At 38.2% G+C, this 138,110-nt stretch overlaps 4 protein-coding genes and 1 long non-coding RNA gene across 6 annotated transcripts; 4 read left to right on the top strand and 1 right to left on the bottom strand.

Moving 5' to 3' along the window:
• Positions 1 to 17,865: 17,865 nt before the first annotated feature.
• LOC145775628 (monocyte to macrophage differentiation factor-like) lies at positions 17,866 to 23,902 on the top strand. The gene is made up of 5 exons (XM_082586952.1): positions 17,866 to 18,372; positions 18,889 to 19,051; positions 19,597 to 19,745; positions 21,436 to 21,585; positions 21,966 to 23,902. The coding sequence occupies exons 1-5, from the start codon at positions 18,149 to 18,151 to the stop codon at positions 22,132 to 22,134; spliced, it is 855 nt and encodes a 284-aa protein (XP_082443078.1). The 5' UTR covers positions 17,866 to 18,148; the 3' UTR covers positions 22,135 to 23,902.
• Positions 23,903 to 26,550: 2,648 nt separating this feature from the next.
• LOC145775614 (DENN domain-containing protein 3-like) lies at positions 26,551 to 47,355 on the bottom strand. Of its 2 annotated transcripts, none has more exons than XM_082586937.1 (32): positions 47,170 to 47,355; positions 46,705 to 46,819; positions 46,498 to 46,555; positions 44,796 to 44,932; positions 44,014 to 44,138; positions 43,234 to 43,385; positions 42,708 to 42,819; positions 42,133 to 42,264; positions 41,676 to 41,753; positions 40,506 to 40,646; positions 39,678 to 39,838; positions 39,205 to 39,357; positions 38,688 to 38,784; positions 37,724 to 37,842; positions 36,571 to 36,734; positions 36,242 to 36,349; positions 35,437 to 35,662; positions 34,697 to 34,857; positions 33,702 to 33,862; positions 33,259 to 33,410; positions 32,995 to 33,125; positions 32,689 to 32,778; positions 32,218 to 32,304; positions 31,718 to 31,824; positions 31,264 to 31,342; positions 31,052 to 31,170; positions 30,359 to 30,501; positions 29,443 to 29,585; positions 28,829 to 28,956; positions 28,574 to 28,756; positions 28,211 to 28,329; positions 26,551 to 27,604 (listed from the first exon to the last, which is right to left on the bottom strand). In XM_082586937.1, exons 1-32 carry the CDS (start codon positions 47,299 to 47,301, stop codon positions 27,514 to 27,516), a joined length of 4,104 nt encoding a protein of 1,367 aa, XP_082443063.1. In that variant the 5' UTR covers positions 47,302 to 47,355; the 3' UTR covers positions 26,551 to 27,513. The 2 variants fall into 2 exon arrangements, 1 of the variants encoding a protein (XP_082443063.1); XR_014290165.1 differs by having other exon boundaries at positions 27,517 to 27,604; positions 27,737 to 28,329.
• Positions 47,356 to 61,331: 13,976 nt separating this feature from the next.
• LOC145775356 (uncharacterized) lies at positions 61,332 to 63,724 on the top strand. Its single transcript, XR_014290148.1, has 3 exons — positions 61,332 to 61,451; positions 62,620 to 62,697; positions 63,597 to 63,724. It is a non-coding gene; the product is annotated as an uncharacterized LOC145775356 (long non-coding RNA).
• A 614-nt stretch (positions 63,725 to 64,338) lies between these two features.
• LOC145776120 (uncharacterized) lies at positions 64,339 to 88,547 on the top strand. Its single transcript, XM_082587524.1, has 24 exons — positions 64,339 to 64,540; positions 67,069 to 67,238; positions 67,912 to 67,936; positions 68,773 to 68,892; positions 69,187 to 69,236; positions 71,944 to 72,106; positions 72,339 to 72,506; positions 72,729 to 72,925; positions 73,496 to 73,626; positions 74,389 to 74,535; positions 76,627 to 76,744; positions 77,864 to 77,997; positions 78,629 to 78,735; positions 78,893 to 79,048; positions 79,392 to 79,562; positions 79,707 to 79,787; positions 80,008 to 80,157; positions 80,381 to 80,460; positions 81,517 to 81,648; positions 82,153 to 82,243; positions 82,943 to 83,268; positions 83,644 to 83,743; positions 83,845 to 84,009; positions 86,406 to 88,547. The coding sequence occupies exons 1-24, from the start codon at positions 64,339 to 64,341 to the stop codon at positions 87,107 to 87,109; spliced, it is 3,888 nt and encodes a 1,295-aa protein (XP_082443650.1). The 3' UTR covers positions 87,110 to 88,547.
• A 27,571-nt stretch (positions 88,548 to 116,118) lies between these two features.
• On the top strand, positions 116,119 to 132,232 carry LOC145775795 (copine-3-like). Its single transcript, XM_082587165.1, has 13 exons — positions 116,119 to 116,268; positions 116,825 to 117,004; positions 120,246 to 120,320; positions 122,179 to 122,253; positions 122,882 to 123,055; positions 124,499 to 124,594; positions 124,793 to 124,882; positions 124,993 to 125,052; positions 125,404 to 125,644; positions 125,970 to 126,103; positions 126,217 to 126,331; positions 127,407 to 127,528; positions 131,218 to 132,232. The coding sequence occupies exons 1-13, from the start codon at positions 116,119 to 116,121 to the stop codon at positions 131,389 to 131,391; spliced, it is 1,686 nt and encodes a 561-aa protein (XP_082443291.1). The 3' UTR covers positions 131,392 to 132,232.
• Positions 132,233 to 138,110: the final 5,878 nt, after the last annotated feature.

The raw sequence follows: 138,110 nt of genomic DNA, 5'->3' as shown, positions 1-138,110 counted from the left end.
TTACTGTCATCACCCCTGCCTCACTTTTGACCCCATACTTAGACCCATACTGTGCTGTTGGGCAACCACATGATCGTGACCAATTAAGAAGGGATTATCGGTTCAATTTGTCACTTTCTCAGCAGTTTTGGAATAAATGGATCGATTTTTACTTGCCAGGTCTTCAGGGCCGGAAAAAATGGCTAAAAATGGCCGAGAATTTGGAGCCTGGTCAACTTGTAGTGGTAGGTTCTCTCCAAGACATTGGTAAACGTGGGAAGTATCAACTTGGGAGGGTGCATGAGGTAGTTCCACAAATTAGGAAAGGGAAGCCTGTGGTTCGTAGAGCCAAAGTTGCCGTCTGCAACTATGATGAGAGTACGGGGAAAGTGAAAGTAGACTACGTGTTGAGGGATATTTCGTGCCTCGCCCCCGTAAAGAACACCTAAGTGTTAGGGTTTGAGCCTGGTTTTGTCTGCGGTGGCCGATACTTGTCTGAGCCCGGAACAGTCGGTTATTATCGCAACTATTGTATATAGCGTCATTTAGCGTGTACCTATGGTACCAATTTCATGTATCGTCGTGTTTATTCTTATTGCTGTTCATTCTTTGCATGCCCTTTGTATTTGCGTATTAACTTAAACGTGAGTGATTCAAAAAATTTGTGTATCGTGTGTTTTATTCATTGGCTCACGATTGTCCTTCAATTCTTTTTTAGTTATGCCATGTTAGACTGTCATAACTAGGGGCCGCTATGTTACGGCCAATCTCTGTACAAATCAAACGTCATATAAAACCGTTCAAGTCTACTGAATATTACGTCATGGAAGTTGCTAGAAAATGTGCCAAAATTGCACCATCGTTCATAGACTTGTGTCAAACTTGTTTGGACTTGTTTGGGCCTGTTTAAACAGGAAATATTACCTCAGCTTTAAACACCTGTTGGAATGACTTCATAATTGTCTTTCATTTATTGCGTCACAGTTACTTTCTACGTGAATTTGAGATATTGATATCTATTCTGGTCATTCGTAAAATGATTGTTTGAAAGTTGGCCGCACTTTTAACTGTTGGCTTAGTGCTTGCTAGCTGGACAAAGGTTCCGTCTTTTATCCAAGTAATCTGTTGTGTAGTGACAGTTTAAGTGGTGTAGGCGTTGCACCCCCTCGTTTTCGGTAGCCTCGGGCTAATTTTACAGGAATACACTGTTTGAAAAGAAGTTCAAGTGTGTGTTTCTTCGGTCATTATATACAGACGAACGGATTAGGGAACTTTATGTTAAAATTTTCCCAAGAAGAGATTATGGTTTACCGCTGTGACCAACAATCGCTGCCATAAGATGCTGTGAAAGATTTAGTTTGCAACTGGATGAGACAACCGATATCGGAAGTGATGCACAGCTCATGGTGTTTGTGCGATATTTTGACACAAATGATTTCGTTGAGCAGTTTCTGTTTTGCCGTCCACTTGCTAAAAATACCACAGGAGAAGAAATATTCAAGAAAGTGGATTACTTCTTTGAAGAACATCAGCTTGAGTGGTCTAATTGCGTGTCTGTTTGTGCTGATGGTGCTCCAGCCATGATGGGAAGTAAGAAAGGCTTCATGAGTTTTGTGAAAAAGAAAAACAATAACATTTCGGTTGTTCAGTTGTCTTCTCCACAGAGAAAATTTGGCAACAAAAGAAATACAAGAAAATCTTGCCATAATTTTCAAAGAGGTTGTATCTGTGGTGAATCATATTAAATCTCGTCCTTTGAACACTCGCTTATTTCGTGCTTTGTGTGACGAAATGGGAGCGAAACTCAGTGGGCTTTTGTTCCATTCAACTGTTCGTTGGTTGTCACGAGGAAAGGTGCTTGAGAGAGTGGCTACTCTTAAAGAGGAAACCTATTTTTCGTTAATATATAGCTTGAGTCCGCGGATATATAGGCGAGCTTGAGAATAGTCCGTGGGTCAAAAAGGTTGAGAACCACTGGGTTAGAGCATAGATTACTCTATGGTTAGGGTTAGCGGAAACTGCGGAAAAAGGTTTGCAGAAACTGCGATCAGCGGACTTTGGTTTTGAGCTATTTTTTCTCTCGATCTTTTCAGGGAGGAAAATTTTAAAATGATTGCGGAAACTGCGATCAGCGACTTCGGTTTTTTTTAATTTTTTCTCTCGATCTTTTCAAGGTACGAACTGACGGTACGATCTGTTCATGGTACGAACTAGGTTGCATCCGATTGAAAACAAATTACAGTCACAGAGGGACAGAGGGTACCTCTAAATATCCAATGTCAGGCATTGTTGGCATTGTCGGGCATTGTCGGCTTTTTGGGGAGTTGTGGAGTATTTTCAGGGGTTTCAGGTATTGTAGAGTAGGCTAACTACTTTCAGGCATTGTTGGGAATTTCTAGGCATTGCGTAGGATTTCCAGGCATTGTCGATCATTATCAGTAGTTGACAGGCTTGTGAGGCATTGTCGAGCATTTTCAGGCATTATCGAACATATTCAGGGGTTGTCGAGCATTTTCAGAGGTTGTCAGGCATCGTAGAGTAGCTACTTTCAGACATTTGTTGGGAATTTCCAGGCATTGTCTAGGATTTCCAGGCATTGTCGATCAATATCAGTGTTTGACAGGTTTGGTACTTTGGTAGTCATTATGGAACATTTTCAGGCATTGTCGAACATTTTCAGGGATTGTCGAGCATTTTCAGAGGTTGTCAGGCATTGTAGAGTAGCTACTTTCAGGCATTGTTGGGAATTTCTAGGCATTGTCTAGGATTTCCAGGCATTGTGGATCAATATGAATGCCACCGATGTCGTCCCCTGGACATGTCGTCCCCCCGATGTCGTCCCCTGCCGATGTCGTCCCACTTCGATGTCGTCCCTGTTGCCAGATGTTCAACTTTTTTTGTCCATTTAAATGTAGGTAAAAATTATGGTTGTTCGAAACGAACTTATTCAAATCGAAACGAAATTTTTGCTACCTTTTTCTTTTGTTGGTTTTGTTCCTCTACTCTATTGTTAAATTTATCATTAGGCCTACTGTTTTACTCGTTACAATATTGTTCAACTCATCATGACTTATACAAAGAAAAATAAAATTGAAAACAAAAAAATCTTTCTTGCCCTGTTCTGATTCCTCATGAATTTCGCATTGCTCTTTCGTCCGAAGAACATGGATTTCATGTTCCTGCAATTAACACAGTGGCGTACCTAAGGGGGGGGGGAGACCGTCCCGGGCGCATATTTACAAAAGGTTCCCTATTTTGTGCCTATCTCGAAAACTGACCAATCAGAAGCTGTATCGCTTTCTTACGTCAACTCATTTGCAAAGTTTCTTTGCGTGATTGCGTCGAGTTCGTAGGTTTTCTCCAGGATTGCCAGTTCTGCGGTTTTCCCCTGGAGTTAGGCTAGTTTTATTTCAAAGTCGCGGAAAAATGTTAGCAGTGGAGTTTTTTCTTGTTTTGTTTTATATTCACAAAAAAAAGCTTTGACTATATTCTGGACTTGTTTCATCACTTTCGACGACTGGGCTACTTTTCAGTAGCAGTTGGGCTATAAATTTTAAAAACATCTGGCAACTTTAGTTTGCTCGCTGTTTGTGTCTGCTCTGCTGTCTGGCAGGCTAATCGCTAGGCTAGTACTGTGGCAGGCTACATCTCGTAAGATTTTTGTATATATCAAATAATCACTGAATATACAATGTGCAGTAATGAACCGTGATGATTATCCAATTCTTACAATACATATTCTTACAATCCAATTCTTACAATTTTAGATTTGGACTATCGGACAAAAAGAAAGCATTTCACCCCTACATCTCATTCCTATATATGTTGCCAACATTTCACTGAAGTTGAAATCTTGAAATTTTGACTTTATAATTTACAAATTTTGACTCATAACTTTCTGCGTTTGCAACCCAAATGCAAAATACAAAGCATATTAGAAATCAAACCGTTGGCGTTAAGTAAGGATATCTTTGTTTTTCTAATGAAATAAAAGAAAAATGTGGAAAACTCAACGACAAAATGAAAGACAAAAAATGGACAACAAATGTATTAGGCAAATAATAGATCAATAGCCGCCTCAAAATTGAATTTTTCGAGCTTTCGCCGAAGCAAAATCAGCGATAATATCTTCAAAATCAAGTTTTTGAACGTAATCTCTTTCTATAGAAAGAATCGATAGAGCTGATAGCCGATCATCATTCATGGTAGAACGTAAATACGGCTTTATCATTTTGAGAAACTCCTCTAGATTTATGACCTAATAAATGTTACTAAAAATTGAACAACAGACAAAGTAGGCTACAGGCAACAGCTATCCAACATCACGCAAGAAGCAACTCGAGCTTTTTAGCTGTTGTTATATCCTTAAATTTTTTAAGGTGTACTAGCTGTCTCTTTGTAAATCATTTTCTTGTTTTACTTTTTATTTATTTTTGCATTACTTCATTTCTCGTGCTGTGTGCAGCCTCATTTTGCCGCCCCTGGCGCAGAGCCAGAACCGCCAAGTGGCTGCTACGCCACTGCAGAGAAGTGCGTTGCATGGAACTTGTCTAGAGGATCAGTGTTCATACCTTTAAACAGGTTATATTGATCTATGGTCACAAAGAGCACGCTCTGCAGGAGCTCGTTGATACCAATAATCTTACCACCTGGCATGATTCAAATGTAAACAGCTGCTCTTCATCCTGGTTAAATATGTCCTGCATATGATTGGAATATGATTGTCATCTTTAAGGATACTTTATTGGTAAGATGAATCAATCAATCAATCAATGTTTTATTTGTCAGTAACAGGAACATAGGTACATGTTTGAAATATGCAATATACACAGTACAAAAGTTACACAAGTTCCCATACCGACAGGGAGACAACGAGACGACCATACGGTCTACTAGTCAATTGCCACCCTACGGAAATTACGATTTTGCCATTTAAAATAAGCTTACAATAGATAACTAAACTACAAAATAAATAGATAAATAAATTACAAAACATAAACGTTATGCATAAAATTCATTTACTACAATTTACTTCTTTAAGAAGATACATCAGATGGTATAACATGACAGAGCACAATACCATGCAATAGTGACAATCAAGGAAGCAAGTAAATGATAAGATTGATGATACAAGCAATTTGAACAACGTAATTAATGCTTCCAACACTTTGATCAAGTTTACCCAAGTCAAATATTCTATAATGTAAATATCTACTTTATATCGCCATTTAGATTACACTATGTTTCGTGATATACACAAGTAGATGTAAATATACTTAATCAATGACTAAGACAGTTAATCATGCAAACAGCTATAGGCCTATCCCTTCGTAGATAGGGTGATTACTTATTAAAAGTCAGCATTTTGTGTCTGCTTCGTAAAGATGACCTGTATTTAATAAAATATATCACATGTTAAATAAAAGAAATAAAAAATAAGCAAATACTTCTTCGAGATATGGCCATCAAAAATAGTCCGGAATGACCAGATTATGTAGTCAAATCACAACACACTGATAAACAATCTACCCTGCCACAATAAGGTATTGCTAATCAATGAAAATTTGATCTTATTCAATAAGAATACAACAGCAATTTCACCAATACTCACTTCATACGATTGGTTGTAAATAAATGTGAAGTAAGCATATAATAAACATTACAGTAAAATACTAAGCACGCTTGAAAAAACTGTTAAGGTGTGAGAGTAGCAATTCCATTGGCTGTGAGGTATAACAAATAACATAGGTGAAATGATGGTTGGTTATCAATGTTGCGCGAACTCTGGAACCGCACCAAGCCACCCATGGTCTGAATGCGTGCAGTAAATGTCTGTGAAGTGAGCCCAGAAAGGTTTCTTTTTTTCCAAAGTATAAATAGATCTCTAGCTTTTCCCAAGAAGGTCAAACTCGGTTGTTGTTTGATTCCATCAGCTTCAATTGGAGAACACATCTCATCTCTTTTTCGAAAAGCTGAAAAAATACAGTGCACATTAGCAATTTCTGAGTAGTGTACAGTTGTACACCCATTGGTACACAACATACAATTTAGACCTACTATCCTCGCTAAAACGAACCTTTTTTGCCTCGAATTAAAGTCAGAAGACGGTGAATAAATGAGCAAAACTTATTTGCTGGGCCGTAATAAGTACTGTTGTCCCTCTACACAATTTCAATCTAATTAATTAAATTTAACAATCAAACTAAAGCCATTCTTTTGATCTTATTCTTACCTTTTGTAGGTGTTGTAACAGACATGATTTTCCACACATTTGCAATTAAATTTATGAAACAGGCAGCATCTTTTTTTCATTTCTTCATCTTTCGGAAATTAAAACATTGGTACTTTCACTGCAGTCTTGCAAGACTTGTACCCACTTTTACAGCTTGTTACACAACACACAAACCCCATTTCACAAATATAGATTATTAAAGCACTGAATTAATCACAATAAAACCTAAATGAAAGATCCAATTAAAACCTTGGATTGCTACTAAAATTTAACATATGTATGTATATACTTTTGTTTATAAATAACTTTCTGGACTACTAACAAGCTAGCCTTTTAGTTAGCCAATATTGATTTACTTCCTATTATAGCCTAGGCCTACAGCCATAAACGTACAGAACCACTTTAGGGGGCAAAATGTGTGCAATTTTAATAAAACATTGCTTAATTCAGTGGCGTATTCTCCATACATGCACTGCATGCCTTACAATTCTGATGAAATCAGAAATCTTTCAAGGACAACGAATTTATGCGTAGAAATAGAAAATGTTAATAGCAGAACCTCCTCGCTCTCTTAATTTCAATATTCGAAACAGCTGTTCATTTTTAAACTTTGGCAACTTTGCTGACCCTGGCAACCAGCCTAGACTATCTGTGGTTTTGTTAGCCAGCTTGGAGAAAGATATTAATTGCACAGGCTTTCTCAAGTTTGCAACGTTCTAACCGCTTTACCAATTGCACAGGTGGTAGGCTACCTGAGAAGCCATGATGCCAGCAATTGCCTAGGTTAGGCTACCAAAAAATTAACATTGCCAATTTGTCAGGCTCAATTTCACTTGCACCAGTAGGCTACCTAGGCTACAGTTAACTGACTAACTTGCTATAACTTCTACATCGAGTGCCAAGAAAATTACACTAACTCATTTTCCATTGATAATTATTTTATGCGCGCTTTCATTCATTTCAATTAACTGACTAACTTGCGAACTTTAACCTACCAGCCTGCTCCTGTACCAGACATTACTAGCAGAAGACCAAAGAAAGAAAACGTAAATGACGCAATGACGTAAGAAAGCGATACGGCTTCTGATTGGTCAGTTTTCGAGATAGGCACAAAATAGGGAACCTTTTGTAAATATGCGTCCCGGGCGGCACATTCCCAAGCTACGCCACTGAATCAACACTCAATTTCTTTTCATGAACATTTATTTTGACATCGCTAACGTAGCCCACTGCAAATTGGTTGGTTGGTTTTGAATCTTTATCCTCGGACTGACAAAGCCTTGATTGGTTATTCCTGGTGGGCTAGTTACGCGTACTTGCAGTGGCTCTTGACGCAGGGCCGGTCACCGAGATTGGCAGAGTGGAGTTTTCCGATTGTTGAAGTGTTGTTGCCGAGAAATTATTTCGCTCACTCGGTGCCGCTGAATGGAGAGCAGTCCTGAAATGCGTTGCTCAAGCGCACATCCCGAGCGTCGAGCTTGCACCGCGTGAGAGCCGGCGCATAACCCCTGAGCTAACGGGGCGGACAATAAATAAACGCAATAAAGGGCAAAAATAAACATATCTAACCTACGACAAAAAACACAGAAACAGCTAAAAAAAACATTAGCTATGACATGCAACAAGTGTGGTTCTACGCTATCTGGTAATGTAGATTAGAGATGTGCTTAACTGCTTAACTGTTAGGCTACTTTGAAAATCTGAACTGCTACTTTGAAAGCTAAAACCATGAAAGCAGAAAAAAGCTAGGCTAGAGTAGCCTAAACATCAGTTAACGTGTGACTAAAAAAAAACAATTGTGTAAACCAAGGTGGTCCAAGACTGCGAACATGAAGGGCCACATTAGGGTCTGAGAAAAACTTCACGGGCCGCATAGTGAGAAATGATAACGCGTTGCTGAAAGTAGAAACGTTGTTAAATAAAAACTTAAATAGGTTGCGATTTTGAAATTCTTGTCTATAGATTTCGATCTGTTTTAGCTATATTAAGATAAGCACATAATGACTGCAAACTAACTTTAGAATTTGCTCTTCTTCATTTCTGTGATAGTAATTTTCCATTGATAACGTATTTTCAGACACACACTTAAACGGAAGTGAACAGAATTACGAGCCACATTTTTACGACTTCATTCCTCTAGGCCGTAGCACTGCAGTGGCGTAGCCTACCTAGGGTATGGCAGGCATGGCTCGAGCCATGGGCGCAAAAATCGGTTGGTAAAAAATAAAATTTGTGACTTATACTTTCTTCAAAATCTAATTTGCGCCCAACAAAGATCAAAAAGGGTCACTCTTTTACTGTAGCCATTGTCAAACAATGGACGTTGGAAAAGCAACATTGTGCCTCTCCTGGCTCACTTTGCGTTCAGTCAGCAACAATTGGAATCAATCAATCAATGGTTTATTTGTCAGTAGCCTAACAGGAACATAGTACAGTACATGTTTGAAATATGCAAGTAATATACACAATGCAAAAGTTACACAAGTTCCCATACCGACAGGGAGACAACGAGACGACCTAGTCATTTGCCACCCTACGGAAATGACGATTTTGCCATTTAAAAATTGGAAGTTTAGTAAAGTCGCTAAACAGCGGTTAGTTGAAGCTTAGAAGTAGCTCCAGAACTTACTTATTCATTTTTATAAGAATTTATAAATCTAATCTGTTGTATGACTTCAATTTGGCCTGACCAGACCACTCATTCTGTTCTAGGAAGAAATTAGCATTGAAGTATTGTTGAGCCTATAAGCATCATTATGTGAAATTTTGAGACCAAGAATTATGCTAGGTATGATTTCTTTTACGTGCTGTGCTGACGCTGCCTAGCACTAAGCAGTCTGAAGTTTTGAGGTTCATTGACAACTTCACAAGCTGTGCTTTATAAATCCCCGTCCGCCCCGATAGCTCAATTGGTTAGCGCGTCACTTCTGGAACGAAGAAGCTTCAAGATCAAGCGGCGCTGGTTCGACTCTCGGGGTGTGCGCTTGAGCAACGCACGTTAAAGGACTGCTCTCCATTCAGCGGCATCTAATGGATGGAATAACTTAGTTCTCTGGCAACAAGACTTCAACAATCGGAAACTTCACTCTGTCAATCTCGGTGACCGGGCCTGCGTCAGTGATTCAAAGCCTCTACAAGTAGGCTATGCGAAACTGCCAGGATTAAGCTCTGCAAGAAGCTTTCCCAGTCCGAGGATAAAAATTCAATCAATCAATATACGGTACCGTACTTTTACCTAACTTCCTCAAGTTGTCAAACGGATAAAATGAACGCAATTCGTAGTAATAGCCTACACACCAATGTTGGGATTGATTCGCTATCAGTTTTTTCAATCTCTAGTTGGCACAGGCCCGTAACTAGCTTGGAGCACCAGGGGGGGCAAAAAGTATTCCAGAGGGGGCCCAACTTTTACCTTCCGTATCATGTACGAAAACGACGTTTGTACACAATGTGGTATATGTATCTACGAAAAAACATTAATCGTGCTACAGCGTTTACATTAGCATAGATTATATATCATAGAAACAGCAGCGTAAACTGGCATTATAGAGTCAATTACATACTGTAGCTTAAGCAGTTATAACGACGACAGCATAGAAATTGAGAAACAAAATCATTTTTAAAACATCCGATCCGGATCCGACCATCAACTAGCGATAAAATGGTTAAAAATAGGCATGGAACCCGCAGTGAAATAAAAATTTATGATTTTGTAGTTGACTCTTTTGTTAGTTAATCCTTTCATGAACTTCGAGTTTGTTTTAGTTTATTTGCATTTTCCTCTAATGGGCTGTATAAATCATACAAAATATACATAGAAAATAGGCGTTCAACTATGATCAAATAGGGCTGCAGCCGCAGCACCTGTCACTCATCGTTTTGTAAATAATTGTAAAATGTGTAGCCTAACCTACATTGCATCTCTTTTTCTCTAGTGCAGAATCAACAATCATCTCTTCAAGATCAATCTTTTAAGGATAATATTGAGAATGTATTTCACACCATCAGTGAAATATATCCTCGCCATAGACAGGTTAGGTCCTACTTTAACACAAGGCGTTGGTGGACTTCACTGAGTCTGTTAACAAAAACGTCCAGGTCTATTTTCTCTGTCATTTCTTTTACAAACCCCAAGCGGACCAAGTTCGCCTGTCTCGTCTGGAACATAGACCTGCGTGTAGGCTTGTCTATCTGAGATAAGACCGACAAGCCACTCTCACAAACCGCACAACTGGACCCAAATGATGCCAAACCCCAAAGTAGCAGCAAGTTTATATACATTCGGGCAGATTCGGGAATGCCAGTCGTTGATTGTACAGTTCTTTCAGTAGGCTAATACATTGGAATTTTGCAACTTCCACACGGTCATGGAGGAACTGTTTTCCGACTTGCAATTCCGCCTCTGATGGAATATCTATCTTCAGTTGCGTATGTAGGCCTAATGGAATGAGAGGTTCACGGTCCAAGAAGTTTTTTATTTTTTCTTGAAAGGGCACGAACAGATGTGTAAAACTATAAATTGTCAGCAAATCTGAGTTTCATCTCCAAAACAATGTCGTCTATCACAGCATACATCAGTAACTTTCTCAGATCCCTTTCCTCTTCCATTCCTACAGCAACTAGTAGGTTAGGCTAACTCTTCCATCACCAGGAAATCACAAATCAGTAAGGCGTGTATTTGGCAGTCAACTTTCTGCACAGTATTCTGGAGACTGATCGGCTATCACACTGCTTTGCTCAGTTGGAAACTGATGTACTCTGGATCTAACTAACATTAAATCTCGAGTCCGTCTAACACAACATTCGACCACACCATTAAACACACAATGTTTCCCATTAAACAACACAAGAAAATCGGGTATAAAACTGAAAAGTCAGCGAACAGAGCTAATTAACATCATTTTTTCCAGGGGGTGCCAGCATTTTTGTAGGGGGGGCTTCGCCCCCCCTAGTTACGGGCCTGAGTTAGCATAGGCTATAACCCAATGGTCACAAAACCTGCCGACATGCCAACAAATGTCGGCGACAAATTAAATTAATATTAGTTTTTGAAAAAATCTGCCGGACTTGGGTCGTTTTATTTTTATCCACAGTTATCCGACAAAAATACCCGTATCTAGGCTACAGGTCGGTCACCGCCGGTTGCATCAACACAGTGCTCTATTGAGATGAATTTTAAGTTGGCTAGGCCTACGTAAAGGACTACGAAAACATTTTGCGTATGCCTAGGCTATATATTATAATTATCGACCAAGGATTTTTTTAATTTAACTTTTACTTGCCCTATTAGACCATGAAACAAACCAATACAAAGAAAAAGGAAAGTGGGGCTGAAGGGCGAAAGAGACGAAACTTGCAAGCAGCAGAAGCTGAAAAGTCAAGCAGACAAACTTATCAATAAAAAATCAACCAGGTTTGGTAACTACAAAAATGCCGTTTTATGGTAACTACAAAAATGCCCTTTGTAGTTACCAAATCTGGTTGATTTTTATTGATACTAATACCAAATCTGGTTGATTTTTTATTGATACGTTTGGTTGAATCCTTTTGGATGGATCCTACAATTATTTATGATTAGCAATTCCCAAAACACCGGGAAGCCAGAACTGAGGTTAAGAGTCTGCAGAAACCTTTTATTACTATAGACAAACTTATGTCCGATTATGTCCAATAATTCACTTGGTAGTAGCCTAGGCTACAGTGGGCTATACACACACAGCGTCAGATGAAAAAGTAATAAGCAGCGTTGGCTAGTTTTTATGTTTGAAATAACTTGGAAAGGCGCAATAGCGCAGCATTCTATCAAATTGATTAGCTCTGCAGAGAGAACAAAATTTGCATGACGAAACAATCTCACGTGACTGCCTTTGAACATTATAAAACGGCAGTAATAGGCTACATTGATTTATTTCTTCACGATTTGTTCAAAAAAGACTTGTATGCAATATTCAACTTAAATTGTTAAAAAAGGGCGCACATTTAAACTTTGCCATGGGCGCCATTTTGCATAGATCCGCCACTCGTAGCAGTGGGCTACCGTGTCTGTAGGTTATGTTATTTTAAAGAAATAATAATAGCCTAAATAAACAAACTGTTCACTCGGTTGTGCAAAACTGTGCACTCGTCAGCAACAAAATAATTAACCCTAGCTAGCGGACATTTGAAAAAAAAAATTAGCCTAGAAATTAATTTTTATTTTTGAAATTAAAATAATTTGTTTGTTCATCTGAACAAAAAAAGAATTGTTTGTTCATCAAGTAATCCCACAAGTTGTACTAAACTGAAAGAATAACGTAACAAACACCATAAAAAATATTTAAAATGTAATAGCCTATTTTCGCAATTCTGCTTTTGTGGCCTACGCCTCAGCGAATATGAAGACTTTTCGGCAGCGTTATTGAAAACTTTTCGGCAACGTTATTCATAATAATCACTCACTGGGAACGACATGAGCATTGACGCTCGAGCTGAAATGCAACAGCCCGCCGCATTTTGAAGTCTGTTCGGCAGCGTGATTCATGATCACTCACCGGAGACGACATGGGCATTGACGCTCGAGCTGAAATCCAACAGCGCGCCGCATATGAAGCTTTTTTTGGCGGCGTAAATTATTGCGCGTCTCGATGTATGAGGGTACGACATCGGCAGGGGACGACATCGTCGCCACCCGATCAATATCAGTGTTTGACAGGTTTGGTAGTCATTATGGAACATTTTCAGACATTGTCGAACATTTTCAGGGATTGTCGAGCATTTTCAGGGGTTGTCAGGCATTGTAGAGTAGCTACTTTCAGACATTTGTTGGGAATTTCCAGGCATTGTCTAGGATTTCCAGGCATTGTCGATCAGTATCAGTGTTTGACAGGTTTGGTAGTCATTATGGAACATTTTCAGGGATTGTCGAGCATTTTCAGGGGTTGTCAGGCATTGTAGAGTAGCTACTTTCAGGCATTGTTGGGAATTTCCAGGCATTGTCTAGGATTTCCAGGCATTGCTGATCATTATTAGGGGTTGACGGGTTTGTCAGGCATTGTCGAACATTTTCATTGGTTGTCTAGCATCAACAATGTGACATCCTTGGAGTGATTTATGAGTGAGTCCGATATCTTACAAAAGTTCCAACATATAAAGAATGACATAAAAATTCACACACAATATCCTTAATTGCGAAACTTCGATAGGTGATCTGGGGATAAAACAATAATTATTTGTGCAGTCTTTTGGCCACGCTTTGCACACATTTCCAATTCATCAGTAGGCTCTTGTTTTCAGGATATTACTACTTGGTTAAGAAACACTAAAATACTTTGATATAATGAATCATACGTATAGGCCAGGCGCGAATCTAAGAGTTTTTTTCGGGGGGGGCCAGAAAATTTGAAAATCAATTAAAAAGAAAGAAAAAGCTAAACAGATATGAACAATGATAGCCTACTATATACGACATATACGATATGCTAGAAAATAGACATTAAAACAACCATTTTCATCAATGTGATGCCGAGGGACTAATATCAGCTGTTTAGAAGCATATCAAACCATTTGATGCGGAAACATACAATTTTTCACAAAATTTTGGGGGGGGCACGGGCCCCCTGGGCCCCCCCCATAAATCCGCGCCTGGTATAGGCTATAGTCTTTGCCAAACAACAATCCATCAAATTGTAATGTGGCTGATGATCAGTGACGTTCGGTGGCTTAAACCGTTGGGAAAGCAACTTGGAAATATTCTGCAGCAAGGTAGTAGGCACGAAGGGCGTAACTGTTGGGCGAAGCCCGAAGGCGTGTTGCCGAAAGCAACACTTCCAGCGGGGGTCTAGGGGCCTCCCCCAGAAATTTTGGTGCGCTGTGAGAGCATTTCCAAAACAATTCAAAAATAAAAATTTGTCAAATTGTGCTTAGCCTATGTCATGATCATACAACGCTTCCGCGTAGCTTTGAACTCATTCCTCTGGAACACCAACCCGAGACGTATCCTACGCGCCACAGAATCAGTTGAACATAATTGTTGAATTTAGAACTTATATAGCCACTCTTCTTGTCTTTTGCTTTGAAAGAGAAAAAGAAAAAAGTGCCTGTATAGTGACGTTATGACCGGTCAAATAATGTTTCAGATTCAAAGACCGGCGCCGGTCAAATAGCCACTGCTATTCGATTAACTGTCGTTTTGATGAATTGTCGTTAAATAAACTGTCTTACGATAAACTGTTGTTCGATAAATTGCCTTTCGATAAATTGTCGCGTCACGGCTTGCCGCATAAACTTTCAATAAATATCAGTTATGAAACTTTAAATTTAGATTGAAACACGGATCACTTTTTTTCCTTTAACCGAAACCAGTGTTGTTCAGGATCCGGATTTTTGGAGTCTGATCCTGCCGGATTTGAAGAAATTTTTCGGATCCGGATTGGATTGGATTGAATTTTTCCCAAGCTGGATCCGGAGCTGGATTATCCGAATCTGTTTAACTTTGTTTAGTTACGTTTTAATAAATTGAATGACATAAATTCCATGTAGTTGCTGATCTTCGTTTCAGAGAAGCTAGCCTCCGTAGATCTGGCAGCACTAGTCTGATACCGATGTACGGTACTCGCAGAGTCGCAGTCTGTCGCAGACTCGCAGTCAGCAGAAGCAAACCAGCAACTAAGCAAAGGCAGGTACGCCACGCTAAGAGGTTGATGAAAGTAGCCTACCTCGGTACTAGAAAGTGCTGGCCGGTGCCCAGCAGAAGCTAAAAAGTTTGCCATAGTAGATCTCCTGTTGCTGTGCAGTATACTACTGTATTATGCTTTTGACTTGACATTTTAGATTATATTCACATTATCAACTGTTGATGCTTTACTTGTACTCAACTCTGTGTTTAGGTCTGAGGAAGAATAGTTTTCTGAACGACTTACATTTCTGTATTGTTCATGGAAGTGAGCATGTGATTAGTGACAAGTTATTATACACTGATCTTATAATGACATTTGCATCATTATATTCAAAAACAGTATGCTTTTGATAAGTGTGTGCAACTGGAACTGTGCATGCTTATTACACTGCTATTTTCTTTGTTTTGTTATTGTCGTTTATTGTTGTGTTTTAGATTGATTACTGGTAGGCTGAGTGCTACTTTAATATCAGTATGAATTCATCTCGCCCCGATAGCTCAATTCGTCCGCCCCGATAGCTCAATTGGTTAGCGCGTCACTTATGGAACGAAGAAGCTTCAAGATCAAGCGGCGCTGGTTCGACTCTCGGGGTGTGCGCTTGAGCAACGCACGTTAAGGACTGCTCTCCATTCAGCGGCATCTAATGGATGGAATAGTTCCCCGGCAACAAGCCTTCAACAATCGGAAACTTCACTCTGTCAATCTCGGTGACCGGGCCTGCGTCAGTGATTCAAAGCCTCTACAAGTATGCGAAACTGCCAGGATTAAGCTCTGCAAAAAGCTTTCCCAGTCCGAAGATAAAGATTCAATCAATCAATCATTATGCTGCAATTGAGACAAGGATGGTAGGGTAAGAAAAAAATATTAGTGTAACATATGTCTGCTATAATCCTAGTTTTCGGATATTCGGATCTGGATTGGATATTGCTTTTCCTATTATTTTTGGATCCGGATTGGATTCGGATATTTCTAAAAAATTTCGGATTGGATTGGATTATCAAATTTCAATATCCGCACAACACTGACCGAAACCCAAAGCTGGAAAGCTATGCAGTGCTTCCACTTTGAAGGATTTTTTTCCGAAAAAGGGATTTTTCAACACTTTGAACATAGAAGGATAAAAAAGGGAAGTGAAGATCGGAATGATTTTTTAGGGATTTTTAACAATTTTACAAGGAAATTTTGTCTCAAAAAAGGAATTGTTGTTTTTATCAGTATTAAAGAAAATTTTATTAATATTTCCTTTCAAAAGTTTTAAAAACGACTGGAATAACGATCAGCTGGTTTCCGTCACCACTCGCCATCCGAAACCCCCTCTCACTCTCTTTCCCATTATCGCCTTTCCGTCACTTGATTTCTATTCTTGCCATTTCGGGAATAGGACGTGAGTGAGTTAGTTTTCAGGATACAAAATGAGGGTACCGTACCAAGTGTTCAGGGTACGAATTAGGTTGCACCCATAATAGAGCTAGCTAGGCTGTGTATACGACATGTATAATATAATTGTATGGTATAGTCACTATGGTGTACACAGTCAGACTGAGTCAGTATCATGAATAGGCCTGGTATCCTGAAGTTTTTCATCAGTCTCAGATGATTGTGAAGACGTTACTGACAAGGAGAAAAAAGAGATAGCCTCGCCTTATAGAGTTGAACAAGTTAGCGCATCAAGGAAAACTGAACCAAACACAAAAATAAATTTGTTAATCGATGGATAATTCGTTACTGCACATTTACCACCTGTATATTTTCGATGTTAGGGATAGGTTAAAGAGTCCGTGTGGGAAAGATGAGAGTGGTAATTGGTAAATGATGTCCAGGACTCCAGGTGGTAAATATCCCAGAATTGACTAACTGACAAGCGGTTTTGTGTAGCCTATTGTTCTAATAAAACAACGTTGCTTCGACATACCGTTGCTACTGAAAAAAGTGAAGCTAACCTTTGTAATTTATTCAGCAACTTTATGGTATCAGATTGGGTTTGTCTGGATACAACCTAATTCGTACCATGAACAATTCGTACTGTCAGTTCGTACCTTGAAAAGATCGAGAGAAAAAATTAAAAAAGCCGAAGTTGCAAATCGCAGTTTCTCCAAACATTTTAAAATTTTTCACAAACAAACAAAAACTCTTAGGATCATTACCAGAAATTTTAAAATGTTTGCGGAAACTCCGATCAACCCTAAACCCTAACCCTTTTAAAATGTTTGCGGAAACTGCGATCAGCAACTGCGGCAAACTTTTAGGATCACTACCAGAAATTTTAAAATGTTTGCGGAAAAACGGAAACTGCGATCAGCGACTTCGGCTTTGTTCTATTTTTTCTCTCGATCTTTTCAGTTTGTTTGTTTGCGGAAACACCCTAACCCTTTTAAATTGTTTGCGGAAACTGTAATCAACCCTAACCCTTTTAAAATGTTTGCGGAAAAACGGAAACTGCGATCAGTGATGTTCTATTTTTTTCTCTTGATCTTACCTAACGATACCCTAACCTTTTTAAAATGTTTGCGGAAACTGCAATCAGCGACTTCGGCTTTTTTAAATTTTTTCTCTCGATCTTTTCAATGTACGAATTGTTCATGGTACGAATTAGGTTGCACCCGGTTTGTCAACTAAATCAGCCATGCTACTGCCTGCAAGGTTTTGCTTTTGTAGCGATTTGAATACTGTACCACTTCTTCAATTCACTGATTTTCTGTTTTTTCAGGTTAAAACGTAACTTAGGTGAGATTAAAATAACTTTAAAGTTGTATTGGCACTTTTTTTTAACTTAAATAATGTCAAAAATAACCTCGCCTATGAAGGAAATTTCTAAATGTCATAAGATATTTGTAGGTAGAAGAAATTTGTTTATGCCCAAAATCTCGTACAATAGCTTGAAAATTTTATTGACACTGAAGCCTGTCATTACTTTGATTAGCCAAAAATTTTATCTTGTTTCTTTGACCTATCAATATATACATTACCACATTTAGGTGAACTTCTTTATAACGATGAGCTTCGAAAGAGTCATACAAAAGACTGCTTCTTCAAGCAATAAAAAACTTTCTCCTTGTTATGTATTTAAGTTCTGTAGGTACAGAACTTGAATAACTATGATTCAACTTCAAATCAACTATGATTTATGCTTGAGCAAATAACCATTTAAAATTTTAATCAATTTTTGTATGTTTTAGACAACAAGACTTACAACCTCGGACAAGTATATAATGTAATAACTGGTTGAAATAAAATAATTTGAAAGTTCCATTTTGCCCATAGCTATTCCTAGAAACAGCTCCAGATGAAGTGTCTTTCCAAACCATGTAATAAATTCCGGAGATGGTGCCAAAAAGAAAAATTAATGAATACTCGAGCTTGTCCCAATAAAATGTACATTCCAACATTGTTTGAACATAAGGCTAATACTACATCCCATGCAATCATGATCATACCCAGTATACTGGCAAGTGAATTTTTAGTTTGGAAATCGGGAAAAATCTATCCCATGCATACAAATTATTGGAAGTATGAATTTCCTTTACATCATTTTTGTTTTATTAAAATTTTGTTAAATTTTAGTTAAGTTACTTTAAAGAGAGAGTTTGTTTGGTAAATTTTCCTTAAACTCAATGATCCTCATAACAATATATAAAACTTTCCTAATTCAATATAACCTAAAAGAAGGTTTCTCATTTCAATAATCTTTTAGTCTCACGTTTTTAATGTTAAAAGTAAATGTGTATTTTAGCTATGCACAGTGTTTATTTTAAGGTGTTTTGGGGGACCGAAACGGTCCCCCAAATTTCTCCAGCGGTTTCCCAAAATTTGGACTTGCAACTACAGTAGAAAAGTAATGGTTGTTTCTCGCTATGTCTTAAGCAAATATGGTTATTTTTTGGTATTTAAATGAAACACTTGCGGTCTCTTAAAACTACTTAGCGGTCACCCAAACCAAACCTTAAAAAAAAAACCTGGCTATGCATAATATTGGAGACTGGGCTTTACCTAGCTGTTTTCGAATTAAATGATGTTTCTGTTCAGTTGCGTTGGAGAAGATTGCTTTTTCAATGAAGTCAATTCATCACGACCATCATACGCTACATTTGAGTTTTGCTCACGTGCATATGGTACATCTTTGGTTGGTCTTTTTCTGATTTCTTCAGTGTTTCATTGGATATCTTGGACCCAAAGCTGTTGGAAAAAGGTATGATTTTAAGTAATGGCTGTATTGCGTTACCAAATATAAAATGAGAAACAGATCAAGCTTCTGCAGCAAACCCCAGCAACATATCATCTTTTCCAAGTTCGACAGTTTCTAAGACAGCAGAGATAAAAAGGAAAAGATCGCTGAATGCTGGTGCTGTTCCAGTGAGAAAACGGAGAAGTTAATCATTTTCCGCGACCTGACGAGGACAAATTGAGTGCTTCGAAGACAATTGCGCGTTTTTCCAACATTAATACTGAACAAGCTTGAAGTTTTTTCATGGTTTCTCACTACGATGTACTTCACCTCATGGAGTAGTAGACCAGCCATGTTTGATTAAAGGCATGTCAATCACTCTATATATATCCATTATCCAAGGACAGACACACATGCAAAAGTGTTCTTGCATGATGTTTGACTTAACTCACAATCTTACTTGAATGCTAATTTAATTTTTTTTAAATAGTAATAATGTTACTTCTGTTTCACATCTCAATCTTCTTTTTGTTGTTACAATGGTTACATATCATTTTTGTGTGTTTCAGAAAACCCATGCTGGCTGCAGCGTTCGTCGTCCATCTCTGACAAAAGTGTTTCATGTTTGTGACCGAACAACCATATATTTTTTTATTGCCGGTTCATACAGCCCGTGGTTAATGCTACATGAGATACACCATAATCTTGTCTGGATGCAGTAAGATTTTTATCAGAAATGTTTTGCGACTGAATTGTGTTTCTGCAAATTTTCTTTTCAGGTCACTTCTTTAAACACAACAATTAATTTTAGGAAATTGCATGTGTGCGCTGGTATCGTACGCCGGTCGTTAAAACTTTTCTAGCAACTTGTTCATTATTTTGTAATTTCAACCACTCGTCTACTGTACACAAGATACTAGTTCAGCGACATATGTTGTGAGTCGTATCAGTACAAAGCAATTCGCCTTTTTCAAGAATTGTATCAATTATTTCTGCACCCAGTGCCAAAGATATCAGCAGTTTGTGATGCTGTTGGTAAGCATTAGTGCAATGTCATTTGTCATGACAGATTAGTATCTTGGTTGCTGGATCTTCGTCAAAATATCCAGTTGCTAACCACTTCCCTTATGTCTATAGTAGATGTCATTGCTAATTAAATTTAGTTTGGGCTTGTTGACACAGCGTCGTGTAAATATTGAAACAACTTCTTATGATTGGTAATCAGTCTAGACTCCAGGGCGATTTCTTGTCACTAAATTTACTTTTTTTTAGTTGTACCAATTAACAAAAAAATGGAGAACCAAAATTTTATGGTTGTGGGCCGTCAATATTTAAGAAGAAATAAAGTTACCACAAGTCACTTTTTGTGATTTTAGGTTACTTTTCATTTGTTAGGTCACTTTTCATTTGTTAGATCACTTTGTTTTGCATACTTTTTTTACCTAATTCCCCTATTTATTTATCTTTTATTGCCACCGGAGAGATGAATTTACATCCTATGCAATGCCAAGACTTTTAATATATCTTTTACTATCGTACGGATTTTAGGTTTGCACGAGCCCATGCTTATTTGTATTACGTGTGGCCTATGCATAAAAACTCGAAAACGTGAAGTAGTTTTTTTTCGATGAAACAAATTGTGTTAACTATGCTTAACCACTTGTTTTCCCTGCAACAGCTAAAGTGTTTGATTGACAGAAACTTCCTGCCAGAGAATGTAAAACATTACATATGTGTAATTATGATTTGAGTACAAATTGAAACCAAGTTAGAAGCTTTTTTATGTTGAATTGCTGCCATTTTTTTCGCTTTTATGTTTTTGTTGAATAAAATTACTTTTTGGTTACTTTTTTGCAAAATTAAAGTCATTTTTTTGAGTTTTTTAGGTTACAAAAAATTGCCCTAGTAATTATTAATTTTATCGATTGTAAGAAGAAATTCGTACCTTTTGTTAGCCAGTAAACTAGTAAAGCTCTTCAAAGTAACTTTCATTGTAGATAGTGTTCTGGAACATTTTTGTGCAGCAAATCTGCTCTGTGCATCCGCAATTATGTCAAACTAGTTATTTTGTTTTTGTATGCTGCGGTATTAGCAATCTTTCCTTACACTTTTGAAGCAGCAAGCTGCGATATAAGTTTAAAGGCACTTGCAGAATACGGTGACTCGATGATTGGTTTAAAGACCGAAAAAAATAAAACGATTTATGCCAACAGTTGCGTTGCATCCTGATTGATCCGGTTGGGTTTGGCAAATTCTGTCACAATTCCAATGAACTAGTCGCTTTTTGAACCTTAGAGAACGTAAGTTCCAAACATTGACAGCAGTAAGGGTGGATTCGTACTTAAAACGGTTAAGAAGAAGATTTAAGAAAAAAATACTAACCCTAACTCTTTTTAATTTTTGAACAGGTGGGCCGTTTGGCTGGCTGCAGTCATAGGAACAGCATATACGTTCATTTTCTTGGAAAAATACAAATGGTTGGAAACACTTTTATATCTAATAGTTGGAATTGTACCAGGCGCTCTTGGATATATGTTTAATCCAGCCACTGCCTCTTCGTAAGTTTACCTTATTATGAAATACTCCATTACAAGTTAATGTGTATTGAGCTGTGGAGTAGACTTATTTTTGACTGGTGTCAATTAAAAATTAATATTCTGTTGAAGTGTCTTTGTCAGTCCGAGGATAAAGATTTAAAAACCAAACCAAGTGTTTGTCCTTTCGATGGTAAGCCACCCACACGCTTTTTTGATTTGCGTTCTCTGAAATATTGATATCAGTTTAACACTCATCGACAGTTTATGACAGATAGTGACATCATTCAGTCAACCTGGCCAAAAAATCATTGGTATGGTTGTAATAAAATAAATACATGTGTGTTTTGACTTTCATTTCACAAAACAGTTCATCATCAAATGTCCCTTCCACTATCTTTCAGAGCGAAGTTTGCCGAGTTGTGGATTGGAGGGTCCTTCTATCTGGTCGGGGTTGTCTTCTTCAAGTGCGACGGTGCCATCCCATGTGCCCATGCTATATGGCACCTATTCGTCTCTGCCGGGGCGTTTAGTCATTTTATAAGCGTTTACAGGCACTTTTATTTTCTTTAATTCACTATTTGCACCAAAGCAGCTTCATCTGTGTTATACAATATGCATTTTAATATTCAAATAAAGTTTCTTTCAAGTTTTCTTGGATTGTAGCTGCTATGTACCAGCTGCCATGATACCTGATATGGCTTTGGTACGTATAATAAGTTGATGTTTTCAAAGTCTTTTGCTGTTAGTTGTTCTCTTGCAATTGATTGCTGTTTCATTGAATCAATATATTTAGCCAATCAGTTGCACTGCGTGTAGGAGTTACTCTTGCCATCACCTATATTACCCAGACAGCAAATCAATGGTTTGTTACATTGATTTGCTGTCTGGTTCTCTCTAAAGTCTTCACTGACACCGACAATTCGACATTAATATGTTTTGATAATTTTATATACAAATTGTGACAAAAACGTCACTGCTTTGAATCATTAAACACCCCACTTGCTGTTGGAACCAAAATGGGAAGAAAGCCATAAAGTTTTCCATTTTTTGCACTGATAGTTCTTGATTTGTCCCCAAACCACTGTTTCCACTGGCATTCGTTATGCAACCTACCTTACACTGAAGCCTCTCACTTGGTTTAATGTTTTCTACTTGACTTTGAGCAGTTACTCCACTTTGAAAGTATATATACATGGTTTCAGTTGTTCTTGAAAACTGCTTGTGTATTTTGTTTACATTTGACCATTTTTTTCTTTCTATGTTTTCCGTTTGTTTCAGGTGTAATTGCTGATTAATTTTTTAGTGAGAGTATGACGTTGTATAGATAGCTGTTTTTAAATCTATTTTCTGAAAAATCTTCTATCCCATGCAGAACACATGTCATTTCAAAGTGATCGCTTAAAATAAGTTACCAGTTGTTTGCATGCTGATGTTGAAATGTCGCTAAGATAAATTAGTATGGCGCTGTTCAGTTTTCATTGATCAATCATCATACAACGTTGAAAAGATTCCAAAATCGAAATATCGGATGTGCTCTCTGACATTCACAACATTGTAATGTGAAGAACTGAAGATGTTAAAATCTGCATGTACAGAGGATTCCTTTCATTGACATGTGATTTCATCTACTGTAGTATTTTGAAACTTCTATTTTATGGCATGCCCTGACTTTGTTCGTATCACAGTAGCTTGCTTTATTAATATAATTTATTTTTGGTATTGTGCGTAACGGCTAAGGTACACAATAATTACCTGGTAAGAAATCAGTGTTTTCTTCGTCGTTATTTACATATTCTTATGCTATGTCTATCGATCATATCACGTCCATAGAGCACGATACTTTATCACCTTGCTTACCTCTCAAAAGACGATCATTGTGAAGTGAAGTCTGCTCATTAATAGCATCTCCATGACGCCGATTAACATTATGAATTTGTTTTGAAAAATTTAACTGCAAAAGCCTATCACTATTGTTCTGCACTTATTCAATTTATTTGTTGTTCTGTAGTTGTATGGCCATATTTTAGTTAGAGTTTAATTCACGTTTTTGGTGCATTTACCATTTACAACAATCGGATGATGAATATGTGTGAACGATATGTTACTTATGTTGTTTCGTTTAAATATTATTTGGTTGTTGCAGTGATGTGAAAATCTATGAATCTCTGTGAAAACATCTTTACATTGTTTAGGCGAATAGTGTACTGTATTAGAGAAATTGTAATGTGAACGTTTACGTTTGTATGAATCAAAATACAGTAGTTAGTCCCACCTCAATGTGGACTGCTGAACTCGTCATATAGCATGAAGGGAAATCATTGCGGCAAAGTATGTTGATTTGTAGTGAAATTGTTTTTTTACTCGAATATTAGGCAAGTGATTGTTTAGATTGGAGTATTCCCATTTTTCTCTAGTTTGAGTGTTTCCAACGTCAGCCCAAGCACGCCTAGTCGGCAATATTTTCGACATCCGTTCATGGTGACCTGTTCAGCGATTCTACCGCACTATGTTCCTCGGGGGCTCTCCTGAACGCGAATTGCCAATAGCTTTCTACAAATTGAGAGATAAGTCAAACTTGAAAGAGAAAAACTACTTCTTCGTCGTATGAGCTGTTCTTCTGGACTATATGTTTGGGCATGATGTCATCAGCCACTCGACAGTTTCGTCATCCAGGGCCTTCAGTCCAAGCGCTCCATGTGGTGGTTGATGTACTGTAATTCCATTATAAAAACCTCTTTTTCAGATAGAAAATCCGATTTCTTCGGAGTAACACTGCACTTAAATTTTTTCGTATGATCACCATATTTTCATTTATGGATGTTTTTTGGCCAGGACAGTCAAATATCTTTGTGCTTGTGTACAACCTAATTCCTTCATTACCAACCTCACTCGTATCGTGTTTCATATTGTCAGCACATGCCACCGTGATCATCTTTCATGACCAATGGATGAGGTAAATCGAGGGCTGGTTAATTTAATCAACTACTGTGCCAGCCAGCCAGCAAATCAGTCCTAGACTAAACGTATTTCAAGTGTTTCGAACCGGAACGTGAGTTTCTGTGCTTTTGGTGATTGACCGCGCTTCAACACTCAACTGCGAGATTAAAATATAACACATATGAGGTTTAGTGCCTTTATTAATGAAGGTGCAGGTCAAAGAAATTATTAAAAACCAGTTGCATCGCCAACGGATCAAGGTTGAACTACGGTGCTCGTACAGTGAACGAAAAGTAATAAGCCTACAACAAAAAACTGAGCCTTGTTAAAAAATACTGAAGAAAAATTAAAATCGCTACCGGTACACTCAATTATTATAAAACCGATCGCAATGAAAGAAAACATTTATTGTACAGTACAGTTTCTGCGTCGCAAAACCAACAAATCTGCTCTCAGTGCAGTTTAATGTAAAATTTTATTTTTCCTGAAATTGTTAGGCTTCGTTGCTTTCCACAAACAGTTTGTTTTATGCATGTTTTGATATGCATTATGCAGTGTTAGTACGTACCTAATTGTACCAGTCTTTGCTTTGATCTGCAATGAACGTTTGTTGGTTGTAAGTATTCTAGTCATGTCGGCAGTAATGGCCGAGTGGTTAGCGCGTTGGGCTCGCAGTCGAGAGCCTGCATGTTCGACTCCAGCCACTCACACTTGCTGTTGTTTCTCTGGGCAAGAAACTTTACGATAATTGCCTCTACCCAGTGATCGATTTCGAGTAATGGGTAGTACCAAATTTAAGTCATAAGTAGAGTAGACAACCGGAAACAGTCATTGCCGTCAGCTGCAGCGTGGGTCAGGTGTACGTCGGAAGGCGTACGTCGGAAGGCGTACACCGATGCATAGCGCTCAAGTCCGCTTTCCCGCAATGCAGGATAAAGATAAACAAACAAAAAAAAAAAAAAATGTTTTCTAAAAATTACGAGTTCAGCAAATCACCACCCAAAAACCTATGCAAAGCCAGGGATCTATAACTACTGGATGAGAAACTCTTTTCAATGCTATACATCAGTAGGGTCAACATATTAGCCTACTATGACTACAGAGGAATTATTAAAACGAAACACTGTTTGTATCAACTAAAGATTGTATAAAATTCAATTTTGCAATAACAATATAAAATGTAGGCTACACTCACATCAAAACATATTTGATCTATAAAAGTTTAAAACCACAAATCAAAAATAAATGAATGCAAAGAATCCAAAAATTTCCTGTTGTTCTTTAGCATTTTGCAAACCGGATCAGAAAGTAAACGAGGAGTGTTCAACAATTAGTGAAATGTGTTGTCCTAGGCTTTTATGATAAACTTATTCGCAGACCAACGGTGTATGAAATCAATACATTTAAGATGTCATAAGAACTAAAACTAACGCTCGGTTTTGAAATTATTTAGCAGCAAACGAAATACGACAGGATTGCACAAATGGAATGCAAACACATTAAACAAACAAGGCAAGTGTATACAATTTACGGCAGGTGCATTGATTGTTACACTTTTCCTTGTCTGTTTACTACTTGCTATTTTTTAGGGTCATCTTATGTAAACCTTTATCACAACGACGCAAAGAACAATGACCCTACTGGTGTATAAAAGTGTCTTCAGTTCCACAGAGTTTCCAATCCCGTAGTTATAAATATCCCTGTGCATTGTGCAAAGCCAATGGTTTTACTTGCACCCTAGGCTACAATGCTCAAAAAGTGTTTTGACCTGAGAAGTAATCCAGTTTGCCAACACTATGGAGAATGCAAAGAAATCCATCAACGAAACTTTTCCGAAAAATATCTTTGCATCACCTCTCCTAAACGAGTTTGAGAACTTTTGAAAATGAAATAAACGTAAATGCAAAATGAACATGTTAAAATTGCTATGGTGATGTTGGTCACAGCGGTAAACCATAATTTCTTCGTGGGAAAATTGTAACTTAAAGTTCCCGGATCCTTTCGTCTGCATATAATGACCGAAGAAACACACACTTGAACTTCTTTTCAAACAGTGTATTTCTGTAAAAATTAGCCCACGGCTACCAAAAACGAGGGGGTGCAACGCGTACACCACTGAAAACTGTCACTACAGAACAGATTACTTGGATAAAAGACGGAACTTTTGTCCAGCTAGCAAGCACTAAGCCAACAGTTAAATGTGCGGCCAACTTTCAAACAATCATTTTACGAATGACCAGAATAGATATCAATATCTCAAATTCACGTAGAAAGTAACTGTGACGCAATAAATGAAAGACAATTATGAAGTCATTCCAACAGGTGTTTAAGCTGATGTAATATTTCCTGTTTAAACAGGCCCAAACAGGTCCAAACAGGTCTTATGAACGATGGTGCAATTTTGGCACATGCTTTAGGAATTTCCATGACGTAATATTCAGTAGACTTGAACGGTTTTTATATGACGTTTGATTTGGTGAAAATTGTCGGGAACAGATGTGCAATACGTGATTTTCTTGGCACCATCACAGAGTTGGCCATCAGCTTTACACTATCAAGGTGCTATTCTAGCTTTTTTGCACACTTGCAGCTAAAGTAACAAAAAAATTTCAACATAAATAAAGAACGTCAGTCCAGGTTAAATTGGCAATAATAACTTATGGTAGACTGGTAAAAAATAAACTTCCAGGCTGCAAGTAACAAAATAAAGCAAACTGCCGCTTACAAATGTTTTCTTCTCTTCGCGAAAAATACTAACACAGTACCGGCAACAGAGGATCCGCAAATAGACACCAGAGATTGGCACATGTTTGATGGAAGGTATAAAAAAAGTTAAACTCAGTTATTTTAAAACTCAATCAATGTTAATATTTGTTATTACAACGAGGAAATTCCACATTTCTTGTAACAAGCAGTATCGTATAACAAAAAGTCAGTCACAATTGAAATTTAAAAAAATAAAAAGTATCGCTACGAGTGTGTGCAAAACTTGCTCCATAAAAGTTGCATAGTTTACTTCCGCATCGTTCTATCTGTAAGCACAGCTTCAGATCTCCACACAGCTATTTTTCCGTCTTCGGAACGAGACCCGCTAATCACGTATCTGCGGAATACAACAAAAAATTTAACAACGAAGAAATGACGTGTTTGGTGTGGAAGTGGTCTCATGTTCAGTTACTGAGCATAGGATAATAAGATAAAGTTTTCACTGTAGGCCTACTCGGCACCAACTTACGAAAGTAGGATACCCAGTTCTTCTTCCAACCGCATTTTCTTCAACTAGCCCACCAAATTTATCACACCATGGTTGGAGGTAAACGATGTTTTTTTTTTCAACAACCAGCTTGTGCTAGGAGTCAAACCAGGATCGCATGATTGAAAAACAATCGCTTCACCCACTCGCTACACATTATCCCATCGCCAGCAAAGTTGATAAAATATTTCCAACTAACAAGATGCTTTCTTCAAAGGCTCTGTTTTCCACAAAACACAGCGTCAGCGACGTCACAAACAGGCCCACAAACCATAAACTATAAAAGAGGCTTTTACGACTACAAAATTCGACGCTGCATTTATTGTCAGCTTATGGCTTTAAAAAAGCGCTTCTTGAGGAAAAATCACTGGTTTTTCTTCATACCATTTCCTTGGTGTAACAATAAACATTTAAGAATGAACTATTTTGAGAAGTGAGACAGCGTTGTTACTGTACCTGTGTTCCACATGGCACAATGACGTCACGTAGTCGCTGTGAGCTTTGAGGGTTCGTTCTTGACACAAGGTGTCGCCATGGAGAATTGTCACTTCGCCTATGGAGTTGCCAACCCAGACCTGCAGCAGGTTTTCACACGTCAACCCCAGACAGCAGTCAAACAGGTGGTGTACAAAGTTTCACCGAAATTAAGTTACCGAAAAGTGCGTTAGAAACTGTGTTTTAAACTCGACGATGTTACTTGTTTTTACAAATTACATTTTTTGTTGCAACGAAGTAAACTCTCCACCAAAGCTCTGTGTATTTCATGTGTATGCAAAAGACATGCTGGTAATTTTTTTACAGAATAAGCGACACACTTACCTTTCGGTCTTGCGCAATCATAATGCAAGTCAACATTACTTCTCTGTCGGATCCAAACAGGGAACCAGTGCATTTGGGAACAAACCTGTTGTGCCGGTGCCCCAGTAGTGGCATTCGTGTGCCATTAGAGGAAGACTTTCGGAACCAAATGTACAGTGAACCTCGACTATCTCCGGCCCATATCTGAAAGAGACACAGTAGCGTGACAACAAACCAACTCCAACACTCTTTTTGAAAAAGGACTTCAAATCTCACCTCATCTTCCGCGCACACGCAGCACGTGATGTCTGATTGGGGAGAAGTCGACAAAGAGAATTCTTTTAAAGTTAAAATTTGACTGCATTCGCCCTTCATGGTGTACAGCGAGACCGACGACTTGGTACCTAACAAATAAAACCAGATACGTTAGAACAACTCAAAACGAAACGATGTTATTTCAACATGGCATACAAAATTTGCAATGATACGTGAAAATCGTTATTGAAATATAAATTATGTAGGCTTGATCGGTGGGTGGGGTGGCGTTAATCCTGATGGTTGTCGGACCACTCGGCATGCGACAACTCAGTAAGTTCATTTCAGCTACTGCCAAGTCAGCAAATGAGATTTACGTTGGACGTCGTGGTTGGTCATCGCTTGTCAAATTCATTTTTCTGAATTCTGACGTTCTAAGTTTCGGCTTGCTCAGTTGGTACTTGCTTAGTTTCATCATTTACCAACTTCAGCCACTTGCTCAAATCTTGCTTGCTCAGTTCACAACTGCTGACTTGTGGGAGACTCAATCCTGATAAAGCGTTACTTTGTGCGTGAATCTTGGATGATCGTGAAGTCTTTAGTTTTTTGGTGAAAAAAGACAGGATGAAACTTACAGCAGCAAATAACGTTTCCAAGAATTGATGAAGCCGACACAAGCGTACCGTCCGACCGAGCGGTGGTGAATTTCGATTTCCTTGCTTTCACTTCCTTATCCCATAATATCACCTCTCCGCCAGATGCCGCACTCACTATTTGTCTGAAAAACAAAGTCGTTGAAACCTTAAAATAAAACAATGCCTGATTTATAAGCCTGATGCATGTGCAGTTGGAGCTTGTTCAAATACCGCTACGTCGCTTACATCCCAGACAGCAAAATCCGTCATTTTTACATTGATTCAACGTCTGCAGACGGATTTTGGTGTCTGGGATGCTTTTCTCCACGTATGACGCATGTCACCATGCCACACAACGCAATATGACGGTTTTGCTGCACCCTCCCTCCAAGGTGTTACCAGCAAAGAAACGGACAATGCATCTTGGCGGTGTTATCAATCCATTGCAATCTATACACACAGGCCTTGCCAACGTGCAAACTAGAGGCCGATGTAGTTTCGATTTTGAACTCTAAGCTAAATTTACTTTATATCCCTTTGAAAAGATAATTTTGAGAATCCAAACTGCCAAAGTGTGATCACTCAATTACAAATCATTGCAAAACTCCCAATACTATGTCAAAAATAACAAATCTTTCCTTATTACCAGTGTTGCCAGACACTTTTCTGAATTTTTAGCACTAGTGCCTAAACCTGGTTCATTCTTTGTATGGTAACAAAAGCAACTCAAAATCACACAAAATATTCACAAAGACTACATTTACGGTATTAACTATACTCGAACTACTAACTTATATTAGCGATTTTGGCAACAAACAGATCGGCCTCCAGTTAACTTTGAAGGTGCACGTTGTCATGGCCTGTGTATAAAGGTCGCCATGCACCAACCAATACTGTAACCACATCTTGAACTTACTCTCCGCAGTAAAATATCGCAATGACCGGAGAAGAGTGATCGTACAGGACTTTCGTTTTCTTAAGCGAATCACAACCGACGATGTAAATGGTGTTGTCTGATGCTCCAACCCACAACTCCTTTCCCACTGAGCACAAGCACATCTGGCAATGACAAAAACAAAAGCGTTGATGGAAAACATAATTTAACGTAACATTCCTCCAACTTTAACATATGAGACTACAAAATCCGTCAGTTTTACATTGATTCAACGTCTCCCGATGTTGAATCAATGTAAAAGTGGCAGCTTTTGCTGTTTGGAATGGAGTTGCAAGGTCAACACTAAATGCGCCAAAATAGAAATCAACTTGTGAAGCGGTGGTAGCTCTTAAAGATTTTTCAACAATATACTTGTCAATATCGTAACAGCGTTGAGTAATTAAACTTGATACAGTTTATGAACGTGTACGTTACACGAATAAAAAACGAGAGTACTCTCATTAGTATAGCTTTAAACTTGATGAACTGCAGATTTTTGATAAAAAGAAAGTATTTGGCTACTCACAAGCCTTAAAACTCACCGAAAATTATACTTCTTTGCAAACAATTTGACTATGCATAAATGTTTATAAAAGCTATGTTGGTGCAACATTGTAAACTTTCTAGTTGTTACCTACGAATGTTAAAAAGTAGCTACATAAATAAATCACGTACAAGATTAGCTTGACAATCATTGATTGGTCGCGAGTCAAGCGTCCACTGGGTGGTGTCAATGAGTCGTATCTTTGATGACGACAAAGCAATCCACACACGTGGAGAGGATTCCGCTGTACCTGTGTGATGTGAACAAAAGTAGTACCAGTGTCAATAATTCACATAACCCATCGTCTCGGGCGAACAAAATGTAAAAGAAATTAAATACCAACCCGCGGATGAATACAAAATATCATTGACTTCGCTTTTGTTCGCTTCTTTCGGGGTGACATCAATTCTCAAAACCAGCATCTAAAATTGAGGACAAATGTATCGAGATTAATACAAAATTCCTACAATTTTCTTGCTTGTTTAATGTTTATGCAAAGTGTAATATAATCCGCGCAACACAGACTACAGCAGTTTAAAAGAGACAAATAACGGACAACAAATTAATGGGTGTGGAATAACATTATTCAAAAATATAAAAAAATAACAAAGTTCGAATATTTTCGGCAAAAGTTTATGTCTTCATCAAGAAAATAATGTTTGGAACCCATCCACCTTCACCTTTATTAATATCTGTCTGGAATATTGTAAAATCACTTGTTTTCCAAAGTTTCAGTATAAAAACAATGAAACAATTCAAATGCAAACCTCCAAACAAATCGCATTGACATTTTTTACCTCATCGGTTTCCACAGGGAGGGAAGGAAGCTGGCCGGAATGGCGTAGTTCGGTGAAGTGGCATAACTTCTTAACCCGCGTATTGATGTTATTCATGCTGACAACACCTGAGGAAGTACATCGGTAACAAAATCCGTCGTTCTTGTAATGTTAGAAACATTATGTAACAATGACGGATTTTGCTGTCTGGGTAATCAAAACAACACTTATGAACGAACTTTAGTTGCGTATGGCAACACTTGACTTTCACAGCAAGCACGTTGAAGTTGTTGTCATTTCAAGTTGAATAAAGGTAACAAATGTATATAAATCTTTGTGCAATCCAAATTATTACCAACTTAGCTACAAGAACATTGATCGGTAATTCAGCCAGTAAATTGCTCTTTTTAAAATTAATTCAAGGTTTGCAGACGTTGCATCAATGTAAAAAAGATTGGTTTCCAACTGGAAGTTTGAACATATCTTTATAGCATTGCAATTCAACGTAAAACCAATCCAACCTTCATCGTGGGCAGCTTGGTACAAAGCATCAGCTACGCGAACGTTCTGCGCCGCCTTGTCCGTTGTCATCTGGTGGTCTTTCCAATCTAAATAACATTGTGTCAAGATTGCTATCCAGTTAACTGAAATTCTTACCGCAACCTGGACAATAGACATCTATCCAACATTGGTACAAACTCACTGCCCGTGCAGAGAAGATACTGTAGCAAGTGGTCTTTGCGCACGTCCACAAGTGGAAATATCGATTGTAGACATTGTCAAGTATTGTTCGGTCATGGGTGAAGCTACACTCTCAAAAAACAACTTGGCAAAGTGAACAAGCCGCGACTATCCGTTTGATCAACTTGAATAGAGACTTATCTCGGTTATTCAGGGTTAGTAAAGCCACTGCTTCAACGTCATCTGCCCAACAACATCACATGACGGCTACAAATGTTGGAGACGTTTGACTATGATATTACGTAACTCACCGTTGGAGAGCATTCTCCCCGTCTTCATTTCCTCGATCAGATATTTCCATAACTCACTCTCTTCCTTCAAAGCAACACGAAACACGTCCCCTACAATATCACACAAATCTACATAAAAAAACTTTTTGAAATGTACTTTTGTACTTGTTTAAGCCAATGTTACCAATTCTGTTTTGTTTTAGTTTCTTTTATATTGTTCATTGCTGTGACTTTCGACCATATATTTAAGGAACATCAATGTTACCAAACATCAGAAACATGTCGACTGTCGAGGTATGGATGTTATTTAAATTAATACTGAGCTACCGCCATGTTTAAAGCCGAGGGCAACGCTGCTCCTGAAGAAAGTCTTCATCTTGGTTAGTTTCACTTCTTCCAATTGTGCGAGTCTGGCCACAATCTTGCACTCCTCGTATAGTTCCGTCATGAAGAGAATTCTGCCAAACAAACAAATTTCCTGAGTCTTAAAAATAAACATGAACTGTGCAAACAAGATTTAACTTTAACAAACTATTGAGTTGATAAAAAATCGGAACAGTCTCATAAAACAAACATTGTTAGAAAACTCACTTTTCTGTCGTCAGGATCAATCTCCCGTTTCCTTTGCTTGAGGAGACGACACTAGATACTTTGAGAAGTCGTTCGGAAGCTCCCACCAAATCCACGTTGACATCAGCAGCCGACAAGACATCCCGGAGCGAGGTCTCGCATTCATGCTTGCACTGCGTCATCAAAGACGACAAAGATTTCAATCAATGCATATTCAACTTGACAAGTATTTAAAAATGTCAACAACAATGAAGCTAAAAGTTAAAAGCAAAATCTAGTCGCGAAGTAAACAAAAAATAAGCCGGTCAATTCGTGATTTTATAAAGAGCTGTATCCATCGCAGATATGTGTTGCTCTCAGCGCTTTACAAAGCAGACAGTACCAGCGTACCCATTTAGAGGCACAGGAAATTTGGCTTCGCGATATTTTTCCCAAGCCACTTAAACCTGATTATAAATGACCACCTCTTTCCAAGTGGAGTAAAACGCAGCGAATGCTTCATGGTCCACGCAATGTTCATCCGATGACGTCGCTTTGCTGGACAGAGCATCGAACAACCCCCGAATGACGTCACTGATACTGGTGACGCCACTTTTTTCAAGAAGCATCGTGAAAGTTTTCGAATCTGCATAAATTAATGTTTGCGATTTGTAAAATGAAAGCTGCGTCTCGGCTACCCATCAAATAAAAAGAAACTCTGATTGTGTTCTACTATTTTAGCACTTACTAACAAAACACTCAAACTTTTAACTTTCCGAAACCACGTAAGGTTTAACACGTGTATGAACAAATTTCGATCAAAACAAATGCTTGGATGGCAAGGTAGTCCACACTTTTGTGGCTAGCACGACATGATCTCTTCTAAAGAAAATAGAAATAAAAACAATCGATGCAAACCAAACTAAGAAACGTTACAAAGTTTGTGAAGCCAACAGTGAGGTTTAAATTACGATGTAGATGTGTGGAAATTGACATATTTTATTTACTTAATAAGCACCTAACCTCTTTACAACCCTCACAACACAACTAAAAAGTGAACAAAGAAAAATGTGAACAAGAGCTCCGCGAGTCACACCAAAAGCCAACACGTCGATTGTGCACAGAGCACACAAGATCAATTAAACACAACCAATCAGAATAGAGAATGAAGAGTTTTACAACAGAAGTCATCATGCAATGGCGAAAAAAAACCGGATAAAAGCAGGCTCGTGTCCAGTACTCCTTTTGATGTGGCTCAAAAAGAAAGGAAGGACAACATCCACCTTTTATGCTACGCTGATGAGCTGAGATAGTACACGGATTGTGCTTTCGGGCCCGGTTTGTGATTTGTTAGACACATGAAAAGATTGGATAGTGATGGTGCAGCTAGCTGCGATGTGCCAGTTAATTCTGGTAAAATAAAACTGTTCAAAATGCTAAGTTGGCTTCTCATCATCAAACTATTGAACAAACAACTTACCTAATGGGCTGCACGGAAGATCTTCGTCGCTGAAGTAAAACGACTCGCTAGATTTTGCTTTCTCCAAAGCAGAGTAATAATCGTCTCCTTTGTAAAACGACTGACTTCTAATTTGTTCGAGTTCAGTTGGGGAAAGAGAAGCCATAATTGTTTTAATGATGCTACGAACAAGAAAAACACAAATTGAGGTTCAGAATTCTTTCACTTAATTACTTGGGGCGTTTTCACGAACAATAACGGTCAATCTGATAAAAAAAAGAGCACAAAATGTAAATATTAAACTCATGTTCAGCAAACGTATCAAAAACTGAACTGTTTTCATCTACAGTGCTATTGAATGAACGGTCAACTGTTGAAATTTATAAATATAGATACTATTACTAAATAAATACTCATATATAGTATAAGTAAATACTACACAGTATAATTAAGTATATACTGTTACTAAATATTGAAACCAATTATTGCAATAACGGTATAAGTAAATACTACACAGTATAATTAAATATGTACTGTTACTAAATATTGAAACCAATTATTGCAATAACGGTCAAGCACACAAATTGTCAGCAACAGTTTAGACGCGCATTAGCATTGAAAATTTTTAAAAGAAAACGACATTTGAATTACATTTTCGATGAAATTTTGCTAAAAACAGTTAAAAATCCAAACTAGAAAATAACTGAACAATGACGTCATAAAGTTCGTGGTCCATAAAGTTAAAGCGAGGCAAAACCCACTCGAAAGGAAAAAGTCGGACATCTTGCTTCGCTGTTTCGTGCAGATCCTCAAGTCCTTGTATGAGATTCCCAGCAGCAACGCAGTAGAGGCCCCTCATCAGGAGACAGGACGCCCTGGTTGTGTGGTGACGCTGTTTGATTGAAGCGTTCAAAGAACCGTTTTCACTCGTCGGGATTTTCTCCATAGCCAAACTGATGACGTCAACGCAACGCTTGTAGAAATGAGCTAAAAGTCGAATACAAGAAGTGTTTGGCAGGGTTAAATTAAAGTCGTATATGTGCAAGACAAGGAGTATATACACGGTACAATACAAATATATATATAGGACATATTGCATATTTGGCATAGTACGTCATCTACTTCATGCCGCTACATAATTCTGCATATATGTGCGCCAAGAAGCATAGTTTTGGCTTTTGGGGCGCAATGCGTTTGTGTACAGCATAGTGTGTGTGTACTGTGTATGCGATACGTGTGTAAAAACACCACATTGCGAGATGTAAAAATTCGCTTTTCCACCCACACTAGAAAAGCAAATTCTCAATTCCATTAACTTATCATGTCTCATTACAAACTTACATTTAAAAGAAAACTATAAGATGCTTAAAAACTAACTTCACTACTTTTCTATACATAAAAAATACCTCTTTACCTTTTTTTAAATTAGAAAAGCAAGTTCCCTTTTTAGTGTGATGGAAAAGTCGAAAGCGGATGTAGTTTTGCATCCCTTTATTTAAAATCCCCAACCCGTGCGGTAAAGTGCATACGTATATACGACCTGCTCGTAACAGACCAACCACTCACCAGCATTAAAATTTGTTCCTTGAATAGGAAAAGGAGGCAAATTCACTGAAAAGAATTCTTCTGAGATGTCATTTCGTATTTCCCTGTTTTGGTCTGTTACAGAGTCATCTAAAATGCCACAGATTAGTTTTTATAGAGATTGCAACACGCATTCTTACAAATCAATGTCAAATGCATTCACAAATACGAAATACATGATGAGTGAAAGCACGTATTTGAAAAAATAATCCTGGCATTGCATCAATGCAAAAAATAGTTGATATGCTGTCTGGATTGCTCTTGTTCGGAATTGCTATTGATATAAACTTAGCGAAGTAGCTCTAACATACTTTCGCATTGCCACTCAGTGCTGTTGCAGTCCGAGTACCACACAGTGTTCTTGGAATGGGTTTTGGAAACTTTCAAGCTTGATCGTGAATTGAATTGATGATCAGACGCAAAGCGGTGAATGGAAAATTCCATGTCGTTAGCAGAACGTACTTTTCCTATAGCTCTAGAAAGGAGAAAGATTAAGGTTCAAAAAGCACCTACCTCAGCTTTAGAGAACAGTGGTAGTTTCGTACGATACGCGATTTTTAAGCCAGTTTTTAAATGTATTTCCGCATTGGTGCACTGTGTCATAACCACCGGACAGTGCAGTCATGGACAGTCAAAGGTCAGAAGATCAACGGTGTGCTTGCTTTTGTTAATGGGATCATGGCCACCTGGAGATGCGGCTTGATTTGTCACATTTTGCAGATTTTGATTACCGATACTGCTAGTGTTTGACTGACATTTTCTGAGATGTTTTTACTTTTTGCTGTCTCTTAATGATATAAAAGCCTTTTGTTTCCTTTGGGAAGCAGCAGCTAATGAGAAAAAATAAGTTGAAAAACGCTTAATCAGACTGTAATTGAAAATTAACAGACCGACCAAAATCTTCGAAATCAAATTGTCTTCGTTTTTCAACATCTAATGATGTTACAACATATTGTGTCATCCGGGAAAAACAGTAAAGAAGGCGAAAACGTATAATTTATAGAAAAAATGATTTAAACAGTCGCCCAAAGTTGGCAAAATCTGGAAATTTCTGCAAAATGTGACAAATCAGGCCGTATCTTTAGGCAGCCATGATGGGACCAATTAATGTATTTTGCTGTCACATCGATGAAGACGGGCAGCAGTTTCAATATAACGAGTTAAACCAGGATCATACCAAACCATATTTAGAAAACAAATTATCAAATGTCGTAGTGGCCTGATCAATAGATCGCAAGCTCTTGAGACCACTACTTTACATTCTTCAACGACTAGCAACGTTTAAATTGACCATAAATGATGTAATGATATATTACGAGTAAAGGCGGTGACCAGAGTGATGCTGATGAAATATCAGAGAAAATTTTGCTTGCCGCGTAGCAAGTTTAAGGTGTACGCTGAGTATTGTTATTAAAGTTTGAGAAAAGCAAAAGTTATTGTCAGAACTATGCAATAACAATTCACCTCCGGGCAAGGATATTTCCGGGTCTTTTTCGTCTCGCTTTCGCCATTTCATTGAATGTGTCTGGCGTCCGTCGCAATCTTTCCTTGACAAACTTTTTAAACATGTACGACTTCAGTACCTGGGAGGTTAGACAAAAACCACAATCACAAAACTATCTTAAAAACCACACAGCTAGAACGACGTTCGATACGCACACGTACAGTGACATATGTGACATGACCTTTGATGCACATAGTCACACGCAACACCAGTTGTCAACTTATACATACATACAACAACTCATATACAATATGCAACTCAGATTGAGACAACTTTCAAAAATCCTCAGTAAGAACCACAATATCCATTACAATACAAATGTAGATGCAAACCACCTGTTTTAGCCTGATGCTTCGGGTTCGCTCTGCCCCTTTCTGACAAAAAGAAGTAATCTATATTTTAGCGAAAATGCGTTTTTCTGGAAATTGGTACCTTTAAATATGAAAAAAAATTCTGACAAAGCAAAGCAACCAAATTTGTTTTGTAGCTGAGGTAAATATATTATATGAAAGAAGTAAGTAGAAATAGTAATGCTTTTGTATTGAGTAAAAATAAACGCGTTTTATCAATTTTCTCAGAACAGTGTTTTCGGGGTTGCTTCTTTTTATCAGAAAGGGGCGGCGCTGTGGTGGTAGCGCATTGTCACTAGCTTTCGGTACGCACTTTCCTAATCATGTACTGTTACATTCGTCATCGCACATGACTAGGAAAGTGTGTTCTGAAAGCTAGTGACTGTCCGCTGCCACCACAGCGAACCCGAAGCATCAAGCTAAAACAAGTCGTTTGTATCTACATTTGTGAAATCGGCTAAACATCAAAGTGAAACTCAACCTATTGCATCCATCACGATGTTTATTCTAAAAAGATTTCAATGTCATCAGCAGCACGTTGAAGACAGCAAGGTCACGCAATGAGACAGCATACCTTGATATAGAAAGGCAGGTCAGCTGCACGAACGGTCTGCAAAAATTCTGCGTCACGAAACTGATTGATTTCATGGTCGAGGAAGTAGAAGGAATTACTGGAAATAAAATTTAAAGTTTGGTTGTTACGTCAACAAAACAAACAAGCCTGAAAAGGCTTTAAGGAAAAGTATACGTAGGCGTACGCCGGTCCAGTTTAGTAAAACTGAAACAGGAATTTTTCTTTCTTAAAGATATGATGAAAAAGTTACTAATAACTTCTTATAAAAACAACGTAATTACTGTTTACCGGAGACCTCCACCAGTGATAATGGTAAGCTAAGTTGTGATCCTACGCGTAGAATATCCTGCACTTTATTAGGTGGTTACGTGATCAACAAGTCAAGCTGAGACCTCAACTGAAACGTTTGTTAGATAACGTTGCATGGACACTTGGACAGCAGCTATCTCGAAGCCGGCAGGCTACTTAATCTCATGTCGTCAAAGATCACACGATTGCCTTTCTGTAAATTATTTACCCGAACAAATCCACCATCATCTCCATGAAGATTGTCTTGATTTTCCTGTTCATCCTTTCCTTAGCATCGGCCTGTTGTTTGTGAACATCCTTTACAGAAACTGGGCTGGGACGAGTCAACTTCGATTCATCAAACAAGCTCAGATTTGCTAAGCTGGAAAAATGTATATTGTAGAATTTTATTAACCAAGTATTACTTGATTTTACTAAGAATATATTACAATTATTATGCTTATTGCTTATGGTTTCTGCTTATTTTGACGAATCCACCGCAAAAATCATCACAAGTAACTGGAAATCGGTAAAAGTAACGGGTAGAAATGCGTCTACCAAAGCTTTTCAAAAACTTTTTAGGAGGCAGCCTATAGAATCAAGACTTTACAAGAACATCATCGCCGTCAACCAAACATTTCAACGTACAGAGTATACTTTTCTTACGGAGGCATTGAACTTGGTAAATTTAATTTTTCTTACCGCTTTAATACTTTTTCCTCAAGACCAGAAGGAAAATGACAATCGAGTTTTTGGTCTAGTGTTTTCACGGCCGCCCGTCCTGTGTTGTTTTCCCACTCAAACGATGCGCAAGCGAAGGCAACGCCATTGTCCAAATCCACAAGTATCTGGTCGTTTTCAACCTAAACAAGAATATCTATTATTTTAAGTCGAGGTTCTGTTTTACATTCACAACACTCGCACACCAGCTTGAAATGGCAGACGTTCTGTCAGTAAAAATCATCCCAGCAAGTAAATAACGACACAAATAAATGATGCAAAAACGCACAAAATTTTGCTTCTTAAGCTGTCTATCCTTGTTTTCACGGTCCAACAGCTGGACCGTGAAAACAAAGAGATTTTCTAAAATAAAAACAGAAAAAAAACAGCAATTTATTCACAGTGAAGATAAACGCTGTGAGCCATTTCAAGTCACATCCTGAAGAGTGACTGCTGTTACAACTTCATAACAGTGACAGTTTCATTGCATTCAATAACGAGCCACTTAGCCAGGTTTAGTGGAAACGACTTCCAATACACTGTATAGCTTTGACTCGCGCATGCAGTATTGTTAAGATTGTTATAAAACCACGTCACAACAGAAATGCCCAGGCTTGTACGATGATGCGTTCAAAATGTTAAGTGCCAAATTCTTGAAAATTTAACATACATTTCCGACAAACACTTGATTTTTGATATCAACTAATTGCATCAGATCCACGTAAATCTACAATTAAACAACTGAAGGGTATAAAATTTCGGAAAATCAAACACGAAATTAAAACACCATTTCGTTGAAGTGACGCCTACCTGTTTAATTTGTTCTTTGTGCATGGCATGGCAACCCATGAGAAAGATGCCGGGACAAGCAACAAAATCAATAATTTCCGAGAACAAAAGGGGGACATATTGATGCGGCCAAACAAAAGGACTAATGTAGGTTAGCAGAGCCTAGAAGGAAAGAAAAGATAATCATCAGCAGAAATTTGTCTATCTTCATAACTGTTTTTTATTAATCACTAAGTAAATAAGAAAAATAAATCTGAGGTGTTGATGATTCAACATAAAACGACAAAAGTTCTATGACTTTGTGGAGCGATGAGTTCCGACCATGGAATAAACTCTTTGGATACAAAACGCTAAAGTAGTAAATGTGCCAATCTTCATATTTCTTTGCAAATGATATAATGATAATACATCACACCACAATTTGTATCAGCTTGCTAGAAAGGCATTTCAAAAACAGTGTTGTAGATTTGCAGTTACAAGACGTCTAGTCACGGCTTTCAAACAAGCATTTTAAAAAGCGTGCCCAAGTCCACAGGCTAGAAAAAAAACAACAACGTGGCGATGCAAAATGTAGCTAAATATTTAAAAACATTCCAGCTGTCTTTTCATGCGATGAAATAGGCGCTGGTGTTTGCAGCTTGCCAAGTAAAAAGTATGTGCCACACCACCACGTGACATTTTCGTAGCAGTCAGGTGATACTGACTGACTACCACTCAAGCGTTTCGTTTAGCAGACTTTCGTACAACTTTCACTTCAACCTAATACAGACTTGTCGATTGACTAGAAATCGCTGTATAACTCGCTGCTACCTGTGGTGCCACTAAAATGACACAAACGTGAGTGCATTTCTAAAACTCGAGGTAACACTGGCTCAACACAAGCAACTGTGTAAAACATGAAATTGACGTCGACTTACATATTAAGTTTAATGCTTGTAAGTTGCAAGCAACGACCTATCCAATACTCAGTTTTTTTATGGTGAAGAAAAGGCCAGCAAAACGGGAATAAAGGATAACATTATGTGATGTTTTATAAATGAAGTGAATATACATTTTGTAAACATTTTGCAGCAATAGATGAAAACACCAACTTTTGGTAAAAAAACAACATTTTTCTATTTCTGATCACAACAAATAAAGTTTAGAAAAATTTAAAACAATTACAAGTCGTTAAAATCGACGGTAACTTACCTCGACAACCAGTGTGATGAGCGAATAGTTTTTTGATACAAAAACGATGCGTTGTTCCAACATAATACATGCCAGCACCTACAAGATACTTTAGTTAGCGCAGTTCTGTCTTGAAGATGTTGCAATCATGCAACAAAAATGTTTTCAGTTTAAAATATCTCATAAACAGTAGGGTGGTCCTTATAATTTTTTTTTTTTATTTTCACTAACCTGACCCTGCTAAAATGTTCCTTTTGGTTAAAAAACACCATGTGTTAAATTTCATTGAAATTCATTAATGTTTAGAGGTGGCTCAATGGATCTGAAATTTCTCCCAAATAAGGAGTCTCAGGATTATGGATGTACTGATTACATACCGCGTTTTCTTCCACGTTTGTTATTGATGGCTTATGAAAAACGTAAACATGTGTAAACAGCATTACAAAGTAGTTAAAACAAACCGTGTAAAGAGTACTACCTGTAAAAGAATGTCTTTTCTGTCCATAAATATGAAAAGCGGTATTGAGAGATCGATGTCATTCACAAGGTGTGGTTGGCTAACCTCACTGGAGGGAGTCATCGTGAACGGCCAGCCACCAATCGAAAAACACTGAAATAAAAAACAGTTCACAGAAGTAAAAACTTTAAAACATGTAATCCAACATCTCGTTAATATTCAGAGCTCGCGATTATCCAGAAAATACAAAAAAGGTTATAAATCTAACTGGTATACAAAAATGCAAGAGTAACATCTCGTTAGTATAGGCATGCTTCACTGCACAACAGATCTTAATTAGTAAAAAAAAAATATATATATTAATGGATACGAGATAGTTTGTTTACTTCACTTTTGAAAGTGACAAATTTTAGTTTAAAATAATATTCAAAAAAGTTGAAGCAACCAAAAACTCCCCAAAATAGTCATGGACTCAAGAGATCGGGTTAATATGTGCGTACCCCACTACTGAGCAGCTCGTAATAATACTTTTAAGAAGTTTCACAATAAAATAAAAAATAAACTTGAAACAACCAATCACTATCCTGCCAACTTACTAAACGAATATTCGGAGGAGGGCACGATATTACAGAGAGATTAGTGACGTATTTTTGCAAAGTTCTTCGAAACAATTCGTATGAAAGCGCATCTTGCCATTGCTGGTACAAACTGAAAGATACCAAACTTGTAAATATGAATGATCATAATAATCGCTGTCTATTCGATGCTACTTCGCTGTCTATTCGATGTCTATTCGCTGTCTATTCGACAGCGTCGCTCGCTGTCTATTCGATGCTACAATCGGCTGCCAAAATAACTTAAACGATCATAATAATGTTAGTAAACAACAGTTCGGTTCGTGGCAAAGAAGGACTTCATAGTTTTATTCTTGTTGATGTTGCATGTCAATGCATTTGCCAGAAGCATGTCAGCTAACTCAAACAACCAATCATGGAGAGCTCGAAACACGAAAATAAAATCATAAACAATAAAATAGTGTCGTTGGGTGCAGCCAGAAAAATGTAGCAAAACATGTAAAACGTCGTATAATTTGTAAGTTAGAAACAATACAATAATAATCACCATGACAATGCACTTTTCAGAACATCGAAGTAAGGTGTCTTTGTAACAAAACATATGCAAAGAGGAGCATAACATAGAACGGCATCCTTCGTATTGCTCGATTGTGACAAAGGCTTCATTAACTTCCATGTCAGTGACCCATTCTTATTTTCCTGTTGGTATGATCCAGGTATCAGTATTTATATATACAGTATATAGATTAATGTCAAAGCAACGCATAGAACTAGTAACTTAGCGTCAATACGGTTATACCACAAAGTTAGTTTTGAGATAACACTTATGGTAGCCTACCGTAAGTGATCACATCACCTTTGCATTTTGCACCCATGTTTACCGAGGACTCCAGCTTTCGTCAATTATTAATTATATGTGAGCTCAATCAACCACAATCATTCGTGAAGAAGCATGTTTACGACTTTAGCTATCGAAGTAGCTAACTTGAATTGTGCAAAAACTAACTTGCGCACAAGAAAAGGAACACATGTGGTAATCACTCTCTTTTTATCTAGATATAAACTGGTGATGGCTGTTTTAGACTAATTCTTATGAAGCGAAACGCGATTCCAAATAAAACGAAATACTTCACTAATGACCTTATTCACAGCGAAATTACAAGAGAGTTGTGCGTCGATGCAAAGCAATTTTCTGGATAGTTTTAATATAAAGCTCGTGAGACGCAATAAAAATCCACAAAACCACGCATTTTACGGCTTTCCAAGGCTCAAGCACCAATGGAAGCAATTTGGTTCCCACAAATGTTTCAGGCATATAGTCTGATACCTGAACAGCATGTAAAGCTTGGTATATTTTCAATATAGCAGCATAATGCCTGGTTCCATTGAGATCAGTCAATACAGCAAAATGTGTATGGGGAGGCCGATCTTCTTTATAAACACCTGAATCATCTGAAAACCAAGAAATAGTAGAATATGAATATTCGAGCATGATTGGGAGTTGAAGACATTTAGGTTTGAAAATAATTTGTAATAGACAGTTTGCAAAATTATAACATATTTTGAGGAAAAATACATTGTTTATGCTCAAGTCTAATGACTACAATTAAAAAAATACAATATAAAACATGTAATAAAATCATAACGCGCTCGCTGGTATGCAACAAGTTTGTGACATTGAAAGCATATGGTATATGATGGGAGTGGAGGTTAAAAAATGATGAGTCAGTTTTTTAAACAAAAGCATTTTCAAAATTTTTATTCATATAGGTGTCATAGAAAAATCAGAATCAGGTTATTTGTCATATAACAGATACATAAGAATAATGCCATAAACTGTTATGTACCATGTGACAAAGCATCAACTATCCACGACCACCAGGTACAAAAGGTATCTCAAATTGTCATACACAATAACACATTGCATGTATGCAGTTTAATAATTGTTGAAACGCTCAATCCAACTGGTAACATTTAGTACAATTAGTACACAATGCATTTAGTGAAAAAATAACACCACCATTCAATATCAATTAGTTTTACAAATCTGTTTAAATCTAACTTGCTACAGTAAAAACACACTTGCTCATGCTGTAATATTGCTGATACCTGGCAAGCAAATGTAAGGTAAATTACTAAGGAAATCTGTTGAAACTGACACAGCTTCATCTTTGTTGGCTAGTTTTTTTAACTTTCTTACTGAGCGTCTTCTCTGTGCAGCCTTAGACACAGTTGGTTGTTTTGTTCTGAAAGAAGGTACAAAACTTATTTTTACTAGAAGATTGATATTACACAAGAGGTGTTCAAAGATCCATGAAACAAACAAAAAAACATAGTAATTGCAATCGCAATTAATTCTTTTAGCATAAGAAAATTTTGAAGGACATATCTAGGTATCAAAAAAAACAAAACAATGTGTATAATAGCTAAAATTATTGCATAACAAAATTTTATTAAAATCAAACAAATTACACCATATTGAAAACTGTAAAAGTTCTTTCTGGCAGTCAACACATTATACTACAGCAGTGGTTCCCAACCTTTTAGACCTTGCGGCACCCTATCAAAGATATAAATAGTTTGCGGCACCCTGGCAAAACTGGATCAATTCTATGGGGTTTCTGTATTTCAAATAACTGTATGAAATAACACAGAATGAGTTGTACAGTATAGCGCGTAAATAAATGTTGTTATTCAAAAGTCAGTGTAAAATTTGGGCTTGACTTCTTGCACAAAGTCCCTTAATATGTGGGGGCACATTTGATAAAGCCATTTACATTTCTTCCTCGACTACTAAGCAGTCGTTCTCGTGTTTTAGTTCGTTACGGAAAATCCACTCTCACATATAGGTAAGCTATGACGTGGAAAACTGCAGCAAAAGCACAATAGCTTTCTTTCCAACGCAAGGATATTCATTTTGAATATCCTTGTGTTGGAAAGTTGCAGTTGCAGTTAGCTACAAGGATATTCATTTTGATTTTTTATCTAGAAGTCGTGGAGAGGCATCTGCTTGTGCATAAGCTTAAAATTTCCATCGTTACGAATGTCAATTAATTCTTCTTTAAGATTCATAACAATATGAGAGTCCAGTAAAACTGGATTTCTCGAATTCTTTGCAAAATAAAATCATGAAACCTGGCAATAATGATGCGTTTCAAACGTTTTTATGGAAAGAACAGCAACGAGTCAAAATCTCTTTCACGCTGTTTTTCCTGAGCGAGAAAACAAAGGCTTACCGCGGATTATCTACTTACCGCCAGCGACTTCTCCACTAAGCGACCCTCCACAAAGGAGCTGGGAATAACTGCGAGACGCGCAACTTACTCACTGAAACTCGGTTAGAAATAAATAAATTCCGCACTTAACGGGTTAAAGATAAAATAAAGAATGGGCCAGAATTGCAATATCTCGCGGCACCCTTGAGCATTGCAATTGGCACCCCAGGGTGCCGCGGCACCCCGGTTGGGAACCACTGTACTACAGTATAGCCTATATAACAATTAAAGTATATACCAGTAAGCTCTTTAGTGAGATAAACGTCTTTGCATAATTTCGTATAACAACAAGCAGATATCAAAGGTGGATCATGATACTGAACATTTGTTATTCATAGAAATTAATAAGAAAAGTGATACTTTTAAAAAGTTACATTACATAATACATATATCTAACAACTGGGTTATTTAAAACACACACAGTACTTCAGTACCGGTACACAAAATAGCAACATATGAATTGAATACACTCAATAACCCATTGCAAGGGTTTTGAAATAAATATACAGTATATATATTAACATAAAACAGCCAACCTTGGAGTTTTTATAGATTTCAATGAGGGCATCCAATTTTTTCGATTTGTTGATACATCTAGTTGAAAATATAAGTCATTAGCGATAGTAAAGCATAAAAGTAGATTACGCACAAAATAGCTAATATGACCCATTTCCGAAAGGAATGTCTATGACAATTTATTTATTTTTATTAACAAGTTAGTTGTTGTACAAAAATACAATTACCTGATTGCAGAACTACATCGTTTGAAGATTCTTGGGCTCCTGATATAATATCTAGCAAATGCGCTTGAAAGTGCCATTGAAACAAGACATTATGTTCTTCACCGCCTCTTCCATTCTAAAAACAAAAACACAATCATGCTGTGAGATAACATTTTCAATCTCAGTTGTTATGATTAACTTTTTGATCATTCTATCAATGCAGGACTTTTTAAGAAATCTTATAAAGATCTAACAAAAAAAACAAGTTTTTTTTATTAACAAATTATCACAACTTCCTGTTGATACACAATTTATAAATTAAACAATAGCCTATTTTATCTATAATATCTTAAGGAATAACAAACTGGTATAAAAAAGCACATAATCGACTGGATTGGTAAAAAAGGGAAGGCCATTGCTCAGCAGTGTGCTACCACAGGCTGAAAATGATAATGATGAAACAAAAACAGGCACAATGTATTAAACCTCTAAGTTTCTTCGCTGGAGTCCTGTTTCCTCATCTACTCCAACAACCACAGCAACTTCCAAAAGTCTCCTTTGTAAAGCAATAACAGACAACTCATTAGAAGAACCGATATTTTTAGACGGAAAGGACATAAGATTATGGTTAAGTTAATTGCTTATCATCTAATGACAATTTTAAAAGGTAAAAGCATGTGTACAGGTACCTGAAAAAAACAAATAAATAAATCAAGCTTATCAAACTAAACCTACGATAGTACGATAACCTTTATAAAAGGCAGTGGCTATTTGACCGGCTCCGGTCTTTGAATCTGAAACACTATTTGACCGGTTATGACGTCACTACATAAGCGCTTTTTTCTTTTTCAAAGCAACAGACGAGAAGCGCCGATATAAGTTCTAACTTCAACACGTATTCTTCAACTCAGTCCGTGGCGCGTCCGATACGTCTCCGGCTGCCAATCTAGAGGGGATGAGTTCGATACTATCCGGAAGCATTCTTTTTTTTCATTTATTTTTTATCTAAATTTTGACCCGAAGCGCATTTTTGTGGTCAATTTTTAATTTGAGTAGCCTACAGCCCATTTTTTATGTCTTTTCAAATGTGAGTAATAATGTTAGAGTTTTTTTAATTTGCTGGAATTTGAGAATTTCTCTCGGTAATTTTCCGATCGTCATAAGTGAACGTGTGTTGCCGAACGACCCTACATTTTTCTCTCAAGTTAGTTATATACAATACTTCTTTAAAAAATGGTTTTACCATTATCATTTCTTTTAAAAGAAGTATTGTATATAACTAACTTGAGAACTATACTTGAGAACTATTAACTAACTTGGACTGTAGGCTACTCAAATTAAAAATTGACCACATAAATGCGCTTCGGGTCAAAATTTAGATAAACAAAAAATGCTTCCAGATAGTATCGAACTCATCCCTTCTAGATTGGCAGCCGGAGACGAACCCTACGCGCCACGGACTGAGTTGAAGAATACGTGTTGAATTTAGAACTTATCTCGGCGCTTCTCGTTTTTTGCTTTGAAAGAGAAAAAGAAAAAAGTGCTTATGCAGTGACGTCATGACCGGTCAAATAGTGTTTCAGATTCAAAGACCGGAGCCGGTCAAATAGCCACTGCCTTTATAAAAAGAATTTCAAACTTCTCATCAGCCAGTAACAACACAATTACCAGTCGGAATTAATAAATCTTTTGAGAATTCTTCAAAGAATTGTTTTTTACTTGGCTATCTCAATCTAGGGCTATAGGCTGCAATACTTAGAAGATAACTGCAACTCCAATCACAGGAAGTACTGTAAATCAGTCTTTTTACATTGATTCAACTTACCGGTATGCACTCTGAGTCTGCGGGAATGTCATTGTAAAATAAATTTTGGACACGCTTCATCAATCATTTATATACCAGTCCCAGGTATAACCTGTCTCCTCCCACCCCCCATGGTTACTCATGACAAAGACAAGACTCAATTCAATTTTCTCTTTCGCCCTGGACATGTGATGTTCTAGGCCAGTGTTTCTCAACCTTTTTTGGCCCAACGCCCCCTTTATAAACTGGCGAAATTTTACCGCCCCCCAACAAAAACGATTAATTACGAAAAGCAAATATATATTTGCGAGCATGAAAACAGTATACTGGTAGTAGTGGTTACGTCATAATGGAACCCACCAGATTTTGTGATATACTGAAAAATTACTGAATTTAAAGTTTAAATAGATAGCGTTTGTAAACAAAACGGTTGGTCAATCAAATACGACGATGGTGTAAGAGAATTGTTTGGCTATGATGCGAGCATGTAGAGTAGATTATTATCCATTTACAACGATGTGACGAAATCGTTATGCTGGTCGACAGATGGGTGAAACCAGAATGCCCCCTATTAATCAGCACGCTCCCTTAAGCCAAGGTAATCATACCGCCCCCCTGCAAAATCAAAACGCCCCCCCGGGGGGCGGTACCGCCCCCGTTGAGAACCACTGTTCTAGGCGTTACCCTTTCCACAGTCTTTGCAGAATCAAAGTCAGAGTTGCCAGGGTATTATTGTACGGTTTGGCAAGGCGCGGTTTTTGGGCTCTTGGAATTCAATTCAATTTATTTTTGTTTGTCAGAATGCAAAAGAAATGATATTGAGAAAAAGAAATACAGTAACAAAACTAACAAAAGGAAAAGGTGGCAAAACCTTAATGGTTTAAGACGTGCGTGAAAGGATCTAATATTGCGGTATATGCATTGTTTGTATGCATTTGTTTGTTGAGTATTGATGATTATCTATAAAAAGCCAGGATGAATCCTTATAAAAGACTATCAGAATGTCTGCTTCGTTGGTCATGGTTAGTTTTAAGTCAAATGCGTTTAAAGCAATGCAATGTTTAGAACACGGTTGGGTGAGTTCACTGCGCTGCAGACGACAAGTAAAACCAAACAGTTCAGTTTGTTTTTATTTCTGACTATCACAACGAAAAACGATATGTGCAAAACATAACAGAGGTCTAGCAAAAGGTAGAAACGACAAAACGCGGACGTTACCGTAGCGATAAACTTCGCAGACCGTAATTTTCAATAAAAAATTTCCACATGATTTTGAAACATTGGTGGTTTTTATGTATGAAACCTGTTCTTCCAAGCATTTTGGTCATTTCAAGTGTGCGTAAAATACTTGTATGCTTTGGCTCCATTTTGGGACACTTCCAAAAAATTTAGCTTGTTTGAAAACGGTCTGGCAACACTGATAAAAGTATTTTGTAGCCTGTGTGTTTATAAAATTAAATACCCTACGCCTACGGTGCATTCGCAAAACGTTGCAATTTTCAGTATCATGGAGGAGTAAGCAGTATTCATTGAATACGGGCGCAGGCCCGGATTTAGGGGGGGGCAGAGGGGGCAGTTGCCCCGGGCCCCCCGACTTTTGAAGGGCCCCCCTATGTGGAAAAAAATGTGATTTTGTGTTATTTTTTTCCTTTTGGCCTTTAAAGTTTCTGCAAAATGCTGTGCAGTACTGGACTGATGCTACTGTAAACGTAGAGACGGTTTTTCGCGCCGTAGGCGCAAAAAATTTTTTTGCACGGGGGCCCCCCGATCTAAAAGTGCCCCGGGCCCCCCATCGGCTAAATCCGGCCCTGTACGGGCGTACATTTAAAGTACAGCTGAAGTCCGTATGTGCTCATTATGTCGCAGCGCAGAGCTCCAAGACCCCGTACAACATCAGGATGATAGTGGCGCCCATTGCTGCATTTGCTCAGGCCCGGATTTAGGGGGGGGCAGAGGGGCAGTTGCCCCGGGCCCTCCGACTTTTGAAGGCTCCCCCTATGTGGAAAAAAATGTGATTTTGTGTTATATTTTTTCCTTTTGGCCTTTAAAGTTTCTGCAAAATGCTGTGCAGTACTGGACTGATGCTACTGTAGACGTAGAGGTGGTTTTTGCACGGGGCCCCCCGATCTAAAAGTGCCCCGGGCCCCCTATCACCTAAATCCGGCCCTGCATTTGCTGGCATTTCTACACTGTTCTTTGAAGAGTCGTTGCCATTCATTCATCCCCTCTTCTTCTTGTCTATACAGTTCCTGCAAGCAGAGATTAAAACAAAAGATTATCTGAGCAAAACACGTTTTACACAGAACAAAGTTTCACACAAAAAGGCAATGACTGTTTAACACAACAACATTATAAAAATCTTCTTGAACTTCTACAAGCTCTTGCTTCGAGGAAATAGCTTTCTTAGAGTACTCTCTGCTACGTTTTGTTCTCGCATCGTCGCAACTGCACTGGCAGAAAACACCACCAAAGCTACTGCAAAGAACTGAAGCAAAAATGAAAAGATAAATAATGTTGTTGTTAGCGCATTGAACAACACTCCAAATAGTGCATATGATAATCTAGAGTCTAAACACTTACCTATACAACTAGCCTACATCTTGGAGATTGGTTTATACCATGGACTCCTTAAGTTAAGGACTGGAACCTCCCATGCTCGGGAACCTCCCATGCTGTAACTTGAGTCTGAATGATTAACTTGAGTCCTGGGCAAAAATGACTTCTAGAAAAGCTAGAGACATCATCTTAGAATCCATATTAGCGTTTTTGAGGATGGCGAGTTCAATGGTGTTACTTTAAACACCATTTGAGGTCATTTTCAAGGTCAAAATATTATATTTTAATATCAAATTACAGAATTTTGGTCATTTTTGCCCATTTTGCGTCTAACTCGTAAAGCAAAATTGTTTAAAAGAAGTCTGTGAGGAAACATGACCTTGTGCACCTACTGCATCTATTGTGTAAGATATTTTCTCTACACTGCCTAAGTTCTTTAAAGTTCACGTGCTTATGAATGGCGATATATTGATAAATGTCCTTTTTGGCGGCATAGAAGCGTTTTCCTGACGATTAATCAACTGCAATTGATCAACTGGAAAGTTTCTTGGTTTGAAACGATATAGAAAAAACACTTTGTTCGGAAATATTTTGGTAATTTTGTAGCTACGTCTTTCATACATGACGGTTCCAAACTTTTGTGACGTAAAAATTTACTGAAATCATAGCCCTTAGGGATTTAGTTTATTACGTACAGAAACAACATTCTGTGATTTCATCGAAAATATTGTTTTCATTTTGTTGCTTTTTTATTGTAACTTGGGAATTTCAAAACACGAAAAATTGATCTGAAATAAGCGCTTGTGCCTGAAATATTATCAGACAGTTTGTAGCCAAATGTGGGCTAGAGCTCTGTTTATTTGTAAACTTGGTTTGTGACAGCGTTTTGTCAACCAGTTCGGACTTATTTAGTAAGTCGAGATTTGTAGAATTCTTATAAGCAGCTTGAAAGAGATTGCTTCATGTGAGCACAAATTGCTTGCTAATTTGTAAATTTGGCTTTTGCTTTGTAGCCTACGCGTCTATCAGCTTTGTACGCGCTGGGTCCACTTTGAAAAAGGCTTACTTAATGACAGAATTTCATTGCGCATGATCTACGTATTTTCGATGTATCGTAACGCGTTATTTTCATTTGTTACAGCTGAATTGTAACAGCATTGGAATCCTGTGGAATCACTCGGAATTGTGGTTTGAGAGATTGTTGACAAAAACGTCAAGTAACATTGCAATAAACTATCATTGAAATCATTGATAATGAAGATGGTAATGAGGTGTCATCAGAGTTCCTACATAATTTGAATAAAGGTGGACTGAGTGTGCCGAACAACTGTTTTTATGTACATTAGTGCCTTTAATTTGTATGACAAGACTGAAATGCGTTACCGGTTTCATTTTGCTGAGCTGTTATCCTTTGTAGATGCACCTTTAGCTAGTAATTAGCTAATGCTGCTTGTAGCCTACTACTTTAGTCAACATTCTATTGAAAGCCTATGTCCTCAATGTAAGTGACAAAGAAAAGTCTTTGGGATGCCTTAGGAGGCAAAAAAAGCTTTCCAACTAGTGATAGACATTGTTTATTATGGTGTCATGTTGTTATGTATTGTCACTTTGTGTATTACGGTATAGCCTATTGTAATCATAGACTCCTTTAAATAATAGCCATAGTGTTGAGAAATACATATGATGTTTACCTATGTAATAACATGTTTCGTCACGACTTCTTTAAAAATGTTTGCTTTACGAGTTAGACGCAAAAATGGGCAAAAATGACCAAAACTCAGCAATTTGACCTTGAAAATATGTTTTGACCTTGAAAATGACCTCAAATGGTGTTGAAAGTACTGTAACACCATTGAACTCGTCATCCTCAAAAACCCCAATATGGATTCCAAGATTGTGTCTCTAGCTTCTCTAGAAGTAGTCCGGGGCTGAAAGTGAGTTTTTAAAGTCAACCTATAGCCTACTGGAATACTGAGTGGAACTTTTTTGTAGAAATACTTAGAGGGGGTCCTATAGGAACAATTTTAGAGATGTTGCCACCTTCCAAACCCTGGGCAACATCCCGATTTCGTTCGGTTTCCAAAGTCAATAAAATCCGGAAAATCTGCCAAGACAAATTTTGGAAAAATCTCAATTGGTCCAAACATAGGCATGTTATATATCATTTTAAAGGATTTTTTTGTCCAGATTAATAATATTGAGGTCTTAAAAGTTCTAATCACTTTGAATTTAATTGTAATCCACCCACAAGCCATTAACCCATATCCTCCTAGCATCAGTTTAAACTGGCGGCGCAAAAAGAAGATATACAAGCATGCTGATGCTAATTGGTATCCAGTTTTTGGGCTAATCTGATAATGAAGGTCCAGCTAGTTGTTTGATCCCTTATTGTGAGTTAACAGCTATAGCGATAGTTACAGCAACCTAAACTCAGAAAAGTGTTTTCTGAAAGTTATAATAGGCTACATGTCGCAATTTTGTTTCCTTTTGAATTTTTTACTTTTTGAAGCTTTGAAAATTCTACTTTGTTTCATTTCGAAATCAGCGATTTTCTGTCATGGCCAAACAGCAGTTTAAAAAGCTAAACAACGTCAAATCATTCAACATAGAGTGAACAAAATAGAAAATCATTATTACCTTTTTTGAGAAGCTTGTCTTATCAAAAAAGCAGGGTTATATACATTTTTATTTAATATTTGAAGTAGCTCAATGCACCAAAATGAGATTTTCCTGGATTATTGAAAAGTTTTTGGATTGTTTGCGCCGCTAGGTGGAAATAGTGACTTACGAATGCTAAATTATCCTGCTGTTGTGTCTTATTTTAGCGAATGAGTAAACACGAGACCTTGAGACAAATCGACAGTAAATACTGCAAGGTGTTTCTTTTTGTACAGCGTGGCCCAACTGCAGGCCGCGAGCTCCGTTTTATTGACCCGCGAACTGATAGTCAGCTTTGCTTGTAGCAATATCACTTCAATTTTTGTTTCTTTGTTATTGTAATTGACAAAAAAAAACTCTGTGAATGATCCTTTGTGATGCATAACAAATACCACTTTGTTCAAAAAATTTTCCCATGGACGTGAGAGTTAGTACACAGCCCCCAGAGCTTCAACTCCAAATATGTGTACTTCAGAACGATCCGTTTTTGCTGTAAAAAAAAAGGAAAATCCTGCAAGCTTTTGGAAGTTTGTGTCAAAGGAGACGTTTCCCCTTTTCAAAGATGCTGTTCTGAACTTGTAGGCCACTCGATGTTTGGAAGTACATACATTTGCGAATGTACGTTTTCGGCAATGAACAATATTAAAACCAAAAATCGAAATCAACTTGGGAACGAAGCTCTTTACGCTTGCGTTCGCATGGCCACAACTACGATTCTTGTGGATACCAACGCTATTGTTTAAAATTAAAATCTAAAGTTGATAAAGTTAAAGATGATCCCCCTTTTAGGGTGAAACAAGCTGTAGAGATTTTAAACAGTAACAACTATATGCCATAGGCTATGTATAATTTTCCAGCAGTAAGCCTATGAATCGCTGTTTAAAAACATTGGCCCGCAAGATAAAAAAAAGAAAAGGTTTTGGCCCGCGATGAAAAGAAGTTGGACCACGCTGTTGTAATTTATTGCAGGTCAAAATTTGTAGCCTACGTCACCAATCGTCACATATTTTCAGTAGCCTACCAGCTACTACTAGGTTACTTTCTCTAAGCCAATTCACTTTCCAATTTTGACACTTTTTATGTCGCTTTTATTTGTTGCAAAATACGAAGTTAACAACGCTGTTGGTAAACGTTAGTCTGACTAATCGTGAAGTTTGTTTGGGTTTTTCAAGAATGCTAGAAACATCAAGAATGCTAATGTTGCCTAGAGCTTCAACCGACAAACGACTGACAATCCAAACTGTTGATAAGCTGAAGGCACATAGTAAGGATGAATAGATTTATGCATAAATTTTTGTTGTTCATCATTTAACTTGCATTTTTATATGTTATTATGGTTATTATCACCGGTTAACCTTATGGAAGCTTCCAATTATCATTAGTTTTAAGTGCAGTAAATAGATGGTTAATTGATTTTATGGAAACTATGGTAAAAAACACCTGCTTTTAGGTAGTTTTAAACCTGCTAAAGAATTGCAATACACAGAACGCAAGGCCACCAGATCGCAATAACAGTGGAATTATATTTTGCCTGTGAATAAAGTGTTGTTTTCTTTAAAATGTTTGAAAAAGCAAGAAACTTAGACTTGTAAGGTAAGTTAGTAAATAGGTGTGTTGGTAAGTTACTTATACCAAGCTTGTAAGTTACAAGTAGACGTAATTTAATTAAGTAAGCTAGTGCCGTAGTTTAACGTAAAAAAGATAGTTGGATCTAGTACAAAGAGGAAAAGATTGCGAGAGATTGTTTGAAATTGTTTTTTTTGCTTAGTTTATACGAGTTTGTAGACTGTGGTATAGGCTAGCCACAACACTAAAACCTTTTTTATTAATCCGTAAACTAAAAAGCTTGTTTGAAACTGAAAACTCGCGCTTGTGGATAAGCTTTAAGTAGAGTGTAGACTAGTTAATTTCCTAGTAGAGGATTTAGGATTTGAATCAGCTGAGCAGATCTCGTCTCTGTACAAGGTTAACAGTTGGAATTTTCTAATTGAAGGTAAAGTGTTTTATTTGTATTGTATGCAAGTAATTTTTTGGCGTTGCTAAATATATTGCTGTCGTTGAAGTGCACTGCTCTAGCGAACCATTCTTTCTGGTGGGACTCTTGTCTTCATCCCCTTTTGACGTTCGCGTTTTTGTCGCTTTTACCTATTTCTTGACCTCTTCTATGTCAGCATGTAGCATCGGTTTCGGTGTGAGTATAAAAAATAAACTGAACTGATTTTTACTATATTACTCTGAAAAGTAGCGCGCCTGCCGTTTGCATAGATCGCCCCTGAGAAAAAGAGAAAATGATTATAAGATTAACTTGTTTGCAAGACAATGCTGACATTACAAAATCCATTAATGCATTCAGTAGATTTCTCCTAACGATGTATCAAGAACTTGTTTATCACTGCATTTCATCAAATTTCACAAGAAAAAATGTTTTCAACATTGTAATAATTGTATATGAATGTTGCAGTGAACCGACAGAGAACAATGCTTTGAGATAGTGAAAAGTTTAAGAAAATCGCGCAATTTCAAACCGTAGTTAACTTCCACAGTAAAGACAGCCATTTGTAGAAAATGAACCTTGGACTTTTGAAAAATGATATTCTGTTTTAGCATAGGAATGAGAAAATTGCCCGCAGCTGGTCTATGCAGTGAATTGGTTCCCAAATAAAACTTTGCATTTGCTACTTGGTTCAATATACCCAGCAGGTTCAAAGAGAATTTGTTACACTAAGGCTTTTCATCAATCTCCATCATATTCATGTCAACATCATTGTGGTTTGTATGCTTTTTCAGCTGTTGAAAGAAATAAAACAAAAACAATGATTATGTTGTAACCTCTATATTTACAAACGTAGGAGTCTTAACCATGATTTATTAAAGAATTTCCAGAGCTAGTTCGTTTATCCTACATTTAAAAACTAGTTTCTATTCTGCACGATAGCTCCTTTTTGCATTACTTCAACGTGTATAGAAAAAGGAAAATGCACAAAAGAGCTGATTTGCCTGATGAGAAATAGTTAGGGTTGTTTATGGCAAGGCTGTCAGGTGACGGAAAATATTTAAATGCAGCCTTCAGCCCAGCTTTACAGTTTGCATTTCCTATTGAAATAAAGTGTGAAATCACTATTTTACAGTATAGCCGCAAGTTTGCGAAGCTTTCTTAGAAAATATAGTTTCGAGCAGTAGCGTAGCCAGGAATTTTGAAAGGGGGGGTTTTGACCACCCAACGGCGGGAGGTCTGGGGGGCCTCCCCCAGAAAATTTTGAAAATTTACTTTGAAATTGGTGCATTCTGAAAACATTTTCAACAAAAATGTGGGTACGAATATTCCTGTAAAATGGTGCTGTCCCGTAGCATAGCAAAATGATAAGATCATGTTTTCTTCGGCATGTTTCGGAAAAACAGCTAAGTCTCTGTGTTTTCTTGTTGCTAATTCCTGGCTGAGATGTTTGAATGTTTGGTATTGGCAAAACTCGCTCTTTTAATGCAGTTTTGTTTAAAATTAGGCATTTTTTTTTAGACTGAAAGCATCATTCTCAATATCGTGACGTCACACGCGTGCCAAAGGGGGGGTTGTAACCCCCAAACCCCCCCTTGGCTACGCCACTGGTTTCGAGAGACCAAAGACAGGCAAGACACAACAATACCACAGGGTTGAGCATTACAACAATATATTTTACATATTTACAAATAGTTTAACAGTCAAACGTTTTCGGCTTAACTTAAGTCCTCATCAGGAATCTGAAAATATTTATAAAATTGCAATAAATTTAAACTTCTTTAAGGTGTTACTGTTAGTTACCCTAAGAATCGAACGTGTTAGTTACCTAAAGTTAAGTTACCTCAGGAATCAGAATATATTTATAACTAACACCTTAGAGAAGTTTAAATTTATTGCAATTTTATAAATATTTTCAGATTCCTGATGAGGACTTAAGTTAAGCCGAAAACGTTTGACTGTTAAACTATTTGTAAATATGTAAAATATATTGTTGTAATGCTTAACCCTGTGGTATTGTTGTGTCTTGCCTGTCTTTCTTAGAAAAAACTGTCTCAGTTGTCAAGTAGAAGTGTTTTATCACATCGAGGAAATACGACTCATCCACAACAGCAGATAAGAACCCCAACTGAAGAAGCGAAGCACGGGCGGTGTCATTGTGACAAGAACAAAAAAATTCTACCTTTTTTGTGGCAGGCTGGCAGCAACACAAAACGTTTTTCCAAATTACTTTTCCGCGTGTTCATAATGGTACTATCTCTGTTTTCAGAGATAGCTCATCTGGGTGAAATTTTAATTGTTTTATAATGTACAACAGTACAAGGCAGTATGAGGAGGAGATAATTGACTTCTGATGAGAACAGGTTGACTTCTCAAGTTAGATTTACTCCTAAACGTATTCCGGCTTGATATCCTACTGGGAAGTTTTTATCTTTTGGGTCAACAGATTGTGATAACATCTCTTCATTGCTAAACATACCTTTTCCTTGAAACAGTGATTACTACACATGCGATTTGTTTATGAAAGCAAAGGCCGCTAAAGATAAAGTCCTTTTTCGACGTTGCTGAGTAGCAAAATTGTGTAAAGACTTGTCCTTTACCAAATTGTCCTCTTTTCACATGATAAAAGTTACGGTGATCAACATACTTGTGATACGGTACAAGAAAGAAAACTAGGCCACTAATATCCCTTTATTAATAGGCTACAAAAGTTGAAAAGAAAATGGTTTTAGCTTACACCTATTTTGAAAATACCAGCGCAAAACTAGAGTGCAGGTAGGCTGTATGTTTTGATAAACAGGTCGCTCTATTCTTTACATTTTTTGTCGTTTCCAGTCATGCGTCAATTAGTTTAAGGTTTGGAATGGATATGCATTATGCAATAAAGGCTATCGTATCCATTTTGTGTGGAGTACTCTTCAGTGTTTCACTAGTGCCACAGCCCTATGCCATCCGTGGACGTCAATTTATTAGCAACCATTTTAACGTGGGTTGAGTGGTCTCATATCTAGGCCACGCACTGAATATTTAGTATGCTTGTAAAAAGGAACACGGAAATAAACTTCATGTATATATAAAAAAATATTCTGGCAAAGAAGCTATGTTATTTTTTAATATCCGTCATGCGTTAGCGTTTATTGATTTAGATTTCAGAAATACACTATGTGTCATTGGAGATATGATCAGTACAGCCACAGTGTTCGTTGATATAGTGTACATAAACTTCTTGTAGCCTACATTTTTTATATTCATCCACGTGATATTTGCAAACTTAAGTGAAACAAGAACGCATTTATTGCGTTTAACTATGACGTGGCGTAGAGACTAAGAGATTTCGTAAGCGTTGTGCATGGGTCTAATATCACTTTATTTGGATTTAGCTTTGCACATAACAATTTGACCCAAATCCTGTCATACAGATTGTTTATGGTTCTATTTCTCGTTTGATTCGATTCACCAAAGCTGTTTGTTGTTTTATCAACGGAATGGTTTGTTATCTCTAGATATCTCACGCCTATGCTTTTTTTAACGTTGTCACATTTGTGCTTCGTGTGTGTAGCAAGTCTTATACAAATTCACATGTTGTTCACATTCACATTACCGTACATGTCTTGTTGAAAACATCGATAAACTTTCGAGATATCATGCAACCAGTAATCTCATCGTTCAAGCTACATTGCAATCACAATAGGTGGTTGGTTAAACCACAGCACATTACTACAGGTATTCTCCATTTTGGTTGGGCATCCATAGGGTATCATCAAAAATCTTGACAATGTAAGTAAGTAACTGTAATCTATTCATACAGTGTACCGACTGGCGTTGTCAAGTTTTAAGGTATTGTAAAAAAGATCGTCATTAAAGGAAAGTTAGTGAACTACTGAGGTATTTTTGCTTAGCGTAAAACAAAGGGTAGCTATAGCACAGTCTAAACTATGCTGCAAAAGGTTCATATATAAATTTTTCGCAAATAAAATTCGATGAATACGAAATCAGAAACTTTCCAAAAGGCTAGATTCTCATGAAATAGGTCACATATTTATTTTTAGTTGAAATCATAAAAACCTTCTGCAGTTGTTCAAATATCGTGAGAAAGCTTCCGTGTCGTGTGAAGTGAAATTATGTCTTCTGTGTGAAATCACTTTATTTTGCAATCGATGCTCGGTCAGCGTTTTTTAGAATGATGTGTAACCGCACGTCAGTTTGTTAAACATTGCAAATGGTTGTGCAGCAGAGCCGGGGCAGAGCTCGATTTTACTTGCGGTTTCAGACGGTCGAGCAGCATATTTGGAAGTCTGTCAGAAGGAGTTGGAAAGAGAAGTCATCTGTACTCTGTAGGCCTATATAATACGCAACTACATTAAGTCGATGTAATAGACTGCTAACACTTAAATTTGCGTCGTAATGCAGAAAGTGCAAAAACAGCAGGTTTTCTTTCTGGTTATTAAAGACAATTAAAGAGAAGTATTTTATTGCTTTCAGTCATAAAGGGGATGAAAAAAAAAAGAAAACACTTTATTATTCGAGACTATTGCAAGTGCTTAGAGATAAATATTAAAACTGTTTTGGTAACGTGCATGATAACGGTTCTTTACTCAGTTTTTGTCTTTTATTCAAAACAATATTTTAAAATTTCAGCAGGCTACAATTCATTTAATCAAAATAAGCCCATTCATCGCATTGGAAAGGGAGTGAAAGTCTAGTCTAATAGTTTCGTTTTCAAAGACAAAGAGGTTTAGGCAGAGTTGATTCTTCAGCTTCCAATACCAGACGCCAACATGTCAATTTTATTACATTTCTTTGTTGTAAGTGCTGATTCATTTATGCAGGTTTGAAAAAGCTCATAGTTAACTTTTACTTTCATTGTTCTGTTATGTCAACAGCTTAAATTTTGTTTAACCAGACTATTATTCTTTACCGCAAAGGATTTCAAACCAGTTAAAAACTTCGAAAACTAATCAGTAATCAATAATCATGTCCTAGCAAACATAAGTTGTAACATTAAAACTCTCATGAACTCTTTTAAACCCTGTTAATTTACGACGAATTTTAGAGATGAACAGTTGCTACATGTTGTTTGAAAAGAGAAGAGCAACGCAAATGGTTAGTTAGGCCTACAAGCAGTTTCAAACTGTTTTCTTGCTGTGTAGCTGGCATCATAGTTAAAATGGTAGAAAATTGGTATAACTGGATTAAGAATAAAAAAAATCCTTAGCCATGATGTTAACTTTTCATAAACAACCAGACGTCATGTGATTCACACATTCATTGTTAATGTTGTTCGGAAATGTTTAGATTCTGAAGGCTACACTGTTTCTTTTCCAGTGATATAACATGATGTGTCTTTTTTCAGATTTTTTCTAAGTTTTGTTTTGAATAGGCTACAAAGATATGAAAAATTTAAAGCAAAAGTGGTATTCGATGTCTTCTTTATGCCAGATTGTATTTCTGCATTTCTTCTTTGTAAGTTTAAGTCAAAGCGAGAGTAGAAATTCAGAAAATCTCATAAATAAGTTTGCAAGGCTTAATTCCAGTGAGGATCATCGTATTTTTGGAAATTCTCAGCTTCTTGGATTTCTTGAAATTCAACTCGATTGGTCTTTTTCACGCGACAGACAAACCTCACCATCGAAAAATCACAAAAGTAGTTTTACACCAAACGACAAATCGTCCTTAAAAGTATGTTTGGCGTCAAAGAACAGTGAAAACGAATGGGTGTTGGACGACTGTTTGATGGCTATTTCCGTGTCAAGCAAGGTAACTTGTGGTAGGCTATTATGTTTCATCAGATAAAAAACTTCCGATCAAAACTTCTTGCATGATAAAAACTATCATATAACAACACAGAGTGACGATGTTAATTTGCTTGTTCGCTGATTCAATTTGACCGTTGCGTTGGGAATGATATACGACAAAAATTCACTTTTTTAGTATTTCCTGCAATTGTCTTGTTCATTACGCAACTGATTGTACATGTCGCCTTTTGTTTCATTGAATCCGTTGCATAATGTAAATTATTCCAGCTTTATTGTGTGATGAATAAAGACACGTGTTTCCTGCTGTAACCTTTTTAACGTTAATAATTTCAATCGTAATGTTGTCATAAGCAAATTTCGAGATGATCATGTGAATTCTGAGGTATAAAGTCCATGTTATGTTATTCTAACTACCAATATCTCTTTTTACATTGATTCAACGTCCACAAACGTTAATCAAACGGTAAATAGACGGATTTTGCTAGGTGAGATGCAATACAACATTGCTAATCAAAACTTTAAATGCAACTATAATCTGTGACTAGTAATCCATTGATACAGGGATTTGTATATTAATTAGGTTAAAGTAAAGTTATTGCAATTCAATGGACACGTAAAATGTGAGTCAGATGGAGAAAGTCTTCAAACTCTCTTGGGTCACTTCCACTATTTTGATAAACTGCAATGGAATAAGAAAGTTACGTTTTTACTCGCCGATGAAACTTATTTTTAAAAGAACTCATCTAGTTGGATGGACGCAGACAGAATATCAACTGCTTTTTTACATTGATTTAACGTCTGCAAACGTTGAATCTATATAAAGAAAACAGTTGATTTGCTATCTTGGGACTTTATACTGCACAATGAAATAACAATCCAGCATATTGTCGTATACTGTATGACTTTATTTTGGTACTTTTACATACATTAATACGATAATTCCACTTTCTTGATTTAATCTTTATTACACTCATAACTACTATTACTGTATGTAATATTTATAAATCAACAAATTCTGATTTGTTATTGGCTGTTATGTTATTCATAACGTGGGCCTATGTGATTTGTGCAAGCAATCCAAAAAATATATATGCCCAGTGTACCTACTGCACTGAGGAGGCCGGAATGCCGAAACGATGTGCCACTGTCTGTAGTTATATATTTTTCAGATATTTCCCGATCAAAAAGGCGGACAATTCATAACGTTGCAAAGATTTGGTCTCCTTCAATTCACAATTTCTCAAAAGGTGATCAACTGGACTTTCTTATTGATCTTTTTCTGAGATACGCAACTGTACAAAAGATAGTTTTACCAAACTAAACCAAACTTGAGAGATCAGGAAAAACTGGCTGAAAAAAAACGGAGTCTGTTGCAAAAACTAGCGGGGTTACACGTTAGCCGTTGCAGTCGTAGGTCAAGCGTTCACCAGGTTAATATAGCGGGATGATACTAGTGTAGTGTGATCAATTAATTATGCAATGATTTGTGACAACAACTTTGTCAACAAAAGTTTTAAAATTCCAAACTGAAGCAAAAATTAAAAAATCGTGAAGTACACTTCAAAAGGAAATATAACGCTAAAACAACGATACAAAACATTATTAGACAACGGAATCTCTCAAGCGTTTAATTAACCGTTGAAGATATGACGTAACTATGACATGTTTTCGTGACCCACCTGGATTATTGTCATGTAAACGAAATGCTTTCTACGCCCGTCGATAAGTTCAAAAGGAGCACAAGTGAGGAAACCCGTAACCAATCGAACATTCTTCGTCATATTACAAGCGATAAATACAGATTATCAAGAATGTCCGAATAAAGACATCGTCCTCCGATAAGGCTTTAGGCGGAAGCACCGTATATCTAGTCAGTTAGCCTACTGGTGGGTGAAATCGCATCCATCTTTCCACTCGGCATGTCCAATTCAAAGTATCTTTTAACAGTTTTCTAATCCTGACTTGCTGCAGTAACCTACTTTCTTTTAAGATTTACTTACAATATTTGTTGCATTTTTCATTATATTGATGTTATTTTAAGTTGTGTAATAGTTACAATATCAATCAATTGTGATTTTTGAACTAGCTTATAAAATACGTCAACGTTTGAACCAGCACAAAGTTTACAAATGGCAGTTTTTGACAGATAAAAAGCACACATTTGGTGGTTCGTACGATGCGGAGTGATTCTGATCAAGACCTTTTTTACTGGACAGATTTGCCGTTTCAATCTTCCAGTAATGGTGTTTCGGACCAGCTTACGTTGACTCCATCTGAAAGTATGTTGCCATCTTTTTTTTATTAAAAGCTAAACTTTGTGAAGGACTCTCGAAATGAAAAGAATGAAGTAAATGGAAGTATATTCTTGTGACACAAGTAATTTTTGAGTGGTTTGGTTTATGTTGTTGTAAAACGAAATAAAATAATGCCATGCGCGTTGGATGGGTATTGGGCAGTAACATCTATGAGCTGCAAAGGGCATAAGAAATAGCCTACAGTCTTCAGCAATCCTTAATAATATGTAGATGTTGAGATGTCTTGCTGAGAAGATTGTGTTCATACCCTGTGGTTATAGTGCATCAATTTTACAAAAAAGCTAAATATTACCACGTACTTATAGATTACATCAGAAACGAAGTAGTCTGTAAATTGCTACTTTTTCTCAAAAGTTATCTTGTAATAAACTTTTACATTGTCATTTTGAATTTGTATTTTTGTGGATTCTGTCTCAAAACTCACTTTTGTGGCATGGTGCAACCAATAACTAAAAAGCATAATCGTTTGCATTTCTCAATTCGTCATCTAATCTATTCAGACTATTCCTGATACAACATTTTCTAAACGTTAACTAGCGTAAAAACAACACACAAGCCAACATTTGTCATTTCATGACAAAGAAACCATTTGCTTTCACAGATGCCGATAAAAGTCTTGTAACTGCAACTGTGATCCTTTCTTGTGCGCCTAACCAATATGGACCACGATGTACAACCACTTGCTCCCCACCGAATGAGCAATATCGTTGTGATTCCCTGACTGGTGAACTCAAATGCATTCCCGGGTGGATAGGAAGACATTGCGAACATCAAAGTAATTATTTTATTCCGATTTTATTTTAACAAGGTGATATTGCAAATTTGTATTGTTGTTTGAAAAACCATTGTGTAGGCATAAAAAACGGGCTTCGTTGTGATTGGATAGCTGGCGTAAACTTACAAAACAAGTGGATTGTTGTTATATAGTTTGATCACAGATAAATGGACCGTTTTGCTGGCTGGGTGATAATTCGCAGCAGACAGCTTTCTAAAATACTTTGAGCTAGGCTCAACTCTGATACTTACGCTATTCTAGCTACGTAGTAACGGAAATTAACTTTTTGCCAACTGTAGCACTTGCTTCATGATGTTTCAAGCATTGTTTGATCTACACAAGCAGCGGCGTACGTAGGATTTTCTTGTAGGGGGGGAGGAGCATTTCACTTTTTTTTTTAAAGCAAAATGTCTCTTTATGAATATTAGTCAACGCAGGATAGCCGCAACCATCTTAAGTTAACAATACTAATTTTTGAATTTGAACGAATTATAAGTTATTTCGGATTGAGTTCGCACTGAAAAAGAAAGTCGTTAATATTTCAAGCTTTTTCATCGCACTAGCTTCACATCACAAACAATTACTAGTTAACGTTGCTGCACAAAGATACTTTTGTCTTGACTTTATGTTTGACTGGAGATAGTGTATGAACAAGAACATATACCAGAACAATGACTTACGGTTATATCTGTAAGATCTTCTCGCAATAATAAAATAATAAACTGTTTAATCTATTATAAATAAACTTAACTTTGACTTTAGGTCGCAAACGTCATACTAAATTTAAACATACGAAAAAGGTCAAAGTTAGTCACAGCGTTTCCTCAACACAGCAAATTTGATTTTACAATAAATTATCGCAACGTTGCACTTGATGATATAATCTATTTTATACGCACGTATGAGTAAGAACCTCAAAATTCATATTCAGTTTTAAATTAATGTTACACATAAGGAGACATGTTGACTCAAGAACAAAATAATCAAGCAAAATAAACATCCATCTACTTCATTGATATGAACAACAGGGGAAGGGTCGTTTTGTTAAATGATTAAAATGAAGATTTGTTTTTGATCAAGTGTCTTATCATGGTTCTGCTCATTGTCAAAGAATTTGTTTTTCACTTTTCGAAAATTCTCAAGTTTAATAGTGCAGCTTGAAGCATTTAAATTGTAGTTATTGTTGCTTTTGTAATCCTCTCATCTTCATCTTACACAAGTGTATTTCTTCAATCATATTTTATCACCGTCTTCAAGGCCTTCCTAATTAGGTTGTGAGAATGAAATCTTATCAAGCGATGATATTGTTTTCAATCATAAAACGTTAATTTATTGCTCGCTGCGTTGTTCGCTGTGGCTAGCTTAAAGGAAAAAGTTCTGATGAAAGCAAGCAGATGAGTTTTAAGTTGCTAGTTGAATTGCCAGCTTATCTGTTTACATACCTGTTCCTTTTTTTACGTAAAGTTTGTGCAATTTGAAAGAGTACTATGTTGACAAACACAACTAAAATATCTTTTGTATCTATAGCAATGAGAATTCTTTTATAAAATGCCGGATAAAAGTTTGTGTGAACGTCTTACAACTGTGGTTGTTGAAGAAAAACTCATGTATGTTTGTATGCAAAGAACAACTTCATTGACGAAAAGTTTCAAAACTAAAATTACCTCACTTTGAATTAAACATGTTTTGATTCGCTGAATGAAGCAAAAAGGTGAAACTAATCATAAGGTTGCCAAGAATAGCATCTTTGTTTTGTCATCATTGTGTATGAAGTCGTGTTTTATGGCACTTCCGTACGATGACAATTAACATTATCATAGTGCTTTGTTCATTCTTGAGCATGGTCCTTTTAGTCATGGCTTGAAAGTTTTGGAAAAATTTTTGCCGACGGCCAAGGTCTGTTGACTGTTGTGGCTGTTGAAGTTATTCGGCTTTTTAAACTTGTTTTTTAAATCTATGACCACAAACCGCAAGGCGTCGATGATAATGAGTTTTTTCAGACGAAATAAAATTTATCTTTTCAACCTTTTAAATCGGATTAGCAAACTATTACTGTACAAATTGAGAATAAAAATTCTTTTAATTTCACACCAAGTTGATGCTGTCTTTAGATCCCCGGTTACTTTTATGAAACACAAAAAAACAAAAAACAAAAAACGCAAAACTCACTGTCATATTGTTGCAGTGGCATAAGCAACACTCGAAGGAAATCAACAATTCAATTATTGCTGATAATGGAAAAACTTATCGATATTTTGTTTTGCATGGAAATCTACATGCTCATGAGTAGACTGGTAACAATAGCCCACCATGGAAATATTTCGCTTTTTACAAGAAATATCTTTTTGCTTGTTTATTTAATTAGAGTTTATTTATTGTTTATTGTTCAAGAATATCACTTTTTCACCAAAATTGTTTATTGATTTGTTCTTGTTTTTCTTGACAATTTTATGACAGCGTGTTAATGTTTTTAAAACAATTTTTGGTGGATAGCTCATAAATGAAATCTTCTTCATGTAATTTTTCAGTTTTTATCAGCAATGAAGTGGCATCTCAGTTCATAAAACATCGAAGCAAAAGGAGAAACTCCTTGCATCATTTCGAGGAATTTCAAGGAGGGAATATAGAACGGGAATGCGAAGAAGAGAAGTGTTCCAGGGAAGAAGCAAGAGAAGCATTTGAAGACAACGCCCTGACAGTAAGAAAAACCTTTGTTTTTATGAATTGGGCCGATTTTGAAACGCAACAGCAGGATCGTATTGACTACCCGTATTATTACATGTCGTTGATTAATGATCATAAAGTTGCAGCATTGAAGAAAGTGAGGCGTGGCTTCTATTACAATAATGGTGTTTTTGCACTTTTTCAAATTTTGTAGCTTTTAGTCACTCCTCTTGTTACAAGAGAAATGCATGACTACAGTGAAAAAAACTATTAAGAACAATGAAATATTTGTGATAGCTTAGCTCATTTTACATCAAAAAAGCGAGGAAATATTTTGGTGTCGTTTAGAATTCCCATTAAAACAGACATTTCCAAATTTGTTGTTTTAACTCGACAATTAAAGCTGTTCGACCCGGAAGTACAGCGATATATCCCACCAACATAAATACTTAGAAATCATGAAGCATTGTAGCAAAGAAAAAGGCCGTCATATTATTAGCATCATATTCGCTAAATCATCTGTTCCAAGTAACCACTTCGTTGCTAATTTATTGTTTAAGAGTTAAGTGATTCCAAAGTGCAGATTTTGTCGCAATTAAGACTATTGTTCCCTTGTCGCTATCCCGTGCACAATTTAAAAATGATGACACAGCTTTTTTGAAATGTGTTATGTCTAAAGATATCTCAAAGTAAATTTTGTATTGCAGGCTGCCTATTGGAGAGTATACACAGGTACGGTAATGCTTGTATAACTCGATTGGTTCTTGACAATACACTTGCCAACAACTTTGATAATAGGCCTACCAATACTAGATTTTTTAATATGCAATGGGAGGACTGTTTAATGACAAGCACGCATTATCATAGCTGTACAATGTGCATATCAGTGACGATTGCTTATCAAACCACAAAGCCCGAATAGGATTCATGCAGCATCAATATTTCAATAACAGATGGTAGGCCCCGCCTGCATCGTTTTTCGTCTATAGGTTATTTATTAGTTTGGTTTCGGTATTTGTTGATTTCTTGCAGTAGCCTATAGCCTACACACAACACAGACAATTTTCAATGCAAGGTTTTGCGTGGGTTAAATGAGTGTGTGAGTCTCTTCGAGAGTCGTGACGCTGGTCACTGTGATATAAAGTTTAAATGAACTGTGATGATTCTTCAAACAAATGTTTATTTTTAAGTTTGATGCAGCAGTTTGCTTACATTCAGTCCCCTTTTCACACATCTAAGTTTTCTGCGCTTGAAAATTATCTCCGTTTTGCGAATGATAGCGATATGAACTAATGGGCGTGTGTAATGTTATTAAGTTACCAACAGTTATTTCTTTTTTATTACGTACAACCAACAATTTTTTAATTAATGCAGCAAATGTTATTTATATCACTTAAAATTCCCCACTGTAAACCACATTGCATTTATCCGTTTGTGGTCTATCCAGAATTTGTAAGTTGCTGCTTGTTAAATGATACATTAGTAGGCTACTGTAGTTATGCCGAGAACTACATGATGACCAACATTGAGAATATGCAGTAATTTTTTTAAGCAGAATCACTTTGCAGATACAAACCAATGCCGACCGTATCCGTGCGTTATCACAAACTCTGTACGTTGCGAAGACCTGATTGGGAACTATGCTTGTCACTGCAAACCTGGCTACAAGGGAAAGAAGTGTCAGTATGGTACGTTTTGCTTATGCTGCACGCTATACGCTTGTGGTGTGTAATATCCTTCCACATCAAGAACGAGCATTGTGGAAGCTGAACGTTGGCTGACGATTTTTAGGATCCTTGTGTGTGTTTGTTTTCAACGTGATTGCAAACCTCTACAACTCAAAAAGTTTTGTCTAGAATCTAGATCATGTTGTTTGTGTACCCATCTCATAAAATCTACAGCTCGACCGCCACAAAAAACGTAGGCACGATACGGATGCAGTAAGTTGAAACTTTTCAAGATGTGTACTTGATTTGTTGCAGAGATCGATATTTGCCAAAGCGGACCTTGTCACAATGGAGGAACATGTCAAGTGAGTTCCTGTTCAACACATTATGTTTTTTCTCGTAATTGTGCTTCTATGTGCATATGGGTGTCAAGAGTAGGTTATAACACTTCATTGCTATTTCAAACTTTCAATTGGACTGGATCTATATTTTTCTATTTAATAAGCATCTTCCGACGATCCCACAAAGGCTGAAACAGGCTGTAAAGGTTACTTTGATAACAGTGATTCAATTTACTTGAATTATATAATTCTATTGAATAATTATAGGCTATTTCTTTTTTAAATTTCATCAAATTGAAAACACAAAAAATCCACCATGAAGAAATTTTTAATGAAAGTGCTGTGCAAGAATGACCTCGAAGTTGTAGGCTAATATTTACTTTTAATAAAAGTAAGAAACTCTCCAAAAAGAGTCCTGGCAGTTTCTTTAACGAGTTCATCCTCCTCTTTGTTGGTTCTTTTTGATATGAGATGAGCTTTCATGAGACATGAGCTTTTCTAAGACAGAGCTCTGTTGGTACACCCTTTCCTTGTTGAGTGTTGCTTTGCAATCTTGGGCTTCCAAATTTCGCATCCAAATTCGTCCTTGTACTCGTCCAAGGAGCTAGAACATCTTGAATATACGAATAAGTGGATCAGTTCCTTATGCCTTTTTATACAGGTGTGTCTAATCTCTCTTGCAGATCCCAATAGAATATTGATCTCCGTGCACGTCTTTCAGCTTTCTTAGGGTGAACATGACCACTTTTTGAGAACGTAGATCAGCATTCTCTCTTCAAAGGTAGACACCTGCCACTTCAATAGAACCAGGATCAACACAAAGCTCTTTGATCTCTTCACATTCATGTTCAGAAAACTTGCTATAAAAGCCTTACCATCGCTATCACTATTTCTTTAAAAAATAAGCTCTCAAAAACGGTGAAGCATTTTGAGACAACTGTTTTGCCGAGTCGTGCAATCAGCAAAAATAGCTTTTTCTTTTCCGAAGGAGACAAATCTTCACTGACCTACGGACCCTGCAGCGAGAAATGTAAAATTGAACCAACATGATTCTGGTCTGCGTTCCATAGGCAGTAGAATATAATGTGGCATAACGCCACAATAGCTGATTGTAATAAAGTTTTAGAAAACTGAGAGTGAACAATATCAATAACGTACAGCTCAATTGAATCTATTGCACATGTTCAGACCAAGATTTTTTTTACATTTTTTCTAAACACCTGAGTTACTTGATTTTACAACGCCGATTCGGGTAGTAAAAACTAGCAAAAAAACGTGTTTTGCGTTTGGGTAAAACCGTGTTAGAAACACTAGTTACAGTACAACAACACAACGGACAGCCTTTTAACGATTCACTCAACACTCACTGTACTTGTTTTTGCCACCTTGACGAATTGAAAATGTTCAAGTTTCTTTATCGTAAAACTTTTCCCGGAAATTGTGTGTTGCATCAGCTATATTAAGCCGTTGTGTGTTCACGAAAAACTAACTGAACATCTCAAATCAATGCCACAACATTTTCAGGAGGTCGTAGGTTAAAGGTCATTTGAATTAAATGTCGGTATCATAGGGTTTGGCATATAAAAACCAAGTCGCCCGTTCAACCAAAGATACTATCACAAGCTTTAATATACGGTATCTGAAAATCTATTGATGAGACCCTGTCAAACTTTTTTTTTAAATCAGATGAAAGTCATGATGGGGTGAAGTTGAATTTCGCAGATAATGACTATTGTGATACAATGCTTTGAAGCTCACAGTAACACATTGCACAAAAATACAAAACGATGGCTTTTGAAAAAAAGCTCGAATGCAAAAATTTATATCGGTGTATTGGCTACGAATCAAAGCTAAAAAAAAGTCGTCGCCACCCTATCTTGAGTTTGTGGTCAATCATACATGACCGAAGTCTGCAGTGACATGATGCCTACACATTTCTAGTTTGCGCGACCACAAATTGGATTTGATCAACGGGTTTGATGCTAGTTCAGGTTCTTGCTGAAATCCAGTCAGTGCCAGGCCACTTGACAGAATGAAAATGTTTGGCTGATGTCAATAAGACGTTAATCAAGAGCACGTGACTTTTTGGACAACGTTATTTCCTTGCTACTAACATCGATATAAAATTGTCTATTTGCTGTGCTTTGTTATTTCCTTGTATTGCCCACGTTATGTGATGCAATGGCCATTTGGCAAGCACTGCTCAGGGAAACAACGTTTTCTTGAATAAGTTATTTTGTTATTGTTATTTAACTTCTGTGCCCTATTTGGAGGAAAACTGTTAACATTTGGAATATTTCATCATTTTGCAATGTATTTAATCTATAGACATAATTTAAAATTTGGAACGTTTAAACTTGAAAACTTAAAAAACTGAACGATTTCTTAATCGTGGCCTAATACTCTCACCGGCATGGCCTATCTATTCCGATGCTGTAACATGGGTTTGATAATTTGCAAATTAACAGTTTACAAAAAACGAATTAACAACCGTAGTCTACACAATATACATTTTGGTTTTAGTAAGATCAGTGGAGGCTGAACTTCATTTTAACTTTTTCACCACGAATGTGACCAAAACAACGACAACGTTGATGATTACTAATTATGTAAGGCTTGCTTTGTCAAAATTGATGCCAAAACAATAAAACCAAATTAAATTTAAAAAAATAGTAGTTCGCTTCCAAATATTTACTCTTGTTCTTACTTTTGCTCGAACATGTTTTCACAGCGTCACGGGCTGACTTCATTTGCTTGCATCTGTCCAATCGGATTTCGTGGGTCCACTTGCAATTTAAACATTGATGACTGCGTGGAGAGCAACTGCGGTTTGTACGGAACGTGTGTGGATGGAATAAATGACTTTACCTGTACATGTGATGCTGGCTTTACTGGTAAGAGGCCTAACTGCCAGAAAATCTAATTGAGTTAAAAGTTTTTTTAGTTTTGTCGGAACTCTTCAGCTGATTGATGTCAATAAGCAAACAAATGATGCTTAGATTAAACTACTGCTTTCCGCAATAAAAGCACATTTTGATATAATAGGCTGTGTCTGTTTCAAACCAGAAAATATCAATTTTTTCCTTATGCATCGAATTTAGCCTTCAATAGTTCCACGTGACGCAGGTATGGAATGCGACATCAACATCAACGAATGCGAAGATAATCCCTGTCAAAATGGTGGAAATTGTAGTGACCACATTGCTTTTTACACATGTCAGTGCCCAGCTGAATACGACGGACAAAACTGCGATAATCGAATAAACCCTTGCATAAGTAGTCCTTGCAAAAATGGTGAGTACAAGCATTGTAGAAATAAACTCAGCATACAGCCTACTGCTGCGTACAAAACTAGGCTATATATTGTGTGTAATATTTTTTATTCCAAACTGGGCTGGTTATGAAAATGCCTCAGGGAGACGATGATTCTGTCATTTACCCTATCTTACTAAATGCACAACACTATTTTATTTTTTATCTTTATCTTTACTTTATTTTTTGTCCTTCTAACCATAGATGGGAAATGCATTTTAAATGAAGAAGACTACTCGTACACTTGCACATGTACGTCTCTATTCACCGGTAACAGGTGCCAGCATGCAGTGGGTTCAGTTTGTGCGGCTGAACCTTGCTCGAATGGAGGCACTTGCTTTGTGGATCAAAAAGAATTGAATGTAGTGGAAGACACAAGTCAAAGTAGCAATATCGCACAGGTAAGATTTGGCATCGTTTAGGCTTCAGCTAATTTTTAAAAAGATTATTTTTAAGCTGTTTTTGAAGGTCCAAAGTGCAAACACTGTTCTGTAGACTACATCTTGTTTCAAATGTAATCGATTTAAGCATATATGAAAAAAAATATTTTTAATCTTTGTTTTACCAGCGCGCGAATGAATTTCTAAACCGAAAGATTTTTCAGCTGAAAACCGGCAAAATTGATTTATAATGTTGCTACACTTTTTTGACATACCGGTAGTTTAAAAGTAAAACAGTGAGGAGACGCACTGTATTTATTGAAATATAGGTTTAATTTGAAATAAGTATAATTGCGTGAAACTAAAACATAGTTACATTTGGGATTAATTTTCATGTCTTAATAGTCTAATCTTAAAAGCATCAAATCATCCACAAAAGTCAATTTAATGAGCAATGTGGAACTATGTAGGCTGGTGGAAATAAATATGCTACTGTAGCCTGGCAGTCGACTTATGCATGGACTAAATAAACTCGTTTTTGGCAGCCTACAGCGTTTTCGTTTGTTTCACGATTGAAAACTAATTGTGCAGGAATTTACCTGCATTTGTCCAATCGGGTACCGAGGTGATACATGCGAGGAAATCATCAATCCGTGTGAGCTTGGACCTGACGACCTTTGCCCTTTCAACTCTACTTGCTTTGGCTTAAACAGGCAATACATGTAAGTTTGTAATGATGTGAAAATGTAAATCTATTATTTTCAATTCATTGAAAAACTAACAAAGCTCTTCGAAGAGAATCGTTTTTGAGCAATCAAATGCAAATGCGTAGCAGGTTTTTGTGGTGTTTGTGCTGAGTAGTTTTGGTAAGCCTTGTGAAAGTGTCTTTGTTTTAAGTAATGACTTGTCTTTACCCTGTCTTAATTTGCCATAAATAAACACGCTTTCTTTTTAGATTCTACTATAACCTACTACTATAAGTTTAAAACCACTTAATATCGGTACTTGAAATTCCCTTTATATAGGATACAAAGCCTTTGTCAATGGTTTTTTGTGTGATTTACCTTTGGTAGCAATACCACTATAATCGCTTTAGGAGGCTTGAACTAAGACTAAACTTATCTAGCCTGATGAAATAAATGATATAGGATAGCCTACCGTACTATTTACTGTATTTGAAGCAAGTGAAGTGCACGTTGAAGGAACTTACAAAAACGTTGCATACCCAGATGCCCTGAATCGGAGCAGATAACTCGATCACTGCAAGCCTTTCGCAACTTCCATCTATCTGTTGTGTCTTAATATTGCGTTTACATTCAACTATAAGTTGTCACAATCGATAGAAATTAAAATTATTTATTGAGACGGGTGCAAAGCACGTAACATTTTTAAATGAATTTCAAATTGATGGTCGTAAATGATTTACAAACATTTCTTACAAGGTTCAGTAGAGAGTGCATTTTGAACTTTAATCTTTGTTGCAGATGTGTGTGTTCAGACGGATTTACTGGTGCCTTATGCCAGACTCCTGGTAACGACAATGACGTAGACAAGCTTCGTTGTCAAGACAACCCGTGTTTAAACGAAGCAAGATGTATTCACCACAACAATGCGACTACGTGCATATGCAGGTTCAGAACAATTGCTAGCTTAAAATGAAAAAACATAAGTTACAAGTGCAGACTATTCGTTAAAATGCAAATATGTTTTTAAATAACATTCCTATGCAACACACGGTAGCGTTATCAGCAGTATAGCATTGACAGGGGGTCTAGGGAGTACTTGTGGACCCGGGCCGGGGGAATTTTAGACGCCCGGAACCTCTTCAAGGGGCCCGAAGTCATGAAGAAACCACCGGGTATTCTTTGGATACAGAGAGTTTTCTTAAAATTCTTATTGATTTGGGGCCAAAAATCTCATTGGTACCAGGCCCAAGATATCGTATCAACGGCCCTAGTTATTGGAGAGGGGGTCCAGAGGGCTCTTTTCAAACCGCCTCCAGCATAATTGCAAGATCCCTTAAGCTTTCCAATAAGCCCGGGAGTTTGAAGAAACCACAGCGAGTTCTTTGGATAAAGCGCGTTTTTCTTAGAATGTCTTGATTTGAAGCCCCAGGATCTCATTGATACCTGCCCAAACTATCCTCTCAACAGCGTTGCCTACGCATTTGCAACTAATCTGGCTTGATTATTAAATTATATGCTAATGAGCATCAGCAATCAAAAGCAATTTTTCGGTTACATTACCACAATCTCAATCTGTCCTGCAACAGTTCATTTCAAACTGTTTCAGTTTTTTTTTTTAAATGCTTTGCCTATGTCTAGACCTGTTCAGTGCAAATTGTCAAGGTTGGGAAGTAATACAGGCACAAGAATAAGGATTAGCTACATTACTTCCAGATAAATCTTATTGAAACAAACGAAACAAAATTAGTCTTAAATTGTTGTGAAAATAACTGCGTGATCTCACTGACTAAAATGTTTATTTTGAAAACAGAACTGCGGATACGTAATAACTAGGGAAAGTAAAGTCAATAAAATCAAGTTTTTTCAGTGACTTATTTCGGTGTGATTTTAAGTAAAAGTTCTAGACACAAGGAATAGATTTCAAAATCTTGATTTGATACTTCAATAAAAAGTCAATTTTTTATCGTTTAGTCATTTTTTTTTAATTTTATGTCAATAAAGTCAATTTTGTATAATTGACATGTCCGGTCCAAATGTTTTCTTTCGAATGTTGAGAAAAATTGATACTAACAACTTTTTGTTCATCAATCTCAATCTGTGCTTCATTTATCTTCTTAACGTTGAAAACACTGCAAAACAATGACGACATTTCCAGAATAATGAACATAGAAAGACCAGAAATTTCATTGAAAGCCGTTTCGACACCGCTCAAAAGCATGGGGCTGTGTCTCTGGCATGACACCGAAAATCGTGCCGTCGATTGAGGAGTGGCAGTTGGCACCCCTTCGACTATAGCCCTTGATTTCTTTCATGGTTATGAACAGTAGCCTACACTGCTCTAGGGAGAATTATTACAGCCCTTCCTTGGGCTATCTATGGTATACTGAACTGAACATTACGTCACATTTCACCTCCTAGTGAATGTGATGTTCATTGTGGAGTTAGTTGCTTGCCAAAATAGTCTTCAGTCGTACCTATTACATTCTGTTGAGGATTTCAATGTTTTCCCGTTAAGTTACCTATTTTTCGTTCAAGCAGCCTTATTTTAAATACAAAATCCAAGAAACAATGATTTATTTAGTCAAATTTTTGTTAGGTCAATAAAATCAATTTCATTGAATTTTAAAGTAATTTATTTTTTATTTTTAGAACAATTAAGACTTGCCCTCCCAAAAACCTAATTTTTTACTTTTGTTTATCGTCAAAAACAAAAGACATCATGAATCGAATTGCTGTTGATAACCAAACACATCATTTCTCGCTGTCAGTAATTGCAACCGCAACAAATAGAAAGTAGACCGTCGAACTTTGTGCTGTTCTCTCCAACGTTGGCTCTTGTTTTACAGAACCACGCAAGCCACAGCTGACATGGCTGAGGCTAAAGGGCCATCGTACTTTTCTAGTCTTCATTTCGTTAGCATTTTATTTTTTTTTATTTTTAGTGATAGCTAATATACACATCTAAGTACCTTTAAACAAAAGGAAAATAGTGTAACTTTATTCTTAGTTAGATAGTAAGATTGTTTTGTTCTTCAGAGCTGGATTTAATGGAACAAGATGTGAAAATGAAGTTGATTTTTGTCAAAGTTCACCATGTATCCATAAGGGAGAATGCATTCCCGCACCCAATGGCTTCTACTGCAACTGTGCAAAGGTATCAGCCCAGTTTGTTTTTATTTTATTTCTGACCATCACAACGAAAAACAATATATGCCATGGCCAAACAAAGCAGAGGTCTAGAACAAGGTAGAATCGTAGAAACTGGACATTTCTGAAGATCTGGGCATGGCACCAATCAAGCTTTTAGATACCATGCAAATCTATTATGCAAAAAATAACAAATCAATGCAAACTTGTTCTTTAATTTAATTCAGATGATACATTTTTAGAGATTCAATAAGCTACTTCTGCTAACTCGTTGAGCTAAGCCATTTGTTACTGTACTGGTGTCTGTGGTAGCGAATTACTTACTCGTATTTGACGGCGGCTTTTTTTCGATATATAATATACGCCGTGTCTTTGAACACATTACAACAAACAGATGAAATCTCTATCTCCGGAACAACTAATTTTCCTTGAAGTGATAAAAGATTTAAGTGGGGAACGTAACTTTCAAAGAAATCTCAAAATCTCTCTTAATTAAAAATTAAAAAATTGATTTGCAAGCGAATTCCGAGTTGTCAGGATCAGTAAATAATGTTGGTATCACACTGATTACTATCTTATTGATGAATGCTTCGACAACAAAACACATGCTTTGTTGGTAAAACTTCTTATGCAATGAAACTTTTAACATATTTAACATTATTTTAATATTTGTTGGTGTTTTGTAACTTTAAATAAACTATTAGAATACTTTTCATGTCAGAAATGACGCATTAAACTTTAATCGTTACTCTGTTTCTTAGCTTAATGTGTCAACTTTGTTATGAACTATAATCTTGTCTTTTGTTTGTTTTACTGCCAAGTGGAAATTGGAATTCTAAATTTTCAATTAACCACTTGAGTAATAATCGTTTTTTCTTAAATAACTTTGTTGTTTTGTTACTTGCCATATGACGTGACAACTTTATTTTCAGTCAGTTATTGGGTTGACTTGATCAGTTCTACATACAAAGCTAAAATGTACATCGTTGATGCAGCTAATCTTAAATTCATCCGTTCAAAGTCGGCGCTCCATTAGTTGGTTTGTCTCATATTAAAATATTTCTAAAAAATCGACAATTCAGCGTCTCGAGTTTCAAAATTGTTGCAAAATGCTTTGTATTTCCAGGGGCACCGTGGAAGGTATTGCGAAGAAGACATCGATGAATGCACTCTAATGAAAGGTTTGTGCCAGAACGGTGGCTCCTGCAACAACACTGATGGTTCCTTTCAATGTATTTGCGGACCTTACAACACTGGAAGGTAAAACAATCACGGCAACGTTGTTGAGAGACCCCTGCAGCCAAACTAGCAACAGTCACAATTTCATGGTGTTTCAACGTCTCACCACGTCGGAACGATGTAAAATTGCAACTTCTGCCAGCTGGAAATGAGCAGATAAATTTACCAATGTCTTACTTGGAACTATTTGAAGGAAATTGAAGAAAATTTTTGTTTTTTTTATTTAGTTCTGTGACGTTGTTATAAATTAGGTCATTCTAGCTTTTCGTACCAAAGTACAAGTGATCACGTGCCTTATATACTTGCATACATTATGCTCATACACGCATGGCACGTATCAACAAAGGCTGAAATTCCGTTTTTGGATATCCCTATATTAGATAAATTGTTTCACAGTGTTTTATTGAGTGTCTGCCAAATCGAACGTGATCGGTTGGAGTTTATAAAAAAATAACGCTACTCAAACAATTGCTGCCTTTTCAAAATTTCTGGGCCACTTGTCAAATTTTGGTTGTTGCTACTTGAAAGCATACGGTAGAGTAGGCTACTGTAAATTTTTGAATTATTTATCTACATCTATTTTGTGTAATTGTCTCCAGCATTTACGTTAAATGGGCATTGAAATTTATCCCTTGATTTTTTATGTTTTTAGATACTGCGAAACGCCATTTGATCCGTGTGATGCTGTGCCGTGTGGAAATGGAGGGACGTGTTCTCATACAAACAGCGTTAACGGTTATATGTGTGATTGCGTCGCTGGTGAGTGGTCTTTGTCTCTTGTTGCAAGGTTTTCACTGCTTTTTTGCGTTTATAGTGTTTAATTGATCACAAAAAAGCGAACTGAATAACGACACAACTCTGTTTGAAAGAAAACATTAAATTATGTAATCATTAGCGTTTTCTTTTTACTTTTCAGGTTATGGAGGCAACGACTGCAATGACGTCATTGATCCATGTACTGACGTCACCAACCCTTGCTTGAACAACGCAGGTTGCTCTCCTAACCCTGATCTTGCATCAGAAGCTATATGCACATGCCTGGAGGGATACTACGGACGCACGTGTGCAAAAGGTATAGACCAGATTTATAACGACCTACAGGAACTGCCCACCTTGATCAAAACTTCCGTTGTTTTGCATTTATTTCTCGATACGATATTTTACTCACTTACATGTTACGAGATTTATGCGGTGTACAACACAACACATTCGCTTCAGTTTATTAAATGGATTAAACACTCACTAAATGTGTAAGCCCGCAGACTTACTAACGTTGCAATGTTTTTGTTTTTTTTATTTGACTACAGTATCTTGCATCTGATGCGGTTAGGTTGCTGCTGTTTGTTTCTCTAGCAGCTTAGCTCAACAACAGCCTTACCAAGCAACATGTTACAAACACTTGATAAATATTTCAGAAACTGACAACTGTGCTGTTCCATCCAACATAACAAGAAATTTGAATGGCAAAAGTTTGCCACAACTTGTAGAAAGATCTGATTGCGGCAAAAATGGCGACTGTGTATCAACTGAAGAAGGGTTCATATGCTACTGCAACAGAGGCTTCGACGGTGACAGGTGTCAACAAGGTATTGGTGCTTGCTAAATGTATTTAGTCGTTTACATTGAGAATATTAAACTGTATGCAATTGACTATTCCGTTCTCAATTGTTCTTCTTTAAAAACTGATTGCATGTTTGAAAGCATAATTTTAATTACGCTTCTTGTCACAGTATACTTGGCCCCGGTGGTAAACTGCACATCAGAAACTTGCCAATGTCCTGCTTATCTCGTTGATGAAGTCCTCTACCACGGTGAGTTGCTCTCGGGGTTGATAAGCCGTAAATTTGTAGATCGCTAGTTTTCAAACTACTTTATTCTAATTTGGAGATTTTTAATGTTAGGCTATTTAGAAATTTGTATAGTAGAAGTGACTATAACCACTTTCAAGAGGTTTAGATTTATAATTGTCTCAAATCATATCTTCTCAAGATCCTAATAATAAACAAAAATTCCTTGTAAAATATTTTACAGATGCCAATTCGACACTGGCTTGTCAGTACCAGCACTACGATCAAGGTGCATGCAAAAAAGTCACTTGCATAGCTTCATCTTGCCCCATCAGCAGCGTTGATTACCAATGCAACTGGCGTTCAGGGTGTTTGGAAAAATTTGTTAGTGGAGGTAAGAAGCAACATCACAAAGCATCTTGTTTTCCATAGATCAGTTTTGTTGTAGCAATATTAACTTTTACCCTTTGCACTTTCTATGCCTTTCTGTTCACTTGGTTGGAACCGAAGCGTCGCCATGGTCTGAATTTTAACACGAAAGATCAACTTGCTGTAGGCTGGATAGCTTATGAATAAAAGCAGCTTTTTAACATTTGCGTGCGTTTTTATTTTTTCAGTATCCAAAGGCACACAGATGAACAGCACTGAACTTTGCCCAGTTATTGAAGTTGTGCTTGACCGCAAGAAGTTATTAGAGGTAGGCCTACCTCAGATTAAAATACTTTAGAATGCCGTAAGATTTTGTTGCGCCATTTTACGATATGAGGTTGTTCAAATATGGTACAACGCAATTCCCTTGCTTTTCATTGTCACCCCATCCTCTGTAGGATGCTATGACGGCCCTGATCGATTTTCCCTTCAAATGATACCGTGAGATATTTCAACAGCCACCATACCTTCAAAAATCAACAAAATTTTAACTTGCAAAATAAGAATGCTGTGAATAAGTTGTAACTATTCCGTTTACCGGGGAAATCATGATATTGCATCACCTTTTCAGTGCTTTTAGGTTTAGTTAATTAATCGCTGGAATATTTATCGTCAGACTAAGAAAGTTTTTTTAGAAACCTGATTCCTATAATTTTGCATAAGTTACTTGTGGAGACTTTGAGCTGGTGATACAGACCTGGTCACCAAGATTGACAGCAAAGTTTCCGATTGTTGAAGCGTAGTTTTCTGTAAATTATTCCATTCAATAGGTGCTGCTGCGTAGAGATTTACCCTTAATGTGTGTTGCTCAAGAACTAGGCGGTTTAACCAGCGCTGCACGTTGGGCGTTCTCAACGTTGGGCGTTCATCCAACTGAGATATCGGGGCGGGCGTGACGAAGTTTCCTGGCATTGTAGCGTACGAAAAGAATCAAATATTACATTTCTGTGCTTTTGTTAGTGCTTTCCCCTTATATTCAATAGTGTGCAATTAAATGTGTGAAGCTTTATCGAATGAAATTTCCACCAAACTTATATGGTCAATCAACATACCGAAACATCAACTGAAATTATTCAACTAGAACTTCCATTAAGTTTAACAATCTTTCTTACAGGTAGGAATTATGTTTAAATTTACAGTTTTAGCTGCATTTCTTTCAAGCCATGAAAGTCAATAAGTTCTTTTGCCGTTGTACGGTATGTTTGTTTGTGGTAGCGCTAGCCTGAACCCCATTGTCGGACCCATAGCTAATGTCACCGTGTCTTTTGACTGTTTCGTATTGGATTAACCCATGTGTTTTTATTAATCCATTTTTTATGTTCAGGGAACAGTGACAGAAGAATTTTGCAGTAGAGTTAGAGAGTTGCCAAGTTACAGGAGACGCTCTACTTTTGCCACCATACATTGCACATCGTACGAGATGAATGAAGCCAACGTTACCATTGCGATTGCTATGGTAGGAATGCCGCGACTATCAGACATTTGCTAATCTAATGCCAATGCCAAGCATCGTTCTGTGGTGCTGAATAGTTGTAGTAAAATGCACCAACATGATGCCACCCCATAGGGCACAGGGAACACCCTACGCCGACATGAAACCTAAATATTGAAGATATTACTCAAATAAGTGAACAAACAGTAGAATCCCAAAATTGTAGTTTGTACACATCCTAGTCGGAAATTCAGATCTTTGTGAAGAACAACCTAAGCTATCTTTTTAGACTCCACATTCCCGTTTGCGGAATTAGCCACCACGATCGACCATAACCGATTCTTACCCAGTAAAAGTTACAGTCTATTTTACGTCTCCAACAGCACCAAACGATAAAAAAGTGACAAATTTTGCAGTTGGGAATAAGATTATAATAATAATTCAATGATAATGATGGAATAGTTTGATGACTGATCATCGAATTAACTCTACAGATTGCTATTACAGCTATATTTAATGTTTTGACAGGACAGCATTTCTTCCCAAGACCAATCTGTTCTATTAGCATTTAATATTTTTCAAAGATTGGAACAAGAATTTGTCAATTCAAGTGATTCTGGTCAGTCGCTATTACAGTTTGAACTTCTTTGCATATCTTTGCACGAAAATATGTTTAACCAATTCTATTATTTGTACAAACTCTTGTTTCATAACACTGAAAATTCTCAAAAATGTTTTGTGGTAGGCAGTAGGCTAGTGTTCAACGTTTCACTTTTCCAATGTAAACTTAGCAGCATTTAATGTTTATGAAACTAAATATTGTACACACATTTTGAAGTTCCTGATGTGATTGTATGCTAGAGGACTTCGATTTAGTAAATGCAAAACGACAAGCTTCTGATAAATTTAGACAAACCCACATAGTAACATTTTCAGCTTCTTTTCACCAAACGTTCTAGTAAGTTATATTGAGTGCATTATTACCTAAAGGTGAGTCCCATACTTGATCCAAGCATCCGGGGATGAGAAGATAATGTTCTCATTATACTAAGCCTTCGGCACTAACGAGAGTAGGGTGGCCTGTCCCTTTCTCTCCGCTGCCTTTCCTTCAGCAACTACGCCTACCCAATTTATTACACCCAGGGTAGAGGTGAGCCGTGTTTTTCAACAACCAGCTTAAGCCGGGAGTCGAACCAGGATTGCATGATTGGAAAGCGAGCGCCTTATCCGCTGCGCCATCCCACCGCTATTGTTACCTAAATTAACGGTAAAACAAGTTATATTGGTCTCTTCATGTGGTTTCTAATTTGTTTTTCAGAACCAAATCCTTTAGCAGAAGATCTTGATCCCATATTCTCAGCAATTCTTTCTATGAGATTCGGTGGGTCGCTTGGCCGAGTACAAAACGGCAATGACGATCGGTCGAAACCGAAATCGCCTTCAAGTTCTCCCCAGGAGTTCCTCGGATTGGGATACAACATTTTTTTTATAATCATCCCCATCGTTGTGCTTCTTATTATTATCGTCATCATTGTCTTATGTGTTCGAAAACGAAAGCGACAACGCAAGGAGCTGCAAGTGATGTACGTCGCAAATCCGCCAAACCAAAGTCACAACGAAGAAAACGACTCTGATCAGGCATCGGTGGGTGTTTTATTGTCAATACTGTAGTAAGTTTATCTATTTTTTGTTGTTTTGAGTATGCAATAAGCAACTTGGTAGCCTACCAATAAACAAAGGTAGCGTAGCCTACCACAACTTTTTAACTTGCAAAAAGTCGTGAAAATCTTGCAAAAAGATCAAAACATGCCCTCTTTAATTTTTCGTAAAAGCAAATTATGCTTTAATTGAAATGTATGGTAAATAATCGTATTCAAAATATTGGTTATTTAATATCTTTCCACAATATTGATAAACTAATAAAAGACTTCCAAATAATCTGTGGTAGCTGTAGGGTCGAATGTGCTTGATAGGCCTATGTGCTTTTCAAAGCTCAGCCTACACGAAACTTTTTTTCAGATGACAACTTCCCGATCAAACCATGGAAGTCCATTGAAAAAATCTAAATTGAAAGACGATTTGGTTAATCCACTTCTTGTTGAAGGGCCAACGTATAACGGTAAGAACAAAGCAGGCAGATAGATTGTTGCAAATCATATCTGCAATACTACTATTTTTTCTGCAGTAAGCCAAGCTTTATAAACTGCATATTTTTTGCAGGACTACTATCACGGCCCGCTGCTGAGAGCAATCCTTATGTGGCAACACCGTACGCCACTTCATTGTCTTTTTCGCCTAGCAACTCCTCTGGACAATCCTCTAAAAAATCTGTGGAAGAAGCAACTATTGATTTTGGTGTGGAGCTTAGCCGATTAGGACCTTTGAGTAAGTTTTACTCGTTTTATATTTGATGCAAATGCTTTAAATATTATCAATTAGGAATAAAATCATTATAGACTACCCAGGGCCCGATTAACCATAAGGCACACGAGGCACAGGCCTCAGGCCCCCTGGTTTTGGGGGCCCCCATTATTTTTTACATTAGTAGGGAAAGTACTATAATTTGGACCACCTAATGAAAAATCTCAATATTTTTATAAAAATCCACAACATTGGGGTGCAACTAACTTTACTTGATTAGTTACAGGCTAGTTGGTTTGCAAAAACAATTCCAATCAAAAAAAACATAACACAAACAAAGAATACTACATTATTATTTTTTTTATATAGTGGTCCATATTATCAACCCAGTTTCTAAAATGGACCACCCTGTTTCATAATATGGACCACCATACTGTAATATGGACAGTTGTCATGTGAAAGTAAATATATCAAGGAAGTCAAACTTCAAAGGCATGAAATAGAACACAAACACTCAATAAATAAAAATAGTCTGAAACGTTCATGATAGTCATCTCAAACAAGTTTCAAATCATTGATCGTTGGCACAGTTGTCACAACTTAAAAGGTTAAGCCTTTTCTCACTTGTTTTGCTGGTTTAGCTTTTTCTGTGAACTTGATTTTATGTTTGTGTGGCGTACCTGTCAGCACAGTAGCCTTTGTAGTTTTTCTACGTTTTCTTCTCTTCGTAACTTGTTTTGGAAGTGGGCTCATGCCCTCGACAGATACCCTGCATGAAATGCTAACTGAACAAGGTTGTAAGTTCTTAACACTCAATGACGATGGTCCTGGTGCTTGTGAGATTGCTTCATACGGTGCATCAGCTAAAGTTCCAGCATGTAATTCTGTTGACATGATAGAATTTTTTGCCACTTTCTCAATGTTTACCACATCTTGTGACAAAGGTGAAATGTTTCGAGAAATTGCATCTTGAGTAGACATATCTTGATCATCAATTATTAGCGGTGATACATTGTTTGGAGAGGTGTCTACTTCATGAGGCTTGTCAGTAACTTCAGCTGAGTGAAAATCACTTTCATCAAATACAAGAGGATTAATGGGGTAAATTCCTGCTTTTTTAAATCCATTTACTGCATTTAAATCCAATTTCCATGCTTAGACATGTCATCAGAATTTAATCAAATTGTTTATAATATCAAAGTGATTATGCAAATTACTGGTAATAGCTTTTATCACTATAAGAAAGCAAGTTACAAATATATTTTATGATGCACTCTAAAAAGTTTGAAAAAAATGCATAAATCTCATGGAACTTCATTTCTATGCCTGTCTTCATTACTGAGAAACAAATTTCTACCACTTGACCATAACCTGGACCACTGGACCATATTACCAAACAGTTAGGTGGTCCATATTACAGTTAGCATAATCTTATGTTGCTTGGTGTCATTTAGAATTAATAAACTTAAACTAAACAGTGGACATTTCTTTAAGATTTTGGCACATAGTCATTAGTAATGCCTCTCCTGCAGATTACTTTTGTATAATCTTTTGTAACTGTAGCAATATTTAAAAAATTCTCAATAGTTTGAACCAGCAAAATAACATCGCAGACCCCCAAAACACAAAACCTCTAGTAACAACAAAGAACCAGCTCAATTCTTTGAATCTGAATTCTGAAACAGTAAAAACTAGGTCAGTAAGAAAGGTTAATTCAAGATGTTCACAAACCATGAAATTATTTACTTCAGTCATTGAAAATACAGCAGTGGTCCAAATTATCAGCCGGTCCACTTTATACCGTAGGCGTAGGTAGCGAAAGTTGTTGTGCCAGTATGTGCACACTTGTTATTTTTGAGTAACAATTTCAAATTGTGTAACGATTTTGCAGTAGGCTAACAGTTGAGCACTCTTGCTCTGCATCGAAAGCGATTGCCAATAGGAGCCCCTAAACTTAGCTGTGCCTCGGGCCCCCGTGAGCCTTAATCAGGCCCTGAGACTACCTCAGCCTCCTTAGTATGCCAAGCAGTTTTATTGAAAACCGAACTATATTTCAATACTGATTACGCAGCCTTATTTACGCAAATACATTATGTATCGTCGGCTAATGTGAATCTTGAGTCTTTAATTTATGTTTACTGCTCCAACTTGCATTCTGAAAAAGTTTTCGTTGTATTTTGTTGAATTGCTGTCATTTCGTTCTCGTAAGACTTTGGAACAAACAAATTAAATTTTACATCAAATATAGTTATTACTCTATAAAAACTCTATAGCTTGTTTCATCCTAAAAGGGGGGTCATCATAAGGTCCTTATTCAAATAGAATAATAATTTGCTCTGCTTGTCTTTTTGCTTGGCATTGAGCACTTTTTATAGTATTAATAGCATTTATTGTTCAAATTATTTTTATATATTTTACAGATAGTCAATACGAGGATATGCACGGGGTCACCCGATCATTTACCTCTGATCGGCCATCTGTGAGTACAAGCGATACGGTTTATAGTTTCGCTCAGGACGCCGTAGCGCCCGGACACGGAAAGAAAAGTCATAGAACAAGAGCCTCTACCGAAAAGCAAAAATTTGACAATCGTCTTTCGTCCGCCTATGAAGAAATTGCCATAAATCGTTTACCCGTTTTAAAAGATAATCCTTATGAAACAGTAGAGTATATTGGACCTTCACCACCGTCTGAACCTCGCGGTAAAATCTTCAAGCTTGAAAGTAGTAAGCAACGTGCTGCGGCTTCGGAAGAGCAGTATAACTTTGCAACCGAAGTTCCTAAAGTCGGAGTGCCTCCTTCACCTTTCGTTTCACGTCGTTCCACAAAGGAAGAGGAAAGCTGTGATAAGGAAACGGAAACAATTAGCAATAACAGGAGTGGATCAGATCCGCTTTCTGTAACAACCTCTGGCGACGACTCTGGAATAGAAGTTTTAATCACGAGTGAAAGTAGCAGTCCGGTTATTGAAAGCCGAAAAGTTGAGTCGAAAAGAGAAAATTACCAGACTCCAAATTCGCTTTTTCCGCAAAATGATGACTTGTTCTTTCCAAGCAGAAACACTGAACTTCCAGATGTATACGCTGTGCCGCGGCATGCCAATCCTGCCGACAAATCTTTGTAACTTAACTATCCAGCAACGCATGATCAGTTACAATACAGTAATTCGCGAAAGAGTTTCAAAAGTAAATGAAACAAAAATCCAAAATGACTCTTCCTAAATCCTATTATTCAATTTTTTTGAAGATATTGTGTCTTATTTCTTCACTTGTGTAAATAGTCTACAAATGCAAAATAAATGCAATTATTCCTTGAGAAATTCTTTGGACTCTCTTGTTAATGCCATATTGTGTATAATGAGCTAATTTGTAACCTTCAGTTTCTGAGGTTGGAGTAGTGATCAATAGCTGCAGCCTGCAAAAGCAGCAGTCTTCAGATTGGCGTATGTGTTTTTTCATCGTTGTCCGACTATACGACGTTTCTACATATTTTTTAAGTTAATTTTAGGCTTGTTCGAAAAAATACTGGATACGTAATTGAAAGGTTTTTGATAGCTTTCAAAATCCAACCAATTTTTTTTTTGTTGTGAGCTTGAAACAAAATGTCTGAAAAAAACTTTGGCTACAAAAATTTGTGTAACGTAAAATTGTAGCCCAAGTGCGTGGACTAGCGCCTTGTTTTTATAGCTGATACTTTACACTGTTATATAATTGTTAAGGGATCAGGTATATTCGAAACATGAACATTTCCAAAAGAACTGAAAGTTGGTTGCGTTTTGACGTAAAATTTCTAGTTTTTTATTATGTTTTTTTTGGGGTTAATGTTGTCACAAGGATTCAGAAAAATGGGATGGAGCAGAATTTTGTTTTGTTTGTTCAAATATAATTCGTTTTAAACATCGCTGATTATATTATAATATTGTCAACTATTATCGTAATCAGGATGCGATATCTTTTTAGTTCAAATGCATGTGCTTTAATTTGCTGCATTTTTTCTTGGTTTCTTACATTCTTTAAATAGGCTAATTGTCTGTGTATTGTTTCAATATCTTTAAAACAGCCCACTCGTGCATTTTGCAACAGGCCTGCAAAGTGCCGACATTGCCTTAGTTACTCTATGAATTATTTTTCTATTTTTGCTACTATGACATCATCAAAATTACTGAACAACAAAAAATCATAACGCAACGAACAAACAGACCTGTTATAAAAAAAATTGCGCTAAACTTTACAAATTATAGAAGCTGGAAGCATTTTTGATGATCTACAAAAAAACGAAAATAGCCTATTGTTTTATTTGAAATACTACATAACAATTTATAACTTTGTTATGAGAATAAAATTTTTCTACACTTTTTGTACTTTGCATCATACCGTATGCCAGGTATGAGATCATTTTTCAACTGAAACACACTGTTATACAACTTGTGTGATCATACGTTATTCTTCATTTGAAAATGTCCTCACAACATTCACAGGTACTGCATATGCTCTGTATGTTTTTCTTGAAGGCTGAAAAAGCGTATGTTTATCGAAGTATGGGCTATAAAATAAAGTACCGTAATGTAATGACGACGTGCTTCGTTTTGCACAGCAATGCCTAAAGATGACAGAATACAACAACATGATATCAAGCAGAAAGGGCAATTACAAAAATCAAGTGTCTTTCTCGTCGTTAAGGACAGGAGTGGATTCTGATTTTTGCTGCTAGGCTAAACTATAGCTTGGGGGTAATTCAAAGACTATTTTATACTGGTAAAACAACTGTTTCATTCTAACCAGCTAAACACTAAAGTGCTTTCATTGACATGAAAAAAGGCTCCACTGTGGACTCGCCACTGGCTTAGAAAGGGAGCATCGATAGATATATTTAAAGTGCAACTGTACGATGAGTCGATGACTTTGACCGCACTTTATCTGAAAGAGCATGTTTCAATCTATAAATACGAACCTCGCCCTTACATTTTAAGGTTATATTTATCTCAATAAAAATTATCAAAACCATGGTTTTCCCCGCGCTTGTATTTTTGGCCACATTCCTGCAATGGCGGATTGTAGATTACCAAACACATCGGATTGTGACGTCACTTCTAGATAGACCTCGAAGCGACTATCTGTTTTGCAAGTCCTTTCGTTGTCTTCGTGCTAGACCTAGTCTTAGAGGAAGGAGTTTTTTTTTCGCTGCTTCGATATTGTTACACGTGCTTTTTATGTGAAGGGAAGTAGTACAGGCTCTTTGCAATCTTGAGTTTGAAAAAAATAAGTCAGGTCTGTTGTCTTATTCATTGAGATTGTTGGGTAAGGGACCGACCAAAGCTGTTATAGGCCGTAAACCCGTAATCGGGGTTACTTTGAACGGACGTGAATTGTTAACGTTTGTTCAAATTTGGCTGTATATGAGGTTACTTTAAACACATTGAAAGTTTTTAAAAAACCTTTTTGATATCGGTACTGTAGTATATTGACAATAAGCAACATATTTCACTGAAGAGAACATATTTACACGAACTGGTACACGAATTGGCAATAGCAATTATGATGCTACAGGAAAACAAGAAATACGGCTCAAAACAGTTCATATCAGCATCGGTTTTGTAATTACTTGCCCCACATGTATTCTAAGTCAGAAAACCGAAGAGTACTTCTGTTATTGAGAGGAATAGCTTTGGGCTGTACTTTGACAACATCATCCAACTCATAGAGCATCTCATCTTTGGTTTGGGGCCATCTCCATCCGTTTCGATTGCACTTTGTCAATGTCAATACCACCGCTTCTTCGCTCTCAACACTTGTCACTTTATCGGGGAAATGTTGCCCTTCGTATTCAACAATTAGCCTATGTACTCTCCAGTTGCAATATCTTTTTTATTAGATCTTTCTGCTTCATTTTCTTCAATATCACCATCAGAAACCGTATCATCATCTGATGAAGCACCATCTTCTATGCTTTCGTCCTCATACGACTCATCGCTTTCCGATTTATCTTCACCGTCTGTACCGGTAACTGCAGTTGCACTTTTAGATGTGCCTGCAAAAAATATTTATTAAGAGCAGCAGTGCAACGAAATCGTAGCTTTTTGCAAATGGTAATGAAGTTGTTAATGATGTGCTTTCATAGCAGAAATATTTTAGACACCAATACCAGTAGGCTACTGGTACATAAAATTAAGTTATTTCACCTTTGCAATAAGACTAAAAAAAACAGAGGGTTCTAGAAATAAAAGAATGGTTACCGGTATGTGCTCTGGTGCTCACCTGCTTCTGCTATCTCATCACATGTGATGCCTTTCCCTGGAATGACATTGATCTTCTTTCTTCTCTTTTTTGGTCTGTCCTCATCCGCACCCACATCCAGTGTTGTACGTTGACGCCGTCAATTTGACGGCGTCATTTGACGGCGTCAACTTTTTGTTGACGCTGAGGCTAGCGCCGTCAATTTATTTTTCAGTTGACGGAAGTGATTTTGAAATGCTTGTTTTTCTGCAAGGAAATAACTAATAAGCAGGGCCCGCAAAAGTCAATAAAGTCAAAAATTTTTAAGGACTTCGTTTATCCACAAATCAAAGAATAAAGTTGTTTTCATCACCTAAGGGACTGTTTCTAAGAAGTTTATAGGTCAAAATAAAGTCAAAATTGATAATAAAGTCGAAATTTGTCAAATTATGGCTTTTAACAAACTTAATTCTGTGTTTCTAGAGAGTAATTTTTGTCAAAATCCTCGTGGAAGCATTGCAAATCAGGAACTGCGACACAATTAAACCATATTAACCCATAAAAGCAGGAATATGTCACAATGACCACGGATCAGCAGTAACTTTTATCGCAAATTGTCCTTTGTTTATTCATTGTTACGTTGTTATATAATTTTTATAAAACACTCCCTCTTCACAAATATGGTCTTTTCGAAGATCAACAGTTTTGATTTTAGGAATAGCCTAGCCTACTGACATTCTGTAGTACAAAAATACCTAAGCAAGCTAAATCGTCTTCTGTCTTCAGCAAAAGTTAGATTTGTGGAGATTTTCCCATCGCTATAAAACACAACGAACTTTTTATAATCCATAAAACACCTTGACTTTTCTACAAAGTATTACGTTTGGGTCTAAAATCGACAAAATATTATGTTTTGGTAAGTGGTATCAATTCAAGAAAGAACTGTACCCTCTATAAATAAGCAATTTCGTTAGTTCAAAATAAAGTCAAAATTTGATAAAAATAAAGTCAAAAATTTTTTTTTTAGGCTGAGTCAAATTAAAATGGCCCTACTAATTAGTTAAGTAGCTAATTACAATACAGTCTCAAAACATAATAGGCCTACCTGCTCTTTATTTATAGCTATTGTTAGCCTAAACTTGGTTGAGATATTTCCGTTTTATAAGACGCTGGCAAAAAATAGCGCTAGAAATTAGCGCTGACGCTGACGCCGTCAATATATTTCAATGACGCGTACAACACTGCCCACATCATTCTGAGCACTCCAAGAACTGCATCTGACACTCTGCGAGTTGTGTCGGTACCGGTACTGGCATCGCCATTTTCATTCAAATCATAATCTGGAAGCCGTTCCAACACTTTTTGTGGATCGAAAGGATGAATATCGCATTTTCGAAATCCACTTTTGACGTTCAAAGTAACTCCAGAATACTGTTCAAAGTAACCCCATCTAGTATATGACCCAAGTTTTCCAAAATTACTACAAAAAAACTCGATGTGTATATTGATATAACTTGCTTATGAAAGTTGAAAGTTATTTCTAAAATTTTATAAACTAAACTTGTAGACTACATTTTCAGCTGAGTATTTTGATATTGCAACTTAGAAATCATCACTTTCAAAGTCAATGTTGGCACATATCAAATCAATGAGGGTATATTTTTTATAAAATTTGCAAGCATCTGGATATTTCCAGATATTGAAAATAAGTTGAAAAGTTATTACAAATCTTATGAACTAAACGTGCAAGCTACAATTTCAGCTGAGCATGTTGATATTGCAAGTTATACGTTTGAAGCATTACTTTTAATATCAGGGCACATTGGATTGGGAAATACTTTTTATAAAATTTGTAAACAATCTTGTACTTTTTACTTGTATTAAATACTTTTCATAAAATTTGTAAACAAATTTGCAAACAATCTTGATATTTTCTGGTCAATTTTTTAAACTTTCAACAAACTATACATTTATTTCTTAACTCTCACAAATCAAATCATGTTTAATTTCAGTGGGTTTTTTAAATTTTACTTGCATTAAATTCAACATAAAAATATAGTTTTAGTTATTTGAGCAAAAGATCAAAAAATAAATTCAATCTTATAAAATTTTTGAAGCATGCTGTAAGTTTTTGTCCATATTTTTATCAAATTTTGCCAATTTTTTGACTAATTGATTAGTTTAGGGGTGTGATTGCATTTTTTTTTGACATTTGCATACAAATTATTTGATAAACGCAGGATAAACGTTAGTCAAACAAAATAATTGTAGACTGCTTTATTGTCAATATCATCTTCTTTAACATCTTCTTAGGCTACTTTATTTTTAGTGTCGTCTTCTTTAAAAGAAATTTTGAACTTGCACATGTTATAACATGGCGTGTATGGTTTGGTTTTGAATCTTAATCCTCGGACTGACAAAGCCTTGATTGGTTATTCCTGGTAGTTTCGCATACTTGAGGAGCAGTGGTTCCCAACCTTTTTGTGGTCACGGACCCCTTTAGACAATTTATTAATTCTGCGGACCTCTACCTAAATTTTGCCTGAAACTCAATTAACATACTATTAACTATTGTAATAATTATGCTACTTAACTACTGTGTGTCATATTGCATTGCCGCTATGACTCCTGCGACAAATATCAGGTTAAACAGTTGCTCAAATAAAAAATAAATGAAATGTTCAAGGAATGTCAGCAGTATTTGAATATTAAGGTAACCCAAAGTGCCATGCCGAAACTTTTTCAACGTAAGCAAATTTAATGAGAGGGCTGTTGTTGCCTTTCCTGAACTACACGACTGAACTGTGGTTGCGTTTTTGACAATGCAATACGCATGTCATCTTCAACGTCCAGGCGATTTCGATGTTTAGTTTTTATTGTAACAAGAGCTGAGAATCCTGCCTCGCAAAGGTAAGTGGTTATGAATGGTAACAAAACAATAATCGCTTGCTTTGTCAAGAATGGGTTGGTTTTGAATCTTTATCGTCGGACTGAGAAAGCCTTTCATAGGTTATTCCTGGTAGTTTGGCTTCCCTGTGAAGGATTTGAATCACTGACGCAGGACCGGTTACCAAGATTGGCAGAGTGAACTTTCCTCTTGTTGTTCAATTTAATTCAATTTATTTTTCTTTGTCAGAATGCAGAAAAAAATGATATTGTGAAAAACAGACAGTACGGTAACAAAATCAACAAAAGGAAAAGGTGGCAAAACCTTAATGGTTTAAGACGTGCATGAAAGCCTCTGCGGTATATGCATCGATAAATATAATTAAGCACGGCCACCAAACCTGATAAGTTTATTAAAGTGTTCTTGGCTGTAAATTATTCCATCCATTAGCTATCGCTGAATGAAAAGCAGTCCTGAAATGCGTTCCTCAAGCGCACACCCCGAGAACCGAACCAGTATATCGCTTAATCTTGAGTCGTCGGTTTAACCACTGAGCTAATGGGAGGACAAATAACAAGATAATTAGCTTACCTTATAGCCCACATGTAGCCTACTTAACAATAGTAGTGATCACATAAGATATGCAAAAAGAACTAGAGGTAGATCTAAAAAAGTGTGGCGAGATGACATTGAGGAAAAGATTGACGTTAACTGGATAAGAGCAACGAAAGACAGAATAGTGAGGAAACGTATGCGAAGGCCATCTGCCGGCAGTGGCATGACTGACTATAGTGATGACGATGATGAATGCATATCCTACTCAGGGATATCTGAAGAAGGGGATAGCCTACACCCTACGAAGACTGGCAGTAACAGCCTTATTTTCACGACACTACCAGGGAGGTAGCTTGTAACGCGTTGAACATGCGGTTCTTTTTTTTAATTCCAGAAAGTTTTGTAGTGCAGCTTGTACAGTCAGCTATAGAAAAAAATTAGCAAGTTTTAAGTAGAGCATATTTAAAGAATAGCCTGCTTGTTTGGAAAGACGGTTTAAAAGTTACCTATAAGCTGTTTTTTAACAAAACTTTTGCAGTAGACTAGATGTAAAGCAAGTAGACCTATATGGGCGGCTGAATTAACAAGTAACCAGCATGAACATGCAATGACTATCCAGGCCTGATGCTAATAACGCAATGCAGGTTATGATAAGTTGTGGAGCTAGTTGTGGAACAAGTTTAGATCTTCTAGTATAAAACGATTACGTGTTGCTTACAATGACCCTTTCAGAATATTGCACAATTTGCCTCGTTGTGGCAGTGACCGTGAGTATCAAGTTATGAATAATATAACAACGTTTGATGCTTTATTGAGGAAAAACATGTTTTCGTTTATTAACCGTTACATACACTCCTCAAATCGCTTTACATCAAACCTGATGTCATCTGATTGTTTTTATCGTTCTGAATACCTTCAATTCTTCCAACGCTCATTGTAGGCCTAGCCTGTGTAAATTTGTAATAGTAGTCAGCCTATTTAGTGAACTTTTAAATCGACAGCATCCAAAGTGGCTCTCAGGTGTGACATTTACAGTTTGTGTATTATTTCGTTGTTTTGTTTTGGATATGGACAGTTTTGTCTGACGCAAATAACTAATAATAACAAGATTTATTAAGCTATTAGCCTATCGGTAGGCCTACCAATTGTCTTTTTACGATAACACGGAGATTATTTACCATTAACAAAAGCCCTTCTATCATTATCAGACGTAATAAAAACCTTCATAACCCCTTCTTTAAATATCCCGATCCTACCATAAGTTATATGTTCGCGTTCGCACTAAATAGTCTGGTTTAAACCACGTGAGAAATGAATTATCATCATCAAAATGCCCAAGATGGAGGATGGTAGGCTACCAAAGAAAACAAACGTTCAAACAAAAGAAGAGGATCAAAATTCATTTCGAATTCTTTTAAGTCTTGAAAAGGAACTCTTTCCTGAGCAACTGATAACCATTAGCCTGAGCTAAGAAATAGCCGAATGATTGATCAGTGGCGTAGCTAGGCAATGTGCCGCCCGGGGCGGATTCAGATTTTGCCGCTGCTTCAAGAAAAAGCATGTGAAAATGAAATGCGTTTTTTTTTATCAGCACTGCAATACGCAACGTGCTTTTTTCAATTTGCGTTGTAAAGTCAGACGAACGTAGGCTATCATTATAATTTAGTAATATAGGCTACTGGGGACTCATGTTGTCAACCTCCTCGCGGTGAGTCCTGGTAACTGCACAAAACAGGCTAATGACAACAAACAGAGACACATCAGGGCGTCTCTGGGGTGGTAAAAGGATAAACCCTCGGCCCCAGAGAACGAAGAAAGAAGCCAGAAGTCCCAACATCTGACAGCTTAACGTTTGAAGGCCTTACGACTGCTAAAATCGATGTCGTACGAAGAGTAGCTCAACAACAAAAGGCCCTTACATCCTCCAGGAGACCCACTGCCACAGCGCAGAAAGGCTAGTGATCCCAAATTACTCACTAGCTGGATCAATCCTAATCAGAACACACGGCTTAGCCACATTTGTCCACGAGAAGCTGAACTGGAGACTGGTTGAACAATCCCCTTCAGACTCAGAGATTGAATGGCTAAGTGTGGACGTCAACGGCTACAAAATCGTAAACATCTACAAGCCACCTCCCTCGCCATTCACTCCGACGGCCATCCCAGTGTACCCCCACCCCTGCCTCCATGCTGGCGATTTTAATTGCCAGCACGTCGACTGGGGATACCGCATCACCAGTCCTTCTGGTGCATGTCTGGCTAACTGGGCATCAAATAACAACTATGCCCAACTGTACAACCCCAAAGACGAAGCCAGCTTTACATCCGGGGGATGGGGCACTGGAACAAACCCAGACATGGCCTTTGCTAGCACTGGCAACGACAATCAGCTTCCGGACAGACGTGTGCCACAGAGGTTCCCTCGGTCCCAGCACCGACCTTCTCTCATTACTGCAATACCGCTCAAGACACCAATTCCGAGTGAACCAGTCAAGCGGTGGAACTTCCGTAAAGCCGACTGGAATCGCTTTAGCTTCCTTACCAACAAGTTCACAAATGAGTTACCTCCACCTAACTGTCACAAAGTGGACGAGGCCTACCAGGACTTTTGCAACACCATCTTAACATGTGCCAAACAAGCCATCTCTCGCAGTCGTAGAAGTAACTACACTCCGTGCTGAGATGCAGAGTGCGAGCGCCTCTACCAATCTTTTGTTAGCTCTTCAGATGGTCAAACAACACCCTCAGCCGCCAAGGCTCTTCTGGAAAGACTCGATGCAAAAAGAAAAGAACGCTGGACAGAGACCATCCAATCTATCAATCTCTCGCACTCAAGCCGTACAGCGTGGAGCACACTCAATAACCTTACGGGACGATCAAGACAATCACCCCGACAATGTCCCATTCCTGCTAATAAGATCGCATCGCAGGTAATAAAAAATGGAACATATAAGCCGTATGATCGTACTTCCGACCGGTTTGTTACCAAAGAAGTGACAAAGCTTTGGAAAATCAATACACCCGACCAGGAGAGCATTTCTAGCTCCTTCTCACGGAGCCAACTCAATGCTGCCCTCAAGCACCTAAAACCTGGTAAGGCCCCTGGTCCAGATAAGATATGTCCAGAGCTTATCATGCACGCTGGTTATGCTCTAAAGTCCTGGTTATGCGATTTCCTGTCGTCCTGCCTGCGCCGCCTCAAGATTCCTAAAGTATGGAGAAGATCTCTGGTCGTCGCGATCCCTAAGCCAAACAAACCACAAGACGATGTAAAAAGCTATCGCCCCATTTCCTTGCTCTGCATCCCTTTCAAAATCCTTGAGAGACTGATCTACGCCCGTGTCGAACCAATAATTGACCCACTGCTTCCCAAAGAACAAGCTGGTTTCCGACACAGGAGGTCAACTGTAGACAAAGTCACACTACTAACTCAGGATATCGAGGAGAGTTTCTCGGCAAAAAAGAAAGCGAGGGGCTGTTTTTATCGACCTAACAGCAGCCTATGACACTGTTTGGCACCGTGGCCTAGTCTACAAGCTACTCCGCCTACTCCCTGACAGGCACATGGTCAAAATGATCATGGAACTCATCCACAACAGGAGTTTTACCCTAACCACCGGAAGCGGAAAACCAAGTAGACTGCGGCGACTCAAAAACGGTGTCCCACAGGGATCAGTCTTGGCTCTTCTCCTCTTCGACGTCTATACGCACGACCTACCATCAACAACATCTGACTAATATGCATATGCTGATGACTTGGCCATCTTGCACTCTGCGAAAGACTGGCAATCATTACAAACGACGTTGAGCCAAGACATGACGACCATATCTGGATACCTTCATCAATAGAAACTGAAGCTCAGAGAAAGTAAAACTGTGACGGCAGCCTTCCACCTCAACAACAGGGAGGCAAAACGTGACCTGAAAGGGACCGTTAACGGCAAAATTCTGCCGCCTTGACCAGAACCAACATACCTTGGGGTTACACTTGACAGGTCACTCACATACCGTCACCATTTACAGTCACTACGCAAAAAGCTGACATCTCGCGTCGCCCTGCTGAGACGTTTGGCAGGCACAACTTGAGGTGCAGGTGCTGACACCTTGCGCACTGCAACCCTGGCTTTGGTTCACTCCACTGCTGAATACTGCGCCCCTGCCTGGTGCCGCAGTGCCCACACCCGCCTCATCGACAGCCCAATCAACGACGCATTGCGAACTGTGACTGGATGCCTGCGCCCAACTCCAACAGAGTATTTACCAATCCTTGCAGGCATCCAACCTGCTGAGCTCCGCCGAAAATGAGCCATCATACACCTGGCTCGCCGAGCGGGGGATCCTAACCACTTGCTTCATGCAAAACTCAACATCTCACCTCAGGAATCTCCCCGGCAACTAAAGTCAAGACACCCCTTTGTGCCAGCTGCTGTTGAATTACTACATCCATTCAGCGATCATGCCATCAGCGCAGCACACTTCATGGAAGACACTTGGAATGCAGCGTGGTGCGCCACCAACACCAAACTGCATGGTTTTATACCCCACCCGGTGGCGTGCCCCCCTGGTATGGACCTGCCTCGGCCGACTTGGGTCAAGCTCAACAGAATCCGAACCGGAGTCGGTCGCTTCCATTCCAATATGCACAAGTGGGGTCTGGCTCCCTCATCGGCCTGCGAATGCGGCGTGGAGGAACAAACTGCTGGCCATGTCGTTCTCGAATGCCCCATCTACAAGGCACCAAATGGAACGCATGGTATAGCAACGCTGGACGAAGCTGCACTCACCTGGCTCTCCACCACCTGCCCTGAAATTTGATTTGATCTAGTCTCAAACGAAAGAAGAAGATAGGCTACTGAATGCAAAAGCACAAAAACTGGTGCAACAATCAATTTGTAACCTTTTACAAGGCTACCCAAATTTGAAGAGCATGTTTCCGCCTCTGCTTAATAAAGGCTAGTAGGAATTTTGTAACGTACGGTATTAAAAACATAACGGCAAAAAAATTCATTTAATTCATTTCTACTAGACTGTGTAATATGCATAGTTGCTTATCAATGTAATGATATAGACGTTTCTTCTTTTGCTCATTGAACTTGTTTTACTTATTCGCACTCTAACAGCCACATTCTAGTGACGGTAGCAAAGTTATTTATTACCAGTTAATAAACATAGTGTTGTGCTCCCCCTCTCCCTGCATTTAAAATATATAATTCAGGATACAAGGCCGGTTTATGTAGCCAAAAGTGAAATCCAGTGTGGCATGGCATCAGTAACAATAGTAGGCTACAGTAGGTAGTATATTGTTAAAGCAATTAATAAAAAATTTAAATCTGAAAAAATGCACTGCGAAGCTCTGCAAAACACTGACTTGTTTTTGTGGGGGGTTAAGCGTGGATCGTGTGAAATCCATTTCAAACATGAAGCATCTGTAGACTCCATAGACACTGCTTTATAGCGCTATAGGCTACGGTAAAATCATTTACTGAAATGTTTGTACTGTATAGTGCAGCAGCAGTAGATTACTATGGTTAATCAGTATTCAGCAACGATGTGTAAAAACAAGGTAACTCTCTATTTCACTGAAAATTTTCAAGTTTTTCTTCTACAGCTGTAACGAAAATGCACGGCCGTCTTATTTATTTTCTCATATTAAAATTAATTCATTCTATATCCTTTGGTCAATGTTTCTGGTAAAATATTTTGTAAACGCAAACGTTGGTTAATAGTTATTACTGTGGAGTAGCTTATTTAAAGAGTCAAATACTGTAGTCAGGCCCGTAACTAGGGGAGGCGCAGGGGGGGCGAAGCCCCCCTGCGATAATGTTGGCCCCCTCCTTGAAGAAAATTATGTTAATAAGCTCTGTTCGCTAACTTTTTAGTTTTATACCCAATTTTCTTGTGTTGTTTAATTGTAAACATTGTGTGTCTAATGGTATGGTCGAATGTTTTGTTAAACAGACAGACTCTAGATTTATTGCTAGTAAGATCCAGACTGGTATAGGGCAAATAGGCTTACACCAGTTTCCAACTGAGCTAAGCAGTGTAATAGCCGATCAGTCTCCAGAATACTGTGCAGTTGACTGCCACTCAGCGTTATTAAAGTACCGGACAACCACGTTGGCATTTGCATTCTAGGTATGCTTCCATACTGCAGTTTGGAACTCAGATTTACAGACAATTCATGGTTTTACACATCTGTTCGTGCCCTTTCAAGAAAAAATGAAAATTTCTTGAACCGTGAATCGCTCATTCCACTATATACGAAACTGAAGATAGATATTTCATCAGAGGCGGAATTGCAAGTCGCAAAACAATTCCTACATGACCATGTGGAAGTTGCAAAACACCGGGATTCCAATACAGTACGGTACTGAAAGAACTGTAGCCTACAATCAATCAACGACTGGCATTCCCGAATGCATATAAACATGCCGCTACTGTGGCATCATTCGGGGTCCAGTAGTGCGGTTTGTGAGAGTGGCTTCTCGGTCTAATCTTGGATAGACAAGCCTACACGCAGGTCTATGTTCCAGATGAACTTGGTTCTGTTGGCGTTTGAAAAGGAAATGACCGAGAAAATAGACCTGGACGTTTTTGTAAATAGATTCAGTGAAGTCCATCCACGCCTTCTGTTGAGGTAGGACCTAACCTATCTATCTATGGCGAGGATACATTTCACTGATGGTGTGAAATAGATTCTCACGATTATCATTAAAGGATTGATCTTGAAGAGATGATTGTTGATTCTGCACTAGACAAAATGAGGTGCATTGTAGGCTACAATTATTTACAAAACGATGAGTGACAGGTGTAGCGACTGCAGCCCTATTTGATCATGGTTCAACGCCTATTTTCTATGTAGGCTATAGGCCTAGTATATTGTGTGTGATTTATGCAGTGCGTTAGAGCAAAATGTAAATAACTAAAACGAACTCAAAGTTCATGAAAGGCAATGGATTAACTAACAAAAGAATCAACTACAAAATCATAAATTTCGCTGCGGTTTCTATGCCAATTTTTAACTATTTTATCACTAGTTGATGGTGGCATGTTTTAAAAATGATTTTGCGTTTCAATTTCTATGCTGTCGTCATTATAACTGTTTAAGCTACAACATGTAATTCACTCTATAATGCCAGTTCACGCTGCTGTTTCTATGATAATCTATGCAAATGTAAACGCTGTATTACGATGAATGTTTTTGCGTAAATATACCCACATTGTGTACAAATGTCGTTTTCGTACATGATACAGAAGGTAAAAGTTTGGCCCCCTCTAGAATACTTATTGCCCCCCCCTAGTGCTCCAAGCTAGTTACGGGCCTGACTGTAGTATGTTGCAAATGTAGGCTAATTGTTTTACATTTTAAAGCAGTTTCTGTAACATAGCCTAAGTGAGATTGTGCATGAGTCACTTCAAAAGTTAATTTTTCTGCTCTTGTGCTGTGCAAAGTCGTCAATTACCAAATCAAAATTAATTTTAACAACGACTTTTAACAACGCAGCAGTGGCCGAGTGGTTAGCGCGTTGGGCTCACAGTCGAGAGCCTGCATGTTCGACTCCAGCCACCCGCACTTGCTGTTGTTTTTCTGGGCAAGAAGCTTTACGATAATTGCCTCTACCCAGTGATCGATTTCGAGTAATGGGTAGTACCAAATTTAAGTCATAAGTAGAGTAGTGTTCCCGACAATTTTCACCAAATCAAACGTCATATAAAAACCGTTATGGTCTACTTAACCTAGCTGGCATCTTACGTCATGGAAATTGCTAGAAAATGTCCAAATATTGCACCATCGGTCGTAAGACCTGATGAAATATTGCATCACTACCTTTGAACACCGGTTTGAATTGCGTGACAATGTCTTTCATTATTGCGTCACAGTTACTGTCTACGTGCATTTGAGATATCGCAAATTATTCTAGTCATTCTTAAAATTGTTTGTTGGAAGTCAGTCGCATATTTAACTGTTTGCTTGGTGCTTACTAGCTGGACAAATTTTCCGTCTTTTATCCAAGTAGGGGAAGGTGGGGTAAAGTGGAATACCTAAGGGTTAATTCAGTACAGTTCACTGATTTTGCCAAAAAATTTAACTTTTGTTATTTGAGCGTTAACTCTAACATATTTCGACAATTCTTAAAGTGCACTATTGATGACTGCCAGCTTTTTTATATACATTTTTTTATTTTAAAATTACCTCCAAAAGTCCACTTTACCCCACATATGAGGGGTAAACTGGACCGTTCTAAGTTTTGAGCAAATTCCGTAATTTTTTTCCACGCAATCAAATTATTTACAACTAGCATCATTAGCGAAGAAATTATGAAACTTCACAACTGCAGTTCATAAGTCCATTACGAATCAAACTTTGAAGAAACATTTTAAAAACACAGTTCACGTATAAAGTTATCATCCTCTTCATTGCAACCAGCGCAGGTTTCATGCGCCCACCGCAAACATATGGAGCACTGGATCCACCCATCATTCTCTGATGATTTTGAATACATTTCGTTGCAGTAAAAACATTCAGCATCAGTGTTACTTCCACTTTCATTGGTAGTGTCTTGCTTCTGAAGCGTTGGTGATCTGGAAGCTGGTCTGGAAAGCTGATCTGGAAGCTGCTCTGCCGCCACTGGTCCACTTTACCCCAGCTCTACATTACTACTAATTTAACTGTTGGCCAAATTTAGGCTAGTCAGCAACATGAGTGAATCTACGTAATGCGTACGTGATATAGTGAGGCTCATTTTTATCATTCAAAACAACTTCTACGTTATGTACATAAGATACAATTTAAGTTACCATACATCCCTTTCAATAGATCAGATGGTGCAAAAAGTAATTTCCGTGCTTTTTTGTGTCTTCTAAACCATGTAACCTTGAATAATGGCGTGTGCAGCTACTTATCGTCATGCTTCACTAAACTTAATGGTATCTGCACAGTAGTGAAACTTTAATAGAAAAAAAAGGCGGGGTTCCACTTTACCCCGTTGGTCCGTTTTACCCCACCTTCCCCTAATCTGTTCTGTAGTGACAAGTTTTAGTGGTGTACGGCGTTGCACTCCATTTTCGACAGCCAGGTGGCTAATTTTACAGAAATACAATTTTGAATAGACGTTTCAAAGGAGTGTTTCTTTTTCGGTCATTACATAATGACGAACGGATTCGGGAATCTTATGTTACAATTTTCCCACGAAGAGATTATGGTTTACCGCTGTGACCATAAAAAATAAGAGACGTCGCTTGTTAGCTGGTAGGCCAAGAAGAACTTGAAGCAAGAAATAATAAAAGACGAAGTTGTTGGTTGGTAGTCTACAGAAGCAAAAGAGAATTAAAGACATTTCTTCTCAGTTGGTGCAGAAGAACTTCAAGTTAATAATTAAAGGCGTTTCTTTGTTGGTTCTGAAGAAAAAACAGCATTGACATTCATTTGAAGAAAAAAGATTAAAAACGATTGATCTGTGCTTGTAGATTCAAGTGAACGAATCCAAGCAAGTTTTGTGAAACTTTTGGACTTCATTCATATACCCTTACATCTACGGTATTGTGCATTTAAATTTTTTTTTGTATTTTTCACGGTCTTTGCAGTTAAGTTTTTTATAACTTAATTTTGTGTGTTTGTGTAACTTAATTTTTTAATTGTTAAATTTAGCCCCAACATTTAATATGTCTACACTCGGTGGCGACAGGGACTCGGCCGCCGTCGACTCGACTGAGTTTAAGCCTGATGATGTTCTTTGCGGTCGGGCAGGCCATTCTGGGGAGGGACCCAGTAACGATGAGGCTAAGTCAGTTCGAGAGGCCCGGCATCTTAGACGGGATATTTTGACTCAAATTGGGGAACTTTCTGTAGCCCTAGGTTCTTTGAGTGATAAGCAGGAACTGTTAATTTTTAGATCTAAGTTCTCTACTTTGGAAGAGGATTTACGGCATTTCCATGCTCTTTTGAGTAAAATTGTTAACTCTGCAATCTTGGCAGAACTTCGTGATAGGGTAGATCCCGAATTTAACTCGTTGAAAAATAACTTTGAACAAAAAGTAAGTGAGTTCTCAGATATGTTGGATGCTGACATACATCCTGAGGATAGCTCCTCAAATGTAAGCACTAGGATGTCAAGGAGCTCGTCACGAATAATTGCACAAATTAACCTACAGCTAAGACGAGAGGAGCTCCAGATCCAAGCTGAGGCCAAAGCAAGAGCTGCTGAGGCCATCGCGAGAGCTGAGGCTATACGAGCTGAGGCCGCACGAGCAGAGGCTGCCGCGAGAGCTGCTGAGGCCGCCGCGAGAGCCGAAGCTAGAGCTGCTGAGTTCGCACTCAAAGACGCTCAGTTGAGGGCTGAACAACGTAAAGAGGTAGTTTTAGCTGAATATCGTTCAGAGTTGGGCTCCCGGCGTAGCTCTAAGAAGGGATCTTCTAAATCTAAGCATTCCAGAAATGAACATCAATCGCAGTTTAATTTACATAACCTTTTCCAGACGCTTGTTCAATCTGTAAGTGGACCAGTACAATCCACATGTTTTCAAACTGTTTCAGGAGGTCTCGGGGCCGCAGCTAAGGATTTTCCGAAGGATCTAAAGCCAAAGCCTGCGAATTTTAGCCGAACTCTTCCCCCAGAGCGTACAGGTCACGGGGCCGCTGATAGCAGTAATGCTTTGCCCCCTTCACAGTTTTCTGCGCCGATAGTTTTTGATCGCCCAGCTACACGTAATTTGGGTGGTTGTGAGAGGCGTATCGCGTCTCCTGATTTTAACGTTTGTGAGGATCGTGATCGGGCTGTGCATGTGACTGAGCCCACTCAGCCCCTTAAGGGATATAGCTTGTCTTCTCCCGCTAAATCGAGTTCTCAACAACAGGATTGCTTTTTTGAATACCAAAATAGTAGGACGTTTTTCGATAAGGCGGCCTTGATTGGTTACGATGGTAATAATATGCCATTTATCTTCTTTAAAAATCGTGTTACGGCCTTAATGGCAGCTTCGCCCTTTAAAGGAACTCGTTTGACTTTGTTACAAGCAGCTTGTGTTAGAACAGCTGCGCAAACGATTGCTAATTTGGTTTCCGACACTCCTGGCTTGTCAGAGGAAGACAGGATAGAAATGTCATTAGCTCGCTTGTCTCAACGTTTTGGAGTTCGTGGAGGTCTTTTCGCCGAACCGGAAATTAGGAAGTACCGCTATGGTAGCAAATTGACTTCGACCTCTTCCAGTGATCTGAAAGAGTTTAAAGATGAATTGTCGCAGTGTTTGCTTTACGCGCAAGCTTATGGTCAGCGTGACAAATTGGAAGGACGTTTTGTTTTGGATTTGGCTAAGCGACTCCCGTTTGACGCTAAGCAGCGTTATCTTGACTTTTTAGGTGATCAGTATGGTGGCACTGATGAGCCTACTTTTCAGAGTTTGTTTGAATTTGTAGTACGGGAGGAAACGCGCAAGTCGACTGATTTTAGCATTATGCTAATGGGCGATTCTGGTGAGTCGCAGCATTTTAAAAAGTTTGGCAAAGGAAAATTGCCTTCATGTCCGGTTAGGCAGACGTCCGTAAAACCCCATGATAATGTGATTTCAGGGAGTTCGCAGTACTCGACTGCTGTTGGCGCACCGCGCGGTGGTGTGGCCAGACGTAGTGACATACCGGCATGTTTTTATTGTTCGTCACGTGGTCAAGTTGAATATCATTTTTTGTCTAATTGTAAAGAATTTTTGCGCTTGACACCTAAAGATCGGAGAGATGTCATTGTGAAAGCTGGCAAATGCTTGAATTGTTTGCGCCAGCATATGGTTAGGGATTGCGTTCATGCAAACAACTGTCGTAAGTGTGGGCCTAACAACGATAGGAAACACTATTTTCTTCTGCATGATTTTTATGTGACGTCACGTGATTCTCTGGATTCGGTTGGGAAAGATGATGCTCGTGCCAGAGTTCCTGTGCGTAATGTTAAGATTGGAAATGTTAAAGCAGCTTTTAACCGCGTTACTGCTGCTCGTGTTTTGAATCCAATAACTGGCAAATCGAAGTTGGTGTATTGTCAGCATGATCCTGGTTCGCAGTTGACGTTTGTTTCGAGTGATTTGGTGTGCGAACTTGGTCTTAAACCGTACGATAAAGCGTCGTTTAAAATGGATACCCTGGCTGGTCAGAAAGCTACTTGTGCTGACCTTGTCAAACTCAACATCCAGTCGTTAGAGACAGATGAACTGTTTTGTGATATAACCTCGGTGGTTAACCCAGCTTGGGCTTACGATGTTAAAACTTTACCACATAATCAGGATTTAAGTAGTTTCCGTCATTTTCATGACGTGAATATGTTTCATTTGAATGATTGTAGTACTGTAGAATGTAGATGTACTGATTGGAAACGACAACGCTTATTTGATGTGTGCTAAAGAAGAGCGTGTTGGTGAGAATCGTAGTGAACCACATGCTTTGCTCACTCCTCTCGATTGGTTGGCTTGTGGTGGTAAGTCACCCTTAGATGAAAGCGTTGCTAACGTGTGCAGAGTGCAAACGTCTTCAGAGTCGGATGTCATCTCTGGCTTTCAGCGTAAAATTGAGTCTCGTGATATGGAAATAGCAGACCTGAATAAAGTCATTCAGGATTTGACCTTGCAAAATGAAACCTGTGAATTGTCTCGCAATGACATTTTGGGTAGAGAACTTGTCGAACCGAATATTGAGTTGAAAGATGGTCGATTTGAGATACCTGTTCCGTTGAAGGAAGATATTGATTTACCTAACAATTTTGTGCTGGCGTCAGATAGAGCTGCTGCTTTAAGGAAGAAGGCTTTAAAACAACCTGAACTTTGTGATTTCCTTACCGACACCATGAAAGATCTTAAATCTACTGGCTATATTGAGCGTGCTGGTGAAGCAGAAAATGTAAAAGGATTTCAATGGTATTTACCATACTTTGTGACGTCACAATTAAAAAAGCGTATTGTTTACGATGGCAAGTCTGAATTTCGAGGAACTTGTGTTAATGATGTAATGTTTTCGGGTCCTGACTTGTTAAACCCTCTTGTAGATGTCTTGGCTAGATTTCGGCTTGGTAGATTTGGTCTCATGGCTGATGTGACTAAATGCTTCTTTCAAATAAAGTTACCTGAGTCGCAGAGGGATTTGTTTCGTATATTGTGGTTTGAAGATGATGACCTTGAAAATGGTAGAATGGTACCCTTTCGCTTTTGTGTACACCCTTGGGGAATAAAGAGTAGTCCATACATCGCTTGCTTGGCCATAAAGAAAATGATCAAGCAGAATCCCAGCGGTGCTGGTGAACTAACTCTCTGCAATATTGCAAATAATATGTACATGGATGATTTTATATTTTCGGCTGATAGCTTAGAGGAAGTTCAGCAAATCACTCATGAATCAATTGCTTTGTTTCATAGCCGTGGGTTTAAGCTTGTTAAGTGGAGTGCTAACAAGGAGGCTATGATTGTCTTGTCAAATTTGGATAATGAGATGCTTTCACCTTTGATTCGTGACATTGACTTTCAGACTGAAAATATGACTTTGCCATCAGCGAAGACATTGGGTTGTGTGTGGCAAACCGAGTCTGACGAGATGCGTATCGCATGTTCCTTAAAGCCCTTAGCTAAACACACGCACAGAAGTATGCTCAGTCAGCTTGGACAAAATTTTGATCCGCTAGGCTTTGGAGCGCCATTTTTTCTAAAAGCACGTCTGATACTTCAGCAATTGGGGTTAGACAAGTTTGATTGGGACACCGAGGTCCCTGATAGCTTTGTTAAAGAGTGGGAGTCGTGGCTTCGCTCTTTGGACCTGCTTAAGGATTTTTCGTTACCGAGATGGTATTTTGCAAACTCTGGTGTGTGCAGTCCTGATGATATTGTTTCATATCAATTGCATGGGTTTAGTGATGCTTCGAATCAAGCTTTCTCTTCTGTTGTTTACTTGCGTAGATTGGTTAATGGAGTTCCTAGTGTGTCTTTCGTTCTGGGTAAATCTACCATTGTTGTAAAAAATCAGTTTTCTTGGCCGATAGCTAGGAAAGAGCTTGTTGCCGCTTTGAATACAGCAAGACTCGTGAAGCAGGCCTACGAGGCATTGAAGATGCCTGACTGCATTAAATATTTTTGGTGTGATTCTCGGACCGTGTTGCAGTGGGTTAAAAACCCTGATTTACGTTTGAATAAGTTTATTACGCGTCGAGTTGAGCATATTTTATTGTTGTCTGGAGCCCAAGATTGGCGTTTTTGCCCTACCGATATGAGCCCAGCTGATGTTGGCACACGGCCAAATCTTATTACTAAGAGAGAATTTCGAGAGTTGTGGTTGAATGGTTCTAGTGTTCTCTATCAGTGTGAAGCAATTCTATCTGTAGAAAATGCCACTCCAGTACCTGTCCATAGCCTATATCTTCGTGACGAAGAGGAGTCGCTCGACGTTGGACGGGATGGCTTTCACAGATTGATCGAGGCCGCACCTTCTTTGTATGTTATGAAAAAGAGAATCGCTTATTTGGTTGCTTTTGTTGAATTTTTGTGCTGTAAAACGAGAAAGCGTAGCTTTGTGAAGACAAAACTGGACGCGTCTTATCTTAATAATGCTTTGGAGTTGACTGTGAAGTTTGTTCAGAAGAGCGTATATGGTGATGTGGTACATTTAATGACCAAGCGATCGCCGGATGCCCTTGAAGAAGTGATAAAGCGGGGTAGTGTTGGCGCTTCGCAACGAGAGAAGGAACGCTTGAAAGAATTGCGTTCACTTAAAAAGTACAGACCTTGTGTAGATGACGCTGGTGTAATCCGCATTGAAGGGCGCTTAAGTAATTCTCCCGAGATCTCTCTAGAAGCAAAGCATCCGATTGTTTTGCCTTCGAAACACCCTTTCACTAGGCTTGTTGTACTGTCGCATCATAATGGAAATGCGCACTGTGGAGTACAGCACACTTTGTTGTCCACGCGACAGAAGTTTTGGATCGCTAATGGTAATGCCTCCGTGAAGAGGTATCTTAATGATTGTGGTGTATGTGCGATTGAGAAAGCGCGGCCTATGAGGCAGCTGATGTCTGATTTACCTTTGTCTCGCACAACTGCGCATAGGAAACCCTTCTTTGATTGCGGCTTAGACTATCTTGGACCTTTAACCTTTGTTGAAGGTAGGAGTCACAAAAAAGCTTGGGGACTCTTGTTCACATGTATGGCATCTCGCGCTATTCATGTTGAGCTGGTTACGTCATTGTCGCTGAGTGATTTTTTACTTGCCTTTACTAGGTTTACAGATTTACGTGGGCAGGTTAATGCAATCTATTCCGATAATGGAAGCACCTTTCAGGCAGCATCTAAGAAGTTACCCGAGTTGATAAAATCAGCTGAATTTCACAACGCCCTGAGACAGAAGGAGATAAACTGGGAATTTATACCTCCGTATGCTCCAGCGCAAGGTGGCGCTTGGGAGGCAATGGTAAAACAATTTAAAATTGCATTTTTTCACATTCTGGACTCTTCAATACGCAAGCCCAATTTCATTGAACTGCTTACGTACACAGGCAGTGCCGTTCGGATCGTGAACGAACGCCCTTTGGTACCTTTGAGTGACGACCCTAGGGATTTTACTGTCATCACCCCTGCCTCACTTTTGACCCCATACTTAGACCCACTGTGCTGTTGGGCAACCACATGATCGTGACCAACTAAGAAGGGATTATCGGTTCAATTTGTCACTTTCTCAGCAGTTTTGGAGCAAATGGATCGATTTTTACTTGCCAGGGCTTCAGGGCCGGAAAAAATGGCTAAAAATGGCCGAGAATTTGAAGCCTGGTCAACTTGTAGTGGTGGGTTCTCTCCAAGACATTGGTAAACGTGGGAAGTATCAACTTGGGAGGGTGCATGAGGTAGTTTCACAAATTAGGAAAGGGAAGCCTGTGGTTCGTAGAGCTAAAGTTGCCGTCTGCAACTATGATGAGAGTACGGGGAAAGTGAAAGTAGACTACGTGTTGAGGGATATTTCATGCCTCGCCCCCGTAAAGAACACCTAAGTGTTACGGTTTGAGCCTGGTTTTGTTTGCGGTGGCCGACCCTTGTCTGAGCCCGGAACAGTCGGTTATTGTATATGTATATAGCGTCATTTTAGCGTGTACCTATGGTACCAATTTCATGTATCGTCGTGTATTATTCGTATTGCTGTTCATTCTTTGCATGCCCTTTGTATTTACGTATTAACTTAAACGTGAGTGATTCAAACAATTTGTGTATTGTGTGTTTTTATTCATTGGCTCACAATTGTCGTCAATTCTTTTTAATTATGCCATGTCAGACTGTCATAACTAGGGGCCGCTATGTTCCCGACAATTTTCACCAAATCAAACGTCATATAAAAACCGTTATGGTCTACTTAACCTAGCTGGCATCTTACGTCATGGAAATTGCTAGAAAATGTCCAAATATTGCACCATCGGTCGTAAGACCTGATGAAATATTGCATCACTACCTTTGAATACCGGTTTGAATGCGTGACAATGTCTTTTATTATTGCGTCACAGTTACTGTCTACGTGCATTTGAGATATCGCAAATTATTCTAGTCATTCTTAAAATTGTTTGTTGGAAGTCAGTCGCATATTTAACTGTTTGCTTGGTGCTTACTGGCTGGACAAATTTTCCGTCTTTTATCCAAGTAATCTGTTCTGTAGTGACAAGTTTTAGTGGTGTACGGCGTTGCACTCCATTTTCGACAGCCAGGTGGCTAATTTTACAGAAATACAATTTTGAATAGACGTTTCAAAGGAGTGTTTCTTTTTCGGTCATTACATAATGACGAACGGATTCGGGAATCTTATGTTACAATTTTCCCACGAAGAGATTATGGTTTACCGCTGTGACCAAGTAGACAACCGGAAACAGACATTGCCGTCGGCTGCAGCGTGGGTCAGGTGTCCGTCGAAAGGCGTACACCGATGCATAGCGCTCAAGTCCGCTTTTCCGCAATGCAGGATAAAGATATAACAAACAAACAAAATGGTTGCGTTGTTTATCAAAAATTTGAGCTTCGCGGTGGAAAAATTCATTTCTTGGCTTCTGGCAACATGGCCAAGAAAAGCTTGCAGAATGGAATGCAGCTTGGCCGTTGGCCTTATGTCAATCTAGGGGTGGGTCGGCAACATTGTTTACCGAAAGGGTCATTTCGCCATACTAGTGGTATCCAACCTTTTTAATCTTACGGCACTCTACAAAAGAGAAAAGTATGTTGTGGCACTCCGTGACAGACTAACGATTTATTCTTTGGAATGCAGCAGGTTGTTGGAAAAAACCTTAACCGTTTCCAGGGATAGATATCCCTGACCGCTTCATACCAAAGACTTTAAAATTTGTATTCATAGCTTTTGTAGGCCTACTTGACTTCCAGCTTTAATGCAGTGTAGAGAAAAGTACGGTACCGTAAGCAATTAATAATAATAGCAACACAGAAATTTTATTTGAAGATTAAATGCTGGCCACTGTGAAACTGCATTTTGAAAACAAAGAATAGTTTACTTAAGGTTATTTTGAAGGAAGTGTGAAACTAACATAGTGTACCATACTGCTTTTTCGCCAGCAGACAAAATGGGTAAAAAGTGCTCCTTGAATAGCATTTACTTCACCCACTGAAGTACAATCGACAATCAGCATAAATTGTACAGACACTGATGGTTAGTATACCGTACCGTACTTGGATGCAACCTAGTTCGTACCCTGAACAGTTCGTACCCTCAGTTCGTACCCTAAAAAGATCGAGAGAAGAAATTAAAAAAGCGGAAGTCACTGATCGCAGTTTCCGCAAACATTTTAAAATTTTCCCCCGGAAAAGATCGAGAGAAAGATAGCACAAAACCAAAGTCGCTGATTGCAGTTTCCGCTAACCCTCGCTGATTGCAGTTTCCGCAAACATTTTTCTGCACTTTTTGCTAACCCTAACTCTAACCATACACTAATCTATGCTCTAACCCTCGCTGATCGCAGTTTTTGCAAACATTTTTCCGTAGTTTCCGCTAACTGCAGTTTCCGCTAACCCTTATCCTAACCTTAGAGTACCGTACTCTATGCTCTAACCCTCGCTGATCGCAGTTTCCGCAAGCATTTTTCTGCAGTTTCCGCTAACCTTTACTTAGTGTTGGGCGATATTGAAAAAAACGATACGATATTTGAAAAAATACTTGATATCTCGATAGCCTACTTTTCGATATTTTTGTTCTAATTAAGAAAAGAGTTTCTCAGTCTTCGAAATTAGTGTCGGCAATTGCCGAGGTGATTGCCGACGTAGATGCATAAATGGCGCATTAGCGTCGGCAATAAAAATGCCGAGGCCACAAGAGCGCTTGTAAGGTTAGGGTTAGACATTCCTCCCAGTCGTTATGCCACAGCCATAGATTTGCTCCTTAGTCAACATCCTGATGGAGCTCTGCGAAAGAGGCGTGTGGATGGGTATCAAGCACGAAAGCCGCAAAACGTGAACGCTTCATTGCGAACGGCGAAGACAGTGTAGATTTACAGCCAAGCGATGAGCCTCTTGATGTGTCCGATTCCAGTGATGACACGACAACCTCATCCTTCGATACAGCATCTGATGATTCCGATTCTGACATCTAGTTCTTCATCAAACAGACTTTGTGTTGCTCACGGTATTAGGGGGGTATTTTAAAATTAAAAAAATCTCAGTACCCCCCAAAATTGTGCCACTAAGTGTAAAAAAATATATTATAAAAAAAATTTTGGGTTGCCCCTCCGGGAACTCTCCGCTACCGGGGGGTCTAACAAGCGATTTCCAAAATGCATGGGATTTGACACCTAACTTTTGAACCGGTGGTCATAGAAAGCTCGGACTAGTCTCAAAAGTTTTGTCTTGAAAAGTTAAGATAGGAATGTAACAGTTTCAGAAGTGTCAGTTGTATGATTTGGCCCGTACAAGCCCATTTTGGCCCAAAACGACCCATTTAGCCTACTGCGATGTACAAAATCGAAAATTTGGCAATAATTGGCCTTAATGAGTTGGAAATGGGCCTAAAATTTTTGATTAATAAGTTATGATAGGGTTGCAATATTTTTGCATGAGTCATATATGCTTGACTTGACTATGCTTCAGGCACATCATTTCCTGCAAGCATCAGAGTGTATTACTTCTTTTTCGTCAATTGATATGTTCAAATCGACATTACCTAAACCAACAATTCTCAGCTCGATCAATGTTTGCTTGCGAGAACACTGCAACGAAGTTAAGAGCTTGCTTGCTCTATTCCTTCAATCTTATTGCAAAAGGCTTGGAAACTCAAAAAGGGTCTCTGTTTGGTTTTGGTCCTGCTGCAAATGAGGACACAGGATCGCTGTTGAAAATTGGATCGTCAAGTGATGATGTCCTACAGAAAATGGATAATCTGCCAGTTCACAACCTGGGTGAAGAACGTAGTGTCGGATTAGTGAACTACAAGATAAATATTTATGGTAAAAGAAATCTTGATACAGTCTCCAGAAGTGGGGTCTGCTACTATTCGTTCGGTGAGTCCGATTTGGTGAGTCTGATTCGGTGAGTTCCTAACCTCTAACCCCTAACCCTAACTCCTAACCCCTAACCCTAAAACGGCAATGATAATTAGGCCACGGTACCCGATAATTAAAAAAAAAAATTGAAAAAATCCCCCGTTAAGGGATCGAACTCACCGAATCGGACTCACCGAATCGGGCCATTCCGCCAGAAGTGTAGTTCTCAATAAAAGCACGGATTTACTTGAAAATATTCAGAAGATTGACAAAAAGAAATGGGAAAAACCAGTACAAGACAGCAAGGAAATTAGACTGCAATGGAATGAAAAATGAAAGCTTATGAAGAAAAAGGTTACTCTAAAAAAGAAGCTCTTGATATCAGAGCAGAGCAAAGTAAACTTGCTGATTTAGATTTCCTGAAAGCGCAAAATCCACCAGGGCCTTTTACCACTTCTAAGGAAGTGACTGCTTACCTTCAAAGTGATGCTGTAACAGATCACATAAAGAACAAAAGACTTTGCACTGAAGTTCGCTATGCCAAGAAGACATGCCTCTCCCTAAAATCAAGTGCTTCAATATTCCGACTGAAACAACACCGTAAAAATTCCAGATTTGAAGACTATGCCAACAACCTTATCAGCTAGTTAGATAATTCACGTTCATGTGCAACTATAACAATGTCAGACCTCCAAAGTGCGCTTTCTGCTATTCATTTGCTTACAGAGGCAAATTCAAGCTCCACATCAAATGACCAGGAATCTGATTCTGCAGCACCAGCCTATCAAGTTGGTGAGTTCGCAGCTGCCATCTGGATTGACGGAAGCGAATAACACTGGTACCTTGCTAACATTGCTGAAGTTGTGAATGATGATGCCTTACTACTTACATACTTCAAGAAGGTTGGCAACAGTAGAGATGGAGAAATATTAGTTCCCCTGAAAATCCTGAACTTCTTGTTACTGATACTTATCAGATCATACATAATAGCTTGGATGTGTCGACTTGTCTCATATGTCAGATCTGCCTGAATCAAATGCTGTGTTTCAAATGAAACAGTTCAACTATTGAATGAAGCTCTTAATGAAAAGATAAAAAAACACTAACTAATTTGATATCTGGAACTACACAATACTTCCATAACATTGGACCTTTGAAACATAACTATTATTATTATTTATTTGCGTCAGACAAAGCTGTCCATATCCAAAACAAACAACGAAATAATACACAAACTGCAAATGCACAAACAAACAAACTATCATTTAACGTTTTTGTAGGGGTTTGCAGTTACGAGATATCGAACGATATTGAAATAAACATCAATATTGAAAAGATATCGTATCGAAAATTCGATATATCGCCCAACACTACCTTTACTCTAACCGTAGAGTAATCTATGCTCTAACCCTAACACTCGCTGATCGCAGTTTCCGCAAACATTTTTCCGCAGTTCCCGCCAACCACAGTTTCCGCTTACCCTAACTCTAACGGGTGCAACCTAATTCGTACCATGAACAATCTTGAAAAGATCGAGAGAAAAAATTGAAAGGTTAGGTATCGGTATCCGCAAACAAACAAACTGAAAAGATCGCGAGAAAAAAAATAGAACATCGCTGATCGCAGTTTCCGTTTTTTCGAAGTTTCCGCAAACATTTTAAAATTTCCTGTAATGATCCTAAGAGTTTGCCGAAGTTGCTGATCGCAGTTTCCGCAAACATTTTAAAAGGGTTAGAGTTGATCAGAGTTTCCGCAAACATTTTAAAAGGGTTAGGGTGTTTCCGCAAACAAACAAATTGAAAAGATCGAGAGAAAAAAATAGAGCATCGCTGATCGCAGTTTCCGTTTTTCTGCAGTTTCCGCAAACATTTAAAAAAAAAAAAAAAAATGATGCTAAGAGTTTTTGTTTGTTTGCGGAAAATTTTTAAATGTTTGCGGAAACTGCGATCAGCAACTTCGGCTTTTTTATTTTTTTGGCGGCCAAACTTGGTAATGACCCGAAGTCGCAGACCGCAGTTTCCGCAAACATTTTAAAAGGGTTTAGGGTTGATCGGAGTTTCCGCAAACATTTTAAAAGGATTAGGGTTGATCTAAGTTTCCGCAAACATGTTAAAATTTCTGGTAATGATCCTAAAAGTTTTTGTTTGTTTGCGAAAAATTTTTAACTGTTTGCGGAAACTGCGATCAGCGACTTCGGCTTTTTTATTTTTTCTCTCGATCTTTTCAAGGTACGAACTTACGGTATGAATTGTTCATGGTACGAATTAGGTTGCATCCAACTCTAACCATCCAGTATTCTATGCTCTCTAACCCTAACCCTTGCTGATCGCAGTTTCCGCAAATATTTTTCTGCTGTTTTCACAAACACTAACCCTCGAGTTGTTTGCGGAAACTCTGATCAGCGACTTCGGCTTTGTGCTATTAAACTGCAATCAGCAACTTCGGCTTTTTTTAATTTTTTCTCTTGATCTTTTCAGGGTACGAACTGTTCAGGGTACGAACTAGGTTGCACCCACTGTACTTCATGTTTTCCTTTCTTTGTTTGCTGTATTGGGAGGGTTAGACATCAGTGAATTTCAAACTGGCTTGATGACGGCTTTTCATGCACTCTTATTTTTAATGTTGACCGTCACAAGGTTTTTCGTTCAGACTTTGCTCCGCACGCTATCGCACTACTTCCTGTTTGGATGTTCACATAAATTACGCTGGTACACCCTTCCAATTTCAGCGACTGAATCTTCTTAGGGTAAAAGTCCCTTTTCCTGTGTTGTACTGTTGTATGACTACGTTGTCGTACCAACGAAGTTATTTCTACTGCATCATACTGAATACAAGGATTTGGCACGATCAACCTTAGGCTTCAATATTTCCATGTAGTAGGCTAATGTTTTCAATGCAAGCCAAGCTTATCTTTTATTGTTAATATGTTTATCAACATAGTTCATACATTTTGCTGATGAATTTCATGTTGGTCTTCCAGTTTTGTTTGTAATATTGAAACTTAAAAATGCAACAAGGGGCAGCTCCTCCTCCTGCAACTTGCCTTTCTAAGGTAGAACTTAGAGTTTCATGCACAAATCTTTTAAACAAAGATTTATTATCAAAGTCTGACCCAATCTGCGCGTTGTATATATGGCAAGGTGAACGGTGGTATGAGGTAAGCAATCTGGAATAAATATCATTTACACAAAAATGATAGCATGTTCTTGATAAATCTGCCTCAAACAAAACTTATTCAATAACTTACTCTATAGTTAAATTTGTAAGTTGCCTTTATTTCACACAAGTTATGTTTATAATCTGAATATTTATTACGGTTTGTGGAAAGTTGTTTCATGATTTAGATAGATTTACTGTTTTATTACTGACATGCATGTTGCATTGTTGCGAGGCAGCCCTGAGCCACATCTGTTGTATTTGCTTAAGGTTAATTGCACTTTGAAAGGTGTCATCCATTGAGTTGCAAGTTGCAACAATGTACAATGTACATAATATGACATAAAAACAATAAAAACTATTAAAGTACTACAAAAAGTGCTCAATGCTAAGCAAAGCAGAGCGAATTAAATCAAATATAGTTATTACTATCTGAATCCTTAACAGCCTGTTTCACCTTTAACGGATCATCAGAAGGGTCTTATTCAAATAGAATTAAATTATAATTAAATTAAAAATTCAAATAGAATTTTAATATGACATATATTATTTTTCAGCATGGAAGAACTGAGATGGTCTTAAACAATCTGAATCCTAATTTTGCCAAAACATTTGTTATGGATTACTATTTTGAGGAAGTTCAGAAATTAAAATTTTCTGTTTTTGACATTGATAATGCAACACAAAGTTTATTAGATGATGATTTTCTTGGAGAGATTGAATGCACATTAGGACATGTAAGCAAATCTATCATGCTTTATGCGTAGGCCTATACACTTATACAGTACATAGTTTAATACTTATACATTTGACTGACAATGGATAAATTGAATGCTTGCAATTAAAACAAGATACTTGGATTTGTGACTACATGAAATAAATACATACTGATTACTGATGCAAGGGTTAATGAAATTGTCATGAACGTCATTTTGTAAAAACAGCCAGTTTTTTTTAATCAAAGCTACAATCATGGTCATTTAGTGAAATAGACTGTTGCTTAACAAGTGTATTCAAATTAAAACATTTCTCATCAATCCGCCTCTGTGAGTCTGTGTCATTCACTTAAGTGATAATTTCTCCTTTATTGCACTGCGTGTAAAATATATTTCTGACTTTTGCTTATTTCCATTGCACTTAGAAATTTTACTCTCAGAGTGCGGATTGTTCATCTCGCTTTCCCTCCTTTAAACAGTTTCCATTGATATTCAGTTCATTTTGCTTTTCATTCACTCAGCTCATCCTCATCTTTTGTTTTCTTCTTTCAGGTAATGTTCATACTAACTACATGAGTACAATTATACATGTTGCTAGTTGCTACTTTCAATTGTGCTGATCTGCATTTTTAAATATACACTGCTTGGTGAAATACTACCCATAGTAAAAAAAAAGTTAAGTGTTCTCACTTTATAAGTCTTAGGATGATGCTGGAAGATGAAATTCGATTCCTGTAAAAAGTACAGGCATAAACCTTACAATCTTACGCGAGATCTGCAATGCTGTACGGAAGTGAGACATGGTCCTTATGGGAAAACGAATTACACTTTTAAGCAGAACTGAGAGAGGGATGGTGAAGGCAATGTGTGTGTGAAACTGATGGACAAAAGGAATGTCGAGCAACTAATGAGCTTGCTTGGGTTGAACGAGTTGGCAAATAGATTGAGGCGATATGGGCATGTTAGAGAAGGAATGAAGATGATGTTGAGAAGAGCGCTAGAGTTGCCAGTGGAGAGTCATGGGAAACAAGGAACACCCAAGAAATCGTTGAAAAGGCAAGTTAACAAGCAAAGCAGCAAGGTCGGCTTGACAAGAGAGAGCACTGTAGACAGATCAATGTGGAAGCAGGGTGTGAAGGCAGTTGCGGCTTGCGGTACGTGAAGGTAAATCCGGCCACCCTCAGGAATAGGGACAGGGACATCACTGGATTAAAACTGGCTTACTATTGCGATTTGCTCATCTGTAATGTAGGTCTCTTCAAAATGTAAATTTTTGAAAGTACAGTAAGCAGTACGAGTGGTGGTACAAGTAAGCAGTATGAACATGCACAAATGGGAAATGGCTTGATCTGTGTATGTGGCAAGGAGGAACAAACGGCAGACTACACCATCTGCAACTGCGCCATCTACTATGTGCCAAATGGTGTGCATGAACTGGATGACAAATCAATTCAGTAGCTGCTAGACAGTACACACCTACCCAAACATCTAGACTGTTGCCGCTACTGCCCAAGGATGGTAAAAGGCAGAGCCCTCGACCCTTGGAGTGGTGAAGAAGGTTCACACAAAGATGAATAGGACTTAGTTTTTTTTTTTTTTACTTAAATGGTTTTATTTGATTAGCATTATTAAATGTTAAATATAGGTTCCATAAATTTGAAACATAAATAAATATGAAGCAAGTTATTGTGGTTATTTGCATTTTTGCTTTTGTTTTTTTGCTTCATGCTTACACAACATGTGAGATCAACAACAACATTTTGATAGAATTGCATTTGCTTTTGATGAAGATTCTGTCAAATCATCTTTTAGGTTGATTTCATGTCTCTACTGATTACACTAATACTCAAAGTACCTTTTTGTTGATTAGCTCCATATGTGCTGGTGCTCTGTCTTTATACTCAAATGAGTGGAGTTTAGTGTAACGTAAGAAATACAGCAGTACATTTACAGGGTGAAAAGAAAGTCCTTGGACCAATTTATAAACGATTTATTAATAGAAAATAATTAAAATTTTATCAAAAAGGAATCGCAATCTGAGCTTACAATACTAGGAATGAATTTTTTTAAATTTATTATCAATGTGGCCGCCTTTCACTTGGATAACTCTCTGAATTCTTTGCCGGAATCTTTCGACAGAGGCACGTAGCTCATCCGGGGTATTTTGGCTTATTCCCGCAAGAGTGATTGCTTCAGAAAATTAACACTTGGGTGAGCAACGGAACAGGCCTTTGCCTCCAATAATGACCAGTTGACCACACACAAAAGTCCATAGGATTCAAATTAGTCGATGAGGGAGGCCACATTTCCTTGCTCCAGAATCTTGGAAGTTGATGTGAGCACCAGTCCTGAGTCCTTCTTGAGGTGTGGGATGGTGCACCATCTTGTTGGAATGTGAAGGGCTGATCTTTATAGTGTTTCTTCATCTCTTCAAGGGCTGGAACGAAAATATCGTTGATGTCACGATCTGAATAGATTTTAACCCATTGTCTGAAAATCAGAGGAGACTTCCAAGTTTTATTGATAGGGTTATCCATGCCAACCCACACCATGACAGAAGACAGTTTTTAACGGTGGTAAACTGTTATGTTCTTATAGAATGTTTAATATCTGCTATATGCAAGACTTTGCATAAATTCTATCATTTTGATTATTAAACTGAGCTTCAATTGTGAAGAGTTTTTTGTCTGAAAAAATGATTTCTTGCCCTACCATGCCTGCCTTCAGTTCTCTGAGAAGGATCTGTGCTATTTCAAGTCTCTTTTGCCTTTTGAGAAGTGTAAGGAAGACAACAGAAGATCCTTTTTCACAATGGTACTGATTGAAATGTTGCTCACATTTGACGGATAGATCTGTTTAAGTTTCTCCTCACCCTTTCTCCTACAGCCTTAACCACTTACTTTGTTTGAGCAGTGCGAGGTCTTCCACTCCTAGGACGATCTTTTAGATGTACCAAGTCCCTTAAATCTGTTCACAACATGATAAACAGTGGATTTGGCAACTTTTCAGAACTTAATGATCTCAGAGTCGATTTCCCCGCGCGATGGAGCTGAATGATGGCTTTTTTTTGGTTCATTTTAGACCTTACAATTAATGCCCACAATTAGACCTAAATTTTAGACAGTTTAGCAAGACATTTAGCATATTAAAATGCATATAGGTGACATTCAATATGTTTAATCATAAAATGAAAAAAAGTGCAAGGATTTTCTGTTCTCATTGTATATGAAACACAATAACAACCTTTGTTCGATGTTCACAGATCGTATCTCATGGCGCTATCACGCAACAGCTTTTGTTACACACCAAGCAGGCGGCAGGAAAAGGAAAAATAACGGTATGCATGGCTATGACTAATACAAATAAACCATTGTACAACACAATTAACTGCGTTTCTTGTTAACGTTCTGCTAGTTTTGTAGATCAGTAGTTCTTGACCTGTGGGCAATTACCCCCAAGAGGGGTAATTTGACATTTTTGGGCTGTAATTTATATTACAGTTTATTTATATTATATTACATCATGGCCACCTAAAGATACGGCTTGATTTGTCACATTTTGCAGAAATTTCCAGGTTTTTCTAACTTTGGGCGAACGTTTAAATAATTTTTTCTAAAATTATATTTTTACGCTTTCTTTATTCTTTTCCCCAGATGACACAATAGGTTTTAACATCCTCACATGTTGAAAAACAAAGAAAATTGGTTTTGTAAATTTTAGTCAGACTGTTAATTTTCAATAACAGTCTGATTTTGCGTTTTTCAACTTACTTTTTCTCATTTGGTACTGCTTCCCCAAGGCAACAAAAAAGTTTTTTGTCATTAGGAAACCGCAAAAAGTAAAACCATCTCAAAAAATGCCAGTCAAGCACTAGCAGTAGCTGTAATCAAAATCTGCAAAATGTGACAAATCAGGCCGCATCTCCAGGTGGCCATGATTACATATAGTGTATTACGTTTTGTAGTGACATTCCAATAAAATACAGTATTTTCAGCCCTATAGATTAGAACGTTGAATAGATAGATTTTCGTGTGCATTTATATTTTGTTTCATTTAAGACCGTGCCGTTTGTGACATCACAGTGTCCTGGCCTCTTGTGTATAGTCAGGGTTGCCATCGACATGGACCCCAAAATAAAAACAACATAAAATTTAAATATTCATGCGAAACCGAAAAAATGTTTTTAACAAATCTCTGCATTTATACGAACAATGACATATCACATGCCATACATTACCTTGGACGCGAATCACGGCAAAGTAGCAGCTTTCAAAAGCAAGATGCAACTGTATGAAGGAATAGTACAGGGATACTATGAATCCCTGGAATAGCACGAAAAACTGCACAAGAGTGTTTTCAAATTTGACAATGCTGTTGCAATGTGCTCCGAATATGAAATGCAGCTTTACTCAGGGTATTGTTAGCCACTTGAATTCGATAGTTACCGCTATTGAAAAATACTTTCCTGGAATTCAAGGACCTGTGGGTTTGTAAGCCATTTTCAATTGAAAAAAGCTGTATTAGTGATACGATGTCAATATGGCAGCGCAAATACAGTGTCTTGGACTGCCTGAAGATACAAATCTAAAAACCAAATTCGCAAGGGAAGATATCGGAAATATTTGGGTTGGCTTTCAATGTGAATATCCAATTCTTTCCAGAAAAGTGTTAAGTTTTTTGACCCAATTTGCTTCAACATGTTTCTGTGAAGTAAGATTTTCAGCAATAGCATCTATGAAAACGAAATGTCGTAACTAGCTTATGAATGATGATGATATGAGATGCTGTCTATTCTCCACTCTGCCTGGATTTGACAGCTTGATAGCAAAAAAAGCAGTATTATCAGCTTTCCCATTAATTATACTTTTAACGGACGTTTGAATGTAAATTATGACATCGTTTTTGTGTGTGTTTTTTTATTAATTGATGGCAAGCTGTAATTTGTTATTTTTTGAAAAGGGGGTAATGGAAATTTATCATGTTCTTAAAGGTAACGATATTAAAAAGGTTAAGAACCACTGTCGCAGATAATTGTGTAATGTTGTCAAAATATTTTTTTGCTTGTAGTAGCTTGATTCGATAGGTATGCTACCCTTTACTGACAGCATGCATGAGCAGTGAGCACTATGAATACTCCTCATAATTGTAAGTGGTGAGGTGGTGCAACTTTGACACGGATTATACATTTGTGGCAGATCACCGCAGAAGAATTAAGTGGAAATAATGAAGTAGCTATCCTCACATTCAGAGCTCAGAATCTTGACAAGAAAGTAAGTTTGTTCTTGGTTCACGTGAATTGCTGTTCTTTACTGTTATCTCAACTCTGCATGCTAGGACCTGTTAAAATATTAATATCAGAGGTTGTTAAACCGGGTGGCAAAGCAAAATGAAAAAACGAAAAAAAACTTGATGCATGAAAACCAAATATATTGTTGCGTTGATAAAATTTTATTTGAGTCCTAAAAATTGGCCTTTCAAAAATAAAAACAAAACGAAAAGCTACTCGTTTTTAATATACAATGTTACGCTTGTGGGAAAATTGAGTGGTTGAAATAAGATTTAGAAATCCAATCATGCATTTTTAATAAACACGTTTATTAACCGATGAACTTGAACACCCACGCCTTTCGCTTATGATAATACACTTGTATCAGTGCCATTAAAACGGAAGTGGAAGCAGTTACTTTCTAGCTGATTGACTTGCAACTTCCGCATCGTTGGTGTGAAATGTTTGTTGCAATTTCACCTTAAGCTTCACTATCTGAGATCAGATCAAAACATTACAACAGTTTTACTCTAAATTGAAGTGCCGCTGCAAGCTGTTTTCGGTGTGCACGTTATTTGGTGAGTAGTTCAACTTTGTAGACCAATGCGAAAAATGTGTTGATGTTTTTACAGGATTTTTTTGGGAAATCTGATCCATATCTTGAGATTCACAGACCAGGTCCAGACGGCCGGATGATGATGGTGCATCGGACAGAATGGATTAAAAACTCTTTAAATCCGACCTGGAAACCTTTTAAGGTTTCTGTGCAAACCTTGTGTGGCGGAAATTACGACACAAATCTGATGGTAAATTTTTGTTTTAACTTTTTTCAATTCCGCCAAGCTATTTTTCGGCTTGTTGCGAACATCAGGGTGCATGGGTGGTTAGCGCGATCACTCGCTCAGTTGTTATCTTGTAAAAATAGCCTAGTGACTTTTTTGCTTATTAAAAATCATGCTCTATCTGATTTGTAGGCAAGCATGATTGCTTTTTGGTATTGGAGAACGAGGGGTATTCAAAGGTTTTGTGCATGCTGTCACGGCCACCTAGAGATGCGGCCTGATTTTGCAGATTTTGATTACCGCTACTGCTAGTGTTTGACTGGCATTTTCTGAGACGTTTTTACTTTTTGCTGTCTCTTAATGATATAAATGCTTTTTGTTGTCTTATGTAAGCAGTAGCAAATGAGAAAAAATAAGTTGAAAAACGCTCAATCAGACTGTTATTGAAAAATTAACAATCTGACTAAAATCTTCAAAATTAAATTGTTTTTGTTTTTTTCAACATCTGATGATAAAACCTATTGTGTCATCTGGGGAAAACAGTAAAGAAGGCGAAAAAATATAATTTTTAGAAAAATTCATTAAAACAGTCGCCCAAAGTTGGCAAAATCTGAAAATTTCTGCAAAATGTGACAAATAGTGAAAAAAGGCCGTATCTTTAGGCAGCCATGATGCTGTTTAAAACGTATGTTTTTCGGTAAACAAAGCACAATACTGAAAAGTTATTGTCTCGACACGCAGGCTTCAAGCCTACTTAAACACAGTTTGAAACGTTATTGTAATTTAATTTTGTCTCGAATTTCTAATGGTCTTCACTGCTTCGAATTTATGTTCATTGTTGGAAGTTTTTACGTAATTTAACGTGGAAAGTAACCGCACATCATTAGCCAAATTTTTAAAATATTGCGTGTTTTATTTTTTCTTGCCTTCAATCGCACTGCAGTATATAACTTTGTGAAATTTTATTTTGTATGTTATTCGCTCTGAGGATGCGCATTGTCATGGTGCGCGAAACGACAGTGAAGCAATAAACCATCTTGTTTGTTGTTGCTTTTACTTTCAATTTCATCAGATGAACGTTACAACTAGTGCTAGAAACGAAAACAAAGCACAGCTGCTCAGTGCTTAGTCACATATTCATGAGCCAAGCTTATTGTATGCTGTGTTATGCCTTGGTTGGTCAATTGGACCAATTTTTCCCTAATAGAGATATTACGTATATTATCGTAGTGATCAACATGGTGCATTTTTGACGTTAAGAACCTTGTGGTGGTCAACGTTCAAAATAGGAGTCCGTGGAAAACCGCCATGAAGCCGGATCGAAGTTTGCTGGCGTCCAACCCTCCTCGTGCGGGAAAGAAAGGACGGAAAACTGAGAATAACAAACTAAAGTTTTAGCGTGACTAGTTTCAGCTTGAATACTTTCATGCTTCCGCGTCGTGAATAATTTGATAACGACGAACACAGATCAAATGCTTCGACTGGGATAGCGACGGATCTTCAGACTTTATCGGCGAATTCACAACGACCGTTCGTTCCTTTATCGAAGCCGCCACACAGCAGGTGAAAATGTAAATACTGATTAGCTGAGCAAACCAAACTGATGCTATGAAAGCGATATGTTAAACTATCTGTTAGTGGGGTAGGGTTAGTATTGTATCTAGTTTTGTCCTCCGTTGTAAATTATCCGCATGGCAGTTCAAGAGTTTGTGAATCGTATGAATAATTTATTGCTTCTATCTCAGTAACCTTGTGTTGAAGGTGAAGTGGGATTGCATCAATCCTGCAAAGAAGAAGAAAAAAGGAAGCAAATACAAAAATTCTGGAATCATCTTTTTATCTTCTTGCAAGGTAGTAGTTGGTAATAGACTCTACTCTAGCCATGTTTTGCAAGGATTGTCATGTTTTGCTGTTGCCTTAAAAAAGTTGATGTTGATCAAACAATTTGCTTAATTTTTTAGATTGAAACTGAACACACTTTTCTGGATTTCATACTTGGCGGATGTCAGATCAATTTCACGGTATTTTATCTATTGAAATTGAATCCAGCATGGTCTAATTTTTACATTGTTGCATCCTTGAATTGCACAACTGATGTGTCTGTAATATTTCCAAAGTGATCACACGACACCGTGGTCTTGCCTGCACCTGCAAGCCGACAGTTGCAGCAAACAGTAGTTTTGTTACAGTTACAGCAAACGTATGTTTTGTTATGTCAAAGTATTGTGCATGTTTTTGGTTTTCTAGTCATTTTCGTTGTAAGTTAGTTTGAGCGTTAATCAATCTAAGTTCAATGTATGAAATAGTTTCATTTTAGTGTCCAAAACACAAACAAATAACATGTTACATTGAAAATTATTTGAACTTTTTAGGTTGCCGTCGACTTCACAGGGTCAAATGGGGACCCTCGGACTCCCCAATCCCTGCACTATATTAACCCCCACCAACCCAACGAGTACGTAGCCGCGCTCCGTTCGGTTGGGACTGTCTGTCAGGATTACGACAGCGACAAGTTGTTTCCTGCACTTGGATTCGGAGCCAAAGTCCCGCCTTCTTATCAAGTGTCCCACGAGTTTCCGCTAAACTTCAACTTCCAAAATCCGTTCTGCGCCGGTGAGTGAAGCCGACATGACGTTGACTCAGTTAGTTTTCACGAATTGCAAAGCTAAACTCTTAAAACTCGTCGAAACTTCAATGCATTTCATTTGCGTTTCGAACAGACGTTCTTTTGAAAAACTCGTAGTCGTAGTGAAAATAACCTTGGGTAAATAATAATAGATAAGTAGTGTGCTCATAAAATCTGATAAGTTTGCTGGTGATTTTTATATCAGGTAACTACTTTTTGTAAAAGGTAAGAACTATTTTTTAGCCGGAAAGCCCCCACTTTATTACACACAAAGCCTTGTATTTCCTTACACACTGTCGGTTTGTTCTCCAGGCATATCTGGCGTAGAAGCCGCCTATCACAACTGTGTGCAGCAAGTACAACTCTATGGACCCACCAACTTCGCCCCCGTCATCGGTCACGTGACAAGGTTTGCTCAAGAAGAAGCGCAGAAGAGCGTAGCCTCGGTAGGGTCGCTCATAACTTTTTCTGCAATTTTTATGTTTTTGTCAATTTGGTTTCGCAACTTTTAAAGGCTGTCTGATAATTTCTTATGAATAATTCCGAAATTTTATTTCAGAATTACTTCATTCTTTTAATTCTTACCGACGGGGTTATCACCGATTTTCATGAAACCAAAGACGCCATTGTCGCCGCGTCGCATCTGCCGATGTCTATCATCATCGTCGGTGTAGGTACGTCGGTGTTAGTGTCATGTAATTATTTGTTAATGCTCGCCTGGTTATACGACAAACTTTGGCCATGTCAACATGAATCAATATAATTTGCAATCACTGAAACACATGGAATTCTTGTACTATCCTGCCTAAAGGCTGATTATTTTTCGTCGTGGCCATTCAACTATTTGAAAAGAGGGATATCTTTTATCGTTTTCCCTGCTACAACAGTTATGTTGCTAGGTGTCACAATTCTTTCTAAAGATACATTGGAAAGATTGATGACGTAGTTTATTGGGATATCAAACGTTAAACAGTCAAATAAATGGTCGAATAATTCTGCTAGTGAGATGATAGAAGACAATTCTTGAACTGACGAATGGTTTACTACTTAAAGCACATAAAGAAATCAAATTGTGAACAGCAAACATCTTCTTCGATTTCAAAATAAATATACATTACTACTTGCAACAGCTACTTCACAACTGGCAATTACGTACCCTTTCACAATCCATTCTATATCGACTGGAACTCTACAATCGTCTTCAATTTACTTTTCATTACAACTTCTAATCCCCATATTACACAACTCTATTAATTACAATAAAAATCAAATCACGGAACTGTTTATAACAGGTTTGTTTGGACTAAAAGCTTGCGGAGACCAGGGTAATATGACATCGTAAGAACTAATTCGTTTGGTCAACAAGTGAAAGAAGTTTCCATATTCTCACGTACACAAAAACTTCTAGAAGCAGATTTCACAACAAAGATTGCGGCATAGTTATCGGTCAGTAATCGTCAAAACACCACAACAGAATTACACAATGACATAAGTGCAGCCTGTCGCCCAAGCAACGCATATTGATTGTGACACCGATGATTGTTATGGTAGTAGGCGTGCACGCAACAACGATATTCTCTGTATTGAAGAACCACGCTTCATGCGGTACATCAAAATGTATTGTCAAACTTAGGAATTCTCCAATCGTTGTTGTATTGTTTCTCAGTATGCGTCAGAACTCCAGCGTGAAGAGTAGTGTTGAATTGATTGAAGGATTTTTTATTTTATGAGGTATTAATTTTTGCGTAGGTGGAGCTGATTTCACGGAAATGAACGTATTGGATGGAGATGATGTCAGATTGACAGATAGAAGCGGTCGACCAACCATGAGGGATATAGTTCAGTTCGTTCCTTTCCGAGATTTTAAAAACGTAAGTCAAGATCAAAGATTGCAATTGGTGTATTTTGAAGAGGTTTTGTTATTCTTGCAACAAATTAGCCTACACCTCGTCTTTGAACCATTTAACTGTCAGTAGCTGTCAGCTTTGCTGGTCACGTTAACCGCAAACGTGAAAGTGTTAAACTGCATCCCAGAGGTAAGGGAATGGCTCAATAAAAAAAAATAATAATTACCAGATAATCTGCGTCTTATTGGTCTGATTCTTTGAATTTGCACCGAAGTAGAAATGTTATTTCCAAGATCCTTCACATCAAGAATTCTCAAGCTGAACTAAACTTACTCTCAGGTTACTTTTTTTATCAAAGGTTAAATTTACACATTATCAAAAAGTAATGTGGAAGTTGGTGGGGATAAATTTATCGTTAGAGTAAAAAGTTGAATACGGTACCCGTGCTCTATAAGTTTACAGCGAGTGATCAACCAAGAAAGTGTGAGACAATGCGGTGACTGCGCTGCAAAGTGAGTGCGTGGTGCTTACAAATTTGGCATCAATTTGTTACATGAATTTTTTTACATGATGTTTGAACCTTTGACAATCTCGACTGTCACAAGTCTTCAAAGGTGGGCAGTACCCCCTACTTTTGTAGCGCCGCTATTAGTGCACTACTTTTTAGTAGTGATAGCGGAAACGGCGCTACAAAATTTGCTTCAATGATATTTTTGCTACTTTCACGTGCAACCCTGGAGAAAAAAATAATTTCCTTTTTCCGGATCTTTGAAGTAAAACGCTTTTGTGTTTAAACAAGCTTCAGCAATAACCTGCAATTATTTTTGCAAAATGCACTTCACACTAATTTGTGTTCGTCGTCATTTCGACCTCACAAGGTACTTGAGTACAGCCTCCAGTGTAAGTTGAGACACGAAGAATAGCACGGAGAAGTAGCAGTGGCACGTTAGTATTTGTGCTTCAGTGTATAACTGTATATATTAGGATGTTTCATTTTTTCACGATTTTTGAAATCAAAAATGCTTGGGGTCTAATCAGATCGGATTTTGGCCACAAACAACCGATCCAAAATATTTTTTCGATCGGACGACTTTTAGAGGGTGCGCGGCCCCCCCAAAGTTTGAAAATTTGAAGCGTGGGAAAATATGCGATATCTCGGTAACGGAAAGTGATAGGAAGACGTGTAAGGTGTCAACTTGTGCGGAATGGCCAACTTCCTATCTGCGTTTAATACATTTTGCTACCCTATCTGCAACGAAAAAAAAGTTAATTGCAAAAAACTGTTTTTTTCATATTTTCGATGTTTCGTTCTACAGAAGCAAAACCCTTGGAACCAGTAACTACAGTGATTACAAGTTATAGAGAGCAACAAACATGTGCTATGGCATAGGGTACAAGTGTCCATCGAATGTTACACAACAATGGACTTCCTTTCACGATTGGCTTAGAATACCGTCATCTCCTATGACGGTATTCTAAGTGTCTCTCACATGTAAACGTTTCAGCATAAGCTACCAACACAGAGTAATTAAACAAAACAGTTGACATTGACGTGGCTGTGCAAATCAAGAGTCATACACCATGTGAACGCGAAGAAAATCATAAATTCAACAGTATGTACAATACTTGCGGACTAGAGGTACTCAAACGCAGGAACAGGGATCCCCCAGTCATGACCACTGAAAGCAAAACAAATAAGCAACATTATGTAGAACGAAAATTCGGGCATGTTACCCAAGAATAAAAATTACTGCCGGCATGTAACACTTAATGATTATTCTTCAGCATTGCTTAAATGCACCACATGCACCAATAATCGCATTAAAGACAGCTTCACTATTAACAGAAATTTCCTTGAGAAAAGACTTTACTCCGATAACTCTTTCCATAGTTTTGTTCTTTGCTCGATCATGCGTTTGAATCAAAAACACATAACGATCCATACCATTCACATTTCGATCATCATAATGAAGCTGCAGGAAATCGGAAGCAGAGATGTCATCATCACATTTTTCTAAACACAGCTTTCTTGTTTTCTCCCTACATCTATACATGGTAGTCGGTGAGGCAACAATATCGTCACCAGCACATGCAAGCAACTGGTCAGATTGTTGGCGAGTAGAAGTGTTTCGCCGGTCAGCTAACATACAGCTTAAAGAACTTACGGCAATTTTTCGTTTTTTTGTGTACATCTTGCCACCTGTTACTGCTGTCTTGGTGAAATCAGGATCAAGAATTAAGCCTCGTGTCTCATCTTCCGAAGACTCACTGCTGGAAACGGTTATATCAGGTGTAATCATATCTGCAGGTCTTCGCCTTAGCCTCTCCTGTGCTACCAGGCTGGAAGTTTCTGAGCTGGTTGAATAAGAGCAAGATGGTTCATCTTCACTTGGTAACTTTTGCTGGTAAGAACTCCGATGATTCAATCTATTTTTTTACCCTTAAAGTAAAAGATCTGTCGCGAGATGCAGTAATAAACATCTTTCTAGCAGAACTTTGATCTTGCAAAAACTCAACCTCCTCTTCTGGGATACGGTGCATCCATTGACAGCTACAAGAAAGTCTGCCGTTGTAAAACTTCACCTGTGATGGAATGGCACATTTACACTTGCAGATATCAAACAGCTCATGGAATATACCTTCTGTCGCTCCCGTCTGTGGCTGTTTTCTTTTCTTGATTGCCTTAAATTTGTTTATGAGCAGTTTTAACCTGGTCTCAACTCGAATGATGCTCATCACCGGAAGGCTGGCACTAACCCAAACATGAACTATATCATTTATCAACTGTCCCTTGACATCAGCAAAACATGGAGGCTTCTTAAAGAACTTGGGATTCGTTTCACTGCATTGCTTGCATAAAAAAATGTAGTGGTGAAGAACGCTTATGTTTGTGGGTAGTACATTCCCTGGCAGCTTTTCAAATTTCTGCAATGTCTCACTGGCGTCAAGTCTTGTTTCTGGCATAATAGCAATTGAACTAACTACTTCTGGGTACAAATAGCCAATACTTAAATCTTAACACCTGCAATGACAATCCATGGTAAATTATACCAGCAGATGGCGAATGACATCGACTTAATCTGCAACGGGAGCTTCTCAAAACAACCCTATACATTATAACTAACAAATCTTCTTACTACAAACTCGAACAAGAATGTAGTTCTGAAAACTTAAAAAGCACAGTATAATATTCTACCAGTCGTCCACCTGCATTGTTAGATCAAAGTGCATTTAACAAAACCTTTTGTTCGTAAAAAATGTCATTTGTCATCACTGCAGTTACTGGAAGGGTTTTGCTTCTGTAGAACTGGGAAGAAAACATCGAAAATATGAAAAAAACAGTTTTTCGCAATTAACTTTTTTTCCGTTGCAGATAGGGTAGTAAAATGTATTAAGCGCAGATAGGAAGTTGGCCATTCCGAACAAGTTGACACCTTGCCCGTCTTCCTATCTCCTTCCGTTACCGAGATATCGCATACTTCCTGCAAATTTTCCCACGCTTCAAATTTTCAAACTTTGGGGGGGTCGCGCACCCTCTAAAAGTCGTCCAATCGAAAAAATATTTTGAATCGGCTGTATGTGGCCAAAATCCGATCTGATTAGACCCCAAGCATTTTCAATTTCAAAAATCGTGAAAAAATGAAACATCCTAGTATATATTGTACTTTCATCATCTTTTACAAAAATTGACTTCATTATTTCCGTTGTTTTAGGCACATCCTGCCCAGCTAGCCAAGACTGTCTTGGCCGAAGTCCCTTCCCAAGTGACGTCATATTTCAAAGCTCGCGGTATGCACCCAATGCGCCGTGACCCTCCCCAGCAATTTGCACCCCCACAAACACAGACTGGAGGTTCTCAGCGCAGTAGCCCCTCACCGTATCCTTAATTCCAAAGCAATCTTTTTCATCCTGTCGTGGAATACCTGCACTAGCTTTGTCTGCCATGTGTATTGTGTAACCTGCTATGAACGGAAACTGCACTATCGTTTTAGTGCTGTGAAGAAATAACTTTTATTTTTGTTCAATTATTTTCCGCATCCACCGCTCTATTGAGTCAGTGGCAAAATTGTTCAGTGTTCCATCGTCTGCCTTCTTGTGATACCTTTGTTACGTCATTTGTCATGTAAGGGATTAGCTGACAGCTTCAGTTGCCTGCTCGTTATAAATATCTAACAACGATAACTTACGTATTTTTTATTGATTGCGCTCAGTTCAAAACTTCAAGTACCTCCTTCACTTTTCTGCAACTTAATTGGTGACAATGTGTTAATGCAACTGAACAAACACAATGACGTTCTATTTTCAAGTCAAACGATCTTAAATGTGTTCATCTTACCAATTATTTTTTTATTGTCATGACTCTTGATCACGCATAAAGTTTCTTATTTATTAAATTGCATTATTTTTACCTGAAATCATGATCGTGCCGATATCTAATGGAGAAAAGGGATTAAGACAATTGCTGCGCGGAAACAATCGGCCACCCCCACTAGTGGGGAACAAACCGACGATGGATTATGATGATGATGATGACACTGCTTCTTACATAGCCTACATCAATACGTACTTGAAAAAAGTCATAGCAATAAAAACGTTCACCTTACTTTGTTGCAGTGCACAAACAGTAAAATTGCCTAATGGGGTTTTCATCATTTGTTGCTATATTTCAGTGCATAGTCGTTGCGGCTCATGATTGTTTATAATAAATGGGGTGCAGTCTTGATTCGATATTTTTATTGGTCGATATGTTCATATATGCTAAGGGAGTTAGTTAGTGCACGGTTTTCCGTGTTTTTGCTCCCCTATTGGGAGGGTTAAACGTCAACAAATTTCGATCCGGCTTCATGGCGGCTTTCCACGCACTCCTATTTTGAACATTGGCCGCCACAAGGTTCCCCCTTCGGAAGTCGCTTCGCATGCCATCGCACCACCTATTTTGGCCGTCCACGTGAATGACTTCCTTCTAATTCCAGCGACTGAACTTTCTTAGGCCAGGAGTCCTCTTCCATTTGTTGAGCGTGGCCGTCCCAACAGAGTCTCCTCCACCGCACAACCTCTTCTACTTGATGGATGCCGAGCGTTCTTAATTCTTCACTTGATACTTTATCTGCCAATGGTTAAAATTTGTTTTAACTTTAATTTGTGCAAGTTTTAAGCTATTTTTGGGGTGTCAATTTGTAAATGGATTGGCTACTTTTTAGCTGCAATTGGGCTGGAAGTGTAAAAAAATATATCTGGCAATCTTACCAATAATAGTAGTAGGCATCCTTCCATCTTTTCAGATAATGGTAGCACTCTGGGTAAGACTTATAACCCGCAGACTGCTGTCCTCCGGTTTGTTTTTCGCACCCAGGGATGGGGGCGACTGGAGTGGCCTCTCCAGAGTGCTAGCCTGGGCGTCTGTATGGAGGTCTTGCGCTGCCCAAAAACACAACAGGACCCCCCTCTGCCTCTCCGGCGTGGTCCGAGGCAGGGCCGTAGCCAGACCGCAGAGCTAGGGGGGGCCAAAAAAATTTAAATGATTTTGGCATTTTAACCTCTTAAATACCGGTATCCACAAAAATTGCAATATATCAGATTAGTGTTAAGCCCAACACTGGTCTCTTATTTTATCCGCTAGTTAAATCACGGCAACCATATTACAATGACCAACATAACACAGCAATTGTTGACTTGTTGTATAAATAGCGTTAGGCCACTTGTTATGAGCAGTAGCGTAGCCAGGAATTTTGAAAGGGGGTGGGGTTGACGGCGAGTTTCGCTTATCGCGACACCCAGCGGCGGAGGGTCTGGGGGGCCTCCCCCAGAAAATTTTGAAAAATTACTTTGAATTTGGTGCATTCTGAGAGTATTTTCAACAAAAATGTGGGTATGAATATTCCTGTAAAATGGTGCTGTCCGGTGGCATAGCAAAAAGATAAGATCATGTTTTCTTCGGCATTTTTCGGAAATAAAGCTACAAGTCTCTATGTTTTCTTGTTGCTAATTCCAGGCTAAGATATTTAAATGTTTGGTAATGGCAAAACTCGCTCTTTGCAGTTTCGTTTAAAGTTAGGCAAACTTTGTTTTAGAGACATAAAGAGACCCCCCCCTTTGGCTACGCCACTGGTTATGAGCAAAAACTTTAACTGGCTCGAAGAAGCTAGTGCCGAGGATTTTGATAGATATGATTACATTCCGCCTATACACCCGTGAGCTAGTCTATTGCAGTCGCGGATGTTTGGATGCAAACCGTCTCACAAACAAGTCTAAATCGATAGATTTCGATACAGAATGTTCAAAGGCCATAAGCACCAAGTTTGCCTGTTTTGTTTGTAACATGCTCCGTCTAGTGGGAGCGTCAACCCTTGTTAACACTGAGAATCCACACTCACAAACGGCAGTGCTAGATCCAAATGTAGCAATATCTGCTGCAAGGTTGAACACTTTACAGATGAGAAAACTAGAAACAAAATTTATTTACACTGATTGAAGAGAAAAAATAAACACTGCTTAAAAGATTACGGTTTATATTTTGTATGCGTTGTCTTCAAAAACCACTTGCTTTACCACTGCACATTTTGCGATTTATCTCTGCACAAATTTGGTTTATCAGTGCACAAATTGGTTATCACTGACCCTTAGAATATGGTACCGAGAATAGCGACAGCTGATATCAAATAGCCTAATTTGTACCGGTTTGTAGGCCTGCTGGAAAACCATTCCCTCTTTGTCAGGTTATCATTCTTTCTCAAAACATTTTTATTTTGCACAGTTTCTGACAATTTTTCTACCAACCTAACACGTGTTGGCCTTGGTTGAATTGAACATGTTGAGGTTGCCAAAAGAGGGGGTGGGGGGGGGGGGCGAAATTGTTTAATCATCTTAGCTGTTAACTAAACAAAACAACTGTAGTTAATTGGGCCTAGGTTGGAGCTCTGCAACGGGAAAGATGGGCAAAATCATTACAATTGTAGCTGTTGCTCGAGAATGTTGGAACTTTGCCAGGGGAGGCGAAATTTTTTTCAGGGGGGCGAGGCCCCCCCTGGCCCCCGGCTAGCTACGGGCCTGGTCCGAGGGAACGCAAAGCGTGACGCTCGGCGACGGTTGGGATGCAGGAGTTGCCGGAAGGATGTCAGAGTTTGACAGTCGACCGCCTCACGTACTCCACTCCGGATTTTCTGTTTTGGTTGACTCCCGTAGCCTTTTCCAGGACTGGATGTAGCCGCAAGACAGCGGAGGTTTTTGAATCAGGGTTTGCCTTCCCCTAGACGAACTGCCGTCCAAAGCTGACGGGCTCCGGCTGTTGTACTGTCTTTTGTCTGACCTCTCACCTGTAACCTGCCCGACATGGTTAGACCTGCCAGGGGCTACGAGCACCCGTCGGTATAGCCCACAGGATCCTTGAGGTATTCAAGCCTCCCCACCACGGCAAGGTAACAAGTACGGGAGAGGACCAATAATAGCTTTGCGAGAAAATAACACGGTGCCCAACTACCAAGTGTAGTGACCTCCCTGGTTCCTCTGCCAGTAAGACTTTCTTTTTCACTTAATCTGTAGAATAGGCTGGACGGTTACATAAAACATATTCCCGTTGCTTTCAATGCATTGCAATAAATTGCATCTCGCTCTATGTGCGCAAGAGATTATAATTCTTCAATTAGTTTTGTTTTTTAACTTAATCAATTAGATGGTTAATTTGGGCGATTAAAAGTGGTGGCGCAAAACTCTTCTTGTCTACATAGATTATGAAGCGGTCGTTGCAGTAAGTTATTCACGTGCTTTATTTTCCGTGCTATCTGGACATGTAATAAATGGCCTACCTGTTTGTTTTGCGTGAGAAAGTTCTGAATTTTTGCTTGATATTTTTACGATAATTTTGCAATGCAATAACTCCGTCATAAGTTTGCCTGCTTTCCCCTGGTCAGGGAGGGAGACAATTGCCCCCCCCCCCCCGAAATATTTTGAATAAACATTTTATTTTCTGTTACAGCATCATTTATTAGAGTTTTACTATGGATTTAAGCTGAAAGCACTCTCAAAAGGGGCAATGTTAAAGTTTTTTTTTTTTTTTCAAAACTTTACTGGTGCGGTACTCGAAATGCTTTGCTTTCGCCAACTCTTTGCCGGGCTCATTGACATGTGCAAAAATACTTATTTGCTCTCCCCTCAAATTTTGTGCTGGCTACGCCTCTGCTCCTGGCCTATAAATAGCCTACAGGGATCGGCCTCAATGTATAGGTTACTATACCTCGAATCACCAGTAGGCTATAAGCTTACGTTAGCTTGATGCAGTTAAGTGAGATATATTTTATTAATCCAAACTTCACTTTCTCTCAGTTTTTATAATATGGTCTGTGTGGTCCTTTGGTTGTTTCAAACAGTGCTTGAAAGCATCACCAATGTGTAGATCAATTCAATTTTTTTTTTATGTTGCTTGGTTAACAAACTGAAATGATTAAGATCCTTTTTTGCGCTTAGGTCAATTGATCCTTGCTTTGAAATTTGGTGATTACAGAATGGCATGGGTGGGAATCGATCCCACGCCATGAAAAGGACTACTTCACCAACTCTGAGCCGCAAGGCCAGACGGCGAAACGAAACAAATTGAGTGAACGCTGCGGACGGCGAAACGTTCACTCAATTTGCTTTGTATCAACAAATTTTTGAGGAAAACGTTCACAATATCACGTGTCAAGTCACATGATTGCAATCAGCTGATTTGTAAGGAATATTGTCCTATGTTAAAGTGCTTATCGTGGAAGATGTGGGGTATCCAGACTAATGAGATCACCAACAAAATCCTCCCGTCTACCATATTTTCAAGACAGAAAAGAGATATGCGAAGCTAGTCACATCTGATCAAACCAGGCCCGGGTTCAGCGCAGGGTGTATAGGGAAACGCCCTTCTCAAAGGGGGGGGGGGCAGCTCCTCTGTCGAAAAGTACCGATGACCCACCGTCCTGCTGCTAAACACCGAGGTCATTACGGCCAGCAAGATCAGCATCATCGAGTACCCGACCACAAAACGTCAGACCCTCGTTATTCTTTTCCAGGAGGACCACTGCACATGTGTGGATAAGTTGGTAGGCTATTGCCCAACTTCACACTCGCAGGCGCCATCAGCAGGAAATACGGCCTAGCTGTGTTTGTCCATGAGCAACTGAGCTTGACGCCAATAGACCAGTCCAATGCCTAATCGGGGTTTGAGAGGCTATGCATACCCATATCAGGATATCACATCATCAGGATACGCCATCACGCTTAACACCAACAGCCAACATATAGCCTACACCTACGACCTGCCCTCACCATCTTCAGGAAATATGCTTACGCAGACGACCTGGCACTCAGCGGGAAATTGGCAGTCTGTGGAGAGGAACCTCAGCTAACATGCAAACACTATCAGCATAGCTCCAGAAATGGCAGCTACAGCTCAGCAAGCCAAAAACAGTGTCCGCGGCCTTCCAACAACCGGGAAGCACAGCGTGAGATAAACATCACCATTGATTAGGAACGCCTGCCCTACTGTGCCGAACCTAGGCCTACTTATCTCGGCATAACCCTGGACAGATCACTCACGTACCGCCGACACCTGGAGTCACTGCGGAAAAATCCATCTACGCGCGTCGCACTTTTGAGGCGATTATCGCGTTCCGGCTGGGGAGCTGGTCCCAAAACCCTTCGTGCAGCTACCCTAGCCCTCATTCATACCAACGCTGAGTACTACACAACAGTCTGGTGCCGTAGTTCTCACGCCCACCTCTTGATTACCGCCATCAACGAGAAGCAGCGTACTGTGACTGGATGCCTGCGTCCCACCCCGACCGATTGCCTGCCCATCCTGGCAGGCATCCAACCTGCTGAGCTACGCCGTAAAGGAGCCACGATTTCTCCATGCAACATTCCAGCGACCACCACCTATAAAGCATCACTGAAATCAAGACGCCCCTTTGTGGCTGCCGCACAACAACTACTTAATAACGCAGAATAACTTGGGTTAGGTGCGGAACACATAGGCTATGTGGATTGTGGAACCCGGAGTGACAAAACAACATCTCCACGCTCCGTGACTTCATACCCGACGCCGATCCCCGTCCACCAGGGATGTCCCTTTCAAGGCTTGCGTGGGTTAGGCTTTACCGCCCGCGAACTGACGTCGGTCGCTTTAGCTCGGACATGCACAAGTTGGGTCTGGCTCCTCCATCAGATTTCGAGTGTGGTGCCACAGAACAGACCACAGACCATGTCGTTCATCACAGCCTAACCCACCGGCATCCACGCCGTGCGCATGGATGAGGGTCCTGGATGACGAGACTGCTAAGTGACTGATGACTTTCTGCCCTCCAACCTAGCCTGGAAAGACCTGCTCATACGCCGACCAACGAAATAGTTGTCCTCCGCACGCTTAACGACTACAAGAAATTGGCTTCAGGTTTTTCCATCCTGCTGACCACAAACTTTTTCATACGAAAGACGACGAGTGTTTCGATAATCAATAATAAACTGTTTCTTCAAACTGCGGTATGGCCTATCTAAGTGAAACCATCTACACCCACTTGTGTTACCAAACTGAATCCTTACCGGATGGTGGCGAGCACTCAGTCCTTGTCAGTGACAAATCTAG

Source organism: Aplidium turbinatum, chromosome 8 (assembly GCF_918807975.1).
Source record: "Aplidium turbinatum chromosome 8, kaAplTurb1.1, whole genome shotgun sequence".
In the NCBI taxonomy this organism is placed as follows: Eukaryota; Metazoa; Chordata; class Ascidiacea; order Aplousobranchia; family Polyclinidae; genus Aplidium; species Aplidium turbinatum.
This window is presented reverse-complemented; position numbering and strand designations above follow the sequence as displayed.

Excerpts from the sequence above, each read along its gene's own strand:
- LOC145776120 (XM_082587524.1), top strand. The coding sequence starts at position 64,339 with ATGACAAAGAAACCATTTGCTTTCACAGATGCCGATAAAAGTCTTGTA. Across the intron at positions 77,998-78,628 it reads GGACCTTACAACACTGGAAG|ATACTGCGAAACGCCATTTG; the intron begins GTAAAACAATCA and ends TTATGTTTTTAG. Across the intron at positions 80,158-80,380 it reads GGAAAAATTTGTTAGTGGAG|TATCCAAAGGCACACAGATG; the intron begins GTAAGAAGCAAC and ends TTATTTTTTCAG.
- LOC145775628 (XM_082586952.1), top strand. The coding sequence starts at position 18,149 with ATGAAGTGTCTTTCCAAACCATGTAATAAATTCCGGAGATGGTGCCAA. Across the intron at positions 19,052-19,596 it reads CCCAAAGCTGTTGGAAAAAG|AAAACCCATGCTGGCTGCAG; the intron begins GTATGATTTTAA and ends TGTGTGTTTCAG. Across the intron at positions 19,746-21,435 it reads CATAATCTTGTCTGGATGCA|GTGGGCCGTTTGGCTGGCTG; the intron begins GTAAGATTTTTA and ends ATTTTTGAACAG.
- LOC145775795 (XM_082587165.1), top strand. The coding sequence starts at position 116,119 with ATGCAACAAGGGGCAGCTCCTCCTCCTGCAACTTGCCTTTCTAAGGTA. Across the intron at positions 122,254-122,881 it reads CTCAGAATCTTGACAAGAAA|GATTTTTTTGGGAAATCTGA; the intron begins GTAAGTTTGTTC and ends ATGTTTTTACAG. Across the intron at positions 125,053-125,403 it reads GATGTCAGATCAATTTCACG|GTTGCCGTCGACTTCACAGG; the intron begins GTATTTTATCTA and ends TGAACTTTTTAG.
- LOC145775614 (XM_082586937.1), bottom strand. The coding sequence starts at position 47,301 with ATGTCCTTTCCGTCTAAAAATATCGGTTCTTCTAATGAGTTGTCTGTT. Across the intron at positions 33,863-34,696 it reads TCTTCCGTGCAGCCCATTAG|ATTCGAAAACTTTCACGATG; the intron begins GTAAGTTGTTTG and ends TAATTTATGCAG. Across the intron at positions 27,605-28,210 it reads TTGTGCCATGTGGAACACAG|ATACGTGATTAGCGGGTCTC; the intron begins GTACAGTAACAA and ends TGTATTCCGCAG.